Raw genomic sequence first — 111,195 nt, forward strand, 5'->3', positions numbered from 1 at the left:
GAAGGATATTTGCCCAACAACTGCCTGTCCAACCTGGGCCTGGCATCACCTTTGTTATTGATCTTTGTAGCCAAGGATAATCATTTCCAAATGATCATATAATCTTCCTCATTTTTTCTTTTGTCTTCCTTTACCTCCGTGAATATGCATATAGTTTACTCTGGCTTGCCTATTTCTATTGCAAGGCTCTGTTTCCAAACGAATATCTTTTTCTTGTGGAGAGCCTCTCTCTGTTTGTTATTTAGGTTGATAAGAGAAATGTGAACATTTGAGAGATCAGGTAAAAGGCCTTAGTCTACAGTAAAACTTTTTTGCACCCTTAGATGCTTACTTCCACTACAACTTGCAGGTGGGCCTTGAAAAGTTCTTGGAATAAGTTTGAGCTTTGATCTTGTCCGGTTCATTTAGCATAGATTCTCAAAATGTGGTCCCTGGACCCACAGCATCAGCATCGCCTGGAGATTGTTAGAAATGCAAATCATCGGGCCTCATTCCAGACCCTCAGCTGGAAACTCTAGGGGCATGGCCAGACCCTCTGTAGCTGAACAAGCCATCCAGGTGGTTTTGATGCAGCTAAAGTTCTGGAACAACTAATGTAGCCCCATTTGGAAAACTTGGCTGTACAGGCCTCCCTAGCTGGTAAGCTGCTAGCATTTTTTGTTTGTTTGTTTGTTTGTTTGTTTTGATACAGGGTCTTGCTCTGTTGACCAGACTGTGACCTCCTGGGTTCAAGCGAGGACTCAGCCTCCTGAGTAGCCGGGACTACAGGTATGTGCCACCACCATGCCCAACTACTTTTTGTATTTTTTTTTTGTAGGGATGGGGTTTTAGCCCAGGCTAGTCTCAAACTCCTGGACTCAAGCAATCTGCCCACTTTGGCCCACGAAGTGCTGGGATTATAGGCATGAGCCACTGTGCCCGGCCCTGCCAGCTTTGTATAAGCTGAGGAGTTTTTAAAAATACCTAGACTCAGGGCAAACCCCAGACACTTAAATCAGATTCTCTGGGAGGTGAAGCCCAGGCACTGGTATTTTTAAAGTCTCTACAGATGGTTCTAATGTACTGCTAAGTTAGAGAACTGCTGATCTAGACCAGGCCTTTTCAAACTTAATGTGCACGTGAATTGCCTGGACCTTGTTAAAATGCAGATTAAGTCTGCATAGGCCTGGGGTGGAGCCTGAGCTTCTGCATTTTTAACAAGTCTCTAGAGGATGCTGCTGCATCTGGGCTGCTAACTACACTTGGAGATAGGAGGTTCTGGAGAGCAGAGGAAAGAGCATGAACCATAACCTAGGGGCTGGTAGTCCTGACTTCTGAGCCAAGGTTTGCCTTTATGTGGCTGGCAACTTGCTTGGACTCCTACCTCAATTCTTTGGGCCCAAGGTTTGTCCTGCCTCAGAAGGATGTCAAGAAAATTGAGTGAGTAATGCAGAATTGTTTCTTAAAGTGTGTGCAGATGCTCCATGAATTTAGAGAGTATGTGGATGCACATTACTAAATTTTAATAGTTGTGAACATGTTGTTATGAGTACTTAGAACAAGTAATAATGGCTTTTGATGTATAGTAGTAAGAAAGCTTCCTTTTAAAAGGCACGTATTTAAGTTTCAAAAGTGGGGCTATTTAAAAATATATGAAATAAATAATAGTAGAGGTAATTGACAGAGCAAAATTATGAAGGCAGGATGAGAATGACTCAAGTTTGGGAAATGCTGAGAAAGCAGATGCCCAAGGGCTATGAAAACTTAAAAAAATAGGTAGCACTTGATTTTGATTGGCTGAATGAGATGATGTGTTTGATCATTTATGGGGTTGGCATTTGGCAACATGCACTGGGTGGCTGGGATCACTGTTTATTAAAAAATATTTGAGTCTCTACTTTGCACTAGATACTCTTTTAGTCTCTTGGAAAAGGGATTGGGGGGGCAGGCAGGATAAAAACAAATCATTTATGCCCACAAGAAAATTGCAGGAAGATAAAAGTCATGAAATAAACTCTGTGCTTCTAATTTAATATTTTTTTATAGATTATGAGGAAAAAGTTTTGCTCACTATCAGCTAGGAAAGCTGTCTTAGCACAACCATTCATTCTTGCACAAATCAAAATCAAGACGAGCCAGATTTAATTTAATATTTTTTTACAGATTATGAGAAAAAAGTTCTAATTTAATTTTTTTATAGATTATGAGAAAAAAGTTTTGCTCACTATCAGCTAGGAAAGCTGTCTTAGCACAACCATTCATTCTTGCACAAATCAAAATCAAGATGAGCCAGAAGTCTCCATTCTGACAGCTTCTAATGGAGAAGCTACATTTACTGGACATGGGGAAAGTTGCTGGGCTCTAAGGACTGTGCTCATTTCTTGAACTAGATAAATGGTCTTGGTGTAGCATAATACCAAAACTTCTTGTCGCAGCCCATAAGGACAGAACTCAATCAGCCTGAAAAGGAAGTCAGTGACTCCGACTCAACACAGGAATGTTCTGTGATTCCTAAAGAAGGATGTAGGAGTGTGGCTCAATTCAACCACAGTCTGTGGCCCTGTGCCTCTGCCTTGACATGAGTGGGATTTCCCAGCTGGTCATTTTCTTCTTATCTAAGACATTGGGAACAAAGTACTTGACCTCCTCTGGGCTTCAGTACTCCCACTCATCAAATTAGAGGACTGGGCCGTCGCTAGGCTCTCTTTAGGCATCATATTTTAGTTTCTGTGATTTTAAATTTGAGAAGGGGTGTCTAAGGGAGAATACATAGGGGAGGGGGAAAGGCTTATTAAAAGTGTAGTTAGACACTGCATTTTTAAGAATTGCATTTTGTAATAATACCTTTACCTAATCAGGACTGACAATCTTACCTGATGATAGCACCTGGAGGAATGGCTGCATTCAAAAATAAAAATGAAATAAAACAAGACCTTATTTGAACTTAGCAATAATGCTGATTCCTCTTTTTGATTTGAGGAGGTTATAGCTGTTGTAAATGCTTGAATTGGGTCTGCCCAGGCAAAACGGAGTCAAGAGTCCATGTCTGATGAATTTTAACAATGTAGACAATAAAAAGGGTTGCTTAAACTGCCCCTCTTTTACCAAAACACATTTACAAATGAAAGAACAACACTTCCATTTTTTAAAAACATTTTTTGAGATGAAGTCTTGCTTTGTCACCCAGAGTGGAGTGCAGTGGTGCGATCTTGGCTCACTGCAAACTTTGCCTCCCGGGTTCAAGTGATTCTCCTGCCTCATCCTCCCGAGTAGCTGGGACTACAGGCGCCCACCACCATTCCTAGCTAATTTTTGTATTTTTAGTAGAGACAGGGTTTCACCATGTTGGCCAGGCTGGTCTCGAACTCCTGACCCCAGGTGATCCGCCGACCTCGGCCTCCGAAAGTGCTGGGATTACAGGCGTGAGCCAACACGCGTGGCCAAAAAATTTCCATTTTTAATTGCAGGGTCTGGGGAATTAAAATGCATCCATAATTTCTTGCATCTCTCCGCTCGGGCTTGCATGAATGCAGAGGGATGGGGAGGACTTCTTGAGGCAAGCATCCCCCTCTTGTCGCCTGCCATCTGGAGAGAGAGGGCTGTGATTTATCTCACTTTAATCAGGAAGGACCCGATGGGTGGATGGAGAGGTCGGATGGCTTTGTTGCTCCATGTGGGAAAGAAACGGACAGAGTGAATTTGTGTATGATCCCTAAGGAGAAAGCGTCTTTGTGCTCTATTTCTTTTTGACCTGGAGCCCCTGAAAGCAAGCTAGTTACAAGTTGAAATAGGCCGTTTCTAAAGTGTGATTTTGTTTGTGTATGAGCCTTGATTACAAAGGGGAAAAAAACCCGCTTAATTTACATACAGCAGATGTAGTGCAGGATCCCCCGGGCTGTCTTTTCAGGTATCAGGAAACTTTGATGAAAGTCGCTTGTCTCATCTAGGAGTCATTTCATATTGTTTAGCAGAGCCTGGTATTAACATTTCCTTCCAACTGTTTACTGGAATCTGTGTGTTCCCTTCAAGTGATGCATACTAGGTGCACAGGCTTCCTGCCACTGTCATCCTAATCTTTCCGTGCAGACAGGAGCAGAGGGGAGAGCGCTGAGCCAGGCCCCAGCTTGCTTTTCTTTCCTGACTCAGCCCGGCTCCGCTGCACTTCTCAGCTCTTGCTGTAGGTGGTGCTGTTTGACCATTTTCCTCATGTGACCCTCCACTTGGTAATATAAATTCATTCGGAGGATGACCTGATATCAAAAAAAATTCCTTTTGATTAGTAGAATCAACTTGTTTCTTCACACGATACTCTTCCCACTGAGAAACATGGAGACAATTCTGACTCCAGGTTTTCAACCTTGAGATTTCTCTCAGATGCAATAAAAAAAACAAAAAAGCATTTTGAGTGGCACAGTGATGCCTAGTGCATGATCATGTTTGTCTGCTCAAACATAAAAGGGAAACTGGTGGGTTTGAGGATGCCCAGCAGCATGACAGCTGCCAATGTAAATGAGCGGTGTAGAGAGAGAGGGGGCGGGAGGGGACTACAAACTTCAGAATATGAGCTGATCGTTTATAAGTTTAAAAAAAAAAAAAACAAGTCAAAAGGGAGCCCAGGATGGTGCAGGAAAAAGGAGAAAGGAAGATTTTCCTTGCAGCTAATCAGGAGAGTTCATAAGGGCTGATTACATGTGTGGAAGCCTTAAGTTCTTTTTTTTAAAAAATGTGAAAGTTTGCATGTATGTATGTATGTATGTATGTATGTATAGCTTCGTGTATTACCATTATTATTGCAATCAGCAAATGGATTTACTTCCTTTATCTCATGGGCTCCTTCCCACTCACTTCTGGCAGCACATTTTCCTTTCTCCTTCATCCCAGAACACCAAAGAACAGATGCGCTTCCTAACCCTGGCTCCAGGGGACTTTATACAATGTAAACAGTGCACCTCTAACGTGGTTCACTGCTTAGAGAACGTGTGTCCTATTTTAAAACTGTGACTCCTGTATATTTTGCAGTGCTTATTTTAATAAGAGACATTGGACTTGTGACTTATTTTTCATGGAGGAGTGAGCTTAATGGTTGAAAGTAATCGATAAACTTGTTTTTCCTCTGATGCCATCAGCCAAGATCCTATGGCAATAGTAAGAGGATGACACTGGGCTGGCACCCCATCCATAACATATTTGGACCATTTTTTCCCCCCAGAATGCACATGCAATATCTTTGGTTTGGTAAGAGAGAGATGGTGTACTTGGTTTCCTTCTGTCACACTTTTGGTGAAATGAATTAGACTTTTAAATCAGGAAATTCAGCGAGATGAGTTAGATTTTTACACAAGAGCAGTGGAGGACTTCCAGCTGGTTGGGGGAATGATAGGGAAATATCTTGCTAAATCAGGGTCTGGTGGAATGCTGCTCCCCTGGCAGGCTCCTCTTCACAGGGAGCAATCTCTGGGTTGCTTATAGAACAGAGCGAGCAGGAGGCATAGCATGGTCTTGCTCGTGGGAAGACCTGGTGTTCAGATGTTTGTCATTAGGAACTGGGTGTGGGCTTTTTCAAGCTAAACTGAAGCAGCAGTTCTATTAGGAAGAGCCTCCCAGATCAGCATCTTCTGTTTCTGGATACTCTCCCTTTGAAAAGCCAGATTTCAGCAAAAAGCTTTGCTAATGGTGAAATTGCACAACTGAAACCCTATGGGAGCAATGGGAAAGATGGAGAAAGAGGTGGTTATATCATGTACTTCAACAGTTTATTTAGAGGCTGTTGATGTTAGAATAACAAGCCAAGACAAACAAAAATACTCATTTTGGATGAAAATATTGTCTTTTCATGTTATTATAGATAGCTGAGTCCTAAGACTTATACAGAAACACATTTTCCTAATGAGTGGCTGATTTTTCTGGTTGTGCAAGTAATATCCAAATTATTGTACAAATTTTTGGCTCAGGAGCAAACATTGTATTGCATATTGAGCTAATCACTTGCCCTTTCTAAGGTAAGCCCTTACCTCTGCTTTCCCTTCATCTTGTCATTTCTGTTTGTTGGGTACAGGTTTCCTGTTGGTTCTTTCTGTTGGCTCTGATGTAACATGAATGAAGTTCTTAACATCCTTTCAGACATAAACACAACTTAGCTCATTGTTTCTGAGTTCCTATAGAGGTTTTCTTGCCCCTGAGACTTTCGTGTCAGACAGCTGGATGTTGCTGTGTTCAAGGCTCTATATGTTGATTTTGTATCCTACAACTTTACTGATTTCACCTATCAGTTCAGTTCTAACAGTTTTCAAATTTTATTTATTTGTTTTTGTTTTTTAAATATTGTATGTTTCATTTTAGAGTCAGGAGGGTAGATGTACAGGTTTCTTACACAGGTATATTGCATGGTGCTGAGGTTTGAGCTTCTAATGATCCCACCACCCAAGCAGTGAGCATAGTAATCGATAGGTAGTTTTTCAACCCTTGCTCCCACCATCCTTCCCTCCCACCTTTGGAGTCCCCCAGTGTCTATTGTTCCCTTCTTTGTGTTGAGTTCTAACCTTTTTTTAGTGAAGTTTGTAGGGTTTTCTATATATAACAAGATCATGCTGTCAGTAGAGACAATTTCACTTCTTCCTTTCCTATTAGGATGCCTTTTATTTCTTTCTATTGCCTAATTACCCTGAGAAGTGGTGTCTGTGGGCATCCTTGTCTTGTTCCTGATGGTAGAGGAAAAGTTTCAACTTTTCACCATTGATTATGGTGTTAGCTATGGGTTTGTCATATATGGCCTTTATTTTGTTGGGATACAGTCCCTCAATACGTGATCTGTTGGGTGTTTTTTTTTTTTAACCATGAAAGGGTTTTGAATTTTGTCGAAAGCTTTTTCTATATCTATTGAGATGGCCATATAGTTTCTATCCTTTATTTTTCTAATATGGTATATTATATGTATTGATTTGCTTATGTTGAACCATGACATGATCATGGTGAATGGTTCTTTCAATGTGCTATTGAATTTGGTTTGCTAGGATTTTGTTGAGGATTTTTGCATCTATGTAGATCAAGGATATTGGCCTGTCATTTTCCTTTCTTGTAGTGTTCTTGTCTGGCTTTGGAATCAGGGTAATGCTGGCCCTGTAAGATGAGTTTGGAAGTATTCCCTCCACTTCAGCTTTTTGGAAGAGTTTGAGAAGGACTGGTATTAGTTCTTCTTAAAATATTTGGTAGAATTAATCTGGGAAGCCATCTGGTTTTGGGTTTTTCATTGATAGGAGACATTTTCTTACTGATTCAACCTCCTTGCTTGCTATTAGTCTGTTCAGATTTTTTAATTTCTTCATGAGTCAATATTGGTAGGTTTTATGTGTCTGGGAATTTATCCATTTCTTCTAGATGATCCAGTTAGTTAGTGTGTAATTATACCTAGCAGTTTCTTAGGATCCTTTGTATTTCTGTGATATTGGCTATGATGTTTCATCTTTCATTTCTGATTTTATGCTATATTGAAAACATGAGGCATAGCAGGTAGGGGGCACTGGTCAGGACTTGGGGTATAAACTGGCAGATGTTAAGGTGGGTGATTCTGGTTAACTCAGAAACTCCGAAGTCCCGTGTGGAAGAATTAACTGCCTGTACTCACCTAGTAATGTATATCCTTGGTCAAAAAAAGATCCAGCTGAGAATGTTGGATGAAGGGACCAAATCAATATTCATCATTATATTGAAAACAAGTCAGATTGGCTGTGGTCTTTTGACAGCAGGTCAGTGGCTAAGTCTATTTGAACAAAGTTAGGGCAGGTTCAAGGGAGAATCCTGAGATCGGTATTCTTTGTTCCATACAACCTTGCCTTTCAGTTTCTTCTCCCCATGCCTCCAGGATGTCCCTGCACAGCCCGTAGGGGCCCCTCCTTCAGTACCTTGCCTTACAAAGGGGAGAAAATGAGTTTTCCAATGTTAGCATATATTTAGCCTTCCAAAATTTCTATTTCTATTTTAGGGGAGCTCTAGGAAAACAGCAGATTACTCTAAATCCCCAGGTAAAAATCTGAAATGGTGGAATTTCATATGACCAGGAGACATATTTTGGGGCAAGTGGGCTTTTCACAATCACTTGGACATGAAGGCATCTGCTTCTTCTATGCCTAAAATATTCCTTCAATTTAGTAGTTTAATTCCTCTTCCTCTTTTTCAAATTTCAAGACAATACATGTAGTGACTGAACAATTTGGATCCAAGTTTCACTATTTAACTGCCAGTGTGACCTTGGGCGAGTCACTTAATCTTTTCAAGGCTCAATTTCATCATGTAAAGTAGAAGTACAAACAATCCCTGACTTACAATATTTTGACTTATGATTTTTCAACTTTAAGATAGTTTGAAAGCAATACACATTCAGCAGAAGCTGTACTTTGAGTACCCATACAACCATTCTGTTTTCCACTTTCAGTACAGTATTCATTATATTACATGAGATATTCAAAGCCCACTTTATTATAAAATGGGCTTTCTGTTAGATGATTTTGCCTAACTGTAGGTTAATGTGAGTGTTTAAGGTAGGCCGAGCTAAGCTATGATGTTTAGTAGGTTAAGTGTATTAAATGCATTTTCAGCTTACAATATTTTCATAAGTTTATTGGAATATAACCCCATTGTAAATTGAGGGGTATTTGTAATAATGATATCTCTTCAAGGAGACTTTGTGAGCCTCTCATAGGAAAATGCATACACAGATGCATATAAATATATAATCTTTCTTTTCCATACATATGATATTCTTTAAGGATATTCAAAAATCTGGAAACAGTTGCCTCCAGGGAGATAAATGGTAGTGGGTTGGGAAACTTTTAACTGTATACGCTTTTGTACCTTTTGCATTTTGAATCAGATGAATGTATAATCTACATAAAATATTAAGATTAAAACATCACCGAATAACTTATCAGGAGTTTGGTGAACATAAGGGAAGGACATCTATGGTGGCTGTATTTTATTCAGTGTTGGTCACTGTTGGGCACTTCATAGAGCTTATTTCATTTCATCCTCACAAGCGCCGTAGGAGGAAGGGGCCCCAGAGGGATTCATGGTTAGAATAGCAGAGTAGGAGCATTTGGCAGCTATATTCTGTGTAGGTGATAACTTTAAAGATATTTTTGTTATAAAATGTTTCAAATATACAAAAAATATAGAGAAGCAGTTTTCTATAGTTATTAAATATTGTTAATGGGTAGTCACAGAAATTATCATCCAAAGTGGGATATTCTTGTGAGAAAAAGGAGGTTCTATTTATAATTATGGTGGGATAACAAACTTAAGATGAACAGCTCTAGACAAACTGGGTTGTATGGTTCCTGGAAAACAAGGATTACTGTAAATGTGAGTCCCGCCTTGTGCTTCTCTCTGTCCCACCAAGAAAATATGATCTTGATACAGATGTTCATTGTGTCAAGGCAACCATGGCAACCATGATCTAGATACACTGTTTAAGTTTTATGCTGATCCTACCTATATATGTCTCAGGAACTTTCCAGAGTTTCCTTTGAGTGCTTCTAAATTTTGCATAAATGGTATGTTGTCCCTTGTCTCTTTTTAAAACCAGTAAGCCATTTTCCCTTATTTTCTGGAAAATTAAAGGAACAAAGACCAGGAAATAACAATGTATTAGCTAAGGTTCTGTTGATTGAAAGCAACAGAACCTAATTCTGGCTAGCTTAAACCATGCTAGGATTTAATGAAGAATACTGCAGAATCTTAGATATCTTATGACTGGGAAAGAGGAGGTTCAGGCAGTTCCTGGGATGTCAGCAACAGGTAGCTGTCAATTAACTGCCCCCACACCACCCACTGCTGCTGTCATCAATATAGCACACCACAATGGCTCCCAGCCTCTGTACGTCTGGGTTCCGGTGTTCAAATTCTACAGACAGCAAGAGAAATCTCATTGAGTCAGGGATCCTTCCCTGGGTCACACTCCCTGCCTACGGTCAGAAATGCAGGATTATGTAGTAAAGTCACAGCTAAAGAGGACCCACTTCACTGTTTTGGGACCATTTGCAGGGGAGGCAAAATTATGAGCTACGCACTTAAAGAGGTGATAACCATAAGTTTGCAGGAAAAAAAATATTGGAGAAGAGAAGGATAACACTATGCTACAGTTTCTTCTGAAAATGGACGAAGGGAACAGCATTTTCATTTGGAAATTCTCTCCTGGCATTTCAATATTTATGGATTCTGAATTCTGAGAAAAATCAGTTGAGAAATTAGGAAAATGGGAAGGAACATTCTAATTTTCCTGTGAAAATTACAGCTTAATAGTCAGTATAGAGAACTTACTGGCTTGAAGAAATGCACTGACTTCAAGTCAAGCAAGATGAGGAAGCACTGACATGTGGAGATGAAAGTTAAGGTGAACAGGACAGGAGCAGTAAAGGAGCCTCAGTCAGACTTTCTTGTATCTGTTGCTGTGTTATAAGTGTGTGTTCATGGCCTTGTCCACTGCTAACAGTGAACCATTTCTGCAAATAAATATTAATGTGTTCATAGGCATAGTATATGTTTTACAAATCCTATGAGAGGTTTTCTAAGAAATGCCAAGTTTTAGAAACAAAATATGCCCTTAAATCGGCAATTTTGACAGTTGCTTCTTTCTAGTGCTGTTCATCTTGCCAGGAGATCAGAATGTTACGTTATTTAAATGGTATTGGAGGAGATGATTGATGCCTTGTTTAACAATGTCATGTAAACAATGATTAAAGCATTAAGTATTTGTGGTGTTACCTTTCAATCTTTAAAGGACTTTTCTTTAGCATTTATTTTGTGATAATATTCATTTCTTTTTAATGTTTTCTCTATTAATGCTATTGGATTTTATAATCTTGTTACAATATGTTGGCTCATAATAATAATAAATCATCATTTGTTATCATATCTTTTTAAAACAGAAGACTACTAAAACTTTTCATGTAATCCTGTTACAGAAAAAAATGACTATTTGCGTGTTATTATAGTCACTTATTATTTTTCAAAAACTTGTAAGTGAAGTGTTATGAAAATCATATGAATTTGGGAATTCCCAAGCATTCTCAGAAATTCTATTTCCTTGTTCCCAAATCCCAATGATTAATGTCTGCCAGGAGTCGGAAAACAGTGAAAGGAAGTAACATCCTATGTTGGATACCTGGTAGGGGTAGTGAAGAAACGTTATTGCTGAGCTCTGTGTTACGCTCACAAATGATGCCATTGAGGAAGTCACACTTGTTGAAAGGAACGCAGATACACAAAGAGTTTTGCTGCTGTCTGTTGGATAAGAACCCCCTGGTCGATTTCAGCTCCTACTGCAAGTTACAAAAATCAATCCAATGATAAATGAAAAGTGACCAGTGTGCTGGGAAATAACTTATTTTTTGGCTTCAGAGGAAATTTTAGAAACAGTGCCAAGTGAAACGTAAAAACAAACTACGAAGACGTTCATGAATTTCCCTCTGAAGCTGACAGCCGTATTTTAGCAGATGGAACTCCTACTATTAGCCCAACTCTTGGGTTGAAACAGTGTGTCCAGGAAACCCTATGTTAAAACGCAATGTGTTGGGGATATTGTTCCTCTATTTGCTTGAGTTAATTTTCAAATTAGTGTACTCTTGCTTAGCTGTGCTCTGAGGGAATGAACAAAAGATTGGTAAACTCTGATGGAGAACACTGGTCAGGCAGGGCACATAGAATCCCTGGGGATGGTGGTTCCTGACAAATGGGGGAGGAGGACCTGAGCCAGGCTTGGGCTGGGCTGGAGGAACATGAAGATGGGATCTACTCACAACCCCCAAAACTGAGGGGTCCTGATAACACATTATTTCACCCTCAGCCATGCAAATTCATTATTTTTATGGATAAAATAGCTTTAAAAAACTAATTTACATTGAAATGTTAAAATATTTATGTAGAGATTAGAAATATTTATATAGAGATTATTGGGAATCCCCTCCTAAAGCCCAAACATAAAAACTACCAAAAAAAAAAAAAATTCCGTGTAGGCTAAGATTGCAAATGACTGATGGAATGTAATTTAAATTAAACATGGAAAATATATTTCCTCTTTAATAAAGATCTAAATTCTATTCTTTTTAGGAGCCTTCAGAAATGAAATTCAACTATTAAAAAAAGTATAGAGAAGCCTTTAGAAAAGAAACTTTTCTTTTGCTGTATTATATAATAAAGAACTTTGATGAGAATAGTTCTAAAGTGTTTAATAATCGATTACACTGATGTTTCTAGGTATTGTGGGGAACACCTAGAAATTAAATCTTCATCTTTGGCAGATCAGAGGCCTATTATTTTTAGGTAAAACAATTAAAATCTGCTTTTAATAAATCACAAATTTTGCAAGTTAGACATTAATAGTAAGTGCTTTTCAAAGTTGGGCCCAATACATGAAAAAGCCAGAAAAACATACCTGCATTAGTTTTGCTCATCACCTTCTTATGCTGGCCTCAGGAGATTTATTAACAGCATTCAATATTTTAGGTAGGCTGGATGTGGTGGCTCATGCATGTAATCCCAGCACTTTGGGAGACTGAGGTGGGAGGATGGCTTGAGGCCAGGAGTTCAAGACCAGCCTGGTCAACCTAGTGAGCCCCTCGGTCTCTCTGAAAAGAAAAAAAAAATTTAGGTATCCTGTGGCTACCTCCAAAAACAAACTCCAGAGGAACTGAATTTTTTTTTTATTTCATGTGTTGGGATAATGGCTTCTTTTGCAGTTACTTACGAAGAATTTAAGGGTCAGTAAAAATATTTTTTCATCCTTAATAACATGAATTCTCTAATTTGTATGTGATATAATGCTAGATATTGTGCCAAAATGGTTACATAGACATAATCCATGCCCATTTTCAAAGATAATACTAATATAGAGAATAAGAATCATTATTATTGTAGTAATTATTATTTTAGTAATAGTAGTAATAATCAAAACAATTACATCAAACACTTATTAAACCCTTATTATGTGACAGGTACTGTGTAAGCAATTTCCACATATTAGCTCCTTAAATGTGATCACTAACCCCATGAGGTAGGTAGCATTATGTCCATTTTATAGATGCAGAAACTGAGCTTTGAAGAGGGAAAGCAACTTGCCCAAGGCCATGCAGGCAGTCATTGATAAGGGTGGGGAGCGAGAAGTTGAAGTCTGAGATGTAAGTTCACAGACACGAGTACGCAAACATGTACAAGATACTCGTATGACATGTGGGGTTGCTTGAAATATGTAATTGACTTTCCCCAGCACAAGAAAGTGTTTGGACAGATTTCAAAGGGATCTAACACTTCCTTAGAGGACTGCCCTACGACATTTTTCCGTGTGCTTTTCTGCCTCTTGTCCTATACTTTTGGCATTTCTTCTGCTCTTAGAGGCAGTGAGTCAACAGCATATTTTTAGCACCTCCTGTGTGCATAGAAGTGGCCCCTGACTCAATGGGAGTGTATAACTACCATGGGCCAAATCAGTGTGCTTTCCTGTCAGCCAGGGGATTATAGAAGAACACGCTCCCCTGATTCCAACAGAACTTGCTGCCACTCTGATGTCTTCATTGTAAGGTCTCTAAATGAATGTTCAAGAAATTCATGTTAAAGGCATGGGTCATATGTGTAACTTGTAAACATTTGTGTACTTGTCTCCGTGTCCTTACACCTCAGGCTTCAACTCTTGTTTTTACCTTTATCAATGACTACCTGCGTGCTGTGTGGCTTTGGACCAATTGCTCACCCCCTCTAAAGCTCAGTTTCTGCATCTGTAAAATGGATATAATGCCATATATACATAGATATAGATAGACATACACAAATATATATACACACACATATATGTGTGTATATACATATATATATAATATACAAACTGAAATATATAGTTATATAAATATTTCAGTTTAAGTTTCAAAAATCACTGGAGGGTATTTTTATAATACCCTTCGGCAATTTTACCTGCTGCCTTTGCACATTCTGGTGAATTTCTAAATGGAAGTCTGATAGAGATTAATCTTTTAATGCATCATAAATAAAAAAGAAAATCACAGAATGATGTAGCTGGAGAGGACCCTGGGGATCTAAAGTGTTTCATGAAAGATTAATGTCCTTGATCTGTTTGTAAGTGTTTTGGAAAAATCTTCCATGGTCAAATAAAACTTGGCAATGTTGGATTAAAGTTAAATAGGTTTTTTTTCCTGCAGAACTTAATAGTCTTTAATATGCTAATGTGTTTTGTGAATCTACAAGGAATGAAGTGTTTCAATACTTATTTTACCCAGATTCTCATTTTGGGACAGGCGGGTCAAGCTGAGTCAGCTAGTATATTCTCTAGATGGAGATGATGGCTGATGCCTTTTTGAGAGCAAGAGAGTCCCCAGGGGAAGCAAGGGTATATCAGTTGCTCCTATTTCATGCCAAGGATCCTCAGTCTTTAGAGGCTCAGAGAAGGCTGAAAGGCTGCTCTAGGCTATCAGGGCTATCATTCATTGTGACCCATGCTACAGAGAAGCTTTGAGCTCAGTGCAAAGGAGTGACCAGCCCTTGAGAATCAGGAAAATTTATTTATTCCTGACCTAGTCCACTGAGGACATACAAGGAATGGGGCAGGGGAGTGTCACCAGCTATGGTTACAAGCTAGTCTGATTCTCTTTCATTAAGAAAACTGGTCCTTGTGAGTTTAGATTGGGAAGCACCAGGTTAAAAAACTTTTAGGCCAGGAGTGGTGGCCACTGTACTCCAGCCTGGGTGACAGAGTGAGAATCTGTCTTAAAAAAAAAAAAAAGTTAAGTGATGTCTTCTGTTGAGGACCTCTCAGAACTTTTAATATGAAAGTGTGCATTGTGAAGAATGGGAGTAGAGTGTACAGGAGTTTTAAAAGCTACTTGGTCATGAAACTCTTGCTTTGTGCAGGATTCAAGGGGCACTAACATTCTGAGGAAAATATTTTGGGAAACATTGATCTAATCCAAACTTCTCATTTTACCAGCAAACAACTGTGGGGCCCTCTAAGTTTCCTTTCTCCATCATTGTGACAAATTCATTGGAATTAATTCAATTAAACCTGGGGTCAGCTTTGAAGAGATTTATTTAGCAGGTAAATCTGTTTTGTACATTTTGAGGGAGTTCTGAGTTTCCATAGTCAAAAACCACAGATCAATTTAACCAACCTTTATGGAATATCACCTATGGCCCAAAGACCTTTTAGCTACAGTGATGGTCTACAAAAATATAAACTGTAATTCTTGCAATACAGGAGATTAGTAATAATGGTAAATATAATGATGATGACACCATGAATAGCTAACATTTATTGAATGCCTTTCTATTAGTCAGGCACTTTACTAAGTATTTTAATCCTCCCAACAATTTATGAGGTAGGGATTATAATAATTCCCATCTTATAGTGAGGACACTGAGGTTAGGAAATTATTCTAGCCTAAATGTTAAGTATAAGCATGAATAGAAAGGTGTTATCAGCCTATAAGACATTCCTTTATGAGTGATACAAAGTCCTATATAAATTCAGAGAAAAGAAAAGTGGTTTTAGAAATCCTTGATCAGTGAGTGTGAAGCACGTGGTGGCCCGGTTACTGTTTGGTTGCCCATCTGTCCTCCCTCTGGGGATCAGCACCCCCTTACTTTGGAAGAATTGTTTTCCTTTTCACTGTAAGGTTCTTTCTGGCTATGTGGTAGGGCACATTGCCTCAAACTAGCCCTGTTCCAGTCTTTGAGAACCTTGAAATTGGAACCAAGGGAAGAGGATTGCCTCTTGAATGGTAATTCTCTAAAATCTAGTCTGAGGTGCTGGTGCCTAATCCCTGGGTCTGTGGAAGGAGCTGGGCTGTGAGAGGGGAGAATGATGTTGATGTCAAGAGAGAGGCAGGTGCTAGGAGCAGAGAGATGGAGGCCTGGAGGGTTTCTGGGCTTCTCTGAGGCTTAGGGTTTGGATCATTGTCTTCGTTACTGGAACAAAGGATTTACCATACCTGCTCTTCTGGGAATGAAACTGTCCTGCTTTGCAAAATGAAGTGTCATTAGAAAGAGATCTTAAAAACCCCACACCATAGACAGGTGCACAGATCCGTAGAAGTGTTAAAGTTCTGTCTGTTGGATGCTAAGCCAAGACTCTTAAGTATGTTCTAAAGAGAAACTGGTGTGTGTAGGCTGTGCACTCCCAGGGAGATAAAAAGTTAGGAACTTTATGGGTTGGGCTTGGTGGCTCCCACCAGTAATCCCAGCACTGTGGGAGGCTAAAGTGGGCAGATTGATTGAGCTGAGGAGTTCGAGACCAGCCTAGGCAACATGGTGAAACCCCATGTCTACAAAAACTACAAAAATTAGCTGGGCGTGGTGGCATGTACCTGTAGGCGGGAGGATCACTTGAGCCCAAGAGGGAGAGGGTGCAGTGAGCCATGATTGTGCCACTGCACTCCACCTGGGTGACAGGAACTTTATGGGGAATGGGATCTTGGAGACTGAGTACAGACTAGAGGAAAAAAAAAAAAAAACTACCTCCCCGACTGGCCACACTATTCTTTTAAAAAAATGTTAATTGACAAATTAAAATTCTATGTATTTACGGAGGTATAATGTGATGTTATGATATATGTGTACATTGTGGAATAATTAAATCCAGAGAATTAATAGATTCATCACCTCAAAACCTATCTTTTTTGTGGTGAGAACATTTGAAATTTAGTGTCTTAGCAATTTTGAAATACACAATACTTCATTGTTAACTACAGTCACCATGCTGTGCTGTAGATCTCAACAAAATGTATTCTTCCTGTCTCAACTAAAACATTGTACTCTTTGACAACATTTCCCCATTCCTCTCACCCCCTCCAAAAACACCCATTCTTTATGTTGAAGAGAATGGCTAAAAAGTCCCAGCAGGTTTCAACTGACGGCTTCAGTGGTTTTCCCATCACACTTCAATGTTATTAATAGAAAGGGGAGGGGCAATACATAATTCGGACAGGCGGAAAGTACCATTGTAACCACTTTCTTGACTTCACAGAAAAAGTCCTCTTGTTTTCATCTGTAAAATGGGAACTGCGTGAATACCATTCTTCTTTTCTTCAGCCTCCAAAGAAGAAACAGATGCAAAGCCTTTTATCAATTGCAAAACACAGTATACAATGTGTGTTATTACTCACAGTTGTCTTACTGTGACCAAACACTTTATAAGCCTGCGGCAAGTCAGCCTTACTCTCAGGAAGTGGACAATATTTGGGGAAGGAGAAGCAGCAGGATCTTTCAGGACAGTAGCCTTGGTGGGTCCAAAAATTCCTTGAGAGAAATGGGAGACAGAACTTTCTTCCTGCTTTGGGTTTTATCCTGTTAGTCTTTCCTCTCTTCACTCCTATTTTCTATGGAGAATTTCCTGGTTTTGGAGTTTGGGTGCGTTTTATGGAGAGGAGGCCGAACATCTTTAGCTCCAGCAGAATGAAAGGATCCATGCAAAGGAAACTAGCACAGCATCTGGTACCCAGTTCTCCTTTAACTTGGCTTTATTCATTCACTCCTGGTAGGGCATTAATAAGGGATTTAGCCCCCTCCTATTGAAAACGATTAATTCAGGGAAGAGTTCAGACAGTGTGGACAGATACAGTGTAGGCCAAGCCTGTTTCCAAGGCAGGAGCTGGGTAGGGAGGGTGAGAAGGGCGAGAAGAATAGGGAAATATGTGTCGTCTGTGTTGCTGCTGTTGCAACCACCACAACAAACAAATAAGTGAAAAAAAAAAAAAAAAGAATCGTCCATACCGGAAAATGTGCTGTTTTGGAGGAGGCTGGGGAAAGTGTGGATGGCTCGAGTGGGTCCTGTTGGATTGAAGTCTGACAGTGGTAATTCCCTTCAACAAATGGTCGGGGTGGGAGGGTACACACACACACACACACACACACACACACACACACACACACCCCACACGCAGCGCCCAGCCTCCGATTTCAGCGCTGGCAGGAGATAACCATTCTTAGCTCGCCTTTCCAGGGTTATTTTTGGCTGAGGCTGTTTGCTGATGGCAAAAGGTTTCAGCCCCCTCCCAAATCCCTCCCCGTCCTTGTTCTAAAGAGAAACTGGTGCGTGTAGGCTGCGCACTCCCAGGGAGACAGGGAGATGGGCCGGGTGCCGGAGAGGAACCCGGATTCTGCCCAAAGTCTCGCCGCCCGCCGGCTGTTTTCTGGCGGAGGGTGTGCCCCGGAGGGCGGCGATCGCGGGTGAAGGCTGGGGCCAGGCGCGGGTGGAGGCGTCACCGGGGTCGGGCTAGCAAGCCCTGGAATCAGGCTTTTGGGACACCCCGAAAGTGAGTCCAACTTGGGGAGAAACTGAGGGCACCTCGGGCGGTCTGGCCGCGGAGAAGGTGGGCGGGAGAAAACTTTACAGGAAGGCAGAAGCAATCTCCGCCGAGGGAGTCAGCGAGCGGCCGCGCGGAGAGGAGGGCGCAGGGCGCAGGGCGCAGGGCGCCGACCTGCCGGAGAGGGGGCCCGGGCGCGAGGCGGAGTCCCGGCGCGCGGCCAGGCTGGTGGAGGCCCCCGGCAGGCTGCAGATTCCCTCCGGCCCCAGGAGCCGCAGCAGGACCGGCCAGGAGGCGCCACGGAGGGGAGCCCCATCCCGGTGCTGACAGTGCCCACCGCGCCCTACGAGGACCGGCGGCCGGCCGGCGGCGGGGGTCTGCGGCGACCCACCGGCCTCTTCGAGGGCCAGCGCAACTACCTGCCCGACTTTATCCAGAGCGTGCTGTCGTCCATCGACCTGCGCGACCGTCGGGGCTGCACCACGGTGGTGGGCAGCGACGGCAGGTACTTTAGCAGGACGGCCATCGAGATCGTGGTGCAGATGGCCGCGGCCAACAGGGTGAGTGTCCGGATGCCCCTCGCTTCCCGCCGCGCCGCCGCCATGCCCTCTCCTAGCCCTTGTCCCCCTGCTGCCTCCGGGCCCAGCTGGGAGGCCCCTGCCCGGCCCCGGCTTTGCTTCCTCACTCCCGCGTCCTCACCCTCCAGCGCCCCACTCCCGCCGCGCTCGCAGCCTCCCCGGCGCACCCCGGACACTGGGTTCTATTAGTACCCACCGCCCCCAAAAGCCTTGAGGGGTTTCCGTCGTTCCTGGAGCCACTCCGGGCGCCCTGGACTCTTCTCCGACTCTGCGCACATCCCGCACCTGCTCATTTTTCTTTCGGACATTCTCTTACCTGGCCCTGTAGATTCCAAGGCAGCTCCCAGTTTTCCGTATTGTTCCCAACGCGTTCACTGCCCACAGTCCCCACACAAACTTCTTTCGCAGGCTCACAACATAGTCCCTCTGCCCCGTGCCCTTTTTGCAATAATCTGCCAGTCCCCTAAGTGTTAGCTCTGCCTATTTAACAGTAGTGGTGTCTCAGAACACACACACACACACACACACACACACACACACACACACACACACACGATCCCTGACATATTTGGCAAGAGTAGGCCCTGAAGGTTTTTAATATTTTGGTTCTTTAACCCAGTGGAATTACTGAATGATTTATTTAATTAGGGTAGGGATGGAGTGGATCCATTTGTTTGATGCTAAACAGCCTGAGCTCGCAGTTCCCAGGGGGCATATCTCTAAATGGTCTGAAATGAGATTTGCAGTGGTTTTCTTAATGCAATTCCCAACTTCTCTCCAAATGCCTTTTGACATTTGACAACACTTCATGCCTCTTCCCCTTTCGGTTTTCATCCTTGTTTTCTCTCCCTTCTCCCACGACCTCGGTAGTCTTCTGCAATCCAGATTCTCAGACTTCGGGTTTTTCTCCCTCTGCCCCTTTCCTCTCTGTGCTATAACTAGAAGCACCTTTTGGCATAGCCCCGTATCCCAGTTTCCTCTTTCCCAGGTCCAGCAGCATCTCAAGGACATCTACAAGAGGGATACCTAATTTCAGGGGTCTCTGAATTATATGTGGGAAACATCGTCTAAAAAAGTAATTTTATCCTTATTCATGCAACCAGACCCACACTCATAGAACTTTTCTTTAAGGGGAGTGTCTTGCAGATGTATAAATGAGTGTTAACATCTTTAAAAGCGAAACTGAAAAATTCCCTGGCATTTGAATTCCCTCCTTCCTTCCCAACCCTCTCCTTTTCATTTTCTCATTTATTATTAAAAACATTTTTAAAGGATCTCCATGCTTCATATTTATCTACTATAATTCCTCCTTCTCGGTGTTGCAGGGATGGGGAAAGAGGATTTTTTAAAAAACACAATAAAAAGCAATTGGGAGAAACAGGGCCAGTGGTGTTGGGTTGGGTAGTGGAATTGTGATTTTTGACTCCAGTAGACAATGATGCTGGATATATGGGGTTTGATTTCTCTCTGGCTCCTCACTTGGGATTGATGAAGTTTGGCTAGAATCAGGGAGTTGAAGAGAGGTTGACAAATGGTCTTTCACTCTTCTCTGACAGGCTGTTCCTGTGGAGTGATGGAGAATAATGAGCCTTGGGAGAGCTATGGGAGCTCTCATACTCCTTCCCGAGCCAATTTTTTAGGGAGTGAGAGAAACATGGCCTGTCCAATACTTGTTGTGGGTCAGGATATTTTTGAAGCTACGGTTGTTGATTTGCATGGGAAAATTATTATGTCTTATTATTTCTTGTCCCACTTTACCATAAGGGCTCCTCAGCTTCTTACTTCAATGGGTCTTCCATGACAAACACACTTTATTAACTCTAAGAGTGGAATTTATTTTAACAGGTAATTAGCATAGGTCAATATATGCTTAAAATAGAGTCAAATTAAACCTACTAGCTGTTATAAAGGACAGATGACAAAATCCACATAGAAGCATAGACTCTTAAATAATCTGAAAGTACTACTTCTAAGAGGGGTGGGCATGGGTGAAGGGAATGGTGGACATGTTTCAGAATTTCAAACAGCCAACTTTAACCAATCTTTTCCTCATTTTGTTCACCTTCTTGGGGGCTTATGCTAAAGTGAAGTGAATAGCCATAAGGCTGGCTTCAGGAGAAAGGCGGTCTAAAAGAACTGGATAATTATAAGCAAAATTGGTCTCGAATGATTGAAAATTGATGAGAATGTGCTTGTCTCCTGATTTGGCATCCTGAGTTAGACTCAGGAATACTGAACTTGGATCCCAAAGGCTTTGGTCTTTTTTGATATCCTATTGGATAATCATAAGCAGGCTAGAAAAATAGGAAACTAGAATTTATTCTCTTTGAACTGACAAATCTGACCAGTGGGCTGCATTCTCTATATCTGAAAAATCTTGGTTTTGATTGAAAAAGTTAATTTTACAAAGCAATTTTCTTTTTTTAAATTAAATTTCATTTTTTTTTTTGAGACAGGGTCTCACTTTGTTGCCCAGGCTGCAGTGCAATGGCACAGTCTTGGCTCACTGTAGCCTTGACCTCCCCAGATTCAGGTGATCTTCCCACCTCAGCCTCCTGAGTAGCTGGGGCTATAGGTGCATGCCACTACGCACAGCTGATTTTTGTGTTTTTACTACTCATAGGGTTTCTCTGTGTTGCCCAGTCTAGTCTCAAACTCCTGATCTCAAGAGATCTGCCTGCCTTGGCCTCCTAAAGTGTCATGAACCACCATGCCCAGCCTACAAAGCAATGTTCTAGGAAAAACTACAGTTACTCTTTGATTATGTAATTGCTGGAGAAGAAAAACATGGCATTTCTAAAATGATGAACTATATTACTTATATTTTAATATCTCATAAAGTTTGAAATAGACATTTCAAACATAAACATGTATAAAAATTTTTATAAATTAAAAATATAAAATCAAAAACATTTTAAAATTATCTTATTATAAAATTATTATAGAATCAAAAACATTATAAATTTAAACAACTTTTAAAAAAATTTATTTTGGGATTTCCCATGGAGTGATGGAGAATAATGAGCCTTGGGAGAGCTATGGCAGCTCTCATACTCCTTCCTGTGCCAACTTTTTTAGGAAATGGGAGAAATATACCCTGTTCAATGTTTATTGTGGGTCAGGATATTTTTGAAGCTATTGTTGTTGATTTGCTTCAAACTTTAAAAAATTTATTATAAAATTATGGGATGTAAAAAAATTTATTATAAAACTTTGAAATTTTCAAACTTTCAGAAAAGCAGAGAGATGAGATTAATGGCACTCACAGGCAAACATAGAACATAGATTGTAAACATTTTGCTATATTTGTGTCATGACTATTTTTTGCTTGTGTTTGAAAGTATATTAAAGAAAATGATATTTTACCCCTAAATTCTTTAGTACAGATTTCTAGAAAATAAGAACATTTTCCTGTATAGTTACAAAATCATCTTTTCAAACAAAATAAAAAATGGCTTTTTTATAACATTTATTACCCAGTCCACATTCAGATTTCCTCAGTTATTATGAAATGTCCTTTTATTTTTTGAGACAAAGTCTTGCTCTTTCACACAGCCTGAAGTGCAGTGAAACAATCATAGCTCATTGCAGCCTCAAACTCCTGGGCTCAAGTGATCTTCCTGCCTCAGCTTCCTGAGTAGCTAGGACTATAGGTGCACACCACCATGCCCAGCTAATTTATTGTTTTTGTAGAGATGGAGGTCTTACTACGTTGCCCAGGCTGGTCTCAAACTCCTGGCCTCAAGTGATCCTTCCAGCTTGGTCTCCCTGAAATATCTTTTGTGGCTGGTTTGTTCAAATTAGTTTCTTCTAATCCAGGGACACACATTGCATTTGATTATTTAGCTCAAGACTTTTTTAACCTGGAAAATACCCTCACTCTTTGTTTATGTATTTATTTAGTGAAATTGACTTGTTGAAAAAACTAGTCAGTTGTCCTGTAGAATATTTCCCCTTCTGGAATTTTCTGGTTGCTTTTTATGGTGTCATTTAACTTTTCACTCTGTTTTTTCCTGGTTAACTGGAAGTTAGTTCTAAAGGCTTTTAGGCCTGGTATAACAAAATACCAAAAACTGGATGACTTATAAAGAATAGAAATTTATTTCTCACAGTTCTAGAGGCTAGCAAGTTTAAGATCAAGGAGCATGTGGTTTTGATATCTGGTTAGGACCAACTTTCTGGTTCATAGATTGGCCTTCTTGCTGGGCCCTCACATAGTGGGAGAGACTAGCTAGCTCTCTGGGGCCTCTTTTATAAGGGCACTAATTCCAATCATGAAGGCTCTGTCCTTATGATCTAATGACCCCCTAAAGGCCCCACCTTTTAATACCAGCACCTTTGGGGTTAGGATGTCAACATATTAATTTTGGGAAGACATACACGTTCAGCCCATTGCAAGGTTTAGTTAGATTCAGGTTCAACTTCCTTTTTTAAAGACTATTTCATAGGCAATAATGTGTATTCACATCCCATCATTAGTGATGGTGAGATGATCGCAAGGTTAGGGTGATCACTGCCTATCTCCTCTGCTATATTCCCCCTTGGGTCAAGCCAGTAGTCTGTGATGTGAACTTTGTACCATGTGTATATTCAGTTATATTCTGTATCAATAGTTACTTGATTGTTTTAGCATTTATTAATGATCCTTGCTTGAGTTGATTATTTCATTAGGGGTTTCAAAATGGTGAATTTCTAATTCTCTAATTCTATCTACATGTTTTAGCTGGCATTTTTCTATAAGCAGACCATTTTCTTCACAACTGGGTTATTTGGCTACCCTGAAACATAGTTCCTTCCGGGAAGGCAGAACATATGTTTATTTCTGTCTTTTAAAAATTACTGGTGTTTGGAGTGAAGATTAGGTGAGGTAACTACCTCCACAGTTGACAAATGAATTTTGTTTTGTCTCACTTTTGCTTTTTTGAATATCACTGTGGATGCTTGGATTTTTATATTTAATTTGAATGGATTAGGGAATAAATGAGAAGATAGGTTTTATCTGTTTCTGTAGTTTTTATGTGGCTGTGTGAACTTACTTTTAAAAATTCCCAGAAATATTTTAATTCCCCTTTAAAGATATAAACTATGTCATACTATAAAGCAAAAGAAAAACCAATCATGTGAAGAGTAAATAGTATCGTTTAAACGAATTGTGGTTAAGCTTAGTTTGTAACTAATTAGTTTTTTATTTTCTTTCTACTTTTATCTGCTTCAGAGCCTCTTCAGTGGTTTAGATCTTCTATGTGTCAAATTATTCTAATCTCTTAAAAAGTTTAAGAGCTAAAAGACAACACAATGACTACAAGAATGCCTTTGTCCTTTTCTGGGTAGTTACACCTAAGGCAACTTCTTTTTCTCTTCTTTGTTCTCTTCTTCTTTCTTATTCTTAAATCATCTTCAATATTGGACAGATGACAGCACTGTGCCTGCCTCAAGATGTTTCTGACTTTTTCTTTTTCTTTCTTTTTTTTTTTTGAGATGGAGTCTTGCTCTGTCACCCAGGCTAGAGTGCAGTGGCACAATCTTGGCTCACTACAACTTCTGCCTCCTGGGTTTCAGTGATTCTCCCAACTTAGCCTCCTGAGTAGCTGGGGTTACAGGCATGCACCACCATGCCTAGCTAATTTTTTGTATTTTTACTAGAGACGGGGTTTCACCATGTCGGCCAGGCTGGTCTTGAACTCCTGACCTCAAGGGATCTGCCTGCCTTGGCCTCCCAATGTGCTGGGATTACACATGTGAGTCACTGCGCCTGGTCGTTTCTGACTTTTTCTAAAGTCTTCTTTCTCTGGAGATGACATTGTATAATAGCACTGTTCAATAGAAGTTTCTTTGATGATGGAACTGTTCTATAATCTGCATTGTCCCAGCCACTAGCCATATGTGACTACTGTAACACTTGAAATGTGGCTAGAGCAACTGAAGAACTGAATTTTGCATTTTACTTAATTTTAATTAATTAAAATAGAAATGCAAATAACCATAAGTGGTTAGTAGCTACCATACTGGACAGCAAAGATCTATAATTCAGCATTTAAAATCGATTTTGTTTTGTTTTCAAAAATGGAGTCAGACTGTTACAACCCAAAAGAACTGTAGGTTAAATTAAGGTAAATCACCAAATACTACATACACATTTGGGAAATCCAAACCAGATTTTTTCATGTGATAACCACACCCTCTTTTGACTTTAGCCTTGGAGGTAATGGAGTATGGCAGAAAAAACCCTGTATCAGCAGCTGGAAGACTCACCTTCTTTTCCTAGCTCTGCCATATATTGACCAAAAGAGTCAAAGTCCATTCAGATGGTTGAGGGGCCTTGGAATTTTGTTTTTGGTTTTCACATACAAGTTGGAGGGCAGATGCGTTAGCCTCTTGAAATACCCAGAAACCACTTGTTTCCTCATCTAAAAATCAGGTATGACAGGATCATTTAATTATCCTGGAAATCAGATGAAGCACTGCATATGAAAGCACTTTGTAACATCGATAGCACTGGGAAATGTAAAGACCTTTTACTGAAATATAAAGGTGTATGGTCAACTGAATATATCTCAGATAATTATGATTTGACTGTATATATTGAATATAACCTGTAGTGGGCCCCTTTGTAAACAGCTTACAGTTTTGTTGCAAGTTTTAGCCAAGAGAAAATTTATTTGTTGACTAGTCATGCCCTTTATTGGCCACATGATGAGCAGCAAAGATATTAACACACAGTGCACCTTGCAGAATTCAAGAATGTCTCAGTGTCTTGTGAACTAGGAAGCTGAAATGCAGTGGTATGCAGAAGGCTGGCTCAGTAGGAGCCTTGGGAGTGTCCTCCAGATAGATGTTTGTGCAGGTTGTATTTGATTCCAGTTGGCCATGAAAAGCTGGTTGCTCTAAAGAATGAGAATATACTTGGTTTTGCATTTACTAGAACTATCTGGGGAACAAATCTTGGGGTGGAAGAAAGAAGGGAGGGAGGGAAAACTGTGCTTCAATACCTAGGGCTTCTTTCCTGGAATGGATCTGAGAATCTGGGATTGGGTGGCTAATATCTCATCTCTAGAAGGGAGAAAGAACTGGGTGGTGATGGCTTTGTATTTTCTACTGGAGTTCACTACAGAATAGGTGAATGGAATGGGCTGCTATGATCCAGACATTAGGGAGGACAGGTTTGTGATACATTAGAAAACTTGAATGAGCCCTTCTATGATTCTCTCTTCCCTCTTTCTGCTTCCCGTTCTTAATCACCATCCGCAGGTTGTGGAATTAGCAAATCTATTATGTGAGCAATAGCAAACTTACAGGAGCCCTTGGCTCCATCTATCTCCCTGTTTGTGTCAGTTCATTCTGGATGCTTTTAGTCTGTGGTCTTCATTCACTCTTTTTATGAGGAAGTAAAAGGAGTGGGACAGATTATGAGAACAGCTGGGTCCTCCCAGTTGCTGGGGTGGTTATTTTAAGCTTTGTTTAATGTGTCCAGAGACCCAGATGGCATTTTTAACTAAGCTGCTTTATTAAATCTTGTGATAAAGCATAGTGATGTTTATTGAAAAGGCAGACACACATCAGCAACATTATGCGTGAAACTTGCTCTAAGAATTTTCTATAAAACATCTGTTCTCTTTGAGCCTTTTGTGAACTCTGGAAGTTTGCTAGTTTCTATACAGACTTGAGGACAAGAAGCTGGAACCCACTTTTGGAGATGTCCAAGCATAGGTATTGGAATCATTAATCCTAACTCTCTCAGTTTTAAGGCCCCGGATACCCTTCTGTTAGACAACAGTAACATGAGCAAGCACTGTAATAACATTTAAACAAGATTATTTGGAAATAATGGACAAGAAAAATTAGTATAAATTGTTTGGGGATTTTAAAATTAAAGATAAAAAGCTAGGGCTTCAATGACCTGTGCCAGCCTATAGCCTTAAGAGTCAATTTGCAAACACTCAAGATTTGGCAAATATGCCTCTACTACTTCTACTTAACACAGTCAAAGGGAAATTTTTAGATTCTTTCATCTGATTTGACTCTCTTAGTTACGAATAAGAGGATATCTAGAATATATATGTGACTTGTTAAAATGAAAATCCACCTTCTCTGAGTCTTCAAATATCTTTCATATCTTACATTTTTAGTAACATCAACTTTTGAAGTCATGTCCGTAGTTGTATGAAAAGAAAAATTTCAGGAACATTCAACCTCAAAAGTTCTTTTTCTTAGTCTGAAGTCGTAGAAGCATTTGACTTTTACTTTCTCTTTTTAATTTTGTACTAGTAGGTATTTTGTATAAATATAATATTTAATTATTGCCTTTGTATTCCTTTTCTCTAGTAAACATCCTGGTTTTTAGCTATCAATATGTAGTTTTACATTTAGGGATTTCTAATGGAAAGACAAAGGAATCTGAAATCAGAGGACAAGAGTTTATTCTACTTGACTAAACACATACAAAATACTGGAAGGAGAGTTTTACAACAAATATTTAATATCTATGACATGTAAAAACGTTTTCGAAATCAAGAAAATTCAAACAATTCAATACAAATATCATCAATAATAACACATGAACAGGTGGCCAACCTTATTAATAACCAGAGAAATATAAATTAAAACAATCCATCAACTTGTAAAAAAGATGAAATTTCCCAGAGTTGGTGTAGGTGATGTAAAATTGTCATGTTTGTATACTGTTCATAGAAGTTAAATTGACATAACTTTTTGGTCAGGCAATTTGGAAGTATATATCTAAATTAATAGAGTAGTTTTCTAATAACCTGGGAATCTCTTAATCTAAGAATCTTTACTGTAGATTTTTCTAGAACAAATGTACAAACATCTGTGTACAAGGGTACTCACTGCAGCATTTTGCTAAGGAAAAACTCAGAAAAAATCTATATGTTCAACAGAGAACAGGTACATAATTTATGACACAACTGCACAATATGCACCACTAAAATAAAGGATATAAATTTATATGTAGTATGAAAAAGATGTGAATGATAGCTTGTTGGTGAAAAACAGCAATGACTGGAATATTGTGTGTAACGTAATCCTGCTTTTCTGTATATAATGTAGGCATAGAAAATAGGATTGAAAGGACATACTCTAGTCAACAGTGTATATAGCTTGGGTGGAGGGGCTGTATAATGGGGAAGGAGAGTCCCTTTTCCTATCTATTCCATATACATCTCTGGATTTAAAAGATCATACATGCATATGCATTACCTTCAAAATTAAAATGATAAAGACAAAAGGAGAAGCTTTGGATTTGAATCATGATACTACTGTTTGCAAGTTATATGACCGTGGGGAAGTTGCCTAGCCTTCTGGGGTTTATTTCCTCATTTATAAAAATAGGGAAAGTAATAATACTTGTCTACATATCTTCTAGGGTTGTTGGGAGGATTGAATGTGATAATGGGTTACAGCATTATGAATTATTTATTCATATAACACAATTATTATAAAAATATTTTGCTCTGATTAAAATAAAAGAAGGATGAGATCATGTGTGTTTTTCAGTCCCGGTAGTTTTACTAACCAGAAAGCCCCTGCTGATGTGGTGATCACAGTTGCTTTGGTGCAGCTTCCTCTTGACTTTTGGCATTTCTCCATGCTGCTAGCTAAGGCTGAGGTGGCGACTGTGGAAGGTGTGATCTCCTCCCCCTCCCAGCACACATTTGTGTGCATACTCACACTCATGCACACACAAACACACACATGCACACTCTATCACAGTACATGAGGTGGCAGCAGCTGCTCCAGCATAGACTTTCACACAACATAAAGGACCTTTTTGGTGTGGTCTGTGCATTATTTCCTGTTAAGCATGAGCTGAGTCAGTGCCATGCTTTTCCATCTGAAACCTTTCTGAGGCTCAGGCTGTGTTAAGAGCAAACCCTCTCCCCTCCATGCCCACCCCATGGCCCTCTACTGAAGCCAGATCTTAATCTGCTCATTTCATGAGGATTTTCAAACCGAATGGACTGGGCCATGTGAGAGATCACTGAAAGGAACAGACCAAGCAGAGGCTAAGAGACTCCACGCTGATCTGCTGAGTCGTCTGAAAATGCACAGCTGTGGGAGCTCACGGTGCTTTAAAGTACTTTGGCAGGATGTTTGTTCAGGGGTCTGTTCCTGCAGCCCTGCTGAATGTTTGGTTAGGAGGCATAATCTTTTTTTGGACAGGATCTCCCAAATGTAAAGTGATAGATGCTAATGTGGAATATAATACAGAGGATCCAGCTTGGATGTCATAAATAACAATAAATTGTTTAATCTTGCTGAGCTGTAAATCTATGATTGCCAGAGGTCTTTAGTTCACTGGAACATAGTATGGGGGCAGGGGCACTTAGCAAATAGGCAGTTATTATTTTCCAACCAGACAGAAACTGGTCTGATGGAATTTATCTAAAAAGGCATACACATGTATTTTAATTAATTGTGACAATTACTCAGAGAAAACACATGGCCCTAAAGAGGCTGAGGGGTTTTTTTGTTCTACCTATAAATGTATATGTATATTCACCTATATTCTACCTATGTATAAGTAAGAGAATGAGTTTTTGTTTTGGGGATATATATTTATATGTATCTATACAGATAGATATACACATACTTAATTTCTGTCTACCTATTAAGGTGTGGTGCCAGATGGAAAGTATTTTTAAGCATTTAGATAGCTTATTCTATAGCATATGTGTGCATATAGCCCCCCCATAAAGCTTTGTCTCTTTTCTGGATATATTTAACAAGAGGCTAGAACAGAGTCCAAAATGTCAGAAATGTTTGAACATTCCATAGAAATGAAGGAGGTGTTTCCAAATGACCTATGTTTCTATGGCAATAAATAGAACTTGTGCTGCGTTGGATGGGTCAGGAGTAAGGAATATAAACAGTGTAAGTATGACTATTCCAGGCAGAAATCTACCTTGTAAGAACAGCTTTGTGCAGTGAGCTCAACAACATTGATCAGTTAGCAGTCCGGTTCAGTACAACATTGATCAGGTAGCAAGCCGGTTCGGCAGTGCCAGTCGGAGACACAGATGGGGACAATCAAAGAAGATGCAGGTCAGGACAAGGATGCAGACATGTACCTGTCACTACCATGGACTTCAGCAGCTTCTTAGTGAGCAGGTTTATGATTAAAGAAGAAAGACATCGTTGATATGTCAGCATGTTACAATTAATTTGCTGTTTAGTTATTAGCAAACTACATCCAGTTTTTAGTTTTTAGGGTTTTTTTTTCTTTTTTCTTTTTTGAAACAGGTTCTTGTTCTGTCATCCAGGCTGGAGTGCAGTCGTTATCCAAGCTCACTGCAGCCTTAAACTCCTGGGCTCCGTGGATCCTCCCACCTCAGCCTCCCAGGAAGCTGGGACTACAGGTGCACGCCACCATGGCCAGCTAATTTTTCTTATTTTTTTGTAGAGATGAGGTCTTGCTGTATTGCCCAGGCTGCTCTTGAGCTCCTGGCTTCAAGCCATCCTCCTGTCTTGGTTTCCCAAAGTACTGGGACTATAGGTGTGACTCACCATGCCTGGCCTACATCCAGTTTAATTTATACTACAGTGTGGGTTTAGTCCTCAAACATGTTTTTGTTTTACATATAAAAATTTGAGGTAAAAGAACATTTTTACATTGGTCAATAATGGTACATTTAAACAATGGACGACTATATCCATTAAAATCATGTTGTGGAAGAATATTCAGTGACATGGAAAGATTGACTCAAGGGCAAGTGAAACGTGTCAAGAGTCTGTTAGGTACTAGACACTGTAAACTGGGTCTTGGCTGTGTTACTTGCTTACATCCTCCATCATGTGATCTTTTAGATAACAAAATCGAGATACATAGGGATTTGGGATCTTGCGCAAAGTCACTCAGGCAGTAGGTGACAAAGTCAATTCTTACATTCTTTCCCATTGAACACCAAAATCTCAGCTTACCTCAGGGCACTCAACTCTGCTTTCTTGACCCACACCCAGGTAGACCCAATGGACACTTGTAGCTCTTATCCAGCTGGGGTGGTCACCTCATAAAATGGCAACAAGTGGGGCCCTTTCTTGTTCTAGTGAGTCAGACTGTATACCTTAAAGATTTCAGAGCACTTCCTATGTACTGAAATTGCCTCATTACCAGGAAGGACATACTTCCAATTTTCACCACCTCCATTTTGCATCCAAGGAAGATTAGATTTCTTGATCTTCTCAATGAAATCTTGAGAAATGGGTGGGCCGATTGAAGAACAGGACTTGGGCCACACTTCTAGATGCCTGTGACTTTTCTGCACTTATTCAGATATTAGGAATTGATTATGAAATCCATGGTGGTTTGATGCTAATGAACTCTCATCTATCTCTCCAGCATGTGTGTAAAGACTTCCAGAGGTACAGGAAGTTGAGGATGAGCTCTCTTACTTCCATCTGGTCTCCATGTAACAAATCATATAACTGCACAATTATCCAAATGCAAATGAAGGAGTCCCTTGATGTTTGGATAACCACATTCATGCCTTGAGTTTGTTATTTCTTGAAATTGCCCTTTTCCATCTCCTGTTTACCCATGGACAACACTACTTAAGGGCTGGCACTCTGCAACCCATGGCAGCTTGGCTTTGGGGTTCCTTCCAGTGTTTTGTTTTTGTTTTTAACAGAGAAGACAGGAAACAGGCATCTTTTTGTATATGGCTTGCCACAGCCCTTCACAGATGGACATGGTGGAGGCTGTGTGGTCCTGGAGAACACTTCCTCTGTGAAGCATCAGGGAAGTTTCTGTTCATTGTGTCTTCACTCTCTCCAATTCACTTGGGGAGTGATAGGGATTATAACACAGTGAGCAGAGGATATTGGGGAATGTCATGCTTAATTTTCTTTTCTTTTTTTTTTCTTAAATGACATTTAAAGCTAAAAGAGAATCACAAAGGGTAAGTCTGATTTAAGACATTTCACACATGAAGGAAATCCTGCTTTCATGCGTGTTATGTCACAGGAAAAACTCATTTAGAGTCAACATTCTGCACCTACTCCGAAATTTTAGCCTGAGGGTTTAAATATTACCTCGCTGCTCTCTAGGACTTTAAATTGAGCTAATTAGAAATGGAACTCATACTAAAACTAATTTAGGAAAGAAGCTGTTGATCTTCTGAAGAAAAACAGCTGTCAGAAATAAGATCATTAGAAAACCATAGTTGTATATGGGACAAAATGTAAAGGAATAGAAATGCTGGGAGAAAGCTTTTATAGAATAACATTTTATCTTTCTTTGGACACTGGTCTAAGGCATGTGAAAGGGCATATTGATTCCCTTGGCACCTGGTATGCTCATTTATGGATGAAAAAGCCCAATGACATAATTTAGGTGAGGTTTAAGGCTTGATGGGAGGCATTGGTGACATTAGAAGGACGGACACAAAGAGTTCTTAAGTAACGGCATCATGGGAAATGATAATTGCACACTCCTTTCTACTATGTATTGGTTTCCCCAAGCATTTAGAAGTCACGGCTGGGTAGGAACAAATTTATCATGAGTCTGTCTGTGTGTTTGGGAATGCATATGCCTCACAGATGTGTCTGCAGGGGTCTGCGTGATAATGTTCATATATGTGATAGGTGTGGACCCTGGGATCTGTATCTGTGTGGACCCTGGGATCTGTACATGTGTGTGAGTGACAGGCTAGGCTAGGCTGAATTTGAGTATCCTCATTCAAAAGGACATATTTAATTGAGGACTGTTATGTGCCTGGTTCTCCATCAGGAAGTGTGATTCAGGTTGGCCAACACAGAGTGGTCCAGGTCCCACTGACTAAAGGACTATGGGTCCTGCTGCGCCAACTAGGTGCATGGACTGCTTCTATTTCAGATTCCACAAATCATAAAATGAGAATATGCTCTTTGTCAGGCTGCACATCAAGTATTCATGTTTGAGTTATTTCATTCAGTCTGAACCCATTTTAAATATAATAGGAAGTCTTGTTTCAAAATATATCCCTACTCAGGCTTACTGCCATGCTCCCCACCTTCATCCTGCCCACCGTTTTCTCTCACTTGGAAACTGGAGCAGCTCTGAAGGGATGACCCATGGCAGCCTATTTTCCAAAAATGAACCAAAGCTGAACTCTTTCTGGCCTCAGGACCATTGCACTAGCTGCGCCCTGTGCCTGGAATCCTTGGCCCACAGGCACTTGCACTTCTCAAATGCTGTCTCCTTAGAGAAACCTTCCCTGACAATCCCCTGCAACACTCTACTCTCACCTCACACTGACCCCCAGGTCTCACACTGACCTCAGGTCTCACACTGACCCCCAGGTCTCACACTGACATCAGCTCTCACACTGATCCCAGGTCTCACACTGATCCCAGGTATTCTTTCTGGATTCATTTTCTTCAAAGCACTAATCGCCGTCTGATATTACACATATGTCTGTGTGTATTCATATGGTTCCCTAATTCACAAGTCATCTGTTCAAGAGCAGTTTTTTTGATTGTCTTGATCAGTCTGTATTTACACTTCCTGCAACATCGTCTGGCACAGAGTAGGAATTCACATGACAGCTAATTGAGATAATGAATGAATGAATAACAACATATGCATATCATTAAGAAATATCAAGGAAATGCCAGAAGAAACTACCTTGTTGGGAGAGCTGGTAGGTGTTTGAGAACTTGATTTTTGTCTTTAAGTCTTTGAGCACTGTATGCTGTTATATACTTTGTGCATGAAGTACTTTGAATATAAAATCGGAACAAAGATTTAAAAATATAAAAACTGTTCCAAAGAGGCAAAGGCACATAACATGAATCTTTAATTTTGGAGCCACTGATGTAAAATTTTACTGACTTTAGACGGCGTTTTAGTCTACTTAAGTGTTCAATCATGAAAATTCTCTAGGATAATTCTTTCTTTCCTGTCCTTTTAAAAGAGTAATAGTGATGCCTACCTCTCCCTGCCACGAGCTCTTTCTTCCACTTGATGCCCCACTTGATGCCCAGTTCCTGGCCATACTCATCCCCATACCAGACCAGCAGTTCACAGCCTGGCCTAATGACTTGGCAGGCTCTATAGAAGATGTGATGCCCAGTTCCTGGCCATAATTATCCCCAGACCAGACCAGCAGTTCACAGCCTGGCCTAATGACTCGGCAGGTTCTATAGAAGCTCTGCCTGTGGTACTGGAAGGCCACCAGGTTCTGCTCTTCATCATCCTGGGCACAGTTCTCATACCTGGGGTCAAGGCAGGCAAAGGGAAAGAAAAGAGGCAGTGAGTTCCCTCTAGGCAGGATGACTACAGTGCTCATCCTGCCTAGAATGCTTCCCTGCTGTGCCTAATCAGCCATTTTTTCAAAGCCCAACTCCAGACTTACCTCCACCTTGATTGGCCATAAAACACATTGACCTCTAGCTTCTCTAAACTCTAAATTAATTCTGTTTTATACCACAGAACTTGGTGCTTGATCACGTGCTCTGCTTCTAGATTAGCTCACATCATTCTACACTCAGCTCAAGTCCATCTTTCTTTGACAGGCCTTCCTCTAATCACCCTACAGTTCACTCAGCTGCCATTCATCTGACTTCTTCAGATTCCTAGAGAAACTCAGAAGCCTCTTTCTCTTGGCCCAATAACATAGAACAGTAATAGTTGATTCATTTTTCTATTCTCTGATAGAACGACAGCCCATTGTGGAAAGGGGCTGGGTCATCCTGCAGCTCACTTCTGTTCAAGTAGTGAACTTCACTTCCTAACCTGGAACATACTAAGTGTTTAACAAATGTGGATTACATAAATTAAAGCATGAATTAACCTTGTCAAGGTTTATCTTGGTGCCTCAATTTTGTCTAGCATACATATTTGTGTTTTGATACCAATAAATCATAATATCTATATTTTTATTTTTTATTTCTAAAAGTTGATGGTATAAAACAGCATTGTATGGAGAAAAATAGAAATAGGGGATGTGAAAATCATTGAGGGAGGCATAATGAGAAGGAAGGAAGTCCGGGTTTGTGAGAGATGGAGGTTCTCTCTGAAACTAAGAGAGCTAGTGGCCTTACCTCATCCAGTTGGCCCAGGATTTATCTTTTCCATCCACATACTCATAGCAGTTTCTCCCCTTGGTGATCTGAGTTTCAAAAAATAAGGTAAAGACTTTTTAGAGGGTAAAAATCTGAAGAATTATTTTACTCCACGGTCATCAATGGCCTTTGGACCTGCAGAGCTTCAACTGCCAACTGAGACCACATGGCATGCACCGTAGTCATCATCTACACATCTGAGTTGGTTTGTCCAATCAGAGCAGAAGCTCCAAAAGGGAGGATGCACTTCTTTGTCTTTGTACCACTCTGCTCCCACGTACCCTGTGATCTCTAAATAGGAGTTCCATGTTCATGCAAAGACCCTTGAGTACACAGAGCTAACCATGTTATCCCTACCTATATCCTAACATGTAGAAGGTGATGTCCCACCAAAGGCACAGAAGGGATGTGGCAAGACAGAACAGGGGAAACAGCAGGCTCTTCTTACTAGCCAGGAATATCCACTGTTGGCTGCCTTTTAGTCTTCTGTAATTCGGCCCTCACAGGGGCCAGAGTGCAGACCCAGTGGCAGATCAGATGCCTCGTTCCATACTCCAAGCCCAGCCTGAGGGATGCCTGATGGCCCAATTCTCAGCCCTGGGGGCAGACTGAGGGCTGAACGGTTGGGATGCCCCTTGTCCACTGCACTGTCCTTTACAAATGTAGGGGGCCCATGAGCAGCACAGCTGTCAATGAAGAAGTTCTGACACATCTCACAATCTGGAAGTGAGGGAAGCAGGGATTAGGAAAGTTGTAATGCATGTTCCTTGATATAAGAGCTTCAGAAAGAGCTTGGCACTCACATTATTTAGCCCCAATCCTGTACTTTAATTCATTCAAGTAAGGGAATGATTTGTGGGCCAAATGATGAAATTATTGTACCAGGACATAACAGCAAGCTGTGTGAGTGGCTGAAAGGGTCACTCACAGAGGTAGTCATCATCCTGTGGCTCTCTGATCTCTTTGTATGCATGACCCTTTCTTTCTCGCAGGCTATACATCTTTCCTTCAGTCTCCTTCCTCCTGAGTTCTAGGTTGGAGAAGAGTAGATGGGTAAAATTGGGAGTCTGGGGTGTTTGTCCTTGTTTCATAAGAAAATGTGAAATCTCCTACCATCAAATTAGCATCTACCTTTATACATACTCTAGTCTCCCCCTCTTTACTGCTTCAGAGAGACTTAGACCCTACACCCACACTGACTGTAGATGCCTATTCAATTTTAGTTTCTAGCTGTTCTCATTATCCCATTAACCTCCCAGCCTTTCTGCTTACAAAATGGTTCATTCATGCATTTATTCATTCAGAAAATATTTTTTGAGAGTTCATTACATCTTAGGCATTGAACAAAGGCCTGGACATACAACACTAAGAAAGTATAGTCTCTATAGGGGATCTTCTATGTACTAGTTGACATGTGATGGAAAAGGAAATGTAGAAACGCACAAAAGAATATATATTATCAGAGAGGTACTTATTGGACACCTCACATGTATCAATTCATTTATATTTAATTTAATGATTTCAAACAATACATGAGCTCTATATACTTGGTCTCATTTTACAGATTACCATTCAGGAGCCCATGGAATTTATAAGATTTGCCCAAGGCCCCAATGCTTCTGTGTGGATTATAACCCAAGTGAGTGACTTCAAAGTTAATGTTCTTACATGCTATTCAATACTGTATCCAAGGCTAGGCATGGTGGCTCAAGCCTGTAATCCCAGCATTTTGGGAGGCTGAGCTGAGCAGATCACTTGAGGCCAGGAGTTTGAGACCGGCCTGGTCAACATGGTGAAACTGTCTCTACTAAAAATCAGCCGGGCACGGTGGTGCACACCTATAATCCCAGCTACTCGGGTGACTGAGGCATGAAAATCGCTATTTTCGTGGAGGCAGAGGTTGCAGTGAACCGAGATCTCACCATTGCACTCCAGCCTGGGTGACAGAGTAAGACTCTGTCTCAGTGAACAAATAAATAAATAATTTTAACAAAATACTGCATCTAACTTCTGGTCTCACAGTTGAGTCCAGCTTAAGCCCAGGCCTATCCAAAGTCCACCCCACATAGGTAGACCATACTCACCAACCTTTCTAGAGGACATAGCGGGACTAAATTCCCCTCAAATTTTTTCTTACCCAGTTTTAGTCTAGAGTGCTGTCCAGAGGTACTTGCTTCTCCAGGAGGGGACACTGGTTTCTGAGCCTGCTCTGAGCCACTTGTATTCAGTAAATTTGGTGTTCCTGACAATTCTTTCAAACTAGATTCATTATTGAATGACGCCTTGGGCATTCCCTTTAATGTGAGAATCACATATTAAAAGACAACGTGCATTTATTTAGTTCTTTACAGCTTGCAACATGTTTTCATATGACTGTAGTTAATGTTCAAACCTTGGAAATACCTAGAGTGTCTAAATACTAGAGGGAAAAGACAAGGTCTAAGTGGGTAGTGAATCTGGGACTCTAACCCATGTCTTAAGGCTCTTTCCTTCAACTTTCTCTCAAAACGTTCTATGTAAGTTAAAGGGAAGGAGGAAGAATACTTGGGAAGACTAGCTGGAGAATCAGCAAGATCTGTGAAAGAAGGGGATAAGGGCTTACAGAGAGAAGGAGGGAATCTTCCATAAACTAGTAGACTTTTGATGGAAGGGGAAATGTAGAAAAGCACAGAGGGACAAAGCACATCTGGAAAATGAGGTAATAGGGCAGTAAGGTTCGGAACAGAACAAAGAGATGATTGGCAAAAATATATCTAGACAACTAAGAAAGTGAAGTCAAAGTTGCATGTTGCCATATCCTGGAAAGAATATTTGGCTTTTGAATTAGATTAGTTAGTTCCTGTACCAATTCTGCTTGTCTGCTTGAATAAGGGTGTATTGTTAGCTAATTTCTCTTTAGTTTCCCGATCCAGAAGTTGACATACATGGTTTTTTTGTTTTGTTTTGTTTTGAAAAGGAGTCTTGCTCTGTTGCCTAGGCTGGAATGCAGTGGCATGATTTCAGCTCACTGCAGCCTTCACCTCCCAGGTTCAAGAGATTTTCCTACCTCAGCCTCCCGAGAAGCTAGGATTACAGGCACGTGCCACCACACCCAGCTAATTTTTGTATATTTATTAGAGACAGGGTTTCGCTAGGTTGGCCAGGCTGGTCTAGAACTCCTCACCTCAAGTGATCCACCCACCTCAGCCTCCCAAAGTGCTGAGATTATATGTAAGAGCCCCCGCACCCAGCCCATGCTAATTCTTTTTTTTTTTTTTTTGAGAGGGAGTCTCACTCTGTTGCCTAAGCTGGAGTGCAGTGGCATGATCTCAGCTAACTGCAGCCTCCATCTCCCAGGTTCAAGCGATTCTCCTGCTTCAGCCTCCCGAGTAGTTGGGATTACAGGTGTCCACCACCATGCCCAGCTGATTTTTGTAGTTTTAGTAGAGATGGGGTTTCACCATGTTGGCCAAGCTGGTCTCGAACTCCTGACCTCAGGTAATCTGCCCACCTCTGCCTCTCAAAGTGCTGGGATTACAGGTGTGAGCCACTGCCCCCGGCACTAATTCTTAATATTGTAGTGAACATGAAAGATAATAATGTTCACCAAAGTGTTTTTTGAGCTACTTAATACAGTATGAATGTGAGATTAATAATTATTCTCGCCAGGCACAGTGGCTCACACCTGTAATCCCAGCACTTTGGGAGGCCAAGGCAGGCAGATCACCTGAGGTCAGGAATTTGAGACCAGTCTGGCCAACCCTGTCTCTACAAAAAATACAAAAAACTAGCCGGGTGTGGTGGCGGGCACCTGTAATCCCAGCTACTCGGGAGGCTGAGGCAGGAGAACAACTTGAACCCAGGAGGTGGAGGTTGCAGTGAGCCGAGATCACGCCACTGCACTCCAGCCTGGGTAACAAGACTGAAACTCTGTCTGAAAAAAAAAAAAAAAGAAAGAAAGAAAAGAAAAGAAAAAAATAATTTTTCTCACAGACTGGGTGCGGTGGCTCACATCTGTAATCCCAGCACTTTGGGAGGCCAAGGTAGTAGGATGGCTTGAGCCCAGGAGTTCAAGACCAGCCTGAGCTACATGGCAAAACCCTGCCTGTACAAAACACATAAAAATTAGCTGGGCATGGTGGTGCATGCCTGTGGTCCCAGCTACTCAGGAGGCTGAGGCAGGAGGATCACACTAACCTAGGAGATGGAGGCTGCAGTAAGCCGAGATTGAGCCATTGCACTCCAGCCTTGGTGCAAGAGCCAGACTCTGTCTCAAACCACCCCCTGCCCCTGTAGAAAAATAACAAACGAAAATTATCTCATAGTCCTGATATATCTCTACAGTTAAAATCTAACTCAAAGATATTTTCAGCATTCCTTGACCCTGTTACTTATAGTTTAATTCATAAGCTTGGAATCAATCATTCAGAAAACACTCAGGAGGCTCTCAGAGGCCCTGAGCTGGGCTTGGGAGTTCTGAGAAGAATCAGGAAGGGACTAGACTCCTGAAGAGCTCACAATGAAGAGGCAGCAGGCAGGCTAAACAAATAATTACAAATAACATGACAGTTCCCTAATTGGAGCCCAGAGGAAGGAGCTGTTACTGCCTTCTACAGGAATGAGCATTTGAAATTGGTTCCAGAAGAATATATTTTTACCTAATAGGGTGTAACCTATATGAAGTCCTAAACCATTTTCTTATTTGTTGTTTCTCAATCTTCGAACCTGAAACTCCTCAGGGCTGGAAGCTGCTTCCTCTGATCAGAATGGGTCCCTTATGAGGGTAGGGACCCTATCTTCTTCTGGTACCATCCACAGTATGAATTGTCTATTTACTTGGAAGCTTCCCTTAATCAGAGTGTTTTAGTGCAAATCTGACTTTACTACAACAGAGAAAAACTGAGGTTGAAAAATCAATTGGACGAATGATGTAAAGACATATGGGTAAGACAGCATAAACTTTATAAAACTATGAAACTTTTAATGATCTTGTAAGTGCTTTAGAGAAGGAGTTTTGGATTAGACTGCACCAACACTGAATGTGATCCCAGGGATATAACTGAACATTTTTATACCTCAGTTTCCTAACCTGTAAAATGGCTATAGTTATAGTACCTACTTAATAGGTACTATATGTGAAGTTGAATAGGTACTATACGTAAAGTTTATTCATGTAAAATGCTTAAAATAAAGTCTGAAAATACTGAGAAAATAACCCATGGTAGCGATTATTGTTGCTGTTCTTATTAACTCTTAAAATAATGATGATGTCAGACACTGCGCTAAAGAGATCAGGAGAGGAAGGCAGTAGTTCCTAGGATAGTCTGTACATTCTCCTTCTCTTACCTGTATTTGGATCTATGAGGAAGGTTTCTTGTCAACAGGATTTGGGAGATACTTACCTTCTGGTGTTTACTCTGTTCTCCTCTGAAGGCCATCCAAGGAGGTTTGACTAAAAGGTGATGAGAAATTAGTGGTTTGGTTGGTAAATGTTTCCAAACTCTAGAGATTTTTTTTTTCTTTTTGAGATGGAGTCTCCCTCTGTCGCCCAGGCTGGAGTGCAGTGGCACAATCTCCCCTCATTGCAATCTCCGCCTCCGAGATTCAAGCAATTCTCCTGCCTCAGCCTTGTGAGTTGTTGGGAACTACAAGTGTGCACCACCACACCCAGCTAATTTTTGCATTTTTAGTAGAGATGGGGTTTCTCCATGTTGGCGATGCTGGTCTCGAACTCCTGACCTTAGGTGATCCACCTGCCTCGGACTCCCAAAGTGCTGAGATTACAGGCATGAGCCACTATGCTCGGCCTAACTCTGGAGTTTCTCATTAGAGACAGAGAATTCTGAATCAGAGAGTGATGATTCCAAGTATTATCCAAGGGCAATTTGGAAATGTTTTCTGAAGTATCATTAAGGCCTATGCTTCTATTGGGGGCATTGCTAATTTTCTTAAGATTTAAAAAAATAGATAAAACTTCATCTTTGTTTCAGCCTATCTGTAAAGGTATACCTAATAAGGTGTTTGTTACATTAATTTTTAAAATGTAAATTGACCTTTCATGACAAACACACTGAACAAACTAGGAATAGAAGGAAATCACCTCAATGTAAAAAGGTCATATAAGAAAAGCCCTTTTTTTTTTTTTTTTTTTTTTTGAGATGGAGTCTCGCTCTGTCACCCAGGCTGGAGTGCAGGGGCACGAGGTCGGCTCACTGCAAGCTCTGCCTCCTGGGTTCAGGCCATTCTCCTGCCTTAGCCTCCCGAGTAGCTGGGACTGCAGGTGCCTGCCACCACGCCCAGCTAATTTTTTGTATTTTTAGTAGAGATGGGGTTTCACTGTGTTAGCCAGGATGGTCTCGGTCTCCTGACCTTGTGATCCTCCCACCTCAGCCCCCCAAAGTGCTGGGATTACAGGCGTGAGCCACCGCGCCCAGCCGAAAAGCCCATTTTTTAACATCATAGTCGATGATGAAAAACTGAAAGCCTTCCTTCTAAGGTCATAAACAAGGTAAGGATTTCCAGTCTTGCTACTTCTATTCAACATAGTCCTGTAAGTCGTAGCCTGAGCAATTAGGCCAGTAAAATAAATAAAAGGCATCCAAATGGAAAGGAAGAAGTAAAATTATCTCTGTTTGCAGATGACATGATCTTACATGCAGAAAACTATAATGATTCATTAGCTGGGCATGGTGGCGGGCACCTATAGTCCCAGCTACTCGGGAGGCTGAGGCAGGAGAATCACTTGAATCTGGGAGGCAGAGGTTGCAGTGAACCGAGATCATGCCGCTGCACTCCAGCTTGGGCGACAGAGCGAGACTCCATCTAAAAAAATAAATAAAAATAAAACTATAAAGATTTTACCAAAAAATTGTTAGAAGTAATACACGAATTTGGGCTGGGCATGGTGGCTCAAGCCTATAATCCCAGCACTTTAGGAGGCCGAGGTGGGGGGATCACGAGGTCAGGAGTTCGAGACCATCCTGGCTAACATGGTGAAACCCCATCTCTACTAAAAATACAAAAAATTAGCTGGGCGTGGTGACGGGCGCCTGTAGTCCCAGCTACTCAGGAGGCCGAGGCAGGAGAATGGCCTGAACCCAGGCCCATATTTGAGAATATTGATGCAAAAATTTGCAAAAAACCTAGCAAACTCAATTAAACAATACATAAATAGGTAATTCATAATGACCAAGTGGAATTTATCCCAGAGATACAAGGATGGTTCGACATGCAAATCAGTCAATGTGATATATCATATAAATAGAATGAAGGGGCCAGGTGCAGTGGCTCACACCTGTAATCCCAGCACTTTTGGAAGCCGAGATAGGCAGATCTCCTGAGTTCAGGAGTTCAAAACCAGCCTGGCCAACTTGGCAAAACCCCATGTCTACTAAAAATACAAAAATTAGCCGGGTGGAGTGGTGGGCACCTGTAATCCCAGTTACTTGGAAGGCTGAGGCAGGAGAATTGCTTGAACCCAGGAGGCAGAGGTTGCAGTGAGCTGAGATCATGCCATTGCACTCCAGCCTGGGTGACAGAGGAAGACTTCATCTCAAAAAAAAAAAAAAAAAAAGAATGAAGGACGAAATCCATATAATCATTTCCATTATGCTAAAAAAGTATTTGATAAAATTTAATATTCTTTAATAATAAACCCTTTGAAAACTGGGTATGGAATGAACATATCTCAACATAATAAAAGTCATATATGACAGACCCCCAGCTAGTATCATACTAAGTGGGGAAAAACTAAAAGCCTTTCCTCTAAAATCTGGAAGATGACAAGAATATCCACTTTTACCACTGTTATTCAACATAATTCTGAAATTCCTATCTGGAGCAATCAGACAAGAGAAAGCAATAAAAGGCATCCCAATTGGAAAAGAAGTCAAATTATTGTTTTTGCCAGTGATATAATCTTATATTTGGAAAAACGTAAAGACTCCTCTGATAGGGTTTGAATGTGTGTCCCCTCCCAAATGTAATTCTCAATGTTGGAGGTGGGCCAGGTGAAAGGTGATTTAACCATTGGGGTGGATTACTCATAAATGGCTTAGCACCATCCCACTTGGTACTATCTTCATGATAGTGAGTGAGTTCCCATAAGACCTGGTTATTTAAAAGTGTGTAACAACTCGCCCCTCTGTTTTTTTGCTCCTGCTTTTTGCCCTATGATGTGCAAGATTCTGCTTCAACTTTTGCCATGACTGTAAACTTCCAGAGGCCTTCCCAGAAGTGCATACCAGTGCTGTGTCTTCTCTACAGCCTGTAGAATCATGAGCCACTTAAACCTCCTTTCTAAAAAATAAATTACCCAGTCTCAGGTATTTATAGTGATGGGAAAAAAGCTTAATACAGAAAATTGGCACAAAGGAGTGGAAAATTGTTATAAGAATACCTGAAAATGTAGAATCAGCTTTGTAATTGGGTAAACAGGCAGAGGTTGGAAGAGTTTTTAGGATTCAGAAGAAGACAGAAAAATGAGGGAAAGTTGAGATTTTCTTAACTTTGAATGGCTTTGACGAAAATGCTGATAGTGATCTGGACGGTGAAGGCTGAGCTGAGGAGGTCTCAGATGAAAATTAGAAACTTATTAGGATCGAAGCAAAGGTCATTCATTGTTGTCTTAGCAAAGTGCTTGGCTAAATTTCTGTCATGCCCTAGGGATATATAAAAGTTTGAATTTGAAAGTGATGATTTAGGGTTTCTGTTGAAAAAATGTCTAAGCACTAAAGCATTGAAGATGTGGCCTGGCTGCTTCTAACAACCTATGCTCACATGTTGCAGCAAAAAAAAGTAAGTTGTAATTTATTTTTACTTGCAAGGGAAGCATAGCGTAAAAGCTTAAAAACTTTGCAGCCCAGTCATGTGGCAGAAAAATAAAAAGCTTTTACAAGAGAGGAACTTGAGCAGGCTGTGGAGCAATCACTTGTTAGAGATATTTATATAACTTAAAAAAAAAAAGCAAGTGTTGATAGCCAAGACAATGGGGAAGAGGAATTGAAGGCATTTTAGAAATCTAAAAGGCAGCCCCCCATCACAGACCCTGAGGCCTAAAAGAAGAGAATAGTTTCTGGGATCAGGCCCAGGAACTGCTGCCTTGGGTAGCCTTAGAACATGGCTCCCTGCATCCTGGCCACTGCTCCAGCTCCAGGTGTAGCACAAATTGGCCCAGTTACAACTCCAGTCACTGCTTCAGAGGGTGCAAGCTATAAGCCTTGGTAGCTTTCATATGTTGTTAGGCCTGTGAGTGTACAAAATGCAAGAGCTGAGACTTGGGAGCCTCCACCTTTACTTCAAATAATGTATAAAAAAGCTAGGGTGTGCAGGCAGAAGCATGCTGCAAGGGTGGAGCCCTCATGGAGAACCTCTACTAAAACAATGCAGCAAAGAAATGTAGGGTTACAATCCCCATGTGGGTTCCCCACTGGGGCATGGCCTAGTAGATCTGTGAGGAGAGGATCACTGTCCTCCAGATCCCAGAATGGTAGATCTAGCTACAGCTTGCACTTTGCACCTGGAAAAGCCAGAAGCACACAAAACCAGCCAGAGGCACACAATACCAGCCCATGAGAGCAGCTGTGGGGGCTGAACCATGCAAAGCCACAAGGTCTAAATGTCCCAAGGCATTAGTGTGCCCTGGAAATGGGACATAGAGTCAAAAATAATTATTTTGGAGCCTTAAAATTCAATAACTCCCCTTCTGGGCTTCAGACTTGTATGGGTCCTGTGGCCTCTTTTTTAGCTGATTTATTCCTTTTAGAATAGGAGTATTTACCCAATGCCTATGCCCCATTTGTGTCTTGGAAGCACTTAATTTGTTTTTTATTTTACAGGCTTATAGGAAGAATAAACTAGCTTTGTCTTAGATGAGACTTTTGACTTTTGAGTTAAGGCTGAAATGAGTGAAGACTTTGGGGATTATTGGGATGTCATGATTGTATTTTGAAATATGAGAAGGATATGAGATTTGGAATGGCCAGGGGCAAAATGATACAGTTTAGGTATGTGTTCCCACCAAAATCTTATATTAAAATGTAATCCTCAATGTTGGAAGTGGGCCTAGTCGGGAGGTGATTGAATCATGAGGGCAGGATTTCCATGAACAGTTTGGCATCATTTCCTTGGGTGCCATTCTCACAATAGTAAGTTTTTATGAGAGCTGGTTATCTACAAGTGTGTAGCACTTCCCCCCTGCCCTCACACTTACCATGTGATGTGCAAGCACCGGATTTATTTTTCACCTTGATTGTCAGTTGTCAGAGGCTTGACCAGAAGCAGAAGCCAGTGCTATGCTTTCTGTACAGCCTGTAGAACCATGAGCCAATTAAACCTATTTCCTTTATAAATTAACCAGTCACCGATTGTTTTTACAGCAATGTGAGAATGGCGTAATATTTCCATCAAAAAACTATTAGAAATAATAACTTGAGTAAATTTGCAGAATACAAAATTAACATATACAAATCAGTAGGATTTCTATATGCCAACAGTCAACAAACTGAAAAAGAATTCAAAAAAGTAATCCTATTTGCAATAGCCACAAATAAAACAAAATGTGTGGGAATTTACCAAAGAAATAAAAGTTCTCAACAATTAAAAATGTAAAACACTGATAAAAGAAATGAAAGAGAAGACAAAAAAATGGAAAGTTATTTCTATGTTCACAGATTGGAAGAATCAGTATTTTAAAAAATGTCCATATGATCCAAAGCAATCTATACATTTCATGCCATCTCTATCAAAATAACAATGACATTCTTCACAGAAATAGAAAAAAAATCTGAAATATATATGGAACCACAAGACACCATAATAGTCAAAACTATTCTGAGTATATAAACCAAAACTGTCGGAATCCCATTACATGGTTTTAAATTGTACTATCAAGCTATAGTAATTAAAACAGCATGACACTAGAATAAAAAGACATAAAGACAAATGGAATGAAATAGAGAACTTAGAAACAAACTCATACAGCTAAACTAATTTTCAACAAAAGTGTCAATAACATACAACAAAAAACAAGACAGTTTCTATAATAAATAGGGCTGGGAAAACTGGCAAGCCATAGGCAGAAGAATGAAACTAGAACCCTATTTCTTGCAAAATACAAAAATCAAATTAAAATGAATTAAGGACTTAAACCTAACACCTCAAACTATCAAAATTTTACAAGAAAACACTGGGGAAACTCTTTAGGGCATTGGTTTGGACAAAAATTTCTTAAATAATGCCCCATAAGCACAGACAACCAAAGCAAACATGGACAAATGGAATTACAGCAAGTCAGAAAGCTTTTTTAAAGTGAAGGAAACAATAAACAAAGTGAAGAGAAAACCCACAGAATGGAAGAAAATATTTGTAAATTACCCATCTGAAAAGCAATTAATAGCTACATGATATGGTTAGGCTTTGTGTCCCCACCCAAATCTCATATTGAATTGTAATCCCCAGGTGTTGAAGGAGAGACCTGGTAGAAGGTGATTGGATCATGGGGTTGGTTTCCCCCAGGCTGTTCTTCTGATAATGAGTGAGTTCTCATGAGATCTGATGGTTTTATAAGGGGCTCTTCCCCCTTTGCTTCACATACATGCTCTCTCGCCTGCCATCATGGAAGAGGTGCCTGCTTCCCGTCTGCCATGATTGTAAGTTTCCTGAGGCCTCCCCAGCCATGTGGAACTGTGACTCAGTTAAACCTATTTCCTTTATAAATTACCCAGTCTCGCCAGGCGCAGTGGCGCATGCCTGTAATCCCAGCACGTTGGGAGGCTGTGGCGGGTGGATCACGAGGTCAGGAGTTCAAGACCAGCCTGGCCAAGATGGTGAAACCCCGTCTCTACTAAAAATACAAAACTTAGCTGGGCATGGTGTCAGGTACCTGTAATCCCGGCTACTCAAGAGGCTGAGGCAGAGAATTGCTTGAACCCAGGAGGTGGAGTTTGCAGTGAACCGAGATCATAGCAGTGCACTCCAGCCTGGGCGACAGAGCAAGACTTCATCTCAATACATAAATAGATAAATAACCCAGTCTCAGTTTTTTTATAGCAGTGCAGAAACAGACTAATACACTACAATATATTGAGTTCAAAACATTCTATAGAAAAAATATAATCAATTAAAGAGTGGACAAAAATTTAAATGGACATTTATGAAAAGAAGACATACAAATGGCAAATAGGCAAGTGAAAAGGTGCTCCACGTTACTGATCATTATAGAAATGCAAATCAAACCCAAAATGAGATATCATTTCACCTCAGTTAAGGTGGCTTTTATCCAGAAGTCAGTCAAAAACAAATGTTACTAATAGCCAAGATTTGGAAGAAACCTAAATGTCCATCAACAGATGACTGGATAGAGAAAATGTGGTACATATACACAATGGAGTACTATTCAGCTATAAGAAAGAATGAGAGTCTGTCATTTGCAGTAACAGAAATGGAACTGAAAGTCTTTATGTTAAGTGAAATAAGTCAGGCACAGAAAGACAAATGTCACATGTCCTCACTTATTTGTGGGTGCTAAAATTTGAAATAATTGATGTCATAGAGAGTATAAGGGTGGTTACCAGAGGCTGGGAAGGGCAGTGGGGGAACAGGGGGTTAGTGGGGATGTGAAATGGGTACAAAAAATTGTTAGAAAGAATGAATAAGACAGTATTTGATAGCACAACAGGGTGATTATGGTAAAAAAATTTTAATTATATATTTTATAAAAACTAAAATAGTATAATTGGATTGTTTATAACACAAGCTATAAATGCTTGAGGGGACGGATACCCTGTTTTTTATTATATATTACTCGTTACATGCCTGTATCAAAGTATGTCATGTACCCCCATAAATATATACACCAACTATGTACCCATAAAAATTAATTAAAAATTACAATTAAAACCAAAGGGAGGAGAGTCTAACGAGGCAGGTGTGACCCATGGCTTGAAGTAGCTTTTCAGGTTAACTTTGGAATGTCCTTATCCAAGAAGAGGGGTCCATTTAGTCAATAGGGGCTTAGAAATTAATTTTTAGTTTGTAAGTGGAAAAAAGAGAATTTTTAATCCTGAGCCATAGCTCTCAGTCAGTCAGTCCCTGCAGGGAACCCTGTTCTTTACTCTGGAGATAAACACTATTTTTCTTTTCCACTGAATAACACCACATTTCAAAATGAGGGGAAACATCTTGAAACTAAGAGGTATGGCCTTATTAAATTTGATTTGGTTTCCATTGTAATTAATTTAATCACATGTGTTCTAGAGTTTGTCCTCAGTCTTCTCCTACTTTAGGCTCATGATCTGTTGAATTTGCTCAGCTCCCTGCTCAACAGCAGGAAATCAGAATTATTTAAAAGCCTCATTGTGGCTGGGAGCAGTAGCTCATGCCTGTAATCCCAGCAATTTGGGAGGACAAGGTGGGCAGATCACTTGTTGTCAGGGGTTTGAGACCAGCCTGGCCAACAGAGTGAAACCCCATTTCTACTAAAGATACAAAAATTAGCTGGGTGTGGTGATTCATGCCTGTAATCCCAGCTACTTGGGACACTGAGGCAGGAGAATCACTTGAACCTGGGAGGCAGAGGTTTCAGTAAGGCAAGATGGTGCACTGCACTCCAGCCTGGGCAGTAGAGCAAGACTCTGTCTCAAAATAATAATTATAAATAAAAATAAAAATCTCATTGTGTTTCAAACAAAATTTCTTTTGCGTATCAACTGTGTCAAGTTGCATATTAACTATAATCATTTTGTTTACTTTATATCCAATCTTGAGAAATCTTTGAGGACTAATTTCACTCTTTTCTGCCATTTTGGTAAACATACCAAATGCCACCATACAAAATGCACAAAATTCCTGAGAAATACATTTTCTCCTTGAGGAGTAGACTTGCTGTGTTAGAGGAACTCATGGTTATCAAGCTTCTAGTTTAGTAAACATGACTAGAATTCTCTATCTTAATATGAGTAGCTAGGTACTCACAAGGCATCTAGAAGATTAATACCTATGGTCTGGAAATAGCCACATTTTTTTACTGGCCACAGATTACAATTGCAGAATATTTATGGCCATACAAGACACTTCCACCAAGCCTGAAAAATGTATAAATGTCCTAGGAGTGCAGCATTTTTTGTTAAAGATAATATTAATGAGCTAGCTTAGGTCAATGGGTTAATGGTCATCGTTAAAACGAATAGCCCCGACTTTAATGAGTACATCTGCACCTTCCAAGTTTAATTATAACTCTTTCTCTTTATAGTTAGAGTACAGACACTAACAAAAGACAATGCATTCCTGCTCTTGTTTTCTGAGGATGTCCAACTCTGTAATGGAGTCATTTCTAATAAACTTGCTTCTTTCACTGTGCTCTCTGACTCACCTCAAATTTCTTCCTGCACAAGATCTAAGAATCCTACTTTGTGGTCTGTATCAGGAACCTCTTTTCCAGCAACATCTTTCAGCAACACCATGAAGGGACACCAAGACAAGACCCCCACTCCAAGGAAAACAATCCACATAGAATTAATCAGCTGGCAAGTGGGCTGTCTTTTAGAGTCGCGAAGCCATTCAGGTTGGCAAGAATGATTACCCACTGTTACTTAAGTGAGAGGCCCTAGGGTATAATATTAGGGTGAGAGACTCAGCCCAAAGTTAGAGACCTGGGGGTGTCATAATCAGATTAGAGGCCAAGCCCACAGGGTTAGAGGCCCTGGGGAACATTGAGAAGAATGGATTTGGCTAAACAAGATGTTTGCCACTTTCTCTTTTTGGACTGTCCACCTTGTGCTTTGTCCCTCACCTGAGTGCTCTGCATATTGTTGCATTTCTGCCCACCGCCTCCGTTTTGCAGTAGCCTGGAGGCTGCCCCAGGAAAGAGGCCCCAAACAGTTTAGCTTTTATTTTCCTCAGCAATCCTCTGACTTTTAGCCTTGATGTCTTAGAGCTATTGCTGCTACCACTTTTCTAGTTGGCAAAGCTAATAAACTAACATTAGAACAGTACCTACAGGTTTTTGACCCCACACCAAGGGAAGGGGGTCCTAGAAGCTAAAGGGCAGCAGTGGATAATAGGAGAATATTTATGAAAGTGTGAGGCCTTATTGCTAGACCGACCCTCCAGACATAACCCTTAAAGCCTGGCAAACCATAAACCCAGCTACTTACCTGTCAGAGTCCACAGGTGCTCCCAGCCTTTCTGGCATATAGGTTGTATCAGTCTGTTCTCATGCTGCTAATAAAGACATATCTGAGGCTGGGTAATTTATAAAAAAAGAGGTTTAATTGACTCACAGTTGCACATGGTCGGAGAGGCCTCACACTCATGGCAGAAGGCAGGTGAGGAACAAAGTCACATCTCTTACATGGCAGCAGGCAAAAGGGCTTGTGTAGGGAAACTCCCCTTTATAAAACCATCAGCTGTAATCCCAGCACTTTGGGAGTCCAAGGCAGTGGATGACCTGAGGTGAGGAGATCGAGGCCAGCCTGGCCAACATGGTGAAACTCCGTCTATACTAAAAGTACAAAAATTAGACAGGCATGGTGGTGGGCGCCTGTAATCCCAGCTACTCGGGAGGCTGAGACAGGAGAATCGCTTGAACCCGGGAATCAGAGGTTGCAGTGAGCCAAGATCATGATAATGCACTCCAGCCTGAGCAACAGAGCAAGACTCTGTCTCAAAAATAAATAAATAAATAAATAAACCATCACATCTCATGAGGCTTATTCACTGTCACGAGAACAGCATGGGAAAGACCCATCCCCCAATTCAATTACCTCCCACTGGGCCCCTCCCACGATATATAGGAATTATGGGAGCTATAATTCAAGATAAGATTTGACTGGGGACACAGCCAAAGCATGTCACAGGTTATGAAACAAATTTATTCTAGCAGGCCAGACGTAGGAGAGATGAGCCCCTTGACCATCCCAAGGAAGAGTGGTTAACAGATGCAAGTTGTTGTATGCATCAGGAAAACAGGAGGGCTAGATATGCTGTTAGTAGTCAGCACAAGAGAATCAAGGCACAAGCCTTGCTGGCCTCGACCTCAGCTCAAAAAGCTGAGTTAATTGAACTTACTAGGCCCCTGCAGTTGGAAAGGATTTAAAAGTTAACATTTACACTGATTCCAAGTATGATTTTTTAGTGCTTCATGCTTATGCTGCAATTTGGAATAGGTGGGGACTCCTGACCCCAAAGGGCTTTTCCATACAACATCATTCAGATTTTGAGCTTGTTAGAATGCTGCTTTGCTGCCAAAAAGTGACTATAATTAATTGCAGAGGACATCAAAAGAGAGACTGACCATGTAAAAGGAAATGCCCTTGTAGATACCACAGCCAAGTACCCTGCACTGAAAGGGCCAATGAAGCTTGTGGGCGTGCTGGTCAGCATACATAGAACTGGGCCGGAATACCCTGAAGAAGAACAAAAATGGGCCAGGGATTGCATTTCAGTCCAGGGCCTCTCAGGCTGAATGATGGTAATAAATTACTAATGCCAAGTACCAATCACAGGAGTATAACTCAGCACTTTCATGATTCTTTTCACCCTAGAAGGGATTCTTTGTTTCTGTTAATGTCTCATTTGTTTATAGGGGTAAATCTTTTCAAGACACTAAAACAGGTGACTCAGCCCTGTGAGCTCTGTGCCTGACATGACCCAAACGGCCAGCAATTTTCTCCTTCTCCAGTTAAACCTGTCCAAAATTGAGGACCCTATCTACATGAGAACTGGCAACTCTAATTTACCCTGAAGCCTTTCTGCAGGAGATTCAAATATTTGCTAATGCTTACTGATACCTTCACTGGTTAGATCGAGGCATTCCCCACCCCATCTGAAAAATGTTTACCAGAAGAAATAACTCCTCAGTTTGGGTAATCCAAAAGCCTGCAAAGTGACAATGGCCCATCTTTCACAGCAGGTGTAACCCAACACCTATCCTCAGCTTTAAGAATCCAATATGACCTTCACTCTGCTGGAGACCGCAGTCCTCTGGAAAGGTGAAAGGGCTAATCCTAAAGAAGACTAGCTAAATCAGAGGCCTGACTATCTCTAACACCCATAGCTTACTGCGGGTTTGAACTGCTCCAAAGTAAAACGTATAATTAAGTCCTGTTGAGTTCACATACGGAAGGCCTTTCCTAACCACAGATCTCCTAATAGATGAAAAGACTCATCAATTACAAAAATATGTCATCAATCTGGGACAGGTGCAAAGGCACTCTGTGAATATGGAAACAAGAGTCTTCCCCTCCCACATGGGAGGAAAATTCAGTTTCAGCTCAGCTAGGAATTTAGTCTTACTAAAGACGTGGGAGGAAGTTCTCCAGCTGAGCAGCTTTCCCCAACGTGGAAGGGACCATAGCAAGGACACCTGAGTTCTCCAACAGACGTTCAACGCCAAGGGATTCACAGGTGGGTGCACCTGTGTGGAAGTAAAGCTGTTGCTTATTCTGGGAGCCAATCGGAGGCGGAGGGAGGTGGATGCGGGGCTATTTAAGCGTTAGCGGAGGGCGGGCTGGGTCGCTGCGCCTCTGCTGCTCCTTCTCGCGCTTCTGTTGCTGCCCTAATCCTGCTTTGGCCATGAGGGAGATCGTGCTCATGCAGATCGGGCAGTACGGGAACCAGATCGGGGCCAAGGTTGGCAGCCGGGGCTCTGAGGGCCCAGCCCGGGCCTGCCGGGTGGCCGGGGAAGATGTTGGCAGTGGCGGGAGCGGTGCCCCTGCATTGCGGTCCCTGGGTTCCCTGCCGGGGACGCGGTGGAACTGGGTGGCTGGCGAGGCGGCTGGGGTGGACCCCAGGGACAGGGCGGCCTAGGGATGGGGGTGCGGATGAGGGTGGGGGTGGGAGAGGGGCTGGGGCGCCTCCGTGACTCAGCCCCGGCCTGTCTGGCCCCTCCTGTCTCTTGCAGTTCTGGGAGGTGATCTCTGATGAACATGCCATCGACTCCGCTGGCACCTACCACGGGGAGAGCCACTTGCAGCTGGAGCGCATCAACGTGTACTACAACGAGGCCAGCGGTGAGACCCTCGTCCTTCCCCCACCGCCCTCCTGGGAACGTGGCTCTCCCCTCGCTCATGCGCTCCCGCCCCACGCAGGTGGCAGGTACGTGCCCCGCGCTGTGCTCGTGGATCTGGAGCCGGGCACCATGGACTCTGTATGCTCGGGTCCCTTCAGGCAGGTCTTCAGGCCAGACAACTTCATTTCCGGTGAGCTGCGGGCAAGGACTGGGGTGCGGCTCCTTAGCCAGGGCAGCTCAAAATCTAGGAACACCCCAAGGTCATCCTGTGGGAACTGTGGCGCCAGGGCCCATGAACACCCTCCTATCCGCCGAGTCGAGTCGCTCAATCTGCCTGTCCTAAACGGGCTTCGGGAGGAAGGCCCGGGTGTCTCCTCAAGGTGAGGAGCTACTGATGTCCTTGCCGGGAGCTGAGCTGGGGCCGTGGCTACTGCCTTTCCTGAGAATGGGCAGGAGCCACCTGCAGCGAGGTCTGTGAGCCCGTCTCAGGTTTGACTCCTGTCTTAATTTCTAACAGGGGAAGCTGCTGTCCTGTAACTCTGGGGGAGCGGGTTTCATTTGCTCCACCTGCAGGGCGAATGGTGCTTTCACCTCACATGTGACACTGGTGCTTTCTGCATTATGGTGGTGACCACTGATGACCGTATACCTGGCCGTCGAGTGACTGGCTGTACTGTCTTACAGATCAGTGTGGGGCCGGAAACAACTGGGCCAAGGGACACTACACCGAAGGCGCGGAGCTGATGGAGTCAGTGATGGACGTTGTCAGGAGGCTGAGAGCTGTGACTGTCTGCAGGGTTTCCAGCTGACCCACTCCCTGGGTTGGGGGACTGGGTCTGGGATGGGTACCCTTCTCATTAGTAAGATCCGGGAGGAGTACCCAGACAGGATCATAAACACATTGAGCGTCCTGCCCTCGCCCAAGGTGTCAGACACCGTGGTGGAGCCCTACAACGCCACCCTCTCAATCCACCAGCTCATGGAAAACACGGATGAGACCTTCTGTATAGATAACGAAGCGCTATATGACATATGTTCCAAGACCCTAAAACTGCCCACACCCACCTATGGTGACCTGAACCACCTGGTGTCTGCTACCATGAGTGGGGTCACCATGTACCTGCGCTTCCCGGGCCAGCTGAATGCTGACCTGCGGAAGCTGGCCGTGAACATGGTTCCGTTTCCCCGGCTGCATTTCTTCATGCCCGGCTTTGCCCCACTGACCAGCCGGGGCAGCCAGCAGTACCGGGCCTTGACTGTGGCTGAGCTCACCCAGCAGATGTTTGATGCTAAGAACATGATGGCTGCCCGTGACCCCCGTCACGGCCGCTACCTAACGGCGGCTGCCATTTTCAGGGGTCGCATGCCCATGAGGGAGGTGGATGAACAGATGTTCAACATTCAAGATAAGAACAGCAGCTACTTTGCTGACTGGTTCCCTGACAACGTAAAAACAGCCGTCTATGACATCCCACCCCGGGGGCTAAAAATGTCGGCCACCTTCATTGGGAATAATACGGCCATCCAGGAACTCTTCACGTGTGTCTCAGAGCAGTTTACAGCAATGTTCAGGCGCAAGGCCTTCCTCCACTGGTACACAGGCGAGGGCATGGATGAGATGGAATTCACCGAGGCCGAGAGCAACATGAACGACCTGGTGCCTGAATATCAGCAATATCAGGATGCCACGGCGGAGGAGGAGGAGGATGAGGAGTATGCCGAGGGAGGAGGTGGCCTAGGACTCTCCTTTTCTAGGTAAAGGGGGGAAGCAGTGTGGATTCTTTCCTGTGTTCTGACAGCCATGTGTCACTATGCGCTTGTTCATTTGTGTCTTCACATCTCCTGCTGCTTTTTAAAGCATTTCTATAGTATGCAGTTTTGACTAATAGTGTTCTCACAGCATCTGGTTTCACCTCCATCTTCCATGGGCCCTCTGGCTACTGCTGCCAGATGCACACAGTTGTCCTGCAAGGCGGAAGCTGTCTGGGCTTATCACATGCCCAGGAACAAGCATTCCAGTGGCTCCAGGAGGGCTCGGCATGGGCTGTGGACATGGCAGGCAGGCTTCACGCAAACTTGGGGATGCCGTGGGCCTTGGGCAGCGACGTGGTGGAAAACCTGTTCCTGAAGACAAGCCTTGGCTTATCCCATATACCAAACTTCTAGGGGACCAGCTGGCCATGTTTCTGGAACTTTAAAAGGGGTCAGTGAACCCTGGTGGACAATGTCCCCAAAGTCCCTCTCGGGGTAGGAATGTGGTCAGACCGCTGGCTCTGAACCAGCAATGAAGGGTGTGCAAGTTGGACCTCAGCCACTCCATCACCACGATGGCCTGGGTGTGATTGTGTGGCCCCATTCTCTTAATGAGGTGGGCATGGGACATCTGGCAGGGACTAGGCAGGAATCGAGCCCAGGGTTTGCTAACATGCACTGAACCCTATGTAGAAGGGGATTAGGTCCTGGGGGCTGCAGATGTGGTTGCTGGGCCTGTGACATGCACTGAACCCTATGTAGAACCCTATGCAGCCCCTTGAAACTTCCCAGGATGGCTGGTTTTGGGGGTTTATCACCTTATTTTTCTCCCTCTGGTTTTAGCCACTGTAGGCCAGTTTGTTCACAGATTTTTACCAACTTTGGCTCATTTCATTACCTTATCAGAGGTGGGAATTCTGAGGTCCCTAAGCCAGAGGCTTTCAGGGATGTGGCTCCCTCTGCCGCCCTGGCAGGGAGGGCACAGGGGTCCCAGGTGGAGCCTCTGACCTAGAGCCTTTGGCTCTAGAGCCTGGAGCCTTACCGCAAGGCTGCCTGTGGGTTTGGCGTCAGGAAACAACCCAGCCTGGAGCCCAGGCTGCTGGTTATCTGGAGACAGCCTCCCCGTAAGATTTCTCTGAGACAAGAAACAATTATGCAAATTATCCTAATTCTGTTTTAAAGAATAGAGAGATTGATTGCAGAGACAAACCATTTAGGCAGGCAATGTAGAAGGTGTTTCCACGGCTAATCTGCCTTCAAAGGAGAGGGATTTTGTTTGTAAACTTCAGACCCAGAAAATTGATTGTTCTGTCAAGTTTAGATAATTATCTGTCCTCCCTGAGGCCCTAAGCTTAGCAGAAATGTTCTTTCTCTGAATCAGTACTCAGCTCCAAAGCTGAGTTGGGTTCCCTGTGGAGTGCTAAATCAGAGATTCTCCCAAAGCAGTGGATCAGGAGCCTTCCTCCAGCCACAGTGCCCATCCTGCCTGCAGAAGAATGGACAGAGGGATGGGAGGGCTGCAGAGCTGGCACTGTGTCCCTGGAGGGGCTGGTGGGGACTCACTGTTCGAGGGACAGGGGAGGCAGAGTCCACACTCAACTGCTGCGTGGAGATGGGCATGAAGGGCAGGCAGGTCTGGCCTTGGCCTTGCGGTTTGTTTCCATTAAAGACCTTCAAGACCAGAAGGGACCAATAGGGCCGGACTATGCAGGGAGAGAAGAGGTTCTAGGGAACTGAGTTCCGAAGTCTTCGTCTTCTCACTGTGCAATGGGGTTAGCCTATAAAGCAGGCTGCTTGTCCTCAGGAGAGCTCATTGTGGAGAAACATCACTGGACAGAGCCCCTCCTTATCTGCATCAGACTCCTCTGGTCTCCCCGGTTGCCTTTTTCTCTGCCCCTAAGGGCACCTGTCCCTGGAGAGGCTCTCAGGACAGTATCCTGGACACCCCCTGCCTGGACACCCCTTGCCTGGCACCCCTCCTCTCCACAATGTCGTCAGAGAGCTCCACCTGCCCTTCTAGCCCCCTGGTCCAGCACTGCTGGTCATGAGGTTTGGGCCCTGTGACCTGCCCAGATCCAAGCTGTGGGGAAAGTTTGCTGAGATCAGTTTGGGGAACAGAGGGGCCTTGTTGTACCATTTGTTCTGGGCACAGGGGACCTCCTGCATCGTCTGTCTCCTCCATGAGATGCTAGTTTCAGGGATTCCTTGGGGACACTGGAGAGCAGGGCTGGCTCAGGCAGGGGCCTGACCATAGTCCAGACAGTGCAGACCCTACCTGAGGTGCCACACGGGCCCTCATCAGTCTTCTCTTCACACAGTGGAGTCACTCCTGTGCCTCCCCTGTCTGCACTCCATTGAGCCGGGAAAGGCCTGCAGTAGCCAATGCCCACATTTGAGTTTCAAATGTGAATATACCCAGGGATTGCAGTTTACCAAAAGATGAAGGAAAAGGCCTCTCCCAGTACTTGGTCAACATTATTCTGTGGTATTTTTCAGATGAAATTAGCATTTAAGCCAGTATACTTTTAGTAAAGCAGATTATGCTCCATAATGTGGGTGGGTCTCATCCAATCAGTTGAAGGCCTTAAAGGAAGAAATACTGACCTCCTAGGGGAAGAGGGAATTCTGCCCCTGGACTCAAGCCACTCTTCCTTGGATTCTAGCCTCTGTAATCACACGAGACAATTCTGGACATCTCCTCCTCTCTTTTCTGTTTCTCTGGAAAACCCTGACTAATGCAATTCTTGTTAAGCTGCTTTTAAGAAGTGTGAAGAAAATATTAAAAAGATGTAACTAAGAATTTTGAGTGGATGATCTAATTATTTCACACTGGCTGAGATCTCCCTGATGTTGACATTGCAATGACACTGTGCACTTCTTGGGGTAAGAAAAAGTGCAGTCTCAGTATCCCTCCCACTAAATAGGAAGGCAAATTGCCATTTCCCGAAAAGTCCAGAATAGTAAGTAGGTTGACGAGTAACTCTTGAAGTTACATAAGACAAATCAGTTGCAACAGAGGATCATAAACCCCTCGTGTACGGAAGGAAAACAAGTTTGTCAATGTGCAAACTGTAAGTCTAAGTTCCTACTTCTGTAAAAAGTAGAGTTTCCTCTTCAAAGACTTTCCTTCCCATCTCATTAGAAATAAATAGTAACTTCTCTTAGAAGCAAAATTTATTCAAAGACCTGTGCTAACATTCTTAAATATCTGCTAGCCCTAATAAAGGAATCAATGTACTTTATGTTCTTAGCTCCCACAATTTAGCCTAAATATTTGCCCTGGCATGCTTATACTAGTCCAAGCCAGCTTTAGGTCATTGCCTGTTCCTCTTCTTTATTCGAAGGTGTTTTTACTTTTTTCAGCATTCCACAAGTTACTTCCTCCTTCCTTTGTTCTCCTCTGCCTTTTCCTCTCTAAAAAAGTTCTAAGTTGCTAGCCAATCGGGACAAATACAGAATGTGAGGTCCCATTCCAGCCACTGGAAACTGGACACAGCAGTAGGGTGGATGCGTCAGGTTATAAATGACCCTGTCTCCTTTGCTCAGTATACTCTTGTGGCAAAACTGCTGGTGAGTGTACCCTTTCTGCAGAAATTAAAAAAAAATAAAAATGGCCTTGCTGAGGAAATTAAATTTACATTCAAGTGCTATTTCTTTACCGCACTGGGAACAAGCATGTCAAACAATTTCAACCCTGCTGGACCGCATCAAGTGAGGGCCGGGATGGAAAAGCGGCCGTGCCGAGGTGCCCCGGAAGCAGCCTCCGGAGTGTGCGTCAGAGTTTCTGGCCATTTCAGCTAAGACTTTTCTTCTGACAGACTAGAAGTGAAAAAAAGAATTATTTACTTTGTTGGGAAATGTTACAAAAGGTTAAAATTCTACTAGTTCATAAAATATTTGAAGCTAACTTTGTTTTTATAAATAAAATTGTATTTACAATTTAAGTTTTAGTTCTCATCCTTGCTGTTATAAAAGTTATTCTAAGTTATGTCAGTCTTTGAGGGTAAATGTACAGTATTTAAAATAGCCTATATTTGGAAAACTGAACAGTGTTTGTTGTCATGATTTTACTTTGTTCTTGACCACATTGGTCCCAGAGAAAGTCAAGGTCTTCACCCACGGATTCAAGATTCTTGTGGCAGCTGCTGAATTCTTTTCCAACAATGCTTGGGCCTCATCAGCGTCATGTTTGTGCACTACCCCAGCCCCAACCACAGACATGGGCAGGAGGAACAGAACTCTACTGTGTAGCGTCACTGCCAGTAAGAGTCTGGCTCTCCCATGAAGCATTACTCTTCCTCTGCATGTATCTTAGAATTTCAAAAGCCATTTGGCCTCCATTTCTTTAGATTGTGGATAAGATCCATAAACTTGTACTGGGGTCACTGTTCCTCCAGCCTCTTTAGCACGTATCTGCAGTCTCATTTCCAGGCTGTTTCCTCTATGGGCCACTGCCTGCAGAATTCCCAGATGAATCCATTGCCCATTCCCTGTAGCCACATCTCCAAATCCACAGCCGTTCTCAGCAGCTACCTGCACACTCACATCCCAGAGGTCAAGTTGCCACAGCTGGTGTGTGTTTCCAGCCACTAGGCAACCCCAGGTCTTCATCTGAGCACCCAGGGCCAGAAGTCTCACCCTGTCCCCCATACCATCCCTTCCCAACCAGCCACAGTTTCCTTCCTTCTGTTGCTCACACAGTGCTCTCAGCCCCAGATGCCCTTCCTGACATTTCCTCCCAAGGAAACCCAAGTCCTCCGTCAGGGTCCACCCAAATGTCCACACTCTCTGGTAGCCTGCCCAGCCCCAGAGGCTCCCTTGAGCTCCCTTCCCCCATTAGAGCCTACAGAGGCAGTGCTGCCCAGCAGACATCTCGGCTGGGAGTCAAACAGAGCAAGGCTATTTTGGTCCCTCTCTCCACTCTATGTGACCCTGAAATGTGCCCTGGCCTTAGGAAACATTCAGCTACATCAGAGAACGTGAGTATGCATGTGGTTTGTATAACACAGGCAAGACATGGTTTTTAGATACGTTCAGAATAGATAGTTACAGAGAACAGGTATGTTACATGTGGGAAGGAAGAGATACAAGGGCCAAGAGATACTTAATATGCATGAGGCTCCTGGGCACTAAATGTTCAATTCACAATGTGCCTTTATACAAGAGACACCTAAACATGCAGAACCATGGGGCCTTCGTTCACCACCATTCCTGGTGCCCATTCTGGTCGCATGCGTCCTCTGCCCAAGAAACACGTAGAACCCATGGCAGTGCGACAGCTGCTTCTTGGCAACTCCACCATGATCAGGCACACTTGTCCCATGTCTGTCCCATTGAGCTGGTGTGTGTCATAAGCCCTTCAGCTGTGAGCACTCTTGCCCAGACCTCGGCTCTGGTCCTCGTGGTCACACCTGAGGGGGTGAGGTTGACTAGCAGAGAAAGAAGAGAACCGATGAATGTTGACAGCACAGGAATCAGGTCATACGGCCCTCCCATCTCCTTCCCTCAGCTGCTTGCTGTGTTTTACGAATGGATTTTATAAACCTGTGATTCAAGCATCCTCAGTTGCTTCTCGAGCCTTTCCGCTCCATGAACTCTGGGACAGCTTGCCTGGTACTGCAACTGGAGGACATCATTGCATCCAGAGAGCTTCCCACATGACAGTCTGTGAGCAAGGGACTTCGCCTCCCTGGATGGTGGTTTTCTTTTATGTAAAAGATGTGATCGTAGTCTCTATTTCTCAAGGGTGCTGTGAGAAACACACAGAATAAGTCACGTGAAACTGTGTGGCAGGTAGCGGATGCTCAGTAAAGTGAAGCCTGCCCTTCCCGTAGCCTTTCTCTTCCTCCACTGGGTCTAGACTTCACATTGTCCCATGGTTCAAGATCCTTGGTTCATCCCGAGTCTTATCATCATCCCAGAAGCTTGGAGGGAGCTCCTGGGGAAATCCAGCTTCACGGTCCCACACTGATCACTTCCCCTGGGCATGGCCTGGTAAATGCAGCTCAGATCCGCTCCCCAGGCAAGTCAAGGAAGTTGCTGCCCAGAAACCAAGTGAGGACATTTACAAGAACCGGCAGCAGCAGCAGCAGCAGCAGCAGCAGCAGCAGCAGCACAAGAAGAAGAAGAAGAAGAAGAAGAAGAAGAAGAAGAAGAAGAAGAAGAAGAAGAAGAAGAAGAAGAAAGAAGAAGAAGAAAGAAGAAGAAGAAGAAGAAGAAGAAGAAGAAGAAGAAGAAGAAGAAGAAGAAGAAGAAGAAACTGGATTTGCTTTTTCACCAGAGGATCCAGATTTCCCTGTGGCCTCACAAACAAAAAAGAAGGAAGACGGAGCAGCACAGTCATCCCTTTGTGAAAAAGGCATTCAGGTAACTGAGTGACTCAGCAAGCCTGGGTCTTGGGGAAATTACGAATACCTGGTTGAAGGGCAGTCCTCAGGCAGAGCCCCTGAGACCTGTTGAACTCTAGAGTGTGGGAGCAGAGGAGATTCAGGGCCTGCCCAGGGGCAGTGTCCACAGGGGCAGAGTGCCCCCAGGACTCGCCCTGGCTCAGTTAAGGACTCCCCTCAGGATCTGCAGAGGTGCAAGGCAGGGTGCAGCTCTGCCTGGACTGAGCTGGAAATGCAGCCGTGTGGCTGAAGTGGCCACTTCCTGCTTTCTGTAAAGCAGCCACAGGGACCTGTGAACAGGTAAGACCCTTACTCTTGATTACTGAAGAACTAGAACCCAGGCTCCCTTGACCTTCTCTCCGAAAACCCAGATGACACGAGGACCCTCTCCCAGCTGAAGGGGCAGATTCATGCTTTAGAGTGTGGGGAGTCAGCGTGGGGGCACGTGAGTGTTTAGCTTAGGTGTGGGCCTCACAAAAGAGTCAAAACAAGTCAGCCAGGACTCCAGCAGCCTTCATTGTGTGAGAGATGCCAGCACTGTGGCCACAGCCTGACAGCTGCACAGGCCACATAATGTGTGGGGCCGAGTGGAAAACATGGGTTTTTTGTTGTTGTTGTTGTTCAAAATCATGAGCTTCCAGGGGCGGCAGCAGAACTTTAAACTACTCTGAGGCCCTTCTGAGCACAGGACTTGGTATGACTGCACAGGGATACCCGGCAGGCCAAGTGCAGGGACAGAGCGGTCTGCCCAGAGGCCAGCAGGTCCCCAGTCAGTGTCTGGCACCAGCTCCCTTCATGACCTGGGCTGGCTCAGTTCCACGGGACTCCCAAGGCTGGACGCTTCCCCGGAACATCATCCTCAGGGATTTCCCAACAGGAGCAGCCTCTGGCTTCAGATCTGTCCGTGTTTGACTCATAAATTATCACTCAGACTGAGAAAATTAACACTCAGTGATTCCTGAAAGGGTGCCCAGTGCAATAGATAATTTTCAAAGTGAGTTCATCGGGGGATTTAATAGCCAGGCAATGTCCATTAAAACAGCGACAAACATGGGGAGAAAAGGAAAAGCTCCAACTGGAAACTCATGCTGGCTTGACAGTTGTTCTCAGGGAGCAGAACAGAAGTGGGCATTTTCATTCTGGTTACACCATCAGCGATACCTCCACGGAGCCTCTCAGCTGGTTCCTCCTGGGTCTGGGCCACAGGCCTCCCAGTATTGCCGGTCTCGGAAGACATCTGTGGGCAGGTTCTGTAGAGGGAATCTGAGGCTGTGTGGGATGAGCTGCAGGACCCCATGTGGGGAAAGGCAGGAGGCAGCACCAGCTCCTTCACCAGGACCTGAGGGTACTGTGGCTCATCAGGGGCCATTGAGGACATGGAGACCCTGCACAGTGTTTGAGGAGTCCTGCTACATCAGTTTATTCTGGTTTAGGTGGTTGAGGGGAGACTCAGTGAAGTCTTGGGGGTTCAGGGCTACACTGCCAGCCTCTGGGACAGCAGCCCCAGTGTCCCCAGACCCAGGCCTTGCTCCTCCCTGCTGATGAATGCCCACTCTGCTCCCAGATGCACACCTGTCCTGAAGACACCCGGTTCTCATGCTCTTCTCTGCAGCACCTGAATTGGGCATTCCTGGGTAAAGTAGTTTAAGTTACTTTCACTTTTATCCACCTTGTTTCCGTTATTTCAACCATGCATGTCCCTTGTGTATGTAGGATAAATGTGTCTAAGAATAAAGGTCCATGATTTAAAGTTTTTTCCTCTTCTTTCCCTGTCCTGACCACCTGATCATAAACTTGTAGAAATAAAGTGGATCTCATGTTGTGTATCTTTCGATGCATCTAGAGAGATGGTTATATTCATATAAATAAACGGGCACATCCAGCACACTATTTCTAGTTGTCGTCTGCTAATAAGTTTACATCTGGTAAATGCCAGTGTTTCATCAAATGGCTGCATTGCACATGAGTCAATCTGTGTGACTAAGAATATGGCAGGCTTTGTACAGCCTTTGTAAAGACATTCTTCAATGCTGCCTTTTAAAATACAAATGTTAAATCCTGTAACTAATCAACCTATGCCTTGTTAGAGGGCTGACATTTTCAATAATTCCTTTACAAAGGGTAGTGAGATGCATCAGATCCCCCAGTGGCCCCCAAGTAGGGACAGTGACAGTCAGCAGTTCTTTACGGACCTCTGCTCCATGGCAGGTTCTCCGCCGGCCCTGGCTGCGGGCGGCCGTCATCTAACAAGATGCTTCGGTCCATGGGTGGAGGACAAAGGCCTGTGGGCTTGGGGAGCGAGTTCTTTCGTCTCCTACATGACCTTCATCTGCTCGCGTTTCCCACGAAGTGCATCTGGGTTGGAAGGAGATGGTGGTTTCCCACGGAAGTCTGGTCCCTAAGTGACGCCTCTGCTGCCTACATCAGAATCTCCCAGGCTTGCTCCACAATGGTCCCGTCACGTGGTGCAGACTCAGGCGCGGTCTTGTGTGTGCAGAGGCAGGCGTGGTCTTGTGTGCTTTTGATCATGCACCTAGTCACATCTGTTCTACAGTGTTGCATTCTTCTAATTTCCATGCACATCTTTGCATAGGCGTGTTCCCATTGTTCCCATGCCAATAAGTGGTGTGCAAGGTTCCAGAGTGCGCCAGTATTTCTTTAGTCGGTGTCATGCTGTTGGATATTCAGGTTTTTTAACCTAGTGTAAATAACATTCACATTTCTAAAAACCAGAAGAGTGTTTGTGATTAAGATATCATCTTAGTGGATATTAAATTGCTGCATCTGATTTCATTTCTCTTTCCCAAATAGTCAGTTGTGTGAGCTAGTCTCACTCTGAAACTGCACACTCCCATCCCAGAGGTAGAAAGCGAGATCTCCTGCCTGCATTTCACGGAGCATGTGATTATGGAGGTGTCCAGTCCCAGCAAACAGACCCTACATTCTTTTCCTTCAGTGACTCAGACGCAATATGTGGACAGTCCCAGACAGTATCGCTCCCTCACGTTCATTAACCTCCAGAGATTAAACATCACCTGATACACAGAACTGTGGGCTCCCCATTTGGCTAAGCATCAGGTGCAGCCAGGTTCTTACCTAGGTGCACTTGACAAGGTGCTGCCAGATGCCACCAGCGCAGACAGTCAGCGAGCCCACCTCATGAGAGGGCACATGAGATCCCCAAATGAGAAAGAACTCTAAGGAGCCAAAATCTGCCAAGATGGGTACATTAAAGCTTGCAACTTTGCACGTGAGTGCACCCTCAGACTCAGCCAGTTTATTCTCCTTTGCAGTCCGTTCTGAAAAGTCCAGCCAGATGATGGCTAAAGAGTAGAGAATGGAAGGTGGAAGGCGGTTGCTGCTTGCAGAAGAGGCACGCTGGCAGCATTGGCAGGGAGGAAGAGACTGGAAACTGAGTAGCAGATCCGAGAAACCAAAATGTTCAGCAAATGAGGGCAGGTGGCATGGAGCTACTTCCCTGGGTCCAAGAGCCTAATTACGTTATTGTTCCATAAGTTCATGGCCTGCGGTCATCAGGGAAAATAAAACACTGACTGGGGGTCGGTCTTTTCTGTTTAGAGGAGGCTCCCTGAAACCTCCCCCTCCCGGGTTCAAGCGATTCTCCTGCCTCAGCCTCCCGAGTAACTGGAACTATAGGCGCCCGCCACCACTCCCGGCTAATTTTTTATTTATTTATTTTTTTGTAGAGACGGGGTTTCACCGTGTTAGCCAGGATGGTCTCGATCTGCTGACCTCGCGATCCGCCCGCCTCGACCTCCCAAAGTGCTGGGATTACAGGCGTGAGCCACCGCGCCCGGCCTCAGTTGGTTTTTCAAAAGTCATGGCAAGTAATTGTCAGAACAGTGAACTTCGGAGATTCACCGGAGGGGCGAGGCCACAGCTCGACCGCGAGCACCTGAGCATCCTGCACCGCCTGCGACGGCCGTCAGGGGGCGCGATGCCGCCTCACAGAGCCTCAAGAGGCGCCCGGGTTCCGGCACAGACGCCCTGCGGCTCCAGGGGGCGGAGCCGAGCCGCCTCCTCAGGACCTACGCAGGAGACGCCTCCATCCCTACAGGGACACCTGAGAGGACCCAGCCTCCTCCTCCTCAGGACCCACTCGGGAGACGCCGCTGGCTCTATAGGAACACCTGGGGACCGTGGCCAGGGACGACCCAGCCTCCTTCTCCTCAGCTCCTCAGGAACGACTGGGGAAGCTGTGGCTTCATGGTCCCCGAGGCTGCCCGAGGAAAGGTGAGGAAAAAGCTTTCTGTCCCGGCTCAGTGTTGAGGAGGCCGCGCTGCCTCGCGCTCCACTTTCTCAAGTTGTATTTATTTTATTTTACAAAGTGGCCCATCATTAAGTGGCTTTGTTATTCATTATTACAGCATACCTGAGTTGTTTCATTTTTAAATTTTTGACCAATTTGGGTTTGTTTGGGGTGGATCCGGGACAGAGAAGGGAGAAACCCTGAGGGCAACATGGAGAGCCCCAGGGAGTCGCGCACCCCACGACTTGCTTTTATTTGCGTTCCAGTGGCTCGTTTTTCTTAGAGTGTTAAAGTACTTGAAAAATATTGAAGAGCAGATGTAGATGTGAGTTTTCACAACCGTATTTTCAGTGTAAATACTGGACTTTGTCTGTTAAAAGGATTTTAGGTAAAATAAATTTAAGCGGAGTTTATTTCAGCGAAGGAATGGTTCATGAATCACGCAGGAAGCACCAAAACGGAAATCGGCTTGGGGCTTTGAGCTCTTAGGGTGGCCCCTAAGTGAGGCTCCTCAGTGGCTCCAGCTAGGCGACCGCCTGTTGTGGGGATGGTTCCCTCAGCGTCCCTAGTCATACAGCCAACTGGCTGCTGAGCTTTTTGGCATTGACTGTGGTTGGTTTGTTAATTTTTTTAAGTCAGTTCAAATGCCTCCAAGTTCGGTTTCTGTTTGCTTAGGGAAGGCCTCAGGCTAACCCCCGCCTTATTTGCTTTAACATGTCAAAACCATAATTTATTTTTCATTTTACTTTCCTGGCATTAATAGAAGTAAATTCACATTTGTGTGTTATTCAGAAAGTCGGTTTAATTGGCAACCTATTTGTGATGGTGCATAAAATAATGTTTTTTAATTATTGGCATCTTAGATTAGATGAACTATGTTAACTCTCTTAAGCTTTGTTATTAACCCATAACAAGAGTTAAGTTTCTTTTTTTCTCCTAGGCTTTGACCATTTAAAGTACACTCAGGCATCTCGTAACGATGTTATACTTTCTGAGAAATCTATCCTTAGGTGATTTCATCTTTGTGTGAACACTGTAGAGTGTCCTTATAAAACTTAAATGGTGTAGCCCACTCCACACCTAAGTTACATAGTATAGCCTATTGCTCCCAGGCTACGAACCTGTACAGCATGTCTCTGTACTGAATGCTGCAGTCAACTATAACACCATGGTGATTGTAGATTGTGATCCCAGAATATCTGAGACAGGTCTCAGTCAATTTAGAAAGCTTATTTTGCCAAGATTAAGGACACACCCTTGACACAGCCTCAGGAGGTCCTGACGACATGTGTCCAAGGTGGCCAGGGTAGAGCTTGCTTTTGTACATTTTAGGAATAGATGAGACGTGTAAGATATACAGTCATTTGGCCCAGTAAGGCGGGACAACTGGAAGCAGGAAGTGGGGGTGCTTCCAGGTCAGAAGTAGGTTGGAGACAAAAGGTTGCATTCTTTTGAATCCTTGATCAGCCTTCCACTGAATACACAATTTAGTCTGGCTCAATGAATCTGCATTTTTACATAAATAATAGGGCAGAGGAAGCAATCAGATATGCATCTGTCTCAGGTGAGGGATGACTTTGAGTGCTGTCTGTCCTTTGTCCAAAAGGAAATTCTTTGTGGGCAAATTGTGAGTGAGGTATGTAGCTTTTTATCTTTGTAGCTATCTTAGTTAGGAATAGAATGAGGGCAGGTTTGCCTGACCGAGCTCCCAGCTTGACTTTTCCCTTGGCTTAGTGATTTGGGGGTCCTGAGATTTATTTTCCTTTCATGGTATCAAAACAGAGAAAAGGTAATGCTTTGAGCCATGAGCTTATGACAAGATGGCCAGGAAGGAATTTTTCAGCTCCATTTTTATCTCATGGGACCACCATCATATGTATGCAATGCATGAGTGTAAAATCACATTTAGTTAAGTCAGCTTACACTAAGCTATGGACCCAGATGGTCCTGGGGCCTTTTTCCACTGGGAGATCTTTAAGGACCTTTCTTAGCTTTTCTATGCTAATTGGTATATTCATAGTTGCCTTATTTCAGTGCCCATTTTGTTAATGTGTATTTTTACTAGGAAATCACCCATTTTTTCTAGGTTTCCAGTTTGATGCAATTATTTGACTTTTGATTTCTCCTCTGTTTTTAGTTTTGTACATAATTTTCCTACCTACTTTTGCACTCTTTTTTCCATCAACAATATTTTAAAAAAATACTTTTTAGCTTTTTTTGAAGAATTGTTATGTTTGACAATTTTTTATGACCTAATCATGACCGTAAATGATTTTTGATTAATTTCAGCTTAATGTCTTTTGTAGGGCACAACTGTTAAAATACAAAATTACAACAAATGTGCGTTTGCAGATCTTAATTGGCTTTTTTTTTTGTGGTTCTAGAATCAGGCAGCAGTCCAGACCAAAAATGGTTCAGAATGATCTGCCACACAATATGTGCAGGTTAAATTTATAGCCAGAGAAAAAAAGTGACATACAGAAAACAGAAGTGAGGTATAGAGGTGGCTGGATTGGTTACAGACCTGGTTACAGCCCGGATTTGCCTTCTTGGAACTTGTTTTGAACAGCTGGCTGCCGGCCATTGACTGACACTCGGCTGATGTGATTGGCTGAACCACCGCTATTTGTTACAATGATACATTCCCAAGTCAGGTTTTCAGTTTGTTTCTATAGTAAATTAGGTTGCGATTCTTCTTCTTCTTCTTCTTCTTCTTCTTTTTTTTTTTTTTTAGGCGGAGTCTCGCTCTGTCGCCAAGGCTGGAGTGCAGTGGCGCGATCTCAGCTCACAGCAAGCTCCGCCTCCCGGGTTCATGCCATTCTCCTGTCCCGGCCTCCCGAGTAGCTGGGACTGCAGGCTGCCGCCACCAAGTCCCGCTAATTTTTTTGTATTTTTTTTTTTTAGTAGAGACTGGGTTTCACCTTGAAGCCATGATGGTCTCGATTTCCTGACCTCATGAGCCACCCGTCTCGGCCTCCCAAAGTGCCGGGATTACAGGCGTGAGCCACGGTGCCCGGCCGCGACTCTTTACAAGGACTCCTTGGGAGGCTTCTAAAGCCCAAATGTTGTTTGATGTAAGAATTCCTCCCTTTTGGTCAGCCTCTGAATTTTGAGATATTGATCAAAACTTTGGGCATTGGTGTCACTCTTTGTTATCGTTGTAAGTTGAGTTATTAGGACTTATTTGCTTTCAGTGTGGCATTTTCAAGTTTTATTTGGTCTCAGTGCCCTCTGGGCAATAGCAGAACACTGTGTTGTGTAAGGCGGAAATAGAGCAATAGAAAATAACAACTGATTTGTTAATATCAGATTACTTCAAGTTACTTGTTTTGGTAAGAATTAAAGCAGAGGGGACTTCTTTATGCTGACTCAGGTAGACTGGAGTCTCTTCAGGGAAAAAGGGAGCTCTTTTGGGATCTATCTACTTCCTTAAAGTTTCAGCTTCGTTGTGTGTCATTCAGCGTGAGTGTCTCCATTCTGGTTTTGTCTGCTCAGTGTGGCCTAATGCCGGAGTTGTGACCAAAACAATGACCTCCCGTAATTTGTTCAACAGTTCTCCCCTTTTGGTTAGGTTCCTACCTAGGTGAGGGTGTGACTAAAAACTTAGGGCATTAGCACTATTCTCAGTAACTATCATTTTAGGTTTCCGGTCTCAACACATCATTTAAGAAGTCAGTAAAGCTTTCTTCTATTGTGACAGCATATTTAATACTGAGAAGGAAAAGAAAATTTTTATCTTGCAAATGTGAGCTTCCTCTAAATTATCAGGTCCAGAGAGGCGTGGGAATGAGGCAGCAGTCACGTCCCATTTCCCACTTAGCTAAATAATCATATCTTGAAGCTGCTTGCTATGTAGACTAGACTGACTGTCATCAGCTATAGATTAACCTAAGAGTGTCTTTGAATATTTTTTCCAGTGGCAAATATTTGCTTCTGTTGTATCGTAGCTGAAAGAAATGCTGGGAAACAAAATAAAGGCAAGCATTCATTAGAATAAGTGATCCAGTCACAAGGAATCAATTTGAACTTTTTTTTTTTTCACAAAGTCATACTTTGAAAACATCCAGCCGTAAATTGAAATAGTCTCCAAAATGTGAATTTTTTCCCCTGGTTCTAAGATGACCAGCTTTCTTAGAGAGTGAACTACACCATAAGAAAAATGATACGACCATGTTTACACATATATGTTATCTTAACATAAAACATGTAAAAGGGGCATTTCTTTGAAAGTATGTATTAGTCTGTATAATTTACTTTGCAGTATCATGAATGCTCTTATTTTTAAAAGTAGGAGTAGTTACTGCCAATTACTAATTTTTAGTAGAAATAATTTAGCAGATATCTGAAAAAATTACAATTTTTAAATAGAGGTTTTATTTTAAATTAGTTTTAGATTCATACAGAAATTGGGAAGAAAATGCAGATTTCCCATGTAGATGCAACCTAGTTTCCCCTCTTTTTAACATATCAACATGTATCAGATAGGTTTAACATCTTTTTTTTTTTTTTTTCCAGACAGAGTCTCAACCAGGCTGGAGTGCAGTGGCGTGATCTCGGCTCACTGCAACCTCCGCCTCCCAGGTTCAAGCAATTCTCCTGCCTCAGCCTCCTGAGTAGCTGGTATTACAGGCGCCTGCCATCACGCCCGGCTAATTTTTGTATTTTTAGTAGAGATGAGGTTTCACCACGTTGGCCAAGCTGGTCTTGAACTCCTGATCTTAGGTGATCCGCCCGCCTCAGCCTCCCAAAGTGCTGGGATTACAGGCATGAGCCACCACTCCTGACCAACATCTTATATCATTTCTTGTCATAGTTAATGACTGGATATTACTATATTATTAAATAAGCTCACATCTTATTTGGTTTCCCTTAGTTCTGCCTTTTTCTCTCCCAGGATCCTATCTAGGATCCCATAGGACATTTAGTCATCATGTCAGGCTCTTCTTGGCTGTGGCAGTCTCTCAGACTTTACTTCTGAGGACCTGGAACAGTGTTAGGAGGATTGGTCAGGTATTGTGTAGAATGTCCTCCATTGTGGTTTACTTGGGGTTTTTCTCATAATCAGCCTGGGTTTAGGGGTTTGGGGGAAGCAGAGCAGATGTGTAGTGTGTCTGCAAAAAGAGTCAAAGACTGTAAAATATTTGAAGAGATGTATTCTGAGCCAAATATGAGTGACCATGGCCCATGACACAGCCCTCAGGAGACCCTGAGAACATGTGCCCAAGGTCGTTGGGGTGCAGGTTGGTTCTATACATTTTAGGGAGATAGGAGACATCAATCAACTGTATTTAAGATATATATTGGTTCGGTCCAGAAAGGTGGGACAACCCAAAGGATTAGGGTGGGGTGGGGCTTCCAGGTTATAGGTACATTTAAAATTTTTCTGATTGGCAGTTTGTTGAAAGACTTACTATCAATAGAAAGGAGTGTCTGGGTTATGATAAGGGGTTATGGAGACCAAGGTTTTATCGTGGAGATGAAGCTTCCAGGTAGCAGGCTTCAGAGAGAATAGATTGTAAATGTTTCTTATCAGATTTAAGGTCGTGTTGATGTTAAATGCTGATTGGCTTTTCCTGAATTCCAAAAGGGAGGAGGGCATACTGAGGCATGTCTGACCACCTCTTTCCCATCATAGCCTGAACCAGTCTTCCAGGTTAACTTTGGTGTCCCCTGGTGGAGAGGTGGTTGTGGGAAAGATCTTTGAATTTTATTTTTGGTTTGCAAGTGCTAGTCTAGTCACTTCATGCTCTCAAGATGTGTTATCACCATTAATGTTAACTTTTATCACGTGGTTGAGGCAGTGTTTTCAGGTTTTTCACTGTGAAGTTACTTTTTTCCCATGTCTATATTGTATGTATGCTTTTGGAGGAAGTCATCATGCAGAGCTCATACTTAAGGAGTGGGGAGTTAGCCCCACCTCCTTGATGGCTGAGTGTCTATATCAGGTATTTGGAATTCTTCTGTATAAGAGATTTCTATTCAGCCCATTTGCATATCTGTTTAATCATTTATTTATACCAGTATGGATCCACAGATAGTTACTTTAATCTTTTGGTTGTTATCTAATTCTACAGTATTTTGTTGCTCTTTGTTCATACCTGTGGCCATTGGTAGCTCTTTCCACTGGCTCCTTTTACATAATTTCATGTTTTTTTTATAATTTATTTCTGTTACTTCAAAAGTACCCTGGCTCATATATTTTCTGTCCCAGTCCTAGTTTCAGCTATTTCTTCTAATAGCCCTGATTTATTTTGTTAGAGAATGGTATGAAAAACTTACATCTGGACACTAAATGTGGTCATTGCATCATGACACTTACAGCTGACAGTGCAAAGAAATATATGTGTGTCTTCTAACTTATATGTACCCACTTAATTATAAAGGTTTCTATGTGGAACCATCTGTGTATATGTTAAGCTAAATGTGAGTTTATACTTATGTTGTATATATATATTCTGACTCATTATGACAGAGATCATTCTAGGCTTCCCTATTTTTTATCTGTAACTTCTCACTGTAATAGTGAGGAACCTGGCTCCTACTATCTATCTGCCATTTATTTCATCCCTTGTACCATTGGGAACAAGGAATTCATTCTTGATCAAGATTCCAGGTTGGGACTTAATAAGAAATATATGTTTGGTCTGTGTCTGCAGTTCCTGGTACAGAGCTCCTAAAACTATTACAATTTCCTGAACAGTAGGAGCATCTTGTGTTCTAATATTTGGTCTTTGGCCCTGGTTCCTGACGCAGAGTTCCTAAATCTCTTGGAATCTCCTGGATAATAGGAATGGCTTCTGTTCTAATAAGGACACTCTGTGGGTTCCTGGATGGTTTCAGGATGGGGATGGTCACCAGGAAGACCAAGCCATGATAAGAAGGTTGTAATTTTTAGCTTAACATGCAATCCTTTGAGGGTGTGAAGGGACTGGAAATTGAGTTAATAATCTGTCATGTCTACATGATGAAGCTTCCATAAAAATTCCTAAAATATGGAATTTGGAAAGTTCCAGATCAAGGCTGACAGATTTGATGTCTAGTGAGGGCTCATCTATCATAGATAGTGCCTTCTAGCATGTCGTGACATGGCAGAATGGGGAAACGGGCTCCTAGACGCTTTTATAAGGGCACTGGTTTCATTCATGAGGACAGCACCCTCATGATCCGATCACCTCTCGGTTATCTCTGAATACCATCCCTTTGGGGATTACATTTCAAAATAGGAATTTGGGGTGGGGGTGTACACACATTGAGACCATAATAACTGGTAAACATCAGTAAGTATTTCCTAGTTCCATAAGCCATCATAGCAAATTGTCAAACCTGAAGAGGGGGTGTAGGAATGCCTAGTTTCTAGCCAAGTCATATAGAAGTTTGGGTAAACTGGGGATTCATTACTTGTGATTGGCATCTGAGGTTGTGGACAGTCTGGTGTTACTAAGCCCTTAACCTGTAGGGTGTATACTAACTCCAGGTAATCAGTGTCACAGTTGAATTACAGGATACCCAATTGTTTTCCAGAGAGTTGGAAAATTGGTTGGTGTGGGAAACACCCACCCCCCCAACAATTTGCTGTTAAAAGTGGAATGTTCATAGTATAGAGGAAAATCATGGTTATTTTTCTTTTTACAGATATAGTGGTTTCAAAATTAACTATTATCCCTATGGGAAATAACTTTATAAAATAGAGTCCACTGTTCATGTATATAGTACATTTTGTTTTTAGTCTATGGATTCTACTCATTTCCAGCTCAGCACCTTTGGCCCACCACTTGCAACATACATTGGTAATACAGTTAGATTCTTGGTTGCACTCTGTATTTTGTCCTTAGATACTTCCACATCCTAAATAATTTAATTTGTGTAGATTGTGATTTGTTCTTTGTGCATTAAAATTCTGTGGGTTTTATCAAATGCATACTGTCAGATATCCACTACTGAAGTAGCATACAGAATACTTCAGATCCCCACCCCAGACAGTCACTGATCTGACTATCATCTCTTTGGTTGTGCTTTTTCCAGAATGTCATATGAATGGAGTCATATAATGTATAGCATCTTCATACTGCCACCCTTTACTTAGCAACATAGATGCAAGATTCATTCATTTCTTTTCATGGATTGACAGTTCATTCCTTTCTGTTGGTGAATGGCATTCCATTGCATGGTTGTACTTCAAATTGATTATGCATTCAGCTATTGAAGAATGTTCTGATTACTTCAAGTTTTGGCCATGATGGGTAGAGTGGCTCGTATATAATTACATGCTAGTTTTTGTTTGAACATAATTTTTCAAAGCAGCTGTCTAAACATACACAATTTAGGGGTGCATTTGTTGGATTGTAAGGTAAGACTTGTTTATCTTTGGGAAAAACTGTCAAACTGTTTCCCAAAGTGGCTGTACCCATTCATGCATTCTGCCAGTAATGAATGGCCGTACCTATTGTTCTTCAACCTCCAATTGTTACTGTTGAGCTTTTTTAAGAGTCCCACAGTTGTACTAGGTGTGCAGTGATATCTCAGCATTATTTTAATTTCCAGTCTCCTAATGAGATATATTGAGCATCCTTTTGTGTGATTATGTGCTATCTGTATATTTTCTTTTTTTTCTTTTTTCTTTTTTTTTTTATTGAGATAGAGTCTCGTTCTGTCACTCAGGCTGGAGTGCAGTGGCGTGATCTTGGCTCACTGCAACTTCCACCTCCGATGTTCAAGCAATTCTCTTGCATCAGCCTCCCAAGTAGCTGGGATTACAGGCACCCACCACCATGCCTGGCTAATTTTTTTGTATTTTTAGTAGAGAGAGGGTATCACTGTGTTGGCCAGGCTGATCTAAAATTCCTGACCTCAGGTGACTCACCCGCCTCAGCCTCCCAAAGTGCTGGGGTTATAGGCATGAGCCACCACACCTGGCCTGCTATCTATGTATTTTATTTGGCTGGATGTCTGTTCAGATATTTACCCAGTTTTATTTGGGTTTTTAGTTTTCTTAGTGTTCGTTTGAAGAGTTGTTTGTGTATTTTCAATACAGTTTTTAAAATCACGTTTGTATTTTGTAAATATCTTCTCACAGTGTGTCTTGTCTTTTTGTTCTCTGAATAGGGTTTTTCATAGTAGAAAATTTAGTTTTATAAAGTCTGTTCTCAGTATTTTCACGAATTGGCACTTGATGCTGTGTGTTAAAACTCAACACCAAATCCAATGTCTCTTAGGTTTTCTTTTAGATTATTTATAGTTTTGCATTTCAAGTTGTAGTCTCTGGACTATTTTGAGTAGGTTTTTGTGTTTTAATTTGTGTATAGAGTCACTTCATTCTATATGGCTTCCAAATAATTCTTCCATCACCATTTATGGGAAAGGTATGGATATAGTGGCCTTTATTTCGGTTTGAATTTCCAAAATTATGACTCTGAATAAACTGAATATTGAATTTTATAGGTATTTCAGGACAGCCAGGAGGGGGCGCACATCCGCCGAGAAACTGTGAGCAAGAGCGTCTGTGCTGAACCATGGCGCCACCAGAGGGCGCGCGATCCCGCGCCAACCAACTTCCCGCTGAGGTGCCAGAAGCAGCGAGGAGCTTCAACTTCCTCAGGGCAGCACGAGGGTCATGTTAATTTGGTGTTCTTCATTGGTGAGTAAAAAGCTCCTGTCCACGGCCCTGAGTGCCAAGGAGTGAGTCTTTAGAGTACTTAGCAGAGGAAGAAATTAATCTAGAAAAATAAAACCCCAAATCTCACTGTTTGGAGTATACCCTAGTATCATGGTCAACGTCCAAGACACAGTGGCTGCTAATATATATTCTTACAGTGGCCTCTAATATAATAATCACACTGTGCTCTACATTACTATGATATCGACACCCTGCCCTAACACCCATATAATATTCGCACCATGCCCTAACACTGATGTAATCCACACCATCGCTTCCAATACTAATGTAATAATATCCACACCATGCCCTATCACTGATCTAGTCCACACCATCGCTTCCAATACTAATGTAATAATATCCACACCATGCCCTATCACTGATCTAATCCACACCATCGCTTCGAATACTAACGTAATAATATCCACACCATGCCCTATCACTGATCTAATCCACACCATCGCTTCCAATACTAATGTAGTAATATCCACATCATGCCCTATCACTGATCTAGTCCACACCATCGCTTCCAATACTAATGTAATAATATCCACACCATGCCCTATCACTGATCTAATCCACACCATCACTGCCAATACTAATGTAAGAATATCCACACCATGCCCTAACACTCATCTAATCCACACCATCCCTTCTAAAACTAATGTAATAATATCCACACCATGCCCTATCACTGATCTAATGCACACCATCGCTTCTAATACTAATGTAATAATATCCACACCATGCCCTACCACTCATCTAATCCACACCATCCCTTCTAATACTAATGTAATAATATCCACACCATGCCCTATCACTGATCTCATGCACACCATCGCTTCTAATACTAATGTAATAATATGCACACCATGCCCTAACACTGATCTAATCCACACCATCGCTTCTAATACTAATGTAGTAATATCCACACCATGCCCTACCACTCATCTAATCCACACCATCCCTTCTATTACTAATATAATATCCACACCATGACCTATCACTGATCTAATGCACACCATCGCTTCTAATACTAATGTAATAATCTCCACACCATGCCCTATCACTGATCTAATCCACACCATCACTTCCAATACTAATGTAATAATATCCACACCTTGCGCTATCACTGATCTAATCAACACCATCGCTTCCAATATTAATGTAATAATATCCACACCATGCCCTAACACTCATCTAATCCACATCATCGCTTGTAATACTAACGTAATAATATCCACACCATGCCCTAACACTGATGTAATCCACACCATCGCTTCCAATACTAATGTAATAATATCCACACCATGCCCTATCACTGATGTAATCAACACCATCGCTTCCAAAACTAATGTAATAATATCCACACCATGCCCTAACACTCATCTAATCCACACCATCGCTTCCAATACTAATGTAATAATATCCACATCATGCCCTATCACTGATCTAGTCCACACCATCGCTTCCAATACTAATGTAATCATATCCACACCATGCCCTATCACTGATCTAATCCACACCATCACTTCCAATAGTAATGTAATAATATCCACACCATGCCCTACCACTCATCTAATCCACACCATCCCTTCTAATACTAATGAAATAATATCCACACCATGCCCTATCACTGATCTAATGCACACCATCGCTTCTAATACTAACGTAATAATATCCACATCATGCCCTATCACTGATCTAATGCACACCATCACTTCTAATACTAATGTAATAATATCCACACCATGCCCTAACGCTCATCTAATCCACACCATCGCTTCCAATACTAATGTAATAATATCCACACGATGCCCTAACACTCATCTAATCCACACCATCGCTTCTAATACTAATGTAATAATATCCACACCATGCCCTAACACTGATCTAATCCACACCATCGCTTCTAATACTGATGTAGTAATATCCACACCATGCCCTAACACTCATCTAATCCACACCATCCCTTCTATTACTAATGTAATAATATCCACACCATGACCTATCACTGATCTAATGCACACCATCGCTTCTAATACTAATGTAATAATATCCACACCATGCCCTATCACTGATCTAATCCACATCATCACTTCCAATACTAATGTAATAATATCGACACCATGCCCTAACACTGACCTAATCCACACCATCGCTTCCAATACTAATGTAATAATATCCACATCATGCCCTATCACTGATCTAGTCCACACCATCGCTTCCAATACTAATGTAATAATATCCACATCATGCCCTATCACTGATCTAGTCCACACCATCGCTTCCAATACTAATGTAATCATATCCACACCATGCCCTATCACTGATCTAATCCACACCATCACTTCCAATAGTAATGTAATAATATCCACACCATGCCCTACCACTCATCTAATCCACACCATCCCTTCTAATACTAATGAAATAATATCCACACCATGCCCTATCACTGATCTAATGCACACCATCGCTTCTAATACTAACATAATAATATCCACATCATGCCCTATCACTGATCTAATGCACACCATCACTTCTAATACTAATGTAATAATATCCACACCATGCCCTAACGCTCATCTAATCCACACCATCGCTTCCAATACTAATGTAATAATATCCACACGATGCCCTAACACTCATCTAATCCACACCATCGCTTCTAATACTAATGTAATAATATCCACACCATGCCCTAACACTGATCTAATCCACACCATCGCTTCTAATACTGATGTAGTAATATCCACACCATGCCCTAACACTCATCTAATCCACACCATCCCTTCTATTACTAATGTAATAATATCCACACCATGACCTATCACTGATCTAATGCACAACATCGCTTCTAATACTAATGTAATAATATCCACACCATGCCCTATCACTGATCTAATCCACACCATCACTTCCAATACTAATGTAATAATATCCACACCTTGCGCTATCACTCATCTAATCAACACCATCGCTTCCAATACTAATGTAATAATATCCACACCATGCCCTAACACTCATCTAATCCACACCATCGCTTCCAATACTAATGTAATAATATCCACGCCATGCCCTATCACTGATCTAGTCCACACCATCGCTTCCAATACTAATGTAGTAATATCCACATCATGCCCTATCACTGATCTAGTCCACACCATCGCTTCCAATACTAATGTACTAATATCCACACCATGCCCTATCACTGATCTAGTCCCCACCATTGCTTCTAATACTAAAGTAATAATATCCACACCATGCCCTATCACTGATCTAGTCCAAACCATCGTTTCTAATACTAATTTAATAATATCCACAGCATGCCATAACACTCATCTAATCCACACCATCGCTTCTAATACTAACGTAATAATATCCACACCATGCCCTAACACTGATCTAATCCACACCATCGCTTCCAATACTAATGTAATAATATCCACACCATGCCCTAACACTCATCTAATCCACACCATCGCTTCCAATACTAATGTAATAATATCCACATCATGCCCTATCACTGATGTAATCCACACCATCGCTTCCAATACTAATGTAATAATATCCACAGCATGCCCTATCACTGATCCAGTCCACACCATCGCTTGTAATACTAATGTAATAATATCCACAGCATGCCCTATCACTGATCTAGTCCACACCATCGCTTCTAATACTAATGTAATAATATCCACAGCATGCCCTATCACTGGTCTAGTCCACACCATCGCTTCCAATACTAATGTAATCATATCCACACCATGCCCTATCACTGATCTAATCCACACCATCACTTCCAATAGTAATGTAATAATATCCACACCATGCCCTACCACTCATCTAATCCACACCATCCCTTCTAATACTAATGTAATCATATCCACACCATGCCCTATCACTGATCTAATGCACACCATCGCTTCTAATACTAACGTAATAATATCCACATCATGCCCTATCACTGATCTAATGCACACCATCACTTCTAATACTAATGTAATAATATCCACACCATGCCCTAACGCTCATCTAATCCACACCATCGCTTCCAATACTAATGTAATAATATCCACACGATGCCCTATCACTGATCTAGTCCACACCATCGCTTCCAATACTAATGTAGTAATATCCACACCATGCCCTATCACTGATCTAGTCCAAACCGTCGTTTCTAATACTAATTTAATAATATCCACAGCATGCCATAACACTCATCTAATCCACACCATCGCTTCTAATACTAATGTAATAATATCCACACCATGCCCTAACACTGATCTAATCCACACCATCGCTTCCAATACTAATGTAATAATATCCACACCATGCCCTAACACTCATCTAATCCACACCATCGCTTCCAATACTAATGTAATAATATCCACATCATGCCCTATCACTGATCTAGTCCACACCATCGCTTCCAATACTAATGTAATAATATCCACAGCATGCCCTATCACTGATCTAGTCCACACCATCGCTTGTAATACTAATGTAATAATATCCACACCATGCCCTAACACTCATCTAATCCACACCATCCCTTCTAATACTAATGTAATAATATCCACACCATGCCCTATTACTGATCTAATCCACACCATCGCTTCCAATACTAATGTAGTAATATCCACATCATGCCCTATCACTGATCTAGTCCACACCATCACTTCCAATACTAATGTAATAATATCCACACCATGCCCTAACACTCATCTAATCCACACCATCACTTCCAATACTAATGTAATAATATCCACAGCATGCCCTATCACTGATCTAGTCCACACCACCGCTTCTAATACTAATGGAATAATATCCACACCATGCCCTATCACTGATCTAATCCACACCATCGCTTCCAATACTAATGTAATAATCTGCACACCATGCCCTATCACTGACCTAATCCACACCATCGCTTCCAATACTAATGTAGTAATATCCACATCATGCTCTATCACTGATCTAGTCCACACCATCGCTTCCAATACTAATGTAATAATATCCACACCATGCCCTATCACTGATCTAATCCACACCATCACTTCCAATACTAATGTAATAATATCCACACCATGCCCTATCACTGATCTAATCCACACCATCACTTCCAATACTAATGTAATAATATCCACACCATGCCCTATCACTGATCTAATCCACACCATCGCTTCCAATACTAATGTAGTAATATCCACATCATGCCCTATCACTGATCTAGTCCACACCATCGCTTCCAATACTAATGTAATAATATCCACACCATGCCCTATCACTGATCTAATCCACACCATCACTTCCAATAGTAATGTAATAATATCCACACCATGCCCTACCACTCATCTAATCCACACCATCCCTTCTAATACTAATGTAATAATATCCACACCATGCCCTATCACTGATCTAATGCACACCATCGCTTCTAATACTAATGTAATAATATCCACATCATGCCCTATCACTGATCTAATGCACACCATCGCTTCCAATACTAATGTAATAATATCCACACCATGCCCTACCACTCATCTAATCCACACCATCCCTTCTAATACTAATGTAGTAATGTCCACACCATGCCCTACCACTGACCTAATGCACACCATCGCTTCTAATACTAATGTAATAATATCCACACCATGCCCTAACACTGATCTAATCCACACCATCACTTCTAATACTAATGTAGTAATATCCACACCATGCCCTACCACTCATCTAATCCACACCATCCCTTCTAGTACTAATGTAATAATATCCACACCGTGACCTATCACTGATCTAATGCACACCATCGCTTCTAATACTAATGTAATAATATCCACACCATGCCCTATCACTGATCTAATCCACACCATCACTTCCAATACTAATGTAATAATATCCACACCTTGCGCTATCACTGATCTAATCAACACCATCGCTTCCAATACTAATGTAATAATATCCACACCACGCCCTAACACTCATCTAATCCACACCATCGCTTCCAATACTAATGTAATAATATCCACACCATGCCCTATCACTGATCTAGTCCACACCATCATTTCTAATACTAACATAATAATATCCACAGCATGCCCTAACACTCATCTATTCCACACCATCGCTTCTAATACTAACGTAATAATATCCACACCATGCCCTGTCACTGATGTAATCCACACCATCGCTTCCAATACTAATGTAATAATATCCACATCATGCCCTAACACTCATCTAATGCACACCATCCAATACTAATGTAAGAATATCCACATCATGCCCTATCACTGATCTAGTCCACACCATCGCTTCCGAAACTAATGTAATGATATCCACACCATGCCCTATCACTGATCTTGTCCACCCCATCGCTTCTAATACTAATGTAATAATATCCACAGCATGCCCTAACACTCAACTAATCCACACCATCGCTTGTAATACTAATGTAATAATATCCACAACATGCCCTATCACTGATCTAGTCCACACCATCGCTTCCAATACTAATGTAATAATATCCACACCATGCCCTATCACTGATCTAGTCCACACCATCGCTTCCAATACTAATGTAATAATATCCACATCATTCCCTATCACTGATCTAGTCCACACCATCGCTTCTAATACTAATGTAATAATATCCACACCATGCCCTATCACTGATCTAGTCCACACCATCGCTTCTAATACTAATGTAATAATATCCACACCATGCCCTATCACTGATCTATTGCACACCATCGCTTCTAATACTAATGTAATAATATCCACACCATGCCCTATCACTGATCTAATCCACACCATCACTTCCAGTACTAATGTAGTAATATCCACATCATGCCCTATCACTGATCTAGTCCACACCATCGCTTCCAATACTAATGTAATAATATCCACACCATGCCCTACCACTCATCTAATCCACACCATCCCTTCTAATACTAATGTAATAATATCCACACCATGCCCTAATACTCATCTAATCCGCACCATCGCTTCTAATACTAATGTAATAATATCCACACCATGCCCTAACACTAATGTAATATCTGCACCATTCCCCAACACCAATACAATATCCACACCATTCCCTAACACTAATCTAAATGTCCATACCATGCCCTAACACTAATATATTGACACAATGGCCTCTAATACTAATAAATATAATACTATCTAGTAAGTGGACCCTGTTGACATTGAGACTTTTTTAAGGGTTTTACAGCTTTGGCTGAACTATAGCCTCTGTAATGGATTTTGATGATGTGTCTGCTTTGCTGGCATGGTATTGACATGGTTGTTTTAAAAAGTAACTTACTTTCCAATAATGTCATATTTCTAAGCAACTTCCAGTAGTAGTACAAAATACAACTTGTTTCTTCCCTTAGATTCCCCAACAGTTATTGCCGTACCAGATTTGCAGTGTCGCACAAAATACTCCGGTCTATTGCACTGAAAGCATGGACACTCTCCCAGGTAACTACCACATAACCCCTAGATCAGGAAATCAGTATTGTTCCTACATGATAATTCGGTCCACAAACTCACTTCACTTTTACCTCGTGCCACACTTGGGAGTATAATGTGTTTTTTTTTTTTTTTCATTCGGATCCAGTTTTCTTTTCCTGGAACTGTTCCCCAGACTTTCCTGCATATTTATGACCTTGACACATTTAAAGGGCACACAGGTTTTTGTTTGAACAGCTGTTTTCAGGTCTTTGGGCTATATACCTAGGAATGGAATCATTGAGTCATATGGTAAATCTATTTGTAACTTTATGAAGAAACATCAAATTATTTTACACGTAGGCTGCACCATTTTGTCACATATTGTCACATATTGTCACAAGCAGTGTTTAAGAGTTCAAGTTTCTGCACATCTTTGTCAACACTTGTTATTTTTTAGTATAACTATTCTTGTGTGAGTTAAGGGTTATCTCTTTATGGTTTTAATTATGGTAATGATGTTAAGCATCTTTTCATGTGCTTGTTGGTGAAGTGTGTATTAAAGTCTTTTGTCAATTTTTAGATTGGGTTGTCTTTGCTGTGGAGTTGTAAAAGTTCTTTATACATTCTGGATAACAGACACTAATGAAGTATCTAATGTGCCGACATTTTCTTCCATTTTATAGGTTGTTGGAACGTAATAAGAGTTAATGTGTGGTCTCTGCTGCAGTGTCCTGAAACAGAGCGCTAAGCCTCGGGAATGTACGAAGTAATGTGTCTTTCGTATGCTAATGAAATGATTGATGGCTGGGGGCACCTGGATAGCCTCAGTGGGGCTGGCTGCCAAGGGAAGCAACCTTGTCATTAGAGGATTTGAAATTTCTTCCCCCGTCCCGTCTCTGTGAAGGGGAGAGGTGCTGATGGTTGAGTTGATCACCTATGGCCACAGACGTAACCAATTTGCCTGTGTAATAAAGGACAGGGTTGGGAGAGCATCTGTGTTGCTCTCCCAACACAGGAGATACTGGGAGAATCATGTCTGGTGAGGGCATGGGAGGCCTGCATTCCTTCCACATACCTCACCTTGTGCATCTCTTCGTCTGGCTTTTCATTTGTAGCGTTTAAAAGATCCTTGGTAATAAGTCAGGAATAGTAAGTACACTGCGTTCATGGGTTGTGCAATGTGATGTAGCAAATTGCTGAACCCAATAAGGGTGTTGTGGGAGCCTCCAATCTGTAGCAAAGTCAGACAGAAGGTAACCTGGGAACCTACTGTTTGTGGTTGGCACCTTAAGTGGTTACAGTCTTGTAACGGAGTACCCATATTTTCTTACAGAAGAAATGAATTAGTTTTACCATTTTGCTGTTCCTGCACTTAGCTCTTTAGGAATGCAATTATAAGCTTTACTGTCTCTCCACCAGACACTTCCTATACTGCAAACTTTTCCAACTGTGTGATAACTTAAAAGTTCCAGGGACCAAACCTTGAAACAAACTGGCACTTCCATATCTCTCCCCCACCAGGAGATTGGCAGCAGACAACAGTCAATTTACAACCTGGCTCTGCCCATGGTGGTGCTAGCAAGATCACCTAATGGAGAAAACATCAGAGCATGTCCCATAGACCCTGCACCTCCTCACCTCATCCCCTGCATGCCATTCTGGCAAGTCCGAAAGCCCTGCTTTCTGCCCAGAAAGTGGAAGCGCTTCCCTTAAGGCAAGAGCCTGTATGTTCCCTTCAGCTAAGCTCTGGCATAAAGTCACTTTCTTTTTACCATCCTTGTGTTTGTCATTTAAATTTGCAAGCAACAAGGGGCATGACGTGTATTCCTAGGACTGAGTCCTTAGCCTGTGGGGTCTGATGCTTTCTCCATTTACTGTCACAATTGGGTTGCACTGTAGGACACCCAGCTGGTACCCAAGATTTGGTCTGTGTGGGGAAAAAACCGATGTATCTGGTAACAGAAGTGTTCTGTGTTGAGTGTTGAAAGTATACTATAAGACAGTTGTTTTTCCTATTATAACATTTTGTCTTTCAACTTTTTTCTTCATGTCTTCTGAGACGTAAAAGTTGTAAATTTTGAGGAAATAAATTGATTTATTTTTCCTTTTGTGGTCTGTGCTTTTGGTGTCAGATGTAAGAAACTATTGCTACATGTAAGGTCACGAATGCTTAACTGTATGTTTTCTTCCAGAGTTTTTAGTTTTCACCTATTTTTGTCTTTGAGCCATTGTAGGTTAATTTTTTATGTGGTATGAGGTAAGGATACAATTTCATTTCCCTTTATGTGGATAGCAAGTTGCCTTACATCACTTGTTGAGGACAGGATTCTTTCCCCAATTTACTGGTAATGGACCTTGTCTAAAATCAGTTGAGCATAGAGGTATTGTTTTCTGTCTGGACTCCCAATTCAATTCAGTTGATCTTTCTGTTTATTCCTGTGCGAGGATCCCACTGTTTTTATTACTGTTCCTTTGTAATAAAATTTGAAATTGGGATGTGATCAGGATCAGCTTATCCACTTCTGTCCCAAGGCCTTTGGGATTTTTGTAGGAATAACATTGAATCCACGGATTGCTTCGTGTACTTTGGGAAACTTAACAATGTGGTCTACAAATCCACAAATAAGATAAGTTTTTACATTTATTGGGAGTTTAATTTCCTTAAGTAATGTCTTATAATTTCCCTCATCTAAGTCTTGTCATTTCATTCCATTTATTCCTAAGTATAATATTGCTATTGGTTTAGAGATTATTCATTCCTAGCATATGCATATAAAATGGAATGTTTGGCCAGGCACCGGGGCTCATACCTGTAACCCAAGCAGGTTGAGAGGCTGAGGAAGGGTTAGGGTTAGGGTTGGGGTTGGGGTTGGGGTTAGGCTTAGGGCTTAGGGCTTAGGGATTAGGGCTAGGGCTAGGGCTAGGGTTAGGGTTACGGTTAGGGTTGGGTTAGGGTTGGGTTAGGGTAGGGTTAGGGTTAGGGGTTAGGGGTTCGGGTTCAGGTTAGGGTTCGGGTTCGGGTTTGGGTTTAGGGTCCATGTGTTCTTTTGGAGCAAGTCACTATGCAGAGCCCACAGTTATGGAGTGAGGAGTTGGCTCCACCTTCTTGGTGGCTGAGTGTCTACATCAATTATTTGGAATTCTTTTGCAAAGGAGATTTCTATGCAACTCCATTTGCTTATTCACCTAGGTATACAAATACAGACACCTAGATAATGACTTTAAGCTTTAGTTATTATTCAACACTACAGTATTATGTTGCACAATTCATTCCTGTGTTGGCCATCAGTAGTTGTTTTTATTGGCTCTTATTTTTCTTTGATGTATTTTAAATTTTTTAGTACTTACTTACTTTCAGATACTTCCAGATTATCCTGGCTCCTATATTTACTGTCCCAGTTCTAGTATCAGACATTTCTTCAAAGAGCCTGATTCCTTTCAGAATGGTAGGAAAACTTACATCTGGCTGCTGAATGAGCACATTGTATCTTGTCCCTCATTGGCAATGCTAGGAAGTATATGTGTGTGTCTAACCTACCTATACACACTTAATTATAAAGTTTTCTATGTAGAACTGTGTGTATCTATATTAAACTAAACATAAGTTTGCGTTGATGTCTCCACCTCTGATCTACTATCACATGAATCATTCTAGCCTTCTTGCCTTGCTAATTTGTAATCTCCCACTTCAACAGTGAGAAACCTGGTTCCCACCATCTGTGACTTATGTAAGTCATTGTTTTATTCCAGATACAGACACTGTGGTTTTACAATTGTTCACAATTGCTTTTGTTGGAAAGAACTTTATAAAGTGGAATCCAATGATGAAGTATAGTTCATGTGCCTTCAGCCTACAGATTCTGTTCCTTTTCAAAGTGACTTAGGTCAACACCATTTTCCCTACACCTTCAGTGAGTTTTTACCTACATTTGTGTCTTAGTCCATTTCGTGGTTCTGTAACAGAATACCTGAGGCTGCGTAATTTATAAGTAAAAAAGGTTCATTTGGTTCACAATACTGGTGGCTGGAATGTCTGAGATTGGGCAGTTGCATCTGGCGGGGCCTCAGTCTTTTTCACCTCATGGTGGAAAGTGGAAGGGGAGCAAGGGGTGCCCCAGAGATCACATAGCAGAAGTGAAAGCAAGAGGGAAGCCAAGGAAGCCAGACTCTTTTTAATTACCTACTCCTGCAGGAATTATCTATTCCTGTGAGAACAGAACTCACTCACCCCCATGGAGGACATTAATGTATTCATGAGGGATCCATCCCCACGACCCAAACACCATCCACTAGGCTCCACCACCCCACACTGACACAGTGGGAGTCAAATTTCAACATGAGTTTTTGCGGGGACAAACCACATCCAAACCATAGTAATTTGTAGCATAAATTCTTTTTCACATGATGTATTCTGTCCTGGGATACTCCACATCCTGAGTAATTGTATTTAATTTGAATAGAGTTTGCTTTAACCATTTGGCTGTAAAATTCTGCATATTTCGACAAATGCATTGTGGCAGATATCCCACTATTAAAGTATCATATGGAATGCTTCGAACCCCCACCCCATGGAGCCAATGGCTTCCCATCTGTATAGTTTGCCTTCTCCAGTGTCTCATTAAATGAGATCACATTGTGTGTATCCTCCTCAGACTGTCTTCTTCCATTTAGCAATGTGCATGCAAGATTCACTCATGTCTTTGTGTCAGTTGATAGCTTGTTCCTTTCTATGGCTAAATAGTATTCCATTACATGAATGTACCACAATTTGGTTATGCATTTTGGGGAGCAGAACCTTCCTCTTCTAACTTTGTTCCAGGGTTGGAGACCTTCAAATTAACTGACAATAGATACATTAGTAGGAGAGACAATACTTGGCTTCTTGTTCCCCAAGTATCATTGTGGGACAAAATTCATCAGATGGCAGGATCCAGTTTACAAAGGGGTAAAAATAGCCCAGAAACAAGAAACAAGACTAGAATCTGATAAGCTATAATGGCTATAGTTTTCCTTTAAAAAAAATTTTTTTGAGACAGGGTCTGGCTCTGTCATCCAGGCTGCAGTGCAAAGGTGCAATCTCAGCTCATGGCAACCTCTACCTCCTGGGTGCAAACGATCCTCCCTCCTCAGCCTCCTGATTACCTGGGACTACAGGCAGATGCCGTCATGCCCATCTAATTTTTGTATTTTTGTTAGAGATGGGGTTTCATGGTAGCTTTTGATTGGAAATAACATCAAAGTAGTTGTCAAAATACTTAGGAATGTTATTTTTGGATTGTAAGGTGAGACTTGTTTAGCTTTGGAAAAAATGCCCAATTTGTAATAGGGGAGGAAAAATAATTTTTTGTTTTCGGAATTCTTAGATGGGATGCTCTGTAAAAACTGACAGATTAAAATGAGAAAAACAGAAAAGTTTAAAAACATGTATACCTTATGGTTACATGGGAGATACTCAGGGAAAAATGAGTAAATCTCCAACAGGTGGCTTTCAGTTCAAGCATAAATACTGTCTTCAACTTAAAGAAAGAAGATTTGAGGTGCATTAGTGGGGAGTTAACTAGCAAAAGCACATTAGACAAGGGTAAGGTTCGTTATACAGACTTAAGTCCATGCATTCTCCATTGATAAGACTCTTTAGTGATTTAGTTATCGTTCTCTTCTTGGTGTCAAGAGAGGTAGCTCAAAAACCTGCAGACAAATGTTTATAGTAGCCAAAGGGGATCAGACTATGTCAGCCCAAAATATGCCACTTCGGCATAAGTATTCATGGCAACCTCTACCTCCTGGGTGCAAACGATCCTCCCTCCTCAGCCTCCTGATTACCTGGGACTACAGGCAGATGCCGTCATGCCCATCTAATTTTTGTATTTTTGGTAGAGACGGGGTTTCATGGTAGCTTTTGATTGGAAATAACATCAAAGTAGTTGTCAAAATACTTAGGAATGTTATTTTTGGATTGTAAGGTTATTACAATGGTTTATTACAAAGGTTATTACAAAGGTTATTAAATGGTTATTTCCTTTATAGATGTAAATTTTCCTTACACAAGTAATTTCTACTGTGTTTTCACAACTTCCTTTGTTAGCATTTTTTTTCCCAAAATAATTAGCTTGGAATAATTCTTAAGCCAAAGGGACATATTTTGGGGTTGCATATTCTGGTTTCTTACCATTATATTTTGTGGTGGCATATTTTGGTCTTATATTTGGTCTTATATTTGGTCTTATATATAGACCAGCTGTGCTTTTTATGGTTTTCAGGTCTCTAGTATGTTGAGCATCTTTTTGTAAGTGTACTTGCCATCTGTAGATCTTCTTTGTTGAGGTGTCTGTTCAGATCTGTGTGCATTTTTAATTGGGCTGTTTAACTTATTGTTTAGTTTTAACAATTTTTAATATATTTTGAATACAAATTCTCAGATCTGTATTTTGCAAATATTTTCTTCCATATGTGGCTTGTCTTTTGGTTCTCTTAACAAGGTCTCTTCCAGAGTATAAACTGTAAATATTAAGAAATCCACATTGTCATTTCTTCTGTGTATATCAACCTTGTGTGTCATTTGTTAAAATTCATTACCAGACGCAAAGGCACATAGCTTTTCTTCTGTAGTTTCTTCTAGAAATTGTATAGTTTTGCATTTTTAGTGTAAGGATGATTTTGAGTGATTATTTGTGTAAGTTGTAAAGTTTTCACCTACATGCATATCATTTCTTATGGTTTCCAATTAATCATTCCCTCACTATTTTTGGGAAAGACACAGGATAGTGGGCTCTGTTAGAGTAGATAGCTAGCTAGACATGAACAGGAGGGGGAGCTCCTGGAAAAGGGAAAGTCTGTGAAGGCTCACCTGGAGGGACCCCCAAAAATGCACATATTAGTAGCATCTCTAGTGCTAGAGTGGATGGGCACTTGTCAATTGTGGTTAGGAGGGAGAAGAGGTACCTACGCAGAAACACCCTAGAACTTCTCTTAAGATGCCCCAATCATCATTCACTCTGCAATAAAAATGTCAGAATATTGCTAGCTACATGCTGATAAGAAGGACAAAGGGGACATTCTTAAGAGAAACCTGGCACCATAAGTACAGATTAGGGCAGAGAAAGACATTCAAAAGAGGAAGGTGCAGTAGATACAAACGTGACCACTGTCAGCCTGCCTGGGATGGCGGGAAGGAGGCTGGTGCCAGAGTGGATTCGGATTGATCACCACACATGTACCTCAATCAACAGTAAGGAGGTCCCACAAGCCTAAGTGGGGCAAGTTGGGGACCTAAGGCAGTAGCAGGAGAACCAAAGAAAACAGGCGGAGACTTGAGACAGAGGCAGGAATGTGAAGTCCAAAATAAAATTCCCCGCACAGGACTCTTAGGCTGTTTTCATGCACTATCAGCCCACTCCTCCCTATTTTTCTACAATAAGCTCTTTACACTGTATTTCTTTTGAATGAAGTTGTCTTCCATCTTTGCACTGCCTCTTGGTGAAAAATCTTTCTTCCAAGTTAATAACTGGGACATCAGCTCTTCCCAGTAATAGCTCCTTTTCAGTTTTAATTTACAGAACTGATGGGGATTAATAACTGGCGCTCTGAATTTAAGTGGTGCAGGAGGCGGCCAGTAGGGGACGCCAGCCATCATACCGGGAGCAAGAGGGCCCTGCCTAGTCCCCATCTGCCTGCAGGTGGCTTGCAGCCACGACACTGCCAGCAAGAGGGCCTGGCAGTGTCACTGGCTGCCAGCAGGGGGCGAACGACGACTACACTGTGAGCAAGAGGGCCCTGCAGTGTCCTTAGCTGCCAGGAGGTGGCGTAGGGGCACCACACCATGAGCAAGAGGACCGTGCAGTGCCCTGGTTGCCAGCAGGGGGCGTGCTGCCACTACACTGTGAGCAAGAGGATCCTGTAGTGCCCCCAGCGGTCAGAAGAGGGCGTGCCCTGACTACACTGCAAGGAAGAGGGCCCGGCAGTGTCCCCAGCTGCCAGCAGGCGGGTGTGCTGCCACTACAATGTGAGCAAGAGGGCCCTGCAATGTCCCTAGCTGCCAGCAGGCGGCGTACCGCCACTACACTGCAAGCAAGAGGGTCCTGCAGTTGCCCTAGTCGCCAGCAGGGGGCGCAATGGCACAGCACCGTGGGCAAGCGGGTCCTGTAGTGCCCGGGTGCAAGCAGGGGGGGGGCCCGAACCGGGCTGTTCAGATTACTCAGGTTCCACCCGTCTCTGCGCCGCGCCGCCGGGGACGTGTCTCTGCGCCTGCACCGCGCCACCCCCGCGCTCCCTGCCCGGCGGCGTGCGACTGTGCGCCTGCAACACGCCCTGCCACCGTCAGCTCAGCGACGTGCGTCTCTGCGCCTGCGCCGCGCCTCACTCCCGCTCGCCCAGCGACCTCTCCCCTCCGGGGACGCGCCGGTGTGCCTCTATGCCCTGCGCCGCGTTTCCCCAACAGCGCCGCACCGCCCCTCTCTGCGCCTGCGCGGGCCCGCCGCGCCGCCCCTCTCTGCGCCTGCGCGGGCCCGCCGCGCCGCCCCTCTCTGCGCCTGCGCGGGCCCGCCGCGCCGCCCCTCTCTGCGCCTGCGCGGGCCCGCCGCGCCGCCCCTCTCTGCGCCTGCGCGCGCCCGCCGCGCCGCCCCTCTCTGCGCCTGCGCGCGCCCGCCGCGCCGCCCCTCTCTGCGCCTGCGCGCGCCCGCCGCGCCGCCCCTCTCTGCGCCTGCGCGCGCCCGCCGCGCCGCCCCTCTCTGCGCCTGCGCGCGCCCGCCGCGCCGCCCCTCTCTGCGCCTGCGCCGGCCCGCCGCGCCGCCCCTCTCTGCCCCTGCGCCGGCCCGCCGCGCCGCCCCTCTCTGCGCCTGCCCGGGCCCGCCGCGCCGCCCCTCTCTGCGCCTGCCCGGGCCCGCCGCGCCGCCCCTCTCTGCGCCTGCCCGGGCCCGCCGCGCCGCCCCTCTCTGCGCCTGCCCGGGCCCGCCGCGCCGCCCCCTCTCTGCGACTGCGCCGGCGCGCCACGCCTCTCTGCGACTGCGCCGGCGCGCCGTGTCTTTGCGAGGGCGCATTTGCGTTCTCCTCAGCACAGACCCGAGAGCATCGCGAGGGCGGAGCTGCGTTCTCCTCTGCACAGACTTCGGGGGTACTGCGAAGGCGGAGCAGAGTTCTTCTCAGGTCAGACGCGGGTGGGCGGAGGGCACTGCGAGGGTGGAGCTGTGTTCTGCTCAGCAGAGACCTGGGGGGCACCGTAAAGGCGGAGCAGCATTCTCAGCAGAGATGTTGGTGGCACTGCCTGGCTTTGGGACAACTTGGGGCCGCATGGACGGCGAATAAAATCTTTCACGGTCGCAGCCCTGAATAATCAAGGTCAGAGACCAGTTAGAACGGTTCAGTGTGGAAAACGGGAAATCAAAAGCCTCTCTCAATCCTGCGCACCGAGATTCTCCCAAGGCGGGGGGCTGCATTGCTGGTTCCAACTGCAGCGTCGGAACACAAATGTAGCATTCCTAATGCACACATGACACCCAAAATTACATGAGTAATATGGTTAGGGTTAGGGTTCGGGTTAGGTTAGGGTTGGGGTTGGGTTTAGGGGTTGGGGTTGGGGTTAGGGGTTGGGGTTGGGGTTAGGGTTAGGGCTAGGGCTAGGGCTAGGGGTTAGGGGTAGGGTTAGGGGTAGGGTTGGGGTTGGGGTTGGGGTTAGGGTTTTAGGGTTAGGGTTAGGGTTTTAAGGTTAGGGTTAGGGTTAGGGTTTTAGGGTTAGGGTTTGGGTTTTAAGGTTAGGGTTAGGGTTAGGGTTAGGGTTTTAGGGTTAGGGTTAGGGTGTTAGGGTTAGGGTGTTAGGGTTAGGGTTCGGGTTAGGGTTATTGGTTAGAGTTAGGGTTAGGGTTAGGGTTCGGGTTAGGGGTTAGGTGTTAGCGTTTAGGGTTAAGGTTAGGGTTATTGCTTAGGGTTAGGCTTCGGGTTTGGGTTCTGGTTGGGGTTGTGGTTTGGGTTCGGGTTAGGGGTTAGGGTTAGGGGTTACGGTTTAGGGTTAGGGTTAGGGTTTTTGGTTAGGGTTAGGGTTAGGGTTTAGGGTTAGGGTTAGGGTTAGGGGTTAGGGGTAGGGTTAGGGGTAGGGTTAGGGGTAGGGTTAGGGTTAGGGTTTGGTGTTAGTGTTAGGGTTTAGGGGTTAGGGTTAGTGTAGGGGTTAGGAGTTAGGGTTAGGCTTAGGGTTAGGGTTAGGGTTAGGGTTAGTGTTAGGGTTAGGGTTAGGGGTTAGGGGTAGGGTTAGGGGTAGGGTTAGGGGTAGGGTTAGGGTGTTAGGGTTTGGTGTTAGTGTTAGGGGTTAGGGGTTAGGGTTAGTGTAGGGGTTAGGAGTTAGGGTTAGGGTTAGGGTTAGGGTTAGGGTTAGGGTTAGTGTTAGGGTTAGGGTTAGGGTTAGGGTTTTAGGGTTAGGGTTAGGGTTAGGGTTAGGGTGTTAGGGTTAGGGTGTTATGGTTAGGGTTCGGGTTAGGGTTATTGGTTAGAGTTAGGGTTAGGGTTCGGGTTAGGGGTTAGGTGTTAGCGTTTAGGGTTAAGGTTAGGGTTATTGCTTAGGGTTAGGCTTCGGGTTTGGGTTCTGGTTGGGGTTGTGGTTTGGGTTCGGGTTAGGGGTTAGGGTTAGGGGTTACGGTTTAGGGTTAGGGTTAGGGTTTTTGGTTAGGGTTAGGGTTAGGGTTTAGGGTTAGGTTTAGGGGTTAGGGGTAGGGTTAGGGGTAGGGTTAGGGTTAGGGTTTGGTGTTAGTGTTAGGGGTTAGGGGTTAGGGTTAGTGTAGGGGTTAGGAGTTAGGGGTTAGAGTTAGGGTTTTGTGTTAGGTTTAGGGTTAGTGAAGGGTTAGGGTTAGGGTTAAGGTTAGGGTTAAGACGTTAGGGTTAGGGTTAGATTACCATTTCTAACCTGTTTTATTTTGTTTTTTTTCTGAGACAGGGTCTCCCTCTGTTGTCCAAGGCTGGAGTGTAGTAGTGCTATCGCAGCTGACTGCAGCCTCAACCTTCCAGGCTGAAGCGATCCTCCTACCTCAACCTCCCACGTGGCTGAGACTACAGGTGCTTGCCACTATGCCCAACTAATATTTGGAATTTTCGTATATGTGGATTCCAGAGGGGTGACAGCGAACCGTGAGTAAGCATGGATTTTGGTATATGCAGAGATGGGGTGCTGGAACTAATTCTGTATACTGAGGGACGACGACTGTATATGTGTTTACAATTACGCTGTAGGATACATTCTGTTGCATAGCCTTGAAAATAATAATTTTTAACTGAGTGGAATAATAATAATAATATTGCTAAAAGTAGCAGCTGGCCAGGTGTGGTGGCTCACACTGGTAATCGCAACACTTTGGGAGGCTGAGGCAGGAGGATGGCTTGAGGCCAAGAGTTTGCGATAGGCCTTGGAAACGCAGGGGGAGTCACCATCCCTACAGAAAAACACATGAATTAGCCTAGTGTGGTGGCATGTTCCTGTAGTCCCAGCTACTTGGGAGGCTGAGGTGGGAGGATCACTTGAGCCCAGGGAGGCTGAGACTGCAGTGAGTCATGATCAGGCCTCTGCACTCCAGCCTGGGTGACAGAGTGAGACCCTGTCTCAAAACACCAAAAAAGTAGCCACTAACATCAACTGAACTTTTATACCAGGTGCCTATTGATACCATAGTTTAATTTCTTAGAACTGTTTCTTATTTCACTTACCAACTCTGTCTTCAGTTACTCCCAGATTTTTACTGTGTGTGTCCAGATGACCTTTTGTTTAGATTGAATTGTCTCCCCAGAAGTAAGATTACTGTGAGTCATGGTGAATGGACATTCTCATTACCCTTGATGTAAGTTGACAGGGTTTTGAGTGCCTCCCAGCTATAATCTTAGCACTTTGGGAGGCCAAGAGAGGAGGATTGCTTGAGGCCAAGAGTTGGAGGAGGCAGTATGGCAGTATGGTGAGACCCTGTCTCCACTATTTTAAAAAATTGACAGGCTTTACCCGGGAAGGCTTATACACAATTTAAACACCCCTCATAGTATAAGAAAGTGCCCATTTCACTGCACCTTTGCCAGCACAGGGTATTATAATTTAGTAAGTCATTTTTTGTTTGATTATTTTAAATAGATAAAAGACCTCATGTTACTTTACTTGTCACATTTCAACATCTTTCCTTAGCTTATTAGCTCTATCTCTTTTCTGTCTGTAAATGGTTGTTGTTGTTTTGTTCTTTGAGACAGGGTCTTGCTCTGTCACCAGGCTGGACTGTAGCGGCATAATCATGCCTCGCTGCAGCCTTGACCTCCCAGGCTCAAACTTCAGCATTCCGAGTAGCTGAGACTACAAGTGTGCACCACCACTCCCAGCTAACTTTTTTCTTTTTTTTTTTTGGATAGAGACAGGGTCTCACTGTGTTGTCCAGACCGGTCTCTAGCTCCTGGCCTTAAGCAATCTTCCTGCATTAGCTTCTCAAATTGCTGGAATTTCAGGCATGAGCCACCATGCCTGGCCTGGGCTAGTGCCATATTCTCTAGAGTTCTCTTTACTTTGTGCTAGCCAATCTCTCATTATGCTGTTCACCTGTTATAATGAATAATTCTCTGTATTAAATTTTACCACTTTAAACTTTTGAGTGGTTTATGCTTCCTGATTGGACTCTGACTAATATGTTAGGAAGGGTCCCAGGAGATAAACCCACACAGATGGGATTTGGGCATAGGTTTGGTTTCCCAGGGGGCAGTGCTGAGCTCTTTGCCAGTGGGAAATGGGATGCTGGTGATTTCCAGTAGGTGACCTCACAGTGACTCAAGCTACCTCTTACTGTTGATTGTGATGAAATGCCAGCTGAGGCACATGCCTTGGGAGCTAAGTGGTTGCTGCCGTTGACCACTGTGAAGACTGTTTTGGGAAGGGTCGCTTTGGATGCACTTGAGCAGGGGTCCCCAACCCCTGAGCCATGGAGCCGTAGGGAGCCACACAGCAGGAGGTGAGTGGTGTCGAGTGAGGGAGTGAGGGAAGCTTTGTCTGTATTTACAGCCACTCCCCTTTGCTCACATTCCCGCCTGAGCTCCGCCTTCTCAGATGAGCAGCAGCATTAGATTCTCATAGGAGAACGCACCCTGTTGTGAACCGTGCATGTGAGGGATCTAGGTTGCGCTGTCCTTATGAGAATCTAATACCTATTGATCTGTCACTTTCTCCCATCACGCTCAGGTGGGACCATCCAGTTTCAGGAAAACAAGCTTAACACGCCCACTGATTCGACATTATGGTGAGTTCTATAATTATTTTATTATATATTGGATATATAATAAACATATATATTTATTATATATATTAATATGTTAAATATATTAATATATTAAATATATTATTATATATTGTAATAATGGAAATAAAGTCCCTAATAAATGTAAATGTGCTTAAATCTTTTGGCGCAGCTCCTACCTCCCGGCAGCCTCTCCAGGCCCAGAACTTTCTCCAGTCAGCCTCTACAGACCAAGCTCGTGACTCACAATGGCCTATTTAGGCCCATACCCTATGTCACGGCAGTCTCCGCAGATGAGGCTACTGCCTCACAACAGCCTCCACAGGCACAGCTCCATCGTTACAATGGCCTCTTTAGACCCAGCTCCTGCCTCCCAGCCTTCTCTCCAGGCCCTGAACTTTCTCCGTAAGTTGAGGTAGCTGGGACTGTAGGTATACATGATGATACTTGGGTAATTTTTAAATTGTTTTGTAGACATGGGGTCTCAGTTTGTTGGCCAGGCTGGTGTCAAACTAATGGCCTCAAGTGACCCTTCCACCCCTGCCTCCCATCCTCGAGGTATTTGCCACCACAAGGAGCACTTGTTCAATTTTCTAAAAAAGAAATTTCTAAAGTAAGGCTGTGGGATGATGGCAGGAAGATAAAAGAAAAACAGAAGAATAAGTTAAAATGACTTATTCACACATATTCTTTTGACAGCAAGAAGAACTTTTAGTATATACATTCCTTACAAACAAACAAAAGGCAGGTAAACAATGTTGTATAGGAACTTCAATACGCACTGTACAGTATTCCCACTTTGCTGACATAAGTTATGGAAATTTCGTAGTTTACTTGAGTGTCGCTACCAGTATTTTGCTTCTCTGATGATTTTTATCAACTTCCTCATCTGTTAACTTCTCTCCAAGGTATGTCATGTCACGACATACTGCCGCTGCACGAACATGGCCAGTGTCTTCCTATTCAACATGTAGAATGCTTTCCTAATTTCTCTTTTTACTCTCTGTCTTTGTGTTCTGCATTTTCCTTACTTTTATTGTCAGAAACTCCAGAAAGTCAATCGTACTAATTTATCACGATTTGCTTTATTAATTTATACTTTGCTTATATGGAATTTTGCCCAGCAGACCTCATTACAGTTTCTAACCTGTTTTATTTATTTATTTTTTTTCTGAGACAGGGTCTCCCTCTGTTGTCCAAGGCTGGAGTGTAGTAGCGCTATCGCAGCTGACTGCAGCCTCAACCTTCCAGGCTGAAGCGATCCTCCTACCTCAACCTCCCACGTGGCTGAGACTACAGGTGCTTGCCACTATGCCCAACTAATATTTGGAATTTTCGTATACGTGGATTCCAGAGGGGTGACAGCGAAACGTGAGTAAGCATGGATTTTGGTATATGCAGAGATGGGGGGCTGGAACTGATTCTGTATACTGAGGGACGACGACTGTATATGTTTTTACAATTACGCTGTAGGATACATTCTGTTGCATAGCCTTGAAAATAATAATTTTTAATTGAGTGGAATAATAATAATATTGCTAAAAGTAGCAGCTGGCCAGGTGTGGTGGCTCACACTGGTAATCGCAACACTTTGGGAGGCTGAGGCAGGAGGATGGCTTGAGGCCAAGAGTTTGCGATAGGCCTTGGAAACGCAGGGGGAGTCACCATCCCTACAGAAAAACACATGAATTAGCCTAGTGTGGTGGCATGTTCCTGTAGTCCCAGCTACTTGGGAGGCTGAGGTGGGAGGATCACTTGAGCCCAGGGAGGCTGAGACTGCAGTGAGTCATGATCAGGCCTCTGCACTCCAGCCTGGGTGACAGAGTGAGACCCCGTCTCAAAACACCAAAAAAGTAGCAGCTAACATCAACTGACCTTTTACCAGGTGCCTACTGATACCATAGTTTAATTTCTTAGAACTGTTTCTTATTTCACTTAGCAACTCTGTTTTCAGTTACTCCCAGATTTTTACTGTGTGTGTACAGATGATCTTTTGTTTGGATTGAATTGTCTCCCCAGAAGTAAGATTACTGTGAGTCATGGTGAATGGACATTCTCATTACCCTTGATGTAAATCGACAGGGTTTTGGGTGCCTCCCAGCTATAATCTTAGCACTTTGGGAGGCTAAGAGAGGAGGATTGCTTGAGGCCAAGAGTTGGAGGAGGCAGTATGGCAGTATGGTGAGACCCTGTCTCCATTATTTTAAAAAATTGACAGGCTTTACCCGGGAAGGCTTATACACAATTTAAACACCCCTCATAGTATAAGAAAGTGCCCATTTCACTGCACCTTTGCCAGCACAGGGTATTATAATTTAGTAAGTCATTTTTTGTTTGATTATTTTAAATAGACAAAAGACCTCATGTTACTCTACTTGTCACATTTCAACATCTTTCCTCAGCTTATTAGCTCTATTTCTTTTCTGTCTGTAAATGGTTGTTGTTGTTTTGTTCTTTGAGACAGGGTCTTGCTCTGTCACCAGGCTGGACTGTAGTGGCATAATCATGCCTCACTGCAGCCTTGACCTCCCAGGCTCAAACTTCAGCATTCCGAGTAGCTGGGACTACAAGTGTGCACCACCACTCCCAGCTAACTTTTTTCTTCTTTTGGATAGAGACAGGGTCTCACTGTGTTGTCCAGACCGGTCTCTAGCTCCTGGCCTTAAGCAATCCTCCTGCATTAGCTTCTCAAATGGCTGGAATTTCAGGCATGAGCCACCATGCCTGGCCTGGGCTAGTCCCATATTCTCTAGAGTTCTCTTTACTTTGTGCTAGCCAATCTCTCATTATGCTGTTCACCTGTTATAATGAATAATTCTCCATATTAAATTTTACCACTTTAAACTTTTGAGTGGTTTATGCTTCCTGATTGGACTCTGACTAATATGTTAGGAAGGGTCCCAGGAGGTAAACCCACACAGATGGGATTTGGGCATAGGTTTGGTTTCCCAGGGGGCAGTGCTGAGCTCTTTGCCAGTGGGAAATGGGATGCTGGTGATTTCCAGTAGGTGACCTCACAGTGACTCAAGCTACCTCTTACTGTTGATTGTGATGAAATGCCAGCTGAGGCACATGCCTTGGGAGCTAAGTGGTTGCTGCCGTTGACCACTGTGAAGACTGTTTTGGGAAGGGTCGCTTTGGATGCACTTGAGCAGGGGTCCCCAACCCCTGAGCCATGGAGCCGTAGGGAGCCACACAGCAGGAGGTGAGTGGTGTCGAGTGAGGGAGTGAGGGAAGCTTTGTCTGTATTTACAGCCACTCCCCTTTGCTCACATTCCCGCCTGAGCTCCGCCTTCTCAGATGAGCAGCAGCATTAGATTCTCATAGGAGAACGCACCCTGTTGTGAACCGTGCATGTGAGGGATCTAGGTTGCGCTGTCCTTATGAGAATCTAATACCTATTGATCTGTCACTTTCTCCCATCACGCTCAGGTGGGACCATCCAGTTTCAGGAAAACAAGCTTAACACGCCCACTGATTCGACATTATGGTGAGTTCTATAATTATTTTATTATATATTGGATATATAATAAACATATATATTTATTATATATATTAATATGTTAAATATATTAATATATTAAATATATTATTATATATTGTAATAATGGAAATAAAGTCCCTAATAAATGTAAATGTGCTTAAATCTTTTGGCGCAGCTCCTACCTCCCGGCAGCCTCTCCAGGCCCAGAACTTTCTCCAGTCAGCCTCTACAGACCAAGCTCGTGACTCACAATGGCCTATTTAGGCCCATACCCTACGTCACGGCAGTCTCCGCAGATGAGGCTACTGCCTCACAACAGCCTCCACAGGCACAGCTCCATCGGATATTGGATATATCCAATATCCACAGCCCACAGCTTCCTCAAGCCAAGCTCCCCAGGCCCAGGTCAGGCCTCACGGTGGCCTCTCCAGGATGAGCTCCTGCCCTCCGATGGCACCTGCAGGCCCCAAATGGTCTCCGGTCGGTGGGCTCCTCCACGCCAAGCTTGGGCCCCCCGGCGACCTCTGCAGGCCCAAGTTGTCCTGAAGTTGGCATCTCCCGGCCGTGCCTCCCAGCAAGTAAGCAAGCTCTTTTGGCTCAACTCCTGCCCAGCTCCCAACCGCCTTTGTGGGCCCCGAACTTTCTCCAGCCAAGTTCTTTGGGCCTAATTCCTGCCGCCCGGTGGCCTGTACGGGCCCAGCAATGGTTGGAGAACAGCCTATGCAGGTCCCCGCTCTTGCCTCCCAGGGGCCTCTCCAGGCCCAGCTCTTGACCCCACGGCGGCCTCTTAGGGCCAAGTCCCTGCCTGCCTCCCAGCAGCCCGCGTGCGGCCCAGCTCCTCCCTCACGGTGGCCTGTTGATGCCCATGCCTCTGGCACCCTGCCCAGAGGCATGAGCCCCTGCCTCACACCGGCCCCTCCCACGCTGAGAGAGGTCAGCGTGAGCCCTTGCCTCACACCGGCCCCTCCCACGCTGAGAGAGGTCAGAGTGAGCCCCATGCCTCACACCGGCCCCTCCCACGCTGAGAGAGGTCAGCGTGAGCCCCTTGCCTCACACCGGCCCCTCCCACGCTGAGAGAGGTCAGAGTGAGCCCTTGCCTCACACCGGCCCCTCCCATGCTGAGAGAGGTCAGAGTGAGCCCTTGCCTCACACCGGCCCCTCCCATGCTGAGAGAGGTCAGAGTGAGCCCTTGCCTCACACCGGCCCCTCCCACGCTGAGAGAGGTCAGCGTTAGCCCCTTGCCTCACACCGGCCCCTCCCACGCTGAGAGAGGTCGTGAGCCCTTGCCTCACACCGGCCCCTCCCATGCTGAGAGAGGTCAGAGTGAGCCCCTTGCCTCACACCGGCCCCTCCCACGCTGAGAGACGTCAGCCTGAGCCCTTGCGTCACACCGGCCCCTCCCATGCTGAGAGAGGTCAGCGTGAGCCCCTTGCCTCACACCGGCCCCTCCCACGCTGAGAGAGGTCAGCGTGAGCCCTTGCCTCACACCGGCCCCTCCCACGCTGAGAGAAGTCAGAGTGAGCCCCATGCCTCATACCGGCCCCTCCCACGCTGAGAGAGGTCAGCGTGAGCCCTTGCCTCACACCGGCCCCTCCCACGCTGAGAGAGGTCAGCGTGAGCCCTTGCCTCACACCGGCCCCTCCCACGCTGAGAGAGGTCAGCGTGAGCCCTTGCCTCACACCGGCCTCTCCCACGCTGAGAGAGGTCAGCATGAGCCCCTTGCCTCACACCGGCCCCTCCCACGCTGAGAGAGGTCAGCGTGAGCCCTTGCCTCACACCGGCCCCTCCCACGCTGGGAGAGGTCAGCGTGAGCCCTTGCCTCACACCGGCCCCTCCCACGCTGAGAGAGGTCAGAGTGAGCCCCATGCCTCACACCGGCCCCTCCCACGCTGAGAGAGGTCAGAGTGAGCCCCATGCCTCACACCGCCCCCTCCCACAGTGAGAGAGGTCAGCGTGAGCCCTTGCCTCACACCGGCCCCTCCCACGCTGAGAGAGGTCAGAGTGAGCCCCATGCCTCACACCGGCCCCTCCCACGCTGAGAGAGGTCAGCGTGAGCCCTTGCCTCACACCGGCCCCTCCCACGCTGAGAGAGGTCAGCGTGAGCCCCTTGCCTCGCACCGTCCCCTCCCTCGCTGACAGAGGTCAGCCTGAGCCCCTTGCCTCACACCGGCCCCTCCCTCGCTGACAGAGGTCAGCCTGAGCCCCTTGCGTCACACCGGCCCCTCCCACGCTGAGAGAGGTCAGCGTGAGCCCTTGCCTCACACCGGCCCCTCCCACGCTGAGAGAGGTCAGCGTGAGCCCTTGCCTCACACCGGCCCCTCCCACGCTGAGAGAGGTCAGCGTGAGCCCCTTGCCTCACACCGGCCCCTCCCACGCTGAGAGAGGTCAGCGTGAGCCCTTGCCTCACACCGGCCCCTCCCACGCTGAGAGAGGTCAGCGTGAGCCCCTTGCCTCACACCGGCCCCTCCCACGCTGAGAGAGGTCAGCGTGAGCCCTTGCCTCACACCGGCCCCTCCCACGCTGAGAGAGGTCAGCGTGAGCCCCTTGCCTCACACCGGCCCCTCCCACGCTGAGAGAGGTCAGCGTGAGCCCTTGCCTCACACCGGCCCCTCCCTCGCTTACAGAGGTCAGCCTGAGCCCCTTGCCTCACACCGGCCCCTCCCACGCTGAGAGAGGTCAGTGTGAGCCCTTGCCTCACACCGGCCCCTCCCATGCTGAGAGAGGTCAGCGTGAGCCCCTGCCTCAACAGGCCACCGTGAGGGAGGAGCAGGGTCGCACGTGGGCTGCTGGGAGGCAGGCAGGGACTTGGGCCTGGGAGGTCGCGGTGGGGCGAGAGCTGGGCCTGGAGACACCCCTCTGAGGCAACAGCGGGGCCTACAGACTCTGTTCTCCAGCCGGAGCTGGGACTGTTCAGGTACTGGGAGGCGGGATGTGGGTCTGAAGAGCTTGGTTGCCGAAACTTCGGTGTCTACAAACGCAGGTGGGAATTGAGCCAAAAAAGCTTGTTTCCTGGGAGGTGGGAGATGCAGCCAAGAGAAACAGCTGTGCCTGCAGAGGCCGCCATGTGGGAGGCTGAGGCCGGGCCTCCTCAAATCGGCCTCTCCAGAGCCACTTGCAGCCTCCCGGCGTCCTCTCCGGGCCCAGCTCTTCCTCCCGGCTGTGTCTCCAGGCCTGACTCTGGCCTCCCAACAACGTCTTTGGACTCAGCTCCTGCCCAGCTCCCAGCGGCCCTGGTAGGCCCACCACTTCCCGAAGCCAAGCTCCCCAGGCCCAGCTCAGGCCTCACGGTGGCCTCTCCAGGCTCAGCTCCTGCCCTCCGATGGCAAGGTCGGTGGGCTCCTCTAGGCCCAGCTTGGGCCTCCCGGCGGCCTCTGCAGGCCCAAATCGTCCTGAAGTCGGCCTCTCCAGGCCCAGCTCTGGCCTCCCGGCGGCCTCTGCAGGCCCAAGTCGTCGTCAAGTCGGCCTGGAATTGGGCCTGGAAGAGCAGCAAGTCGGCCTTCCCGGGCCCAGCTCCGTCCTCTCGGCGGCCTCTCCAGGTGCAAAACTTCCTCGAGTCAGCCTCTCCAGGCCCAGCTCCTCCTGCCTCCCAGTGGCCTCTTTCAGCCCAGACCAGCTCATGGCTCTTGGCGGCCTTCCCAGGCCCCGCTTTTGACTTTTGGTGGCCTCTTCAGGCCCAGAACTTGACCTCCAGTGGGCCTTTGCAGGCCCGGCCTCCTGCCTCTCGAAGGCCTGCATGGGCCTGGACTCACAGCGGACTCACAGCGGACTCTCCATGCCCAGCTAGCCCTTGCCTCATTGCGGCCTCCCGAGTCCAAAGCTCCTGCCTCTCGGCCGCTTCGGCAGGCCCAGCTCCCGCCTGCCAGCGGCCTCTTTAGGCCCAGCTCATTCCTCACAACGGCCTTCCCAGGCCCCGTTTTTCCCTTCCGGCAGCCTCTTGGCCTCTAATTTGTTTATCTTTTGTGTATAAATCCCAAAATATTGAATTTTGGAATATTTCCACCATTATGTAAATATTTTGGTAGGTGATTTATTTGGGGTGAGTTTCTGCACCAAGCCCGAATTTTTTATTTTATTTTACTGATTATTTGGTGTTAAACAGGTTTAATGACGGTCATGGCAACTTTTTGGCACAATGAAAAATATCGCCCATGATCAACGTGTTCTGTTCTGGGGAAGGGGGCAAAGGCAGGGTGAATCACTTTCTTAAAAAGTATAGCTCAAGTTGGGAGTGCAGAGGGAATGGGGAGAAAACCCTCCCGCTGCCTGTGTCGAAGTGCAGGAGGCCCCACCCCCATACTCACCTGAGTCCAGCCCCCCTCTGCCCCCCGGGTGGCTCAGCCCAGCTCCTGCCTAGGAGAGCCTTAGTGTTGGGAGGGACCCTGATGACTGAGGAGCCTGGTAGCTCCAGGTCGCCCACACTTTCAGGTCTCTTGCCCCAGAAGGTGGCAGGATCCATTGGGAGGAAACAGGTCGCCTTGGAAGGCGTCCGTGGGTCCCCATCCCCAGGGGTAGGGGCCATAGGGGGCCCGCTCTGCTGCCTTGACCATACTCCTGGGCTTTGAAGGATCCTGGGCCCAGTAAGAAGGAGGTGGGTGCCAAGGTTGAGGAGGAAGCATCCGAGTATGTGTAGGGGGAGGACAGGGTGGGAGCATAGACTTTGCCAAAAGCTGCAGGTGGATCGGGGGACCCTGGGGGCTCAGGATCCAGCAAGGGGCGGCAGGAGTAAAGGAGGAAGGAATGACAGGTGCAAGTACCTTCCCACCAAAGCCCTTGTTGCCCTCTGGCTCCTCCCCAGAGTTGTCCCCACTCTCAAGTCAGTCACCCACTCCTTGAACTTGAGATCAGTGTCAGTGGTGCTAAAGCCATCATCAGCCATGACATCATCACCCCCTCCTCCTCATGGATGACCGTGTGCTCCTCGTCACTCGCCATGTCCTCACTGGCCATCTGCTGGGAATGAGCATCTCAAGTGGGCAGCAGCAGGGCTGCCCACTGGTCACCTCCCTCACCAGGGGCTGCAAAGTGGCCTGGAGCTCCATACTGAGTAGAAGGCTTTGGGCCAGAGTATGATGCAGTGCCAGACACCACCTGTGTCAGTTCCTGTAGTGCCTGACGGTCTATTTCCCTGCCGTCCAGGCTGTGTACCCCCCTGTGGGAGAAGGCTTGGGCCAGGCTGAGCCAGGTTCCCTGACTGTGTGCAGCCGTTCTGCCCCACAGAAGCTGCTCCTTGGTATCCGAGCTCTGGAGTGTTTAGGTTGCAACTGACAGGAGTTCAGAGGACACCCCAGGGGCAGTGGCAGTGCCCGTCTCTGATATGCTCCGCTCCCACGAGCCCTTGTTACACTCCTGCTAGCCCCTGGCTTGTGGGCTTGGCCTCTGAGCTGGACTTCTTTCGGTCCTTGTTGCAAGTGGGCCACCTTCACCTGGAAGGCCAGGTCGTGGTATTTCTGCGTCTCATTGGGCCCCAGGGTGTACCACCGCTCGCTCAGCATCTGGCTGACGGTCCGGATATCCTGGTTGGAGTGACCCTGGTGCGCCCTGCCAGGGCCTGGTGCCGCTTGCTGAAGATCATGACCGCCACTCATGGGCCACCGGATGTGGTCCTTGTCCCATTTGTTGGGGCTGCGTCCATCCTTCTCAGAAGATGAGTCCTGTTCCTTGCGCAGGGCACTGAGGGACTGGGCCTGACATCATCTGAGTGGTAGAGGCAACTGGGTGTCAGGAGACATGATGGAGAGGAAAGCATCATCATGGTCATTCTCTGTCTCACTGTCCAGCAGGGACTCCCCTGAGGGGCCCAGGGCTCCTCCGTGGTGGGAGGTGAGCTTTTACCAGGTTCCACCACCCCCAAAGTGTGTGGGGTTGCGGGCCCTGGGCTTTCAGGGCAGGTGGCTCCAGGGGGCCGCCCAGGGTCAACACTCCCTGTCCCACCTGGTGGATGCTCATGAGCAACAGCTGCCAACTTGGCAGGTTGTTTTCTCTGGTTGGAGGCCACTGAGTGACTGGCAGGTTGCTGGGCCTCGTGTGGCTGCAGGGAGGGGTGAGGAAGGGGATGGAGTACCAGGGGAACATGGCCACAGAGTGACCTTCCACATTCCTCCACACGAACATGCTGACGCCACGGGAGGCCTCACTGAACGCAGGCCTGGGGGCCGAGTACTTGGTCCGGGCAGGGGGTTCCTGGCAGGGGCTCACAACTCGCCCCCTCCTTAGCCAAGGTGGCTTGGGCCCAGAGAAGGGGGGGTTGGAGAGGAGCAGAAGGCCAGCCCTCAAGTTTTGTTTTGTTTGTTTTGGTTTTTGTTTTTGAAATGTAGTTTGACTCTTGTCACCCAGGCTGGAGTGCAGTGGCACGATCTCAGTGGCCTTCATACCTGGCTAATTTTTTGTATTTTTACTGGAGGTGGGGTTTTGCCATGTTGGCCAGGCTGGTCTTGACCTCCCGACCTCAGGTGATCCACCCACCTCAGCCTCCCAAAATGGGATTACAGGCATGAGCCACTGCTCCCAACTTCATTCATTTTTACTTGAAAAACTCCGTTAAGTATTTTTTTAAGGTAGACCTAGTGGTCCTGAATGCCCTCAGCTTTGTTTGTCGAGGAAGCACGTTATTTGTTTTTTCTTTCTGAAGGACAGCTTTGTCAGACATAGTATTAGTTGCTGGCAGTTTTTTTCTTTCAGCACTTTGAATGTAGTATTCGATTCTGTCCTGACCTGCAAAGTTTCTTTAACTTTTGACTATTTGATTATATTGTGACTTGGTGAGTATCTATTTGGTTTGAACCTCTTTAGGAATCTTTAAGCTTCATGGATTTAGATGTCTAAATCTTTCCCATGATTTAGGCAGTTTTCAGCCATTCTTTAAATAAACTTTCTTCTCCTTTCTCTACTTTCCTTCCCAAACTCCCATAAACTGACAATGGTTTGCCTAATGGTGTCTTGTTGGCTTTCTTTTCTCTGTCTTTTTTTCCTTTTCTTTTCTTTCTTTTTGAGACAGAGTCATGCTCTGTCACCCAGGCTGGAGTGCAATGTGTGGTCTTGGCTCACTAGGGTTAGGGTTAGGGTTAGGGTTAGGGGTTAGGGTTAGGGTTAGGGTTAGGGTTTTAAGGTTAGGGTTAGGGTTAGGGTTAGGGTTAGGGTTAGGGTTAGGGTTAGGGTTAGGGTTAGGGTTAGGGTTAGGGTTAGGGTTAGGGTTAGGGTTAGGGTTAGGGTTAGGGTTAGGGTTAGGGTTAGGGTTAGGGTTAGGGTTAGGGTTAGGGTTAGGGTTAGGGTTAGGGTTAGGGTTAGGGTTAGGGTTAGGGTTAGGGTTAGGGTTAGGGTTAGGGTTAGGGTTAGGGTTAGGGTTAGGGTTAGGGTTAGGGTTAGGGTTAGGGTTAGGGTTAGGGTTAGGGTTAGGGTTAGGGTTAGGGTTAGGGTTAGGGTTAGGGTTAGGGTTAGGGTTAGGGTTAGGGTTAGGGTTAGGGTTAGGGTTAGGGTTAGGGTTAGGGTTAGGGTTAGGGTTAGGGTTAGGGTTAGGGTTAGGGTTAGGGTTAGGGTTAGGGTTAGGGTTAGGGTTAGGGTTAGGGTTAGGGTTAGGGTTAGGGTTAGGGTTAGGGTTAGGGTTAGGGTTAGGGTTAGGGTTAGGGTTAGGGTTAGGGTTAGGGTTAGGGTTAGGGTTAGGGTTAGGGTTAGGGTTAGGGTTAGGGTTAGGGTTAGGGTTAGGGTTAGGGTTAGGGTTAGGGTTAGGGTTAGGGTTAGGGTTAGGGTTAGGGTTAGGGTTAGGGTTAGGGTTAGGGTTAGGGTTAGGGTTAGGGTTAGGGTTAGGGTTAGGGTTAGGGTTAGGGTTAGGGTTAGGGTTAGGGTTAGGGTTAGGGTTAGGGTTAGGGTTAGGGTTAGGGTTAGGGTTAGGGTTAGGGTTAGGGTTAGGGTTAGGGTTAGGGTTAGGGTTAGGGTTAGGGTTAGGGTTAGGGTTAGGGTTAGGGTTAGGGTTAGGGTTAGGGTTAGGGTTAGGGTTAGGGTTAGGGTTAGGGTTAGGGTTAGGGTTAGGGTTAGGGTTAGGGTTAGGGTTAGGGTTAGGGTTAGGGTTAGGGTTAGGGTTAGGGTTAGGGTTAGGGTTAGGGTTAGGGTTAGGGTTAGGGTTAGGGTTAGGGTTAGGGTTAGGGTTAGGGTTAGGGTTAGGGTTAGGGTTAGGGTTAGGGTTAGGGTTAGGGTTAGGGTTAGGGTTAGGGTTAGGGTTAGGGTTAGGGTTAGGGTTAGGGTTAGGGTTAGGGTTAGGGTTAGGGTTAGGGTTAGGGTTAGGGTTAGGGTTAGGGTTAGGGTTAGGGTTAGGGTTAGGGTTAGGGTTAGGGTTAGGGTTAGGGTTAGGGTTAGGGTTAGGGTTAGGGTTAGGGTTAGGGTTAGGGTTAGGGTTAGGGTTAGGGTTAGGGTTAGGGTTAGGGTTAGGGTTAGGGTTAGGGTTAGGGTTAGGGTTAGGGTTAGGGTTAGGGTTAGGGTTAGGGTTAGGGTTAGGGTTAGGGTTAGGGTTAGGGTTAGGGTTAGGGTTAGGGTTAGGGTTAGGGTTAGGGTTAGGGTTAGGGTTAGGGTTAGGGTTAGGGTTAGGGTTAGGGTTAGGGTTAGGGTTAGGGTTAGGGTTAGGGTTAGGGTTAGGGTTAGGGTTAGGGTTAGGGTTAGGGTTAGGGTTAGGGTTAGGGTTAGGGTTAGGGTTAGGGTTAGGGTTAGGGTTAGGGTTAGGGTTAGGGTTAGGGTTAGGGTTAGGGTTAGGGTTAGGGTTAGGGTTAGGGTTAGGGTTAGGGTTAGGGTTAGGGTTAGGGTTAGGGTTAGGGTTAGGGTTAGGGTTAGGGTTAGGGTTAGGGTTAGGGTTAGGGTTAGGGTTAGGGTTAGGGTTAGGGTTAGGGTTAGGGTTAGGGTTAGGGTTAGGGTTAGGGTTAGGGTTAGGGTTAGGGTTAGGGTTAGGGTTAGGGTTAGGGTTAGGGTTAGGGTTAGGGTTAGGGTTAGGGTTAGGGTTAGGGTTAGGGTTAGGGTTAGGGTTAGGGTTAGGGTTAGGGTTAGGGTTAGGGTTAGGGTTAGGGTTAGGGTTAGGGTTAGGGTTAGGGTTAGGGTTAGGGTTAGGGTTAGGGTTAGGGTTAGGGTTAGGGTTAGGGTTAGGGTTAGGGTTAGGGTTAGGGTTAGGGTTAGGGTTAGGGTTAGGGTTAGGGTTAGGGTTAGGGTTAGGGTTAGGGTTAGGGTTAGGGTTAGGGTTAGGGTTAGGGTTAGGTTAGGGTTAGGGTTAGGGTTAGGGTTAGGGTTAGGGTTAGGGTTAGGGTTAGGGTTAGGGTTAGGGTTAGGGTTAGGGTTAGGGTTAGGGTTAGGGTTAGGGTTAGGGTTAGGGTTAGGGTTAGGGTTAGGGTTAGGGTTAGGGTTAGGGTTAGGGTTAGGGTTAGGGTTAGGGTTAGGGTTAGGGTTAGGGTTAGGGTTAGGGTTAGGGTTAGGGTTAGGGTTAGGGTTAGGGTTAGGGTTAGGGTTAGGGTTAGGGTTAGGGTTAGGGTTAGGGTTAGGGTTAGGGTTAGGGTTAGGGTTAGGGTTAGGGTTAGGGTTAGGGTTAGGGTTAGGGTTAGGGTTAGGGTTAGGGTTAGGGTTAGGGTTAGGGTTAGGGTTAGGGTTAGGGTTAGGGTTAGGGTTAGGGTTAGGGTTAGGGTTAGGGTTAGGGTTAGGGTTAGGGTTAGGGTTAGGGTTAGGGTTAGGGTTAGGGTTAGGGTTAGGGTTAGGGTTAGGGTTAGGGTTAGGGTTAGGGTTAGGGTTAGGGTTAGGGTTAGGGTTAGGGTTAGGGTTAGGGTTAGGGTTAGGGTTAGGGTTAGGGTTAGGGTTAGGGTTAGGGTTAGGGTTAGGGTTAGGGTTAGGGTTAGGGTTAGGGTTAGGGTTAGGGTTAGGGTTAGGGTTAGGGTTAGGGTTAGGGTTAGGGTTAGGGTTAGGGTTAGGGTTAGGGTTAGGGTTAGGGTTAGGGTTAGGGTTAGGGTTAGGGTTAGGGTTAGGGTTAGGGTTAGGGTTAGGGTTAGGGTTAGGGTTAGGGTTAGGGTTAGGGTTAGGGTTAGGGTTAGGGTTAGGGTTAGGGTTAGGGTTAGGGTTAGGGTTAGGGTTAGGGTTAGGGTTAGGGTTAGGGTTAGGGTTAGGGTTAGGGTTAGGGTTAGGGTTAGGGTTAGGGTTAGGGTTAGGGTTAGGGTTAGGGTTAGGGTTAGGGTTAGGGTTAGGGTTAGGGTTAGGGTTAGGGTTAGGGTTAGGGTTAGGGTTAGGGTTAGGGTTAGGGTTAGGGTTAGGGTTAGGGTTAGGGTTAGGGTTAGGGTTAGGGTTAGGGTTAGGGTTAGGGTTAGGGTTAGGGTTAGGGTTAGGGTTAGGGTTAGGGTTAGGGTTAGGGTTAGGGTTAGGGTTAGGGTTAGGGTTAGGGTTAGGGTTAGGGTTAGGGTTAGGGTTAGGGTTAGGGTTAGGGTTAGGGTTAGGGTTAGGGTTAGGGTTAGGGTTAGGGTTAGGGTTAGGGTTAGGGTTAGGGTTAGGGTTAGGGTTAGGGTTAGGGTTAGGGTTAGGGTTAGGGTTAGGGTTAGGGTTAGGGTTAGGGTTAGGGTTAGGGTTAGGGTTAGGGTTAGGGTTAGGGTTAGGGTTAGGGTTAGGGTTAGGGTTAGGGTTAGGGTTAGGGTTAGGGTTAGGGTTAGGGTTAGGGTTAGGGTTAGGGTTAGGGTTAGGGTTAGGGTTAGGGTTAGGGTTAGGGTTAGGGTTAGGGTTAGGGTTAGGGTTAGGGTTAGGGTTAGGGTTAGGGTTAGGGTTAGGGTTAGGGTTAGGGTTAGGGTTAGGGTTAGGGTTAGGGTTAGGGTTAGGGTTAGGGTTAGGGTTAGGGTTAGGGTTAGGGTTAGGGTTAGGGTTAGGGTTAGGGTTAGGGTTAGGGTTAGGGTTAGGGTTAGGGTTAGGGTTAGGGTTAGGGTTAGGGTTAGGGTTAGGGTTAGGGTTAGGGTTAGGGTTAGGGTTAGGGTTAGGGTTAGGGTTAGGGTTAGGGTTAGGGTTAGGGTTAGGGTTAGGGTTAGGGTTAGGGTTAGGGTTAGGGTTAGGGTTAGGGTTAGGGTTAGGGTTAGGGTTAGGGTTAGGGTTAGGGTTAGGGTTAGGGTTAGGGTTAGGGTTAGGGTTAGGGTTAGGGTTAGGGTTAGGGTTAGGGTTAGGGTTAGGGTTAGGGTTAGGGTTAGGGTTAGGGTTAGGGTTAGGGTTAGGGTTAGGGTTAGGGTTAGGGTTAGGGTTAGGGTTAGGGTTAGGGTTAGGGTTAGGGTTAGGGTTAGGGTTAGGGTTAGGGTTAGGGTTAGGGTTAGGGTTAGGGTTAGGGTTAGGGTTAGGGTTAGGGTTAGGGTTAGGGTTAGGGTTAGGGTTAGGGTTAGGGTTAGGGTTAGGGTTAGGGTTAGGGTTAGGGTTAGGGTTAGGGTTAGGGTTAGGGTTAGGGTTAGGGTTAGGGTTAGGGTTAGGGTTAGGGTTAGGGTTAGGGTTAGGGTTAGGGTTAGGGTTAGGGTTAGGGTTAGGGTTAGGGTTAGGGTTAGGGTTAGGGTTAGGGTTAGGGTTAGGGTTAGGGTTAGGGTTAGGGTTAGGGTTAGGGTTAGGGTTAGGGTTAGGGTTAGGGTTAGGGTTAGGGTTAGGGTTAGGGTTAGGGTTAGGGTTAGGGTTAGGGTTAGGGTTAGGGTTAGGGTTAGGGTTAGGGTTAGGGTTAGGGTTAGGGTTAGGGTTAGGGTTAGGGTTAGGGTTAGGGTTAGGGTTAGGGTTAGGGTTAGGGTTAGGGTTAGGGTTAGGGTTAGGGTTAGGGTTAGGGTTAGGGTTAGGGTTAGGGTTAGGGTTAGGGTTAGGGTTAGGGTTAGGGTTAGGGTTAGGGTTAGGGTTAGGGTTAGGGTTAGGGTTAGGGTTAGGGTTAGGGTTAGGGTTAGGGTTAGGGTTAGGGTTAGGGTTAGGGTTAGGGTTAGGGTTAGGGTTAGGGTTAGGGTTAGGGTTAGGGTTAGGGTTAGGGTTAGGGTTAGGGTTAGGGTTAGGGTTAGGGTTAGGGTTAGGGTTAGGGTTAGGGTTAGGGTTAGGGTTAGGGTTAGGGGTTAG

General features: G+C 44.2%; 2 protein-coding genes, 1 long non-coding RNA gene and 2 pseudogenes across 8 annotated transcripts; 4 read left to right on the top strand and 1 right to left on the bottom strand.

The window, feature by feature from the left end:
• Window positions 1–52,462: 52,462 nt before the first annotated feature.
• LOC129135428 (tubulin beta-8 chain-like) lies at window positions 52,463–58,594 on the top strand (annotated as a pseudogene).
• A 1,841-nt stretch (window positions 58,595–60,435) lies between these two features.
• LOC134808663 (putative protein FAM157B) lies at window positions 60,436–84,523 on the top strand. 5 transcript variants are annotated; one of them, XR_010152089.1, is made up of 6 exons: window positions 60,436–61,016; window positions 64,744–65,290; window positions 69,822–69,926; window positions 74,745–74,940; window positions 82,359–82,446; window positions 83,103–84,523. XR_010152089.1 is itself a non-coding variant. In XM_063796121.1 (5 exons), the coding sequence occupies exons 2-4, from the start codon at window positions 65,264–65,266 to the stop codon at window positions 83,165–83,167; spliced, it is 288 nt and encodes a 95-aa protein (XP_063652191.1). In that variant the 5' UTR covers window positions 60,776–61,016; window positions 64,744–65,263; the 3' UTR covers window positions 83,168–83,185; window positions 83,941–84,523. The 5 variants fall into 5 exon arrangements, 3 of the variants coding, with proteins under 3 accessions (XP_063652191.1, XP_063652190.1, XP_063652189.1); XR_010152088.1 differs by having other exon boundaries at window positions 60,440–61,016; window positions 69,822–69,887; XM_063796121.1 differs by lacking the exons at window positions 69,822–69,926; window positions 82,359–82,446 and having other exon boundaries at window positions 60,776–61,016; window positions 83,103–83,185; window positions 83,941–84,523.
• Window positions 84,524–91,458: 6,935 nt separating this feature from the next.
• Window positions 91,459–100,245, top strand: LOC129144070 (uncharacterized). Its single transcript, XR_010152090.1, has 7 exons — window positions 91,459–91,560; window positions 93,335–93,529; window positions 95,597–95,654; window positions 95,824–96,056; window positions 96,832–97,022; window positions 99,084–99,141; window positions 99,311–100,245. It is a non-coding gene; the product is annotated as an uncharacterized LOC129144070 (long non-coding RNA).
• A 134-nt stretch (window positions 100,246–100,379) lies between these two features.
• On the top strand, window positions 100,380–103,146 carry LOC134808662 (putative uncharacterized protein FLJ44672). 2 transcript variants are annotated; one of them, XM_063796116.1, is made up of 2 exons: window positions 100,380–100,984; window positions 101,083–103,146. In XM_063796116.1, exon 2 carries the CDS (start codon window positions 102,159–102,161, stop codon window positions 103,008–103,010), a length of 852 nt encoding a protein of 283 aa, XP_063652186.1. In that variant the 5' UTR covers window positions 100,380–100,984; window positions 101,083–102,158; the 3' UTR covers window positions 103,011–103,146. The 2 variants fall into 2 exon arrangements, with proteins under 2 accessions (XP_063652186.1, XP_063652187.1); XM_063796117.1 differs by lacking the exon at window positions 100,380–100,984 and having other exon boundaries at window positions 101,083–101,664; window positions 101,714–103,146.
• A 286-nt stretch (window positions 103,147–103,432) lies between these two features.
• Window positions 103,433–105,357, bottom strand: LOC112207486 (protein capicua homolog; annotated as a pseudogene).
• Window positions 105,358–111,195: the final 5,838 nt, after the last annotated feature.

Source organism: Pan troglodytes, chromosome 17 (assembly GCF_028858775.2).
Source record: "Pan troglodytes isolate AG18354 chromosome 17, NHGRI_mPanTro3-v2.0_pri, whole genome shotgun sequence".
Taxonomy (NCBI): domain Eukaryota; kingdom Metazoa; phylum Chordata; class Mammalia; order Primates; family Hominidae; genus Pan; species Pan troglodytes.

What these genes read in the sequence shown, in the direction of transcription:
- LOC134808662 (XM_063796116.1), top strand. Translation starts at nt 102,159, where the DNA reads ATGCAGCCAAGAGAAACAGCTGTGCCTGCAGAGGCCGCCATGTGGGAG.
- LOC134808663 (XM_063796119.1), top strand. Translation starts at nt 65,264, where the DNA reads ATGGTCCCCGAGGCTGCCCGAGGAAAG. An exon ending in CCGAGGCTGCCCGAGGAAAG is followed by an intron (nt 65,291 to 74,744) that starts GTGAGGAAAAAG and finishes TGAATTTTATAG; the next exon opens with GTATTTCAGGACAGCCAGGA. An exon ending in TAATTTGGTGTTCTTCATTG is followed by an intron (nt 74,941 to 82,358) that starts GTGAGTAAAAAG and finishes TTCTTCCCTTAG; the next exon opens with ATTCCCCAACAGTTATTGCC.